The sequence below is a fragment of the Miniopterus schreibersii genome (genome assembly GCF_964146895.1).
Source record: "Miniopterus schreibersii genome assembly, chromosome: 22".
Classification (NCBI taxonomy): Eukaryota; Metazoa; Chordata; class Mammalia; order Chiroptera; family Miniopteridae; genus Miniopterus; species Miniopterus schreibersii.
Window position 1 is genome coordinate 14,415,423 of NC_138124.1, and position 136,713 is coordinate 14,552,135.

Genomic DNA, 136,713 nt, shown 5'->3' on the forward strand with positions numbered 1-136,713 from the left:
AAGACTGACAAAGAGAAGATAGACTCAGGGCTCCAGGAGTTAAAACTCCAGCTCTCCAGGCCTCGCTTATTCCCTGCAGCTCACAGCCCCTTCCCTGACCCCCAAGGGCCCCAGGACTAGGACTCTCAGCACTAGGTCCTCTCTTCTCCTGTGGACACCACCTCATGTCCAATGATGGGGCATCAGGGGAGGCCTCACCTGCAGGCAAGATCACAGTGGCTCACACCAAAGCCATTTGCTCTGAGCCCTCAACAATATCTCAATAAAAACAGCAACCCAGCCCGGCCAGCGCGGCTCAGCCGTTGAGCATCGATCTAGGATCCGGGAGATCACGGTTCCATCCCCAGCAGGGGACATGCAGGAGGCAGCTGATCAATGACTCTCTCATCATTGATGTTTCTCTCTCTCTCTCCCTCTCACTTCCTCTCTCTGAAATACATAAAGACATATTTTTTCAGCCTTTAGTTCATATGATCGTTAGAAGTCTGCAGTAATGAGGGGTGCGGGCAGGAGCTGTCCTTTCAAGAGTACAGAGTGCCCTTCTTCTCTCAGGGGACAGATAAGTCCTGCCTTAATGCAGCTCCTCATCTGCCCAGTCTCCAGCTGATGGGAAATCAGGCTCCTGAAACCGCCCCGGCGAGAGATAAGGGCTCTTTGCCTGAAATGAAAAATTCATGAAGGAAAGACAAGGGATCCGGCACTCGGATAGCTGCCAAGTTGCTGTGCTCCGGGGACATGGCAAGGAGATGGAAAAGCCAAATGGAAATTTTCTCTTCTGTCCAGCACCTCCCATCGCGCTCCCCTTCCATGTTTAGGGGGGCTCCTGTCTCTGCTAGACCAGGTCACACCTCCTCAGGCTCATTTGGGCCCCTGTGCCAGCACCACCAATGCCCATATTCCAGGATATGGGGAAGAGGCCAATGAAAGTCTTCATCTTTAGAATTCTTGAACCAGATCAACACCTCTCTCTCTGGAAATCTTGGCTGAACCTATGGTCCTGAGCTGGGGGGGGGTGTCAATCTGCCCAATGGTAAGTTCATCTGCAGTTTACTCCTCACGGCTGCTTTCTGTGGCTTTGAGTGAAGCTGGAGAAATCTTCCCAGGTCTCAGGGACCACTTCATGCCCTTTAGGACCTAACGAGACATCTCAGTCTCCTTTACCAAACGCAAGCAGAGGCAACCCTGTGTTGGGCCAGGCCTGTCTCCCTAGCACGGGGTACAGACATAGGTTTGGCCACCAAGCAGAACTATTTAAAACGCACAGTACTAGAAAACAGGGGAGCAGAACCAAGTACACACACAGACATACACACAAACACACCCAACTGGCAACAGATCTAAAGCTCTTTTCTGGAAGCCGAAACTGTTTTGTTTTAATTTTTTTTTTAAATATCTTTATTGATTTCAGAGAGAGGAAGGGACAGGGAGAGAGAGAGATAGAAACATCAGTGATGAGAGAGTCATGGATCGGCTGCCTCCTGCACACCCCCGACTGGGGATCGAGCCCACAACCCGGGCGTGTGCCCTGACCACGAATCGCACCCCGATCTCCTGGATCCTAGGTCGATGTTCACGCTGGCGGGGCTGGAAGCCCCAAACTGTTTTAACACAGAGTCAGAACTGTAGGGGTCCTTCACTAAAATCCTTTGCTACCGAAGTCTGGATTTTCCTTTCCCCGGATAGAAAAAATAACTTTAGTTTGGGGCTAAATTCAGGCCTGAGAGGGTATATTCTGTTCAAGCCCCCCCACCCCACCCCCAGGAATTCCACTCCCTGGCTGATAGATTTCATGCAGTGGTGTCTGGCCCAGTGCTGATCCGCCTTCAAGGGGTTAACTGGAGCCACTGGACCTTTGGATGAGTGAACAGGCTAAAAGGAGGCTCCGTGTATCCTTGTCATAATTCTAAAATATGTTGGGGGGGGTTGGAATTAACATTGCTACGAATACCATTTCCCTTCTCCAGCCTCGTAGACTTCTAGCACTGGGCCTAGTTCCACAGGCCTGTGGGGGGTGCGTGGGTGGGGAGCCAGTCCTGACTGAGCGCCTGCGGAGCCCCGGGCTCTGTTATTGTTTAGGGAGCTATTTCGTCTTCTCAGGAACTGCTATTGTTACTCCCCGTTGCCAAGTGCAGAAATCAGGGTGCATGCAGCAGAGGCTACAAGGGACTTGCTCAAGGCCATGCAACTTGTTATGTTGCCAACGGGGGGCCGGGGGGCGGGGTAGTGGGGCGGGGGGGGGGGGGGGGCTCAAGTCTGGTCTGACTCCAAAGGCTACATTCTTTCCCTGAGCAAGGCTGTTTGTTAAAAAGGCTTGAAAGGACTGGGGGGGGGGGGGGGGGCAGTGAACTGGGGTCCACACTGCCAGGCACTCTTTCCTAGCTTCCTAGCACCCAGGGGCTGGATAGAGGCCGCTGCCTCCACACCCTGTCCATGCAGTTTGGTCCCCCACTTTCCTCCCTGGGCGGGACCCCCAATTCTGCTCCCTGTGTCCTGGGCTACAGGTGAGTCTGTCGTTCATCCTGGAGCCATCAGGTCCCGCAGGTGAGCTACCAGCCGGCCTCCCTCCTCTCCTCCCGACCCCAGGCGACACCAGACCTCGCACAGCCCCCGCCTCACCCGCCTGAGATCACAATCGGGGCTCCCCCCGCCCCCGTTTCCGCCCCCGCCCGCGGCAACATCCAACACGACCCACCTTTGAGCCCTCCCTCCCTTTTCCCGCCCCCTCCGGGCCCGCCTTATCCAATCAGGCCTCGGCCCACGGGCCAAAGACGTCAAAAGTAACCAATTGTCTTCGCTCAGGCCTCCCTCCCGCCTTCAAGCTGAGGAGCAGCGCCCCCGGCCAATGGGCTGTCAGGAAGAGCGCGGGGCTCGTAGAGCGGCGGCTGGGCCGTCCAATGAGCCGGCGGGTGCCCGAGGTTAGGGGCGTGGTAGAAGCGGTCGTCAGGGGCGTGGCGGCCGTTGCCTGGGCGGGGCCGGTAGCCGCGGGAGCTGCGCTGGCCAGGGGTTCCGGCTGCATTTCCAGGAGCGCGGCGGAGCAGCGGGCGCTCGGACCCGGGACAAGCTGGGCCTCTGTAGTCACCGCTCACAGGTAAAGCCACGGCCGCCGCGCGAGCCCCGCTGAGCCCGGGTCGCGCCCCGGGCCGCTCGGGCCAACCCCCCCTTGAGTCCCCGCCATCCTCGCCGGGGCTCGGCCCATCGCGCCGCCGCCTGCGCGCGGGGATCCCCGGGGCCTGTCACCTGGCGCCGCCGGGGTCCCCCAGGGCCGACTCGCAGGGAGCCTGGACGCGTCCCTGGAAGCCCTTTGTCCCCTCCTGCCCCAGGCTCCGAGGTTGGGGACAGCCCCAGACCCGAGCCTCTAGGGCGCCGGTCGTCCCTCCATCGGTGCGCGCCCTTGGGAGGGCGGGTAGGCTGGTGATGGAGGTCCGGGGTGCGCACCTGGAAGGAGAGGGCCGAGCAGCCCCATGACCGCCTCGGGCATCCAAGGGGCCCTCTGCGTTTGGGGGCTCCAGGGGTGCGCCTGGGACCGATGCGTTCCAGGTGTAGGAAGGCAGCTTTTTGGGGCCCACTTGGAGACACACTTCCCTGAGCTCATCTGCGCTCCTGGGCTCCATCCTAGGCGCACGGTGGGCTTTCCCCACCAGGAGGACTGTCCAGCAGGCGCAGGGGGCCGCCTGCCAGGCCAGGCAGCCAGCGCCTCGACCTTGGAGGTGTCCAGGCAGAGGCCAGATTACGGCCACCTGTCGGGGATGCTTGGAAAGGACGCCGAGGGAGGGCTGCAGGACCCACCTGGGAGGCCTTTTCTGCGCTCACAGGGGCATCCCGGGTGACCTTTGGTGCCCAGCTTCATAAGGATACTTCCCCGGGGGGGTGGTTAGTTTAGGATTTTTGCCTTGACCGGTAAACCAGTTTTGTGGTCTCAGCTCTCAAGAGTGGGTGTTAGCAAAGAGCATGGACTGTACCGAAAAGGGAAGGTTTATTCAGCCGGCCTGGAAACTCCTGAGTTTGGACTGTGGGCTGCTGGTCTTTAATCATTCCGTTTCCTCTCGTTCTCACAACCCATGAACCAGTTCGACCCGCGGCCCAAGAACAGGCTCATGAGAGGGGCCTTGGGGAGACGGTAGGTTTGTCAGAATTAGCGTGATCTGCACCCAGAGCTTCTTGAGGGCCATGTTGTTACAACCACATGTTAAGTAGAGTCCAAAAGAGAAACCGCACAGGACCACTTGGCTACCCTCTGTCATGTGCCTGAACAGAGGGGAGGAAAGGAACTTTGACCCCACTTGCTGCCTGTTTTAGGATGAATGAACCTTTGAATAGCCAGTCAGAAAGCAGATCAGTCCATATGCGGCGTGGACTTGTGGCATTTTAGAGCTGAAGACACGGTAGACAGAGCTCATCCAATCTGTCTTCTCAATGCAGACAGAGGTGAGGACACCAAGGCCTGGCGAGGTCACAGCGCCGGCTGGTCATCACAGAGCCGCGAGTCCAGAAGGGTGCTCTGGTGACCCTGGATCTATCGAGTTCATGACTTGTGTTTCACTCCCGGCCTAGTCATCTCACACTTGATGTTTCGATTTTTGATTCTAGGGGAGTCCAGCGAGGTTGGGAGAACAGATTTTGGTGTCGTAGTGCCTGGATTCGAACCCTAGCCCGGCTTCTTTGGGCAAGTTACTTAACCTCTCCATGCCTCTGTTTGCTCACCTATAAACCAGGAATAATCATGGTACTTAGATTGGAAGGTGGTTTTGAGGAGTGCCTGAGTTACTGTATCTGAAGCACTTACCACAGTGCCTGGCACACGGTAACCACTATAGATTTGCTGAACACGATGTCCTGTTGCCCTTTTATACAGTTTCTCTTCGTATCTACCACCCAATATTTTCTGCCAGGAGCTTATTTTTTCCCCTGCTTTCTCCCCTGCAATTCATTAAATATATTCCAGATTTTATGGTAGCTCAGATGTCTGTAGGGTTTTCCAAGTCACATCGCATTTTATTTATTTTTCTGCCTTTTATTGAATCCGGGCATTTATTTTTCTTTGTTAGTCCTCTCCTTGTAATTACACTCTTTTTAGACTCCAAATCTGCTTTATTGTCTTTAAAAGGGCGGGGAGGGTGATCCCTCAAAGTGATAGTCCCCGATGATACCAATTTCCACTAATTCTTCCAAAATATCTCTTCCCTCCGCCTGGCCCGCCTCCCCAGTTGTCAGTGCGACGCAGCTTGATTATAAATGGATGAACATTTTTAGATTAAGATTTCATGAGCCACTGTATTAAGTGCTTTTCGGAAGTTCAGGGATCGTGTGTCAAATGCATTTAAGCCAGTTACTTAGTCATCCGAGCTGGGGGAGCACCGGCAGCACCTGCCCTGCAAGCCAGAAACACAAGTGTGGGACTGATTCTTGCCGGTAAATTAGCTTGTTCACTGGTTTTTCTGCGTCTCTCTGGTTCTTTTCTTGAGCTTGAAATAAACCAGATGGCAAGTGCCGTGGAACAACAGACTTTCCTCTCGTTTCAGTCCGGGAAGTTTCCTCTCTTTCCTTTTTAGTTTCACCTTCATTCCTTTGATCGCCTTTGCAGTTTTGATAAATACCTACTCTGTTTACCAGTCAATTCCCTTTTAATTAGGAGATACCTGTCAGTTTTGGTTTTCCCTTCTCTGTCTGTCTTTAGGTGTTTTCTAGAATAAACCAAAGATTATCACTTCATTGATTAGCACCTTCTTTAAGAGTCGATTCTGAGTTTGGTTTTGTTTTTGTCTAGGAGATTCTAGAGCTCGGCCGTCTTAGAATAATCGCCTTAGTTCCATTGTTTGTGTGTTAATAATGGGCCCCCTTCTCTCTATCTCACTCTTTTCTCATGTCCTGGAGAAAGGGCTTCTCGTTTACTGTAAATTCTTTCATTCTTTACTCACAACTTCCTCCTGGTAATCTCTGGCAGCTCCCACAAGGAGTATAGGGGTTTCCCACTGCCCTTGTGCAGAGCACCTGACATTTCTTTGGTCCTATGGAAGCCAGGGGCAGAGTCTGTCTTATTTTTTGCCTAAACCTGGCTCTGTGAAAAGCTGTAGCAAAGAGAGACTTCCAATATAATAAAACTCCATGTGGCAGAACTCTGCTCTGACCTACTGCATACCATATTCTGTTTTTTATCGCATTGCGGGTGAGATCATTTTCATATTTGCTCATTTACTTTTGTTGTCTTGGTTCCAGGGCATCCTGCTTTTGAATTAAATGTTTTTTCTGTTTATAAAATGGCTGGAGGGGGCAGGTGACCAGACCCGTGGTTGCCCTTGAAGCTTGTGCCCAGGGCCCAGCTGGGTGCAGACCTTATTGCACAAGGACCCATTCTCCCATCTTTTGTAGCACAGCAGCGTACAGGTAAAGAGCCTGGCCGGTGTGGCTCAGCAGTTGAACATCAACCTAGGATCCAGGAGATCACGGTTCAATTCCCGGTCAGGGCACATGCCCAGGTTACAAGCTCGATCCCCAGTTGGGGGTGTGCAGGAGGCAGCTGATCAATGACTCTCTCATATTGTTGTTTCTATCTCCCTCTCTCTCTCCCTCCCTCTCTCTGAAATCAATAAAGATATATAAAAAATAAATAAAATAAAATATATTTTTTTAAAAAAAGAGAGAGCTTATTAGAGGATCGGAACACTGAGACCGTTGTGTTTGCCTGGTTTCTGATTTTCTTTTGTTTTCCTTCAGTGGACGTCCATTAAGTTCAGCGAACTGAGCATCTGGCGTGTGCCAGGAGCACAGCTGTCCCCATTAGCAAGTGCGTCTGGTGTGCTGCATATAGACTATTTTGCGTGTATATTACACCCTAAAAATGTTAATGTTTTCAATTCAGAAATAATTCTCTAAGTAGGTAATACATTTAGATGATGAAAGAAAATATTCGGGGAGCACACGAGGTTAGACAGTAAGTGTCTCTGTCCACCCGACTCTGCCACCTAGTTTTGTTCCCTAGAGGCACCCGTGTTACTGATTTTTTTCACCGTTCAGAGGTGTCCCATGCACAGCCAGGATGTTTTATACCTCTCTGAGCAGATGTGTTATGAACACCCCTTCCCTTTTGTATCAATGGTAGCATGCTTTGGGGAACCCTGCTTTTTTTCACTTAATGTTCCTTGGCAGTATGTAAAGAGCTTTTGCGTCATTTTTTATGAAGGCTTGTTTTTGTTTTTGTTTTTTTAACCATCACCTGAGGACATTTTTTCCCTTGCTTTTCAGAGAGAGTGAAAGGGGGAGAGAGAGAGAGAGAAACATCCATGTGAGAGAGACACATCAATGGGTTGCCTCCTGCATTCGCCCTGACCGGCGCTGGGGATCGAGCCTGCAACCGAGGTAGGTGCCCTTGGCCGGAATCGAACCCAGGACCCTTCAGTCTTCAGGCTGATGCTCTAACCACTGAGCCAAACCGGCCAGGGCAAGGCCATCTGTTTTTAATACCCATGGTTTTTGTTTCTAAGGATGCTAAGAACCAGCCTTATTTGAGCAGCACCGTGGCATGGAGATATCCTACAGCATCGTGTGGATATTTGGGGGCAAATGCTTTTCTTCTACAAGCTGCAGCTCTGAGCCTGGGAAGAGGCCTGGGAGGTAGAGGGCTTCTCCCAAAGGCCATCCTATGATGGTAGAGTAGGAAATGTTGGAGATTGAGGGCCCAGGACCTTGGGCCCTTTGCCTGGCCTTCTGGGTGTTTTCTCTGGTCTTTAGAGAAGGCTCCGGCCTTCCTGATGCTCACATCTGCATCTCTCTCTGTCTCCTGGCCCTGCACCCAGGCTGGCTGGCCCTCGCCCTCGGGCATCAGAAGGGGACCTGCCCTTCCTCCGGGGACTTCCTGCTTGGGTGGCTCTGGTGGATGCCCCACCCCTTCCTTTCTCTCACTCCCAGAAAACCAGCTCTCAAACCTGCGCCTCTGCCAACCATGTTTCCCAGACCAGCATCTGGGACTAGAGTCTCTGTCGCTCGCCTTAGCAGTGTTTCCCAAGTTCTGCAAATCCCTTGGCCCTTTCCAAGGTCTGAGCCTGACCCGGCCTTTCTCAGCCTTTGCTGGTGATGGCTCTAGAAGAAGACAAGGTTCTTCATATTTGAATTTCCTGTGACTGCACAGGCTGATGTCCACGTGGTCTTATGGTTTTTGTGGCTCCCAGCTCTTGCCTTTGTGTGTTTCTCTTTCCTTTAATGTGCCTTAATCTGCTTTTATTTCCCTCCGAGTCTAATCGAGTCACCTTGAAATCGAATTGAATCTTGAAGGTGTTAGTCAGCCACTCTAATCTAGAGTCATGACCTTCTGGTCTTTACCCATTGCTGGGCGACCACATCATCGATCAGCTGTGCCATAGATACCGTGTTATGTAATATGAGGAGAGGGCGCTTTGCCCAGTCTCCCTGGGGTATAAAAGAGGCAGAAGCTTGGGAAAATTGCCCCGCTTGAGTTCAGTCTCTACTATACTCGATTTATGTGCTGTTTACTTAGTCATGTCGATGCGAACAGTAAAAACAAATCAGGAAGTCCAACGTGAGATTGCCAAACGTGAATATTTTCAAGTACAGAAAAAAACAACCTTATCTCTCATTATTACTACCATTTAAGAAAAGATATTTTAGCCCGGCCGGTGTGGCTCAGTGGCTGAGCATCGACCTATGATCCAGGAGATCAGGGTTCAATCCCCAGTCAGAGCACAGGCCAGGGTTGGACGTGCAGGAGGCAGCTGATCAAAGACTCTCTTTAATCAATGTTTTTATCTCTCTACCTCTTCGTTCCTCTCTCTGAAATCAGTAAAGATATATATATATTTTTAAAAATCAATTTAAAAAAAAAAAGCTATTTTAACACTCAAAACGAGGGAAGGTCACAGAACACATTTAGATTTAGGAGAAGGTTGAGTTAATGGAAATTGACACATGATGTTTAGTCAGGGGGACTGAAGTGTTTGGGATCCATCCAGCCCTCTGAAGGGCCCCTAAGGCAGATAGGTGCCTGCCTCACTTCTCTGTCCTCCTAGAGTCTTGCCCAGGGGTGGCAGAGAGAGGGTTCTCGGGCCTCGATTTCCTCACTTGCATTAATCATAACTCACAGAAGTGTGGTGAGGTAATGTCTGAGAACATACTTTGTACACAGTAAATTCTGTAATTGGCCTTAACTATCCACACCAGTGCCTTTAATGACATGTTCGAGTAGGAACTGAGGTCATATATTAAAATCCCAAGCATCTGATAAGCTGTAGAGTTACACAAATAGGAATTTTTACTGTCATGTAGTTCTCTGTCATTTTAGAAGATATGGCGGCCTGTTCCCATCACCCAGAGAGTGCTGCTGGACCTTCGACCCCTCGCCTGCGGCTCACAAACTTACAGATTTTTCTCAGGGTGCCCGATAGAGAAGCTAAGGGTCTGGGATGGGGACGGGACCCTGTACGTGCTCACAGGCAGGCCCAGGATCTGGACCGAGTAGGGTCTTGAAGGCCCAGGCCTTTGTCTGTAGGTCGGGTTCCTCTGGCCGTGTTGGCTAAAGCAGACCCCGCCTTTGCTTCTCGGGTGAGCACACCACTGCCAGGTTAGCCTTGGGTCAGGTTTTAATTTTTTAAAAAAATATATCTTTATTGATTTCAGCAAGAGGAGGGGGGGGCGATAAACATCAATGATGAGAGTCATTGATCAGCTGCCTCCTGCTCGCCCCCTGCTGGGGATTGAGGAGCCACAACCTGGGCCTGGGCCCTGACCAGGAATCGAACCGCAACCTCCTGGTTCCTAGGTGGATGCTCAACCGCTGAGCCACACCAGCCAGGCTGTGTTTTTTCATTTTTATTATAATAGCAGGATGCTCTTCTTACCCCCGTGCAAAGAGGTTAAACTGGCCCAGAGTCACAGCCAGCAAGCGGTAGAGTTGCGACTGGGGCCTGCCCTGTCCTTCCCCCACGCCTGTGAATGTGTCCACCCCTCTGTGAGCGGCCTCGTGACCCCAGCATCGGGGTGCACCCACAGAGGGCACCTCAATGAAGCGGAAATCTTGGTAACACTGGTTGCTCTGACCTATTTCCACAAACCTGTTTCGGATGCCACAGATACCTGAGAAGGAAGTTCTCCATTTTTCCTTGGATGTCAAAAAGGATTGCTGTTTTATAGTAGCACACACATCTCAGCCTGGGTTAGCCTAGGATTAGTCCGTTTTCTAGATCATATAAGTTCATGTCCGATGGGAAATGCCGTAGACAGTTTTGTTGCATTGATGTTTTGGGGGGAGTAGCAGAAACCATGAGCTGTCCAGTGGATTTCAGTGTTTATCTGAACGCTAACAGTCAGTGGGTAAATCCTGTCCCTCTTTGGGGACCTTTCGTTCCCTCCGCTGCCTCAAACAGCCTGCTTTGGCCCTGAGATCTCTTTATTTGTGAGCAGTTTTAGAGGTAGATTTATAATTCTTGGAAGCGAGTAAAAGCTGCTTTAGACACCCAGGGAAAAGGGGGAAAGAAATATGGCCTTGGACAGTCACTTCTGCAAGGGATAGAAAATGCAGAGCTTGCGTTTGGATGGATAGCTGTTTGCGTGAACTTGGAGATTGTCTTTCAACTTTCCAGAAGCTGCTGATAGCCCCGGTCAGGCTGAGCTCTGTCCCCACCCACAGCAGCTGGGCAGCCTCATGGGGGCCACGCCTCTCAACTCAGCCCTTTGCCATAATCACGTAAGAAAAATCCTGCTCCAGGGGCGGGAGTGGTGATACGTTAGACCTTCCCCACGGACTCGATCAATAAACATTTACAGACTGCCCACCGGGTGCTCGAGACCGTAAATTCAGACTCGTGCACAATTTACACACGAGGATTGAATCAGACGGGTGTAGGGTGTGGACCAGAATCCCCAACAGAGATTAAAGGGACGTGAGTCATCCTTGTTACGCAGAGACGAGGCCTTCAGGTTCTCTGGATAAGAAAGGGCCTTTGTGAAAGAAAGTGGGAGAGGGGGGACTGTTAGGGCCTGGAGGGGATGGGCTCCCGAATGAAGGTCCCTGCAGAGTTCAGCAGGTCGCACAGGGCTGTCCGGATGCCATCGAGGGCTCGCAGGGATGTTCACGTGGTGAATGAATGACAAAGGCTTGCCCAGCATCCCACGGGTCAGGTGACCCCCAGTCACACCCACTGCCACGTGCCAGTCCCCCGGTCGCCGGCCCAGCCCGTACATGCGACGTGCGTGCGGTGCCATCTTTCAGGCTGACCTCTGGCATTTGTCTCGTAAGTAAAGCCCCGAAGCTTCATTCCGCAGTGACTCACTCCCCCTGCTCCCAAACCCGTCCCTCTTGTCCTGGCTGCCCAGCATTCCCGGGCCCTGCCTCAGCCGGGGAGCCCAGCCCGACGTCTGCGCCCACCCCTCCTCCTCACCTTTGCTCCTGTCCCTTGTCTTCCTGGGGCTCCCCGGCTTTGAATTCCTCCAGTATTTATAGGTGGTGCTTCAGGACCTCACAGTTAGTTACGCGTGGATTGGCGCTGTTTTCTAATCATTTTATGAATGCCCTGTCTTAGCCCCAACAGAACTTAGGACAAAGCTGATACCTTTGGTACCCACGGGGAGTGGGGTGAACGTCCGAAAGGGAGTGTAGTTTTGCAAGGCATCCCCCCTCGGCAGGAGAATGGGGTACATGTCAGGAGGAGGGTCCGGACTGCACGCTTCCAGGACCCTTTTTAGCACAGACACAAGGACACACCTTGAAACTGTGAGTGGAACTTGACAGTGGACGCTTATTACTCAGTGATTTATTAAGTCTGTCACGGCTCCGTGTTACAGGAACCAAGAGGGTGGCCTGGGATTCATTTTAAACGTGTTGGAGGAGGCCGGGCGGCCAATCAGCCGGTTCTCTCGCTGTTCACGAGGCCCCCGAGTCTGAGAAAGAGCCTCTTTCGCGGTCATTTCTATCCATTGGATCGGGGAGTTCACCAAGGCGGCATGGAGAGGTTTATTACTGGTGATGGTGCGGCTGATATTTGGGGGCACTTAGCTGAATCGCAGGGACAAAGCAGCCAAGCCAGTAAATATCTGTGCACAGAACACAGTTCGTATTGTGTTACCCCGTAGCTTGGGAGCGTCTGCGTCGGTTGCTGACTATGGTCTCCTGGGGGGAGCTTGCTGGGTAACCAGGGCCCCCAGAGGAAGTCTGTCCCCGGCCTGTCCCTGGCTACCGGGGGTTCCTGGGCTTAGGGGCGCATCGCTCCAATCGCTGCTTTTATCTTTCCTCTCCTCCGACTGCCTGTCTCTGTCTCTTCATATAAGGACCCCACTCGTGGGCTGGGGCCCCTCTGATCAGCGTGACCCCGTCTGAACTCGCTTCCATCTCCAACGCGCCTCTTTCCCAATGAGGCCCCGCTCACAGGTCCTACGTGGATGTGGATTCTAGGGGGGCGTTTTTCACCCCGCTACCCGGGGCAGTGAGTTTTCGGTGTTTGAGGTCTCCACTCAGGTTTTCCTCTCTTCACAGTAGGTTTCGGGTTGTCAGGGGTCGTTAGTTAATATTCCAGGGCTGCGGTCGCCCTGCGCCCTTGCGGGTAGAGTGAGTGTGGTGGGGTGATCGGCGCAAAGGACACCGCTGAGGGTGCCTGAGTGTCTAACTCACCCGAGGGACGAACCAAGGCCCCGAGGGCTGTCGATCTTGTGGACTGTGTTGTTCGCTGGTCCCCGCAGTCGGCTGGGAAAGGCTGTCTTCTGTGACCCGGCTCAGAGAGAGCGCATCCTGCTCCCCGGCCAACGGCTGCAATTCTACACCGAGAATCTCGGAAATTTTGAGCTGAAAGAGACCTTTGGTATCATCTACTTCTAACGTAACCCTCTCATTTTACAGATGAGGTCTTAAGGGCCCAGAAAGGTTAAGTGACTTGTTCAAGGTTGCTGGCTATGGGAGGGGGCAGAGCAGGCACTGAGACCCAGGCCTCAGAACCCCCAGAGGAGAGCCTGTCCCAGCACAGGGGCCCTGTCTGTCCCCGCCTCTGTGCCTCTGTTGTAAAACAGCGCTCTTGGCCCCAAGAGCAAAGCCCAGGCCCTCGCACTGGTGGACAAGCCCGTCCAGCAGGTCAGAGACCCAGGGCAGCGCTGAATGTCCCTTTGCTGTTGGGTGTTTGGCAGCACTTCGGGTTTCTTTGTTAATGTGGAGACTACAGATGGAATTTTAACTGTGATTTATAGCATCTAAATTCCACTCATAAAACGACTGGGGTGGGAGCAGGGGAGGTGCGGGGCCCACGGTCAGAGGATCCGGTAGGTACACAGGGGTGGGGCGGGGAGAGGCCCACTTTCCGCCTTCCACATGCCCAGCCCTCCAGTCATTCGGGGTGACTTCCCTGTCTCGGCTGCCCGGTGTTCATTTAAGTGACTTCACCTGCCCGGAGAGGGGACAGGGGCACACAAAATAGTGCAACGAAAGCAAAGTTTGTTATGTCTCGAACAGATTCAGAATATGAACATGTAGCGGCAGGTTGAACTTGGCAAGGAAGAGCAACATGGAATGAAATGCAGCGAGCTAAGTTAAAGTGAACTTCAAGAGTTTTGTGCTAAAATTGCCAGTTAATTATTGACTTAATACCTATATACACATTTACACACGCACACATACTCATTCCCACACTTACACTTCTAAATCCTAAGGCCCAGCTTTAGCTCTGGCCTCTCCATAAGCCGTCCCGCGCCTAATTATTTCCTGGACTGATTTTTCGTGTCCCCAAGTTTCTAAAGCAGATCTAGCCTTAACAGCAACTTTTCTCCCCAGTTAAAATGAGAATTCTGCTTAACTGCAGTCCCATACGATGCTTAGCATATTGCTAGGCACGCAGTCGGTCATCAAGTGTCCTGAACCCACTGAGGTTCGAGGGCAGTGGCCCTAGCGACATGTGGTAGAACTGCCCCGTTGCTCCGGCCTTCGGGTCCAAGCCCTGACTCAGGGCTGCCTATTTGGACCATAATAATTACCAGCCTCTCCTGGGATTGCCTTCGCTGCCTTGGGTTCCATTTTAAACCCTTGTCACTCTTCAAGGGTTACGTCAATTAATTCTCTATTGCATTTGCTATTTAAAAAGGTTGTAGGAGGACTCTGCCTATCACATCACTCAAGGTCCCCTTATATAAAGTCCCACAGACTTTAAAAAAATTTTTTTTCTTTTATAATCCCTGCTGCTTTGGAAGCCATGGAGATTCAGCACCGTGGGCCCGGCCCTGGCTCCCCGTCTCACGGGAGCAGTTAGCTCCTGGTGCCCGTCTGCAGCCAGCAGGACCCAGACCCTGCAGGCCCTGCAGCCCCCCCCATCATTACTCCAGCCCCCTTCTGTTTCTGGCACCTTGTTTTTGAGCCCGCCTGTGCCTTTTTACTTTTCCCGGCTCATATTTTTTCCATCATTGCTGCATGTCTGCAAGAGAAACAGTGAGGCAACAGACTGCTGTCTTTTTATTATTATTATTTTATTTTATTTTATTTTATTTTTTCCATCACCATTTATCTATCCCCTCTGTGCCTTCTCCCCCCTCACCGTCTTGACCTAAAGCCTGGTTAAGCTATGTCCTCGGTTACACGGGGACTATATCTCCCCTGCGATTCTGGAGATTATGTCACGAGATAAAGGGTAAAAGCAGGCGAGTTGCTTTAGCCAGAGTTCTGAGGGCGCCAGATAACTCGCCCTGGAAACCAGAGAGGGCCCGTCCTTCTGCGGGGCGACAAAGCCTTCCCCCAGCAGGCGTGTGGCACACGTGTCAATTACAGAAACTGCCTTTTTCCCCCAAGACCTGAGGTGCAGGGAAACCTGAATGTGCTTGTATTTCAATTAAATTGCTTCTTTCTTGTCACCGATCTCTTCAGCTTTTAGGTAAATCCGAGGAAGAGACCCGACCTGCCCGGCCCAGCTGTACAGCAGTGAATATTCCCAGTAGCAAGGAACAAAGGACATAGGTACGTATTGTCCAGGCTCTTGTTTTACTTCTCCTACCTCCCTCACATTAGTCGGTAGGGAGGGGAAGCGGAGAGGGGGGGCTGTTTTATTTTTCTTTTATTTGATGAGTCTGCTCCAGACCAACAGGGAAACTGGTAGAGCCACCTGCTGGTCTCTTCTGTTCTCTTTGCAACCACGGGGGCGAGAAGAGCACCTGCGTCAGGTCAGAGGCATTCTGGACGCCCCGCTAGGTCTTGTTTATGGCTCTTAAAAATCCATGGTGACGACTTGTATCATCCTGAGCGTTTCTTGGTGGCTTGAGTGGCACAGGTGGCAGGGCCCTGATGAGGCAAGTGGCTGGGGCCACAGGTTCAACCCGGGAGCATCTTTGAATGCGGTACTGTGGATGTTTTAGGCCACAGACCCCTTGGAGAACTGATTGACTCTGCAGATCCCCCCTCTCCAGAAAATTAAGCATCACACAAACTGCCACGGGGTTCCTGGGCCCTGGCATCCTGTAGGGGACCCACAGACCCCAAGTTTAGAATCCTTGTTTTAGGAATTTATAGATAGCTCATCTTGAGGGGGGGACATGTCCCCAGAGGTTGAGTTTTAAGGAAACTGCCAGCTCTTAAAAGTTCAAAGGTGGCTGCAGCTGACCGTATATTTGGAGGTCTAGCCTAGATGCAAAATTGTGTCGGATGGTTTATTAAAAATTATATTCTTGCCCAGCCAGCATGGCTCAGCGGTTCAGCCTCGACCTATGAACCAAGAGATCGAGGTTCGATTGCCGGTCAGGGCACAGGCCTGGGTTTCAGGCTTGATCCCCAGCGGGGGGCATGCAGGAGGCAGCCGATCAGTGACTCTCTCATCACTGACGTTTCTGTCTCTCTCTCCCTCTCCCTTCCTCTCTCTGAAACCAATAAAGACATATTTTTAAAGAACGAGAGAAAATTAAATTCTTTGCCCTGTGGCAAGTTAAGGAGCTGCGCTCTCTGGTTGCAGTCCGCGCTGAGTCCGGAGCCCTGCCCGAGGTCAGCTGCAGCGCGGTTGGGCCCTGCATTTGCCAAAGTCACCTGGACTTTAGCAAAGGGCCTCTGATCCCCTCTGGCCTCGCTGAGGGGCTGGACAGGGCCCGTCGGTTGTGCCCCGAACATGTCTTTGGGAGGCTGTTTTGCCCTCCCGCCCTGCCTGCGCTGTTGGCCGGCTGAGTCCTCCTGCCGCCTGTTTTTGGCAGAGGCCACCGGGAGCCGGTTCAGGGGAAGCCGTTGCCATAGCTACCCTGGCCGGGAGAGTCCCATTCTCTCTTGTTCTGTGAGCCTGTGGCTTCCCTGGTTTTTAAGGTGACAGCTGATGTTCTGTTTTTCTGCTGAGCAGCAAGGAAAAGACTGGATTTTTGTTGCTTTTCGTGGATATTTGTCTTACGTGTTTGGAGGTATGTGTCTCCACGTGTGTATCTCTTAATTGAGGTAAAACTGCTTCAGAAGATAAAATAGTAAGAGAGCTTGGGAAGAGCCAGGTACGCGCACGCAGTTTTCTCACTCCAGTTTTGTTTTTGTTTTTTAAATATATCTTTATTGATTTTAGAGAGAGGAAGGGAGAGAGAGAGAAACATCAATGATGAGAGTCGCTGATCGGCTGCCTCCTGCACGCCCCCGACTGGGGATTGAGCTTGCAACCCGGGCCTGTGCCCTGACTGGGAATTGAACCTGCGATCGCCTGGATCCTAGGTCGATGCTCAACCGCTGAGCCACGCCGGCCGGGCCTCCCTCCAGTTTTTAATTTTGGCTTAGCAATTGAATTTGGTACAATTTTAGCCGATTTTTGTAATCGTGGGGGCGGGGATTGGCTGAGCTCCATTTCACACTGCCCGGAACTCCCAGAAGCAAGGATCCCTGTGACCTGGGCTGGCTCTGAACTTTACACCTGAGGAGCAGATGACCAGTCAGGCCCAGGTGACTTTATCTCATTCTGCTCTAAAAATAGAGGGGTGGAGCCAGGGGGCAGTACAGCCACGCCTGGGGGCCCTCGCAGTCCCATTTCACGTCATGTCCTCGGCTGTAAACGGGGACCTTCCCACACACCTGGTGCACCGGGGACGTGTGGGTTAAGTGTGCAGAGACCTGAGGCTGCCCGTGAACAGGGCTTGGAGTGCCACTCCCGGTGCCACTCGTCTGTCCTCTGCTCTCCCACTCCCTGAAGGATGCTATTCTCAGCGTTTTCCAGTTTGCTTATCTCACTCAGAAGGGGTTCATTAAATTTAAATAAAACAACACCCGACCCAGCTTATCAGTGCCCAGGACTGTTTGTGATTTGGGTGGTTGCCAGTCCCCGGGCAGCTGTAAGGTGCTGATGGCAATCCACCCGGGCGGGCCCTGTGGACACATCTGGATGGGACAAGTCGTCGCCGGCTTTGTCTCCTCGCGTGCGGGCTCCACCCGCCTCGCTGAGCCCTAAAGCTACCCTGTGCCTCTGCTCCCCAGGCCAAGATGAATGCCATGCTGGAGACCCCCGAGCTCCCGGCCGTGTTTGACGGGGTGAAGCTGGCCGCGGTGGCCGCCGTGCTGTACGTGATCGTCCGCTGTCTGAACCTGAAGAGCCCCACCGCCCCCCCGGACCTCTACTTCCAGGACTCGGGGCTCTCCCGCTTTCTGCTCAAGTCCTGTCCTCTTCTGACCAAAGAGTGAGTACCCTGTCCCGCGCCTGCTGAGCCCCTTGGCCTGGGTGGTGTTCAGCCAACCTTGTCCCGGGTGTCCTTCAGGCCACTGTAAGGTAACATCGTGGCTGTTCAAACAGCCAGAGTCTCGGTCTGAATCTCGGGGGGTAGGAGACAGAATCCGATCTTGGTTGCCTGGAGTCAGCATTCATGACAAGGACACTGCAGAAAACGGTGGTCATTTTTAGGTGGATACAGAAACCTTGGGCAGCATTCTAGCCGGGTATCGAATGCCCCCTCTTGCTAGGACAGAAGAACCATCTCTACCCAAAATAATTAATAAGCAAAAGGACACGGATTTACGAGTTGGGGCCTCGCCATCTCTCAGTGAAAAATGGCCTGACATGAGCTAAGAGATGCCACCGCCTAAACAGGGTGCCTTCCTTCCAGGCGAGCCAGGTGTCCCTGCGTGAGGCCCAGGCCTGCGTGCCGGGGGAGCGCTGCTTCTGAGAGGGGAAACCGCCCTCGTAAAGGGTACATTTTATGTCACACGGACTGTTTTCAGGAGACACGCGGGTCAGCGTTTCCCTGCTGATGTCTTCTGAGTAACTGCGCCTCCCTTCAGGGCTCGGGCCTTTCAATCCTCTTAACAGCTTTGGGGTTGGGTTCCTTCCTCCTTTCGATGTGAGGTTGCAGAGCAGCAGAGAGGGGCAGCGAGCCCAAGTTTGTGACTCTAGACTTGGTTCCCTTCAGGTGCAGGTGAGAGGAGGGGAGAGGGGGGGAGAGAGAAACATCAATGGTGAGAGTCATGGATCGGCCGCCTCCTGCTCGCCCCCTGCTGGGGATCGAGGAGCCTGCACCCCGGGCCTGTGCCCTGAGCGGGAATCGAACTGCGATCTCCTGGATCCTAGGTCAAGGCTCAACCGCTGAGCCACACCGGCCAGGCCGTCTTGCACTTTCTGTCACCGCCTCTCATCTATTTGAAGCTGAGGGCAGGAAACATGTCTGTTATGGGTAAAAGGGTTTCTCCGGGGACTTTGAAGGTTTTTTTTCTAGAGGAAGCCTGTCTGCAGCCTCCACAGACACCCGTCTGGGTAGAAAGTTCAGTTGACTGATTTACAACAGGCCGGCGGTGTCACTCAGTAACCCTGACCGACCGCAGCCGGTTGTTACGACTTCTGAGCGGAATCAGAACATTTCCCCTTGCTGTTCTGGGGTAGAAAAAAAGTCGATGAAAGGTGGACATTGAAAACAGGAGAATCGGGGATTTGTTTCCCCTTTCAGCATTCGAGTCAGTGTTTTGGTCTGTTTTAAGGTAATCGGCCCAGCCGTGCGTTAGGGGTGAACCTTTTCAGTGTCCAGAGGAAAACGCTGCTGGGATGGGGCCATACGTTTCTCGTTCACTTAGCAACAGGTCAATATTTACCTAGTGATTCATTTTTTTGTTCTCAAGAGGTGTTTGCTCTCAGTGAAACTCGTAGGCCAAAAACTCAGTTCAGAATTATGAGAAAATCTATAGGATTTTCCTTTTTTTTTCTCTGAGTAAGAAATTTAACACGTATATTGTAAAACCCTGTGTGTACACAGACCCTAAGTATACAGCTCAGGACCCTCTGATACGTACTCACCCGTGTAGCTACCATTCCCTGGGCTTCCGCAGGAGTTTCCCGAGTCACCTCCCCTGGCACAGTGCCACCCGAGCGGCCGGCACCCAGGCACACTTCAGTGTGACCCCGGCCTACCTGTCCTGCCTCCCCGGCTGTGGCAGCTCCCACTGCCCACGAAGTGCCTGCCCCGGGGCCGGTAGCCCCTGGCTCCCCCCAGAGCCCCTCCTTTCTCTCTGCACCAAAATGCCTCTTATCCTGGGAACAAACTTCAAGGGTGCGGATTCTGAGAGACCCCCCTGTGACTCCCCTTCCCCCGCCTCTGTCACAACGAGCCCCTTTGCCCTTCCTCCTACACGGGCGTCTCCCCAGCGTGTTCCCACTGCTCTGAGACTCCATGGTTGGGAGGTATTAAAAAAGCCTCATTTTAGAAAAACTTTTTCATTGCAGAAATTTTCTAAAGGCACTTTTTCGATTGGTTTCTGCACAACCGCTTCCTCGTGATTTCCGATAAGGCAGGAAAAACAGTTTTTGACTCTCCTCTCAGACAATACCAGCTCCCTCTCGGTTGCTGTCAATATATGTTCACTTCCTAACCGTAAATACCCATTTTTCTCTCTTCTTCCTCAAAAGCCTGGACAAATAGTGGTTTGTCACAGATGTGCAATGCGCACTATTTTTGGCCTAGCTTAGGAAGGGCGTTGGAAGGGCTCTAGGGGGAAGCTCTAACTCGGACCCCTGCTAGTGCCATGCAAGGGGCTGTTTTCCAGATCTAAAGAGCACAGGCCTGTGGATTTGTGCCCCTGCACCCCCTGCCGTCTCCCCCCTCGCCCCCTTTTTGGAAGGTGCCCGTCTGCAGTGCCAATACCGCCAGGGGAGCGAGGGCGAGGGGCCTCGATGTGGACGGTGGCTGTTCAGTCCGTCTTCAGTAAAACGTCGCTCAATGCAGCTGCGTGCGCTCCCTTCTGGTCCCACTGCCGCCTGGGACCCCCCGCGGTAGAAGCTTTGGGGCCAGCTCAGCTCCTTTCTAGCGAGTTCAAGGTGAAAAGCGTTTCATTATCTTGGGCTTAAATGCCCCTTAACTCCCTCCTGCTCGCAGAGATCCCAGATCAGACTTAGATCCTCCCCTCCTTGGCCGAACACTGAAGCTTCGCCCTTTCCATAGGATAAGCTCCTAATTGCCCAGGGTCTTAATACTGACATTGACCTGATCTCAAGAACTGTGCGGACATTTCCTCAGATGCCACTGACCACTGACAAGAGGGTCGGTGATGTGCGAGCTACGTGGGCACCAGGCCTTCAGAGCACGTTTACCTGGAACCTCCCATCGCAAGAGAGCTCTTGACAGAGGGAAGACTGAAAAACCATCTTTATCAAGACCAGGGAGGGCCCCGGCCGGTGTGGCTCAGTGGTTAGAGCGTCAGCCTACGGGCTGAAGGGTCCCGATTCTGGCCAAGGGCCATGTACCTCGGTTGCAGGTTCGATCCCCAGCCTGGATCAGGGCATGTGCAGGAGGCAACCAGTCAACGTGTCTCTCTCACATCAATGTCTCTCTTTCTCTCTCTCCCCCTCCCACTCTCTCTGAAAAACAATGGGAAAAAATAGCCTCAGGTAAGGATTAAAAAAAAACAAAAAAAGACCAAGGATTGATGACTAGCACCAATGAGGTCATATTTTCAGGTGACTTCATCTTGAAATCACTTGTGCTTCTGATGAAATAGCCCAAACCCAAACTGTCAAGGTCAAAGGGTTGAGTTGCAGGATCTGGGCTACTTACTGTCCTCTGTTCCTGGACTGAGCGGACATCCGGCTCTCCCAGGACTGATAGGTTTCCCGGAATGTGGGGTTTTCAGGCCCAGACGTCAGGGATGTGCCGCCTGCCTCCTCTCTCTGTGACTCACTGTCTCCTGCTGTGCGTCTGGGGGCGGGAGGTTTAGGTTTAATCCGACTCTTGGACGTTGCCCATGTGGGCCGTCCCTGCCTTAGCAGGTCACTTATCCAGGAGGCCGTCCAAGCCAGAAAGGAAAGGGCCACCATCCTGGAGTCTGTTGGGGGGCCTGGGCTGAGGAAAGCAGTTTCCTGGGCTTGTAAGGAAATCTGCCCCCTCTACAAAATTCTAGGAAGCCCAGCTGTCACTGTTACGGAAAGCTGGAACCCTTGACGCGTTGATTTGTCCCGTGACCCGATGAGATGCCATCCCCGTTCCCACCCAGATGACCATCTGCCAGGCCTAGCAGTGCCCTCTCCCCAGGGCCGTGTGTTCCTCAGAGCTCTTCATCTGCCCCAGGAGGCCGCCTGCCGTGCCACGTGCTACATGCCACGTCACCGTGAGCCATGGAATGAGTCAGCCCTGATGGCAGCTTGCGAGCCACCCGAAGTCCCCTCCCCGGGTCAGCTTCTAATCATAGAGTCGGGGCTCTAGTTCATCCTGGGCACATGGCGTCCAGCCAGGCAACTTAACTTTGGAGGTGGCCATTAAGAGCGCATTTGGGAAGGCTCCCCAGGAGGTCAGAGGTCAGCGGTCATCCACGTAGGGAGAGGCCACGCAGAGCAGCAGCTTATGTACTTTTCTATCTTTCCACTGCTGCTGAGGCCATTGCCACAGCCAGCCTGACTTCCCAGTGCCACGTAGTCCCAGAGTCTCCCGGCGGCGAGGCCCTGAGCCGGTGTTTCCGCCAGATCGCAGAAGCTTGAACAGTAATCCCGTTTTTTGGGCAGTAATCCCTTATTAACCCGAAACTCCGTATGCGTTTTACAAGTTGAAATCTGCCACGTCAGAACAGCGCGGGCTTTTCCTTGCCTGGTATTTCCTTAAAGTATTCTTCTCGGTGAAAAGTAAATATGTGGGTATACGTCGGTCAGTGTTTAGTAACCTGTTCCGGTCCGTCCACTCTGAATACCACACGCAGTCCCTGCCCCCAGCGCAAACACACACAGCCCTTCCCTCGTAATGCCACCTTCTCGGTCCATCTAAATCCTGTGTCCCTCAAGGCCCTGTCACCCAGCTCCTTCAGCCTTCTGCCACGTTCCCCGCTTCTGTCCCCCGGCTCCTGCCTAACGACAGGATGCAACCACGTCTCCGTGTGTGCCTCTCGTCTCCCCAGCTGTGTCCTGAGAGGCTAAAGGACAGAGACTGTACCGAGTTCTCTCTCCCAGCAGTCAGTGCCCGCCAGCGTTTGCAGATGGCTGTGGTAGGAGCCTGTGTGACCGAGGGTCCGAGTGAGAAATTGAGATGAGTGATAAAGGGGCTTGGGGGGGGGGATGGTGCTGCGGCGGCCTGGATGCTGGGGTCCTGCGTGGTCCCGAAGGATCGGTGACGTGCACAGAAGGGTCCGGATGAGGGAAGGCAGAGGTCAGCGCCATCCCCTCAGCAAGGGCTTCTGGGAGGAAACTGAGTTTGCTCCGCAGGCTGGTGCTTTTCACCCCCACGCATTCGTTGCTTTGGCCTGTGGGCCTTTGGCCAGCCTGCCGGGCGACGAGATGACCGAGGCCTCGCAGATCTGGCCCATTTCCTCCCTGCGGCTGCTTTGCCCTGACCCCGCGGCCACTGCGCTGGTGACCCCCCAGTTCGGTGGCTCTTCATGCGACTCGACTTTGGCCGCCTCTCTCGCAATTCCCAAACATCTCCTTTGTGCGGGCTTTGGACCTGCCGCTCTGTCTGCCCTCTGCTCGCTGTGCCCTGGGTGTTGTCTGCACGTGTGGCCCAGGTCCCGTCACCGAGCTGGTGCCCACGGCTCTGAGTGGAGGGCAGGTGACCAAGCAGAGGGACACCGAGCTGGAGACCTGAAGCTCCAGGCTCCAGGAGCTTCTGAGGCCCCAGCCCAGGTCTCGTCTCGCTGTTTCATGTCGATACCAAGTTAACTGCGAGGCCTCCGAGTACACGTCTCAGAGACTTTCACAGTTTCCAAAGTCGTGCATGGTTTGTGCTGATGCTGCGTGTGATCGCTGACCCCAGCCCACCTGTCCCTCGCGTGTAAAGAGAGACGGACTCTGCTTTGGCGGAACTCTCTGGAACTGCGTATCTCTGTGGTCTCCTGGTGTGCGGACGGGCGTGAAGAGCCGGTGCCTGGGCTGCTGCGAGTTTCCACAAGGGCAGGGCTGTTGACTGTTTGAGGAAATATTTTTCTGTGTTCTCATGCCACAGGAGAGGGCCGCCGGCTCGGCGGGGCTCAACCGCAGCCGCCAACAGCAGCTCCTTTCAGCTTCTTGGAACTGTGGCGGCTCTGGGGCAGCTGCAGCACTTCCTTCCTCTTGCATTTCTGTTCGAGGCTCAACAAGTGGTGGCCGTGCGTCCCCGGAGCTCTCTAGCTCCAGGTTGTGATACAGCCTGCCGTCGGCGGGCGCCTGTGTTTATCAGAGGAGATACGTAATAGTTGTGCCTATCGTAAGCTCCCTTAACCCCTTCAGAGCTTATGTTTATTTTTTTATTTTAATATATTTTTATTGATGTCAGAGAGGAAGGGAGGGGGGGAGAGAGAGAGAGAGAAACATCAATGATGAGAGTCATTGATCGGCTGCCTCCTGCTCGCCCCCTGCTGGGGATCGAGGAGCCTGCACCCCGGGCCTGTGCCCTGACCGGGAATCCAACCGCAATCTCCTGGATCCTAGGTCAATGCTCAACCGCTGAGCCACGCCAGCCGGGCTTATGTTTATTTCTAAAAAACAGGGCGTACATTTACATTAAAACACTCCCCCAGCCACTGTCCAGTTCCCTTCAAGTAATGTTTCCAGTCTGATTGCAAAAGCACCGGTTACACACACACACTTCTGTTCCTTTATTGCAGAAACAGCAGTAAGCTGTGTGCTCTCCCGCCCTGCCCCGTGCCTCTTCTCCTGGAATATCACTGATTTCCACAGAGTGTAGGAAGAGCTTCCCCCATGCGTGCCCTGGCCGCTCAGTTGGACCGTCATTTGTGTGACCGGTTTCCTAGGTGGGGGGTTGATTTATTTCTAACCTTTTGCTTCCCAGCGCTGCCGTCGATAGTTTTGTAATTACATCATGCGCGCCCGTGTAGGGTGGACTGGAGGTGGGACTGTGGGGTCAGAGGTTGTGTGCCTGGGAAACTGTGTTACCTGGTGCCCTCAGGCTGTCCCACAGGCCCCAAAGGAGTGTCTGTTTCCCCGAAACCTTGCCAACACAGAGGCTCTCCTGCTTGTTGATATTTGCCAATCGGGTGGGTAAATATTTTTTTCTCACTGTGCTTTAATTTGTCTCTTGTGAAAGAGGCTTGAGCCTCTTGTTTACAGTTAAGAACTACTGTTTGGTTTTTTTTTTTAAGGGGGAGAGAGAGAGAAACATCAGTGATGACAGAGAGTCATTGATCGGCTGCCTCCTGCACGCCCCCTGCTGGGGATCGAGGAGCCCGCACCCCGGGCCTGTGCCCTGACCGGGAATCGAACCGCCATCTCCTGGATCCTGGGTCGATGCTCAACCGCTGAGCCACGCCCGGCCGGGCAAGAACTGCTTTTATTTCCTGTTTTGTGAGCCCTGCCCATTCTTCTGGTGGCCACTGGTCTTCTTCCTAATCATCTGAGCACTAGGGAAATCAGCCTTTTGTGTCATGAGTTGCAAATTTTTGTCCTTGGTGTGTACTTTGTCCTGTGGCCTTGCCCACGGTGGCATTTGCCATGCAGAATTTTTGAATGTTTGCATAGTCAAACCTCTCGATTCTTTCCTTTATGGCTCCTGGGATGTCTGTTTTCTTCAGAAAGGTCTTCTTCCTGGTACGGTAGTGAAAAAAATCTACAGTTTCTTCTAGCACATTTATGGTTTCGTTTTCTATGTTGAAATGTTTGATCCTCTGGAATTTATCCTGGTGCACAGCGTGGCTCCAACTTAATACTTTTCTAGATGCTACCCTTTGCCCAGCATCCTTTATTGGACAGCCCATGGCTCCCCAGCTTGTTGAAATGCTCTTTTTTTCTCGTACTAAATGTCAGGATGTGTTTACTCATATTTCAGTCCGTTCTGGTGTGTTGACCATCCCGAATGGTTATGCTATTAGCATATTTGTAGCTTTTTGATATGTTTTACTATGGACAGTGGGGCTGGGGTGCTAGTGCCCCCCCGACAAACAAAAGAAGCATATTTTTAATTAAATATTCTAAGAACCCATCATTTTTCTAGCGTCATTGCTTGCCATTTTCTGAATTCTGCACATCACAGAAAGACGTGTGCTTGTGTTGAATGTCAGATCTCAGTTCTCACAGTCATGTCTTGATTACAGTGTCCTGAAGGGCATCCCTGTAGGTAGTGCGGGGACCCCACAGCAAGCTGTTCCAGCTCCCCCCACTAGGAACAGTAGCAGAGACGTGAGCCTTCAGCGCTCATCTTCCCTCCTCCCGGCCCCTATGCAGAGATTTTTGAGGTGGTCTTGGGCTGAGAAGCGATGGAAGGGCAGTCCCGGGTTGGCCGAAGGGCAGACTGTTGACATCTCTGTGTGTGCTGTCCAGACTGGCTCTCCGCAGGACTAGCTCTCCAGTGCATGGCCTTTGTGGGGTGAGCCCTGGAGCCTTTTTGTAAACTCCAAGCCCATATAAAGCATAGTGTCAAAACCAGGCTGGGACAGAAGGGGGTGGAGAGAGGGCTCTGCTTCCGTCTGTGTGGGGAGGAGGCCGACCAGTCCTGACCACTGTTTGTAGAACAGGCAGAGAAAGGGATCAGATGTATTTAACACACAAACATAATCCTGAGATGTTTTAACGGGTGCCCTCTGAACTTTAACATGGAGTTTATTTTTCCTTGGAGGGAAAGAGTGTGGCTTTTTTTTTTTTTAAGCCGTTTTATTGTAATTCAGTTGTGTGTCCGTTCTCTCTAACATTTGGGCTTTGTAGCTCACACCACAGGTCGTGGAGGTGCCAGCCGCCCCCATGGCCTCTGTCCAGTGTTTAGAAACCAGTTACAGGAACAGATGTTTTCTCTCTTTGTCATATGGCCACTTTTGGTCATTTCGGGCAAAAACAAGCCAGCCTCTGCACTGGAATTTTCCTGTGCAGAAGCCTGGAATTCGGGCACAGAGCATCCAGCAACAGCAGTGAAATGCAATGTGAGACGAGGAAGTGTTAGCCTCCGGGGGGAAATGCCGTGACCACAGAGTATTTGTGATGAGCCTGTTAGTAAGTCTTTTAGAAGTTCAATACGCCACTTGCCAGTTGAGATAAAGACCCAAGATGTTTGTTTCTGAACTTGATGATGAAGCCATTTCCCAGCCTCAGTCTTGCCCCAGCAGGACTGGGGTGACGGGATGCAGGGTCCACTCCCCATCTGGCTTCCTGAGAAGAAGGGCCTTCCAGGGGGCTGTAGCCTAGTGGAAGGGGGAGCCCAGTGGGGTGGGCTCACAAAAGACACGCTGGCTTCAGGTCAGTCAGGCTGGATGGGGGCAGAGAGGCCTCTAAGGGAGCCACAGGGGTCTGTGGTGGGAGCAACAAGAGTCCTGAGTTTGAGGCCCATGAAGGGGAGGGGAGGCAGGTCAGGATTCAGGATAAAGATCTACAAAATGGCCCGGCTGACGGGGCTCAGTGGTTGGGCATCAACCCAGGAACCAGGAGGTCGTGGTTCGATTCCCGGTCAGGGCACGTGCCCAGGTTGCCGGCTCCTTGATCCCCAGCAGGGGGCGTGCGGGAGGCAGTTGAAATCAATAAAAACATATTTTTTAAAAAAGTATCTACAAAATGTTCTGCTAAATTCTAAAGGGCTTTGCCCCATCCCTGCTTCCTCGCCTCCCCTGTATGCACAGAAGCTTGTGCACACGCACACATGTGTACACACACACACACACACACACACACACACTCACGAGGGCCTTGAGCTCAGCTTTCTGTTGGCACAGCCAGATGTCGATTACAAGTAGGTTCCGAAGATAGGGACAGGCTGGCCTCTCCACTGTGCTGTGGTCAAGCTACTTTCTTAGTGACAAGCGTCTACTAACCACCGGCCACAGCACAACATCACACAAAGCCCCATATGGTGAGTAAACAAGAAGACACCGCCTCTCTCTGCTTTCAGGGAGTTAGGGATAAACAAGCCCAGATGCTAACTCTAAAAATAGCTTTAAAAAAAAAAGGTGCATGTAGAAGCACATGCCAATGAGTGTAGTAAAAACTGATCATTGACATGCAGCAAGCTGTAAAGTTTTACGGTAGGACGTAAATACCCAAGGAATGGAGAGACGCGCTGTGCTCTTGAATGGGACAAGTCACAATCGTACAGATGCCGGTTTTCCCCAAGGTAAAATGTGTGTGCTGTTGTTTCCGATGAAAACCCCCAGGATTTTCACAGACCGAGCTGCCCCTAGAGTGCATCCAGAAAATAAAATGCCAAAAACCTGCCAAGAAATGTTCAAAGAGGAGAGCGGAGGAGGCCTGCTCTGTCAACTCTCGAAATGTTCCAAAGAGCTGTGGTGATGAAACATAAGAACAGACAAAAAGATTGAAGGACCAGAACAGAGAATGTAGGAACAAGTCTAAATATGTCATTGGAAACTTGGTACATATTTGAAGTGACAGTTGAAATCAGTAGTGAAAGGATGGGCCATTTACGGTGGAAGGACAATTGGCTGTTAGGAAAAAGTGCATTTACTCATTTATAAACAATACGCAGATTTAAGGGCAATCCGTTTTTAAAGACTGTAGGAGTCACAGAAGGAAATATTGGGGAAGGCAAAGAAGTGAACATTTGGTGAGTGTAGGTTCTGTGCTGTTCTGTGTACATGAGCTCATTTGATAATGAGACTGGCCCCGTCGTGTAGCATGTGTTTAGAACGTATTACTTGCTTCCTTTTTATTCTACGTATGGAAATAACCCGTGTTGAATTACTGAACACCCTAAATTTGAAATCCTGTCCCTATAAGCATGTCCTGGTTGGTTTCTAAAGCTAATCTGATGCAGGATGTATTAATAAATGGGAAAGAGGGTAAGTCGTGGCATGGATGTAAGGTTTAAAAAATATCTCATTTATGTTTAGTGTACAGAATTTGTCAGGAAAAAAAAAATCTTAAATAGCTGTAATTCGTTTGCTCAGAGGGTTTGTAGAGCATTATTCAAGGAATGTGGAGAAGATTGACCTCTCGTCTCCTTCTTTCTTAGATACATTCCGCCCTTGATCTGGGGGAAAAGTGGACACATCCAAACAGCCTTGTACGGGAAGATGGGAAGGGTGAGGTCGCCACACCCGTATGGGCACCGGAAGTTCATCACCATGTCCGACGGGGCCACTTCCACCTTCGACCTCTTCGAGCCCTTGGCTGAGCACTGTGTTGGAGGTGAGCGAGGTTAGGGCGTAGGATTGGGCCATGACTCCGAGAAGGAGCACTAGGCAGCGAGGGAGCACTGGGTGCAGGCTCTTGCTACCGACTCTTACCATCCATCTGTGCGTTGTATCCAGGGCCGGGTGGGAAGTCTGCTGAGATACCTCACTTAGGAGCAACTGGCGGGGAAGAGGTGCACCCTGAGCTCTCCAGTCACCGTGTGCAGCCTAAAGGCATTGTCCAATACCGTTTTTAATTCTCCTGTGAGAGAAGCTTGGGGTGGGGGATGCGGGAGAACTCGGAGCCCAGGCCCCCTAGTTCCAGGCCTCTGGTTTGAGGACACAACAGAAGCGAGACTGTTCTACTTGCTTTACGTGTATAACCATCTCATCTACCCCTCGTCACGTTACTGAAGGAGCTGAATTAGGGATGCAGCGTAGGCTGGGTGTGTTTGTTGGGTAACAAGCAGATAACGAAGGCCCTCGGGCACCCTCTGCTGAGGTTCCCATGTACGAAATGACACATTAACATCATGTTTATCAGGCGGGGATCCGGGGCACCTGTTTCTCAGAAGCACCTCTCATTCCCATTGATCGGTGGAGCCTGCACAGTAGACGCTCGTAAAACACTTCCGAGTGAGGACTTGGAGGGAGTGGAGTTAGACTCAGCCCCTTCCACGTGCCGCTCCCGCCCGGAGAGAGCCTGAGTTTGAGTTCTTAGTGTGCAGAGGCACGTGGGTTTTTTATAGGAGCTCAGTCGATATTTATGGGTAGATTCCAGTAAACATATAAGTCTCAGTCACTTAAAGTAATAGAACTGCTGAGTAGCTAGTGACCAAGGTTAATTTATGTCCAGTCTGTCTGGGGCCCCTCCCCAGACTTTCTCATGGCTGCCCCCTGTTGTCATTCAGGCCTCAGCCCCCATGTCACCTCCCCAGAGGACGTTCCCCGCCTTCCCTAACGCGCGTTTCCCTCCCTGTAAATCCATCAGGCCTTCCCGCGTCGGTGCTCGAGGGGACCCGCCACTCTCTAAATTTATTCGTGTAGCTGTTTATTGTCTGTCTGCTGGAAAGTAGGACTCCCCAGAGTCCCAACGGCAGGTTCCCAGTAAACAGGCACAGGAGGAACGAATAAATGATAGGTTAGGAGCTCACATTGTGTTTATCAGTCTCGTAGCTGATCTTTCAAATATTTATGTCTGTGCCATACCCAGTTACGTGTGTGTTTTTCTCTTGTTTCTAATACTCATACTTTTAAAATGAAAGCACAGAATGTAATTTAGCCAGACCACTCTTTTCCCACCAGGACGGGGTGGGAAGTTGAAGGGGAAAAACTGAGATTCTTTGTCTTTCTCACTCTATGACCCGTGTCCCCAGAAAGGGTTGATGACGGTGGGTCTGGGGGAGGGAGGGTTCGCATCCAAGAAACGCTCTAAGGAAAACAACCTGTCTTCCCTTTTATGATTTTTTTTCTGACTTTTATCTACGAAAGGAATAAATACTCATTGTAGAAAATTTAGATACTACAGAAACATTTTTGAAAGGAAACAAGAATCACCTATAATCCCACCACCCAGCATAATACCATTAGCATTTCGTTCCATTTCTTCCTGTTCTACACATTGTTTTTCCAACATCTGAATTATTAGCTATTACGTTATAAATAAAGTATTTTCCCGTGTCACTAGAAGTCTGAAAGTTGTCAGAAACGTCACGTTCACGGTTGGTCAGTAGTAACACCGGCCAGGCTGCCTGTGTCCGTTCACTGTGTCGCTGTTCACTGGACACACCGGGGTCTCTCTCTCCGCCCCGCAGATGACATCACCATGGTCATCTGCCCCGGAATCGCCAATCACAGCGAGAAGCAGTACATCCGCACCTTCGTGGACTATGCCCAGAAGAACGGCTATCGCTGCGCCGTGCTCAACCACCTGGGCGCCCTGCCCAACATCGAGCTCACCTCGCCCCGCATGTTCACCTACGGTAGGCGGGGCGCACGGCCGCCTGGGGTCTCCCTGCTTCTGTCCTCACTGCGAGCGACAGTGACTTTCTGTTCTCAGTGTGAAATTTGTGCTCATCTGTGGGTGGCTGGGGGCCCACAGACGGGCCCTGTACCCCCCCCCCCCCCGTCTCACATGGGAGGAACCTGAAACTCACAGGGGGAGGTCATATAAAGACACCAGGCATATTGCATCAGAGGCCACCCTGACAACCCCGTTTTAACGTAATCATCTCCTGCAAGGCCCTTTCTCCAAATGCAGTCACACGCTGAGGCCTCGGGGTGCCCTCCCCCCACCTGATGCAGACTCCTTACCGGCCGACACCGGTGACACACCCGCCTGTGCAGGCCCCGGCCTGGTGTGCGGGGCACAGCGGTGACTCAGCGTCTCCAGCCCCAAGGAACAGCCCCTCCCCAGGCCCCCGTATTTAACCTGCTTAGTCACGTTGGTGACGCTGGAAACGGTGGCCCTGGGCAGCCTTAGCTTTGCCTTTGCTTAGGGTGGGAGCCTGAGGAGAAAGGACCGTCCTGTTCCCAGCAGGCGGCCTTTCCGAGATGCAGTCCTCGCCTCTCTGAGGCCACGTTAGCGTCTCCTGTTTCATCTTGGCTTTAAAAAGCTGCAGCAAGATTAGAGACCCAAATCCTGTTACTGGTGCTAATGCCGTGGGGATTAGATACGCAGAACCTCATAGAACCCTCCTAGTGTTAAAGCACAGATTGCTGGAGCCAGGAAGGGGCTCCCAGGCGCGGAGGGGGTCGGGGACCAACATCCGGACGAGATCCCAGGAGGACCCAGCACCTACCTACCAGAAGGCTGGCACCGGAGCCGGGCACACACCATGTCCTTGCCTGTCCCTTGCCGGGGAGAGATGGCAGCTCTTCAGAAAACACCCAGCAGCTTGTCGGGCACTAAGCAGGGCTGGCCCTTCATGCAGATCGGACGTGTTTGCACTTAATTACATGGAGGCTCCCAAGGTGCCAACACAATTAGCTGTAATTGCTCCTCAGCAGTGCGGCGAATCCGAGGCCTGTACCTGCCCGGTGACATCGGAACATCTGCTCTAGGTCTCAGATAATTAGTCTGCACCCCGAGGAAAGAGAGGCGTGTCTAGAAGGAGTCAGATGGTGAGGGAGGAAGGCTTCTATGAAGAAATCGCCCTCCCGTGTGGCTAGGTTGGGTGGAGCGGTGCCCGGTGCACCGGCAGGTCCTGGGTTTGATTCCCAGTCAGGGTGAGGGCCTGGGCCCTGACCGGGAATCGAACCGCTGAGCCACACCGCCCGGGCTCTCTCTCTCTCTCTCTCTCTTAATATCTTGGCTCCCGTCTAGTAACCCTGCAGCTCACGTCCTCCCCAGTCCTTGTCGCCCCCGACGTGATGGCGTGTCCTCCCTGCCCACAGGCTGCACCTGGGAATTCGGAGCCATGGTCAACTACATCAAGAAGACCTACCCCCTGACCCAGCTGGTCGTCGTGGGCTTCAGCCTGGGCGGCAACATCGTGTGCAAATACTTGGGGGAGAGACAGGCGAACCAGGACAAGGTCCTGTGCTGCGTCAGCGTGTGCCAGGGGTACAGCGCGCTGAGGTGAGTGCCCCCTCCCGCGCCCCCGCTTCTGTCTCCCGTCGGGTCCTCCCGTTGGCGCCTGTCTGTCGAGACGCCCCAGTGGGTCATTTGCTTCCACATCGCACACGGCAGTTGCCCTGTCAGACCCCTTAAGCCTGGGATATGCAGATCTGTAGCCAAATGAGCCAGCGTCCCCCGAGAGCTGCGGTCTCCCTGTGGAGTCCTTGTGGAAAGGCGTCTGTCTGTGCTGCAGGAGTTTTGTACGACCAGGTTATGAAAGGACGCGGGAGCCCGGCCAGCCAGCGTCTGACAGCTGGGCCGTAGGATCCCAGATTCCTCCTGCCCCCCTAGGAGTCGAGTCTCAGGTGGCACCTGGGAGGATCCGTAGCAGTCATTTAATCTGTGCCCTCCCTTCAAATATTCATCTCTCACAAAGGAGATGACCTGCCGGGTGAATGTTGATCTCGCCCCTTAGTCTCCTGCCAGCAGAGCCCCCAAGGATGAGCCCTGGGGAGGGGATTGCTGTCCGCTCTGAGTCCCCGACCTCTCGAGTCACCACACCCCCCCCTCTGCAAACTCTTCCAGGGCATTCACGTTGTTCCCTCTCCGTTAGGGTGTCTTTTGTATTTCTGAGGGGTATTCACGATCAGAAAGTGCGTCAGTGACAATCACCATCATCATCCAGTGTGAATGGGTTAGATCAGTGGGTGACAAAGACCAGTCTGGTGGACTAGTGACTGTCTCACTTCGTTAACAGTTACTTGGAGGATTGTGTTAGAAAGAAATTCAGTTTCGCGGGCCCCACCCCCGGAGGTTCCGATTCATGAATCCGGGGCGTATGGCCAGGGACCTGCATTTGCACACATGTCACAGTGACGTCTGATATTTTAACCATGTTTAGCGGTCCCTGGGCCCGGGGACCTCAGTGGTCTCTCCAGCTCCAGTGTGGCAGGACTAGGTCAGTCCCTGGTCCTCCTGCACTAACCCCCCCCCTCGCTCCTCTCTGCTCCCTGGAGGGCTTGACCAGAAGTATTCAGCCCCCAGGTCAAGGCCATCATATAACCAGAGTTAACCAGAGTCCCATCTGCCCAGTCCCCTGAGACGGACGACAGGGGAGCAACGGGCCTGCCGCAGGGCTCAAGGGAGCAGGGCCTGGGGGGCCTGAGGACCTCGCCTGCTGTCACCCGACGCGTGGTCCGGGTTTCGGTTTTCGTCGAGCCGTCGGTCGTCCGTAAAACTGGAACCTCTAGAGCCCCTTCCGGAGCCCAGTGCCCCGAGAGTCCTGTGAACAGCGACCTTGTGTTGAGAGCGCTGGGTTTGCTAGGCAGGCGGGTGTCGGACATTTCTTCTCGCGTCCTTTCCAAGGAACGAAATCGCAAACCACAGTGGCCTTTTTCGGTTTCGCCGCGGCAGCGCCACCTGCTGGTCCAAGAGCGCGCGAGCCGCGCAGCCGGTGAACTAGGCCTTGGAGCTGAGGCCCTGAAGGTTTACGCAGCTGAGAACCTAAACCGATGGTTGCTGGGGGGGGGGGAGCGAAACCGGTGAAGGGGGGCCTAGGAGGTGCAGACGTGCAGTTACAGGCAGATAAGCCACAGGGTGCAGCCCGCAGGGTCCGCTGGGCGGCGTGCGCTTGGTAAGCTGCGTAAACGCCGAATCACCCGAAGCTCACACGGTATCGCCTGTCGACTGTCCGTCCAGGGCCCAGGAGACCTTCATGCAGTGGGACCAGTGCCGGCGCTTTTACAACTTCCTCATGGCCGACAACATGAAGAAGATCATCCTCTCGCACAGGTGCGTCGGGGCGCAGGTGCCCGCTGGGGACCGGCTTGTCCCCAGCTCCCGGGTTCCCCGGACCGCTTGCTGCTCTCACCGGGCCCAATACACCCAAGAGGAGGGACGGCTTCTGGATCCCGCCCCACGTTCAGGCAGTGCTGAGGGGGGCTGGCCGTCGCTTAGGGACCTTTCTCCCGAGGATGCCTGTGTCTGGGGACCTCGGGCGTCTGACCAGGCGGCCGTGGGGCAGGGGCCCAGCGCCTGGGGCAGAGGGTGGCGTCAGGCCTCTGCGCTCCTCCTGCCTCTCTCCTGCTCACAGGCCTCCGGTGGGTGCGCCCCTGGCCCCCGCCTGCGGGAGCTCGCAGTAAATACTAGGGGGACGCGTCGTCGCGGGCATCACCGGTGTCCAGCGTGCGTGACGACTTGTTTGGTTTCTCACCTGCATTCTCTGCTCGCTTTCGCGTCTCATTCCAGACAAGCCCTCTTTGGAGACCACGTAAAGAAGCCCCAGAGCCTGGAGGACTCGGACTTGAGCCGCCTCTACATGGCCACGTCCCTGATGCAGATCGATGACAATGTGATGAGGTGTGTCCTTGCGCGCTTTTAGTGTTGCGGGCTTTATTTTCCTCTCTGAATAAATAAATGTCCAGTGTTTAAAAACAACAGGAGATTTCACAGCAAATGAAAATTCGAGTTTCTCCTGGAACCTAAGAAGATCTGCCCCCTCGCCCTGTGTCCCTGCGTGGCCGGGCTGAGCTTGAACCGGGGCCTGGGTGCCCACGCCCGGGTTCCACAGTCCTCACCCCGCCGGTGTGCTTCACGCCCGGCAGAGCTCAGGTGCCCGTAACCTGCGTTTACGGTGGAGTAGAAGGAAAGGGAAATATTTCTTGTACCTTGTATGGCTTTATCAAAAGTTAAAAAATAATAGTCCGAGGGGTCTGTGTCGCAGGAAAACTGGACGGACGGAGCCTTTTCTTTGGGATGTGAAGACATCCCTGCCTGAGGTCAGCCTTAGCTGGGGAAGGTCAAGTTGACCTCTGACCTCCTAGTTCCCTTTTGAAAAGAAATCACCGTTTTTATTTAATAATCACCTGGTACCTTTAGGCCTGGTCTCAAGCCAGCTGACGTCCGCTCGAGAGATAGGCAGGTACTGACCTGGGCGTCCGGGATCCGTGCTTGTCTTTCTTACGGGATCTTAGTCACTGTCTTACCCAAGTGACCTTGAAAAGATGCCTGTTGTGAAACTAGGAACCCGGTGGCACGTCAGGAGGCGAGAACGAGTTTAACCCACCCTCACTTCGTGGAGGTGTGTCTAACGAGAGACGACAAGCCGACCCGAGCTTATTTCCGTTTCCCGCTCATCTTCTGGAGCTTTTGAGGCCCGAAAGGGACTGTCCTTCAGCTGTCCCCCTAAAGCTTGTCTGTTGCGACGGTGCTGGGTAGTAGCAGTTTGATCTGCACCGGTTCGGGCAGCCTCCTGCCCTTAGCTCTGTTTTACAGAGAAGCTCAGAGAGGCGAAGCCCTTCGCCTGCGGTCACACAGCCAGTAGGGGGCAGGGGCAGGGGCAGGGGCAGGATTGGAACCCAGATGCCAAAGCCGGTGCTCCGGACCCCACCTCTGGTGCGTGTGTATCTCCACTGATGTGACCGGTTAGTGCAGGAGCTGGGGCGGGAACGAAATCCCCGCAGCGTCCCACCTCGTGTCCTTTTCCCTTGTGTGCCGCAGGAAGTTTCATGGCTACAGCTCCCTGAAGGAGTATTACGAGGAAGAGAGCTGCATGCGGTACCTGCACAGGGTGAGTGCGGCCCGGACGGCGGTGTTCCCGGGGTCACGGCGCCCTCCCAGGCGTCCCCGCCGGGTCACGGCGCCCTCCCGGCCGTCCCCGCCGGGTCACGGCGCCCTCCCAGGCGTCCCCGCCGGGTCACGGCGCCCTCCCGGCCGTCCCCGCCGGGTCACGGCGCCCTCCCGGCCGTCCCCTCCCAGCCATCCCCGCCGGGTCACGGCGCCCTCCCAGGCGTCCCCGCCGGGTCACGGCGCCCTCCCAGGCGTCCCCGCCGGGTCACGGCGCCCTCCCGGCCGTCCCCTCCCAGCCATCCCCGCCGGGTCACGGCGCCCTCCCGGCCGTCCCCTCCCGGCCGTCCCCTCCCGGCCGTCCCCGCCGGGTCACGGCGCCCTCCCGGCCGTCCCCTCCCAGCCATCCCCGCCGGGTCACGGCGCCCTCCCGGCCGTCCCCTCCCAGCCATCCCCGCCGGGTCACGGCGCCCTCCCAGGCGTCCCCGCCGGGTCACGGCGCCCTCCCGGCCGTCCCCTCCCAGCCATCCCCGCCGGGTCACGGCGCCCTCCCAGGCGTCCCCGCTGGGTCACGGCGCCCTCCCGGCCGTCCCCTCCCAGCCATCCCCGCCGGGTCACGGCGCCCTCCCAGGCGTCCCCGCCGGGTCACGGCGCCCTCCCGGCCGTCCCCACAGGAAGCTCAGACCCCACCCGCCGTTCACTCGGGTCCCCGCGTGGCCTCCGTGTGCTAATCCCAGAGCGGCCTCCGGTGCAGTGCGGGACCAGCCTGCTCCTGGGACCGTGCAAAGCCCCTCAGTGGGGTCTGCAGAAGGGGAGCGACCGTTGAATTCAATTCCTTTTATTTTCCTGGTTCAGATTTACGTGCCCCTCATGCTGGTGAACGCCGCCGATGACCCCCTGGTACACGAGAGCCTCCTGACCATTCCGAAGTCTCTCTCAGGTACGTGTTTTCCTCCTGCCGCCCCCCCATGGGCTCAGCCGACTGCCCCAGCGCCTGTCCCTGCTCCGCGATGTCACCTGGCGGTGCTCTCAGTGGGCCTGGCCCAGCCGTCCTGGGGCTGCGGTGGGCCTGGCGGGCTCCTCGCGCTCCGTCATTGATACCCATGGGCCAGAGCAGAGTCCCCTGCTCTCTGAGACTGTCTCAGGGGCCTGGTTCCCTTACGTGAGCGGAGGCCGGGCACCCAGGTGCCCTCGTGGGTGGCCTGCCCCCGGGGCCCCCCGGCCGGCCCGCCCAGCCAGCCCGCGCGGGGACTCACGGCTGCCTCCCGCCTGCAGAGAAGCGGGAGAACGTCATGTTCGTGCTGCCGATGCACGGGGGCCACCTGGGCTTCTTCGAGGGCTCCATGCTGTTCCCCGAGCCCCTGACCTGGATGGACAAGCTGCTGGTCGAGTACGCCAACGCCGTCTGCCAGTGGGAGCGCAGCAAGCTGCAGTGCGCCGAGGCCGAGCCGGCGGCCGAGCGGGAGTGAGCCGCCGGACCCCGCGCTCCGGCCGAGCCCCTCGGGACCGCGGCCCTCGCCGCCGGCCGCTTCAGGTCCCCCCTCTCCCTCCGTGACCTGGATCTGACCTCACGCCACCTGCGGGGGGGCCACCGCCGGCCACGGGGTGGGCGGCCGTCCCGGGAGCTCCAGGCTATTTTTGTGCTTAGTTACTCTTCTCTCCATTGCATTGTTAGCCGAGGTGACAAGCAGCAGGCTCCTCGCCCGCCTGTCCAGTTGCAGCATCAACGTGATCGCTTTAAGCCAATTACATCTAGTTTCCTTATGAAAAAACCGTTGTCGGAGCGGCAGTTTTGCTTTGCCAATCAGAAGGCTTTGCCCCCAAAAGCAGTGGAGGATGCCTGTTGTTTTGGGGCGGCCGCCTGTGTCCTTACGTAGGCCTGGAAAAGCGCTCAGCAGCCCAGGCCCCTGCCGGAGATGCAGGTCAGCTCCGGAGCCTGGGGACCCGGGCCCCTCCGCTGCCGTGTGGCCTCGGATGTGGCAGAGTCAACTCCCTTGAGTCACGAGCCAAGTTTCTCCCCCACTTGCTCCTCAGACAGTTTCCCTGCCCCTTGCTGGTGATGAGAGTGACCTGGGGCGCTTATTAAAAATTCAGCCTCCCAGGTCCCTCCCCGCCGAGTCCACGAGCCTGGGAAGGGGTCTGGGGATTTTAATTTTTGACAAGCGCCCCCGGTGATTCTCATCGCCAGGCAAACTTGGGAACCGCTGTCTTCAAGGCCTTTAAATTAGAAACCTCTTGGTAGCTCATTTTTTTAAAATCTATAGTCGGAGGTGTAGCCTGGCTCCCGGGGCCTCCGGAGCAGCAAGGCCTGTGGTGTGCAGATGCCCCCTTGGGAAGGGCCGGGCTGCCCCTGACTGCCCACCGGCTCTATGACCCTGGAAAAGTCCCCTTGCACTTGAGTCTCTCCACCTGCGAAATGAGGGACTTGGACCAGGTAGATTGCCGAGGTCAGTACCCGTCCCAAAGCCCAGTGACAGCCTCACTCCACTGAGGTTAAGAGAAGGTCCCCCGGGGGGCCCGGAGCTGCCCTCCCAGTCGAAACGTGTGGATGTCATCCTCTGCATTCCTGTTTCGTTTTTCCCCACTGTTCTTCATCTTATATAAAGAAGTTTCTGGGGTTTTGTTTCATTCTGCGCTTATTTGTCATTTGACTTGTTAGCCCAGGTCTCTGGCTAACGCTGGCTTTTGATACCAAACAGTTCCAAAGTGGGGCCTGAGTCTGGAGAAGGCTCTTCCCGGGTTGTTCTGCCAGCAGATTTCTGGTCCAGCAGCCTGCCGTAGCCTGTCGGACGGAGGCCGTCTTTCCAAGGCGTGTCTTCTGAAACGGGCGTCCCTCGGAGCGTCAAGTTCTCCTCTCCAGTCCCGTGGGACTTGAATGTCTAAAAACCCTGCACTTTTGAAAAATCAGCGGTTGCTGCCTGGAACTGTGAGCAAAATGGCCTGGATGCTTTAAAAATTTTTTTTTCCCCTGCTTCCATCTCCTTTGCTCGGGGACAGGCTTGATAGAAAAAGGGGGCCTGTGTGGACGTTTCAGGGGTGGAGGGAGTCCCCTGGGGGCTGGGCGCCCACCCTGTGGCCACAGGTGGATGTAGCTCGCGCATTGGTCCCCGTGACCGCGACAGTTGTGTCTGTAGCCTGGAGAAATTATTTGCTGACAATCACTAGATCGTCCTAATGAGTAACATCAGAACAGCCATTATCTCAAAAGACTAAGATCCCTGTGGTCTCGGCCGGCTCTGCGTAGGTTTAAGGTACCCCAGATCCGCCCTGTGGCTTCCCCAGGTTCTTGTCTAGTGCTTTCCCTTCTCGCGTCGTTTTAGCACCGAGTGGCGCCCCCCGTGTGGAAGCTGGTCCCCCCGCCCCCCGCGTTCCCTCCCCGACAGCCGCCGTCATATCCCCAGGACGACCTTCATTGCTTGAGGCTTTTTGTGAGATTAGGTGAAGGGAGCAATGCCTCGATGGGTTTGTGTGGCCGTCCCAGGAGGCCAGAGGCTCCTTGTCATCGGCCTCGGGCCACCTCTCTTGATCTGTTCTCAGAAAGTCCCGGCCAGGTCCCAGTTGTCAGCCCGGGGTGCACCGGCAGGCAGACCAGGAGGCCCATGGGGGAGAGGCAGGGTTGGGCATCTCCTTGTTGCCACACCCCGGAATTTGCGCCCCCCCCCCCCCCCCCCCCCCCCCCCCGGCCTTGGAGGGCTGTGTCCCAGCTGCAGCCTTGGCGATGCGTGACTCTGAATGGCACTCACACGACACCCACTGAAGCCCTTTGTGCAGGCGGCAGGCCCCCGGGCATGGCAATGAGGGACTCTGGCCGTCTGACAGGGAGATTCTTGTTTGCCCCTGAATGCGAGCGGGGAGCATTGAGCCTGCGGGCACCGGACTCGCCTCGTGAGCAGGGGAGCGCGTTTTGTATGCAGGTCAGCTCCCTCCTCCCCGCAGCCCTCCTGTCCCTCTTCCTGAAGTCACTCACTTCTGGGGGCCCCGCGAGGGCTCTTGCGATCAGCGTCCCGCCCGGGCTAGGGCCTGGCTGGATTTTCAGAGCGCATCTGAACGCTCTGTTTCATCTGATTTTAAGTCCCCCCTCGAGGGGACCTGGCGAGGGACCTGCTGCCTCGGCTTCGCTGGTGAAGACCCCTGATCTTGCCCTTGCCTGTGTCTGGCTTCTCTCGAGTGTCCATCCTCACGCCAGTGTCCTCGCTGTTCAGGGCTGGTCGCGGGACTAGGGCAGGTGCACGTGGGAACGAGGCGAGGCCCCCCTTCTGCGTGAGTCGGGGGAGCATTGAGAGTTCCCGGGGCAGGACCCCCCCAGCTCAGACTTTCACCCTCCAAGTGCTGCCTTCATCAGAGCCCAGCTCCCGGGGCATCCGAATGAGAGCGGCTTTGTCACTGTGTCACTCGCGGTCCCCCGGCAGCGCCAGGAGGACAATGCGCGCGCTCTTGCTTGTGTTCGCGGGCAGCAGATGTCTGGGACGCGACGGGCTTTTCCTTTCCCGTGGCACCGATGCCGGCTCCGAGCTAAAGTAAAGGTCACGGACACGTCACGCTGAGTTAAAAGAACCCCCGGGTCCTTGTGTCCTAGGCGGGACGGGAGAGTCACTAGGAAGCATTTCCCTGCAGCCTCCGCTCACAGCATCATCTGGAATCTCTTTCTTTGACCAGAAGCCTTAACTTGGACGTCCCCTGTCCCGCCACAGGACCGTGGCGTTGCCATTCAGACTCTGCTGAGGGGGTTTGGAGGGAAGCCACAGGTAAAACCAGAGAATTTCTTCACGTGGCCTGTGTGCTCCTTGCTACAGTAGGCGCCCCCACCCCTCGGCGACGAGGGACCAGAACCTGCCAGACGCCCCCTCTCGGCCGCCTTCCTTCCTTCTCGGCCCCCCTTTCGCTCGCGGCCACCCTGCGTCACTCGGATGCTCCAAAAAGCCGTGAAAAGTGACGTGTAGGCCAGATAACCTCCGTTGTCCAGGCAGAGGGAAGCGCCCCCCCCCCCCCCAGACTAGCGTTGCTTCTGCCAAATTGTGTTTGAGGCTGAGGGGAGGGGAAGTGGCCCCCCTGCTGGCAGTGAGCCTGGGAGGCACCCCGAACAAAAGCTGCTTCCTCTCGCCCCCCTGGATGCTGCCGCCGGCCAGGGCATCCTGGGGAGGCTGCAGAGTCCAGCCCGCAGGCCATTCTCGACGTCCAGACAGCGGACAGCTGCCCCCTGGGGGGCAGCCCCCACCCCCCTTGTTTCCTGAGCTGCTTTTCCGGGCATGCGGGTGGGTGTCTCTAATGCGTAAGATGACGTTGATTTCTAACTGGTGGGTTAAGCCTCTTAACTCGGCCCCTCTGTCATCGCGGAATGAAATCCGTATCCTGTGCCCTTCCCCTCCCGGTCCCCATAAGCCAAGAAACCTGTTGCCATACGTTGGGGACAGCCCACTTATCTTACCTGCAGAAACACCCGTCGTCTCAATGGGCATTCAGAGCCCCCACGCTGAGCAGCCGCCGGCCCCTAGAATAATTGCTGACCCCCGGCCCCCCGGCTGGTCTCGTGGGTGGGCCAAGTTCCTGGGCGGGGGGTTCGGTCCTGTCTGGGTTTGGGTTTGGCCTCTCTCGTTCCCCCGAAGCACAAGTGCACCCGCGTGGAACCCCCCCCCCCCGTCACCCGTTCCGGGTGAGCTGGGCCTCTCCTGCGCCTCAGGGAGACCTCCACTGTACCTGAGCTCCTGACTCCTCCACTGCAGCTGCCTTAGGGACCCGGGGGCGCGGCGGGCGGGGGGCCCCCACCCGCTCCCCCTCTCCCGCCCGGCTCCCCTCAGCCACCTTCTCCCGGCAGATCTGCTTCCGGATTGATTTCTGAGAACCGTCACTCTCACATTCCTGATTTTTGTTTTGTTTCATTCTGTTTGGATTTTCTGAGACTTAAAATGCTGCCCTGAAAATAATGTATTTTTGAGTTTGTGTCTGAAAACCCCCGTGCTGCTGGGTTTTGGGGGAGAAACGCGCGACACCCCCCCCCCCCCCGCCAGCACCGAGGTGTTTAGGATTTGCAACTAGCAATGCAATTTTTTCTAAATATGAGGATATTTACCTTTATTAAGAAATTATACTAAACCACGGTGTCCTTGGTCATTTTATGTTCTCGTGTTACTTTTGGTCCCAGTTTGATTCTGTGTGGTGGTAAAACAATGATCATTACAAACAAAAACTGTAATTTTGTTATCTCTGACTCAATGGAATTTCTTTACTTAAAAAAATAAAAGACTCAAAAACCTGGCATTGGCTGAGTGTTTTCTGTGTCGTGGGGATTTTCTACCTAAAAGGATTCCTGAGCCTGAAGGAAATGGGCCAAGCACCAAGTCCTCATGACAACTGATTTTTTTTTTTTAATATGTTTTTATTGATTTCAGAGAGAGGAAGGGAGAGGGAGAGAAAGAGAAACATCAATGATGAGAGTCATTGATCAGCCTCCTCCTGGCGCGCCCCCTGCTGGGGATCGAGGAGCCCACAACCCGGGCATGTGCCCCGACCCGGAGTCGAACCCTGATCTGGTTCCTAGGTCGATGCTCAACCCCTGAGCCACGCCGGCCGGGTGGCCCGGTTCCCCCCGAGACCTCCACCTGCTAACACAGTGTTCCCCAGAGATCCCCAGGGGGTGGCAGAAACGTGTCACTGCAACTTGGACCCGCGGCAGAATTCCCGCCTGCCCCTGATGTCTCCAGGAAGGAAGCTGTTCTGGGCAGCAAGAGGTTGGCATTAAAGTCCAGTTTCATGGTCCCCCTTCCTGTATTTGGCGGCTTTCAAAAGAATATTTTACTGTCGTTCTTCCTCTCTTACGAATGTGGCCACGGTGGCCGCTTGTGGGAATCCAGCTGCAATTTTGTGAGGCTGAGTACGTCAGATTTAACATTAACAGTCGCGGTGCTGGGACACGTTCTCCGGGAAGGTGGCACCACCTGCCTTCCCCCCTGGGCAAGGTGTGGCCCAGCCCGACTACCTCCCTGACTGCTCAGCTGGTCTCTGAGCACAGGGGGGCAGTACCAGGCACGGCCAGCAGGGGGCAGTGCCAGCCCACAGTCAGGACCTCACTGGGCCCCAGCCCTATAGCTTCTGCCTCAGAAGGCCCAGGACTTTTCTTGTCAGACCCCCCCCTCCTCAGCTCCAGGTGTCCTCGGAGATCCCCCAGGAGGAGGCCATCGAGCCCCCTTCAACCCGAGAAGTTCCACTCGTTTTAGGCTTAAATACTCGAGTTCCATGTAAGGTTTGATTTGGAAAAGCAGAGCCTCAACTTCTAAAGGGGTTCGAAGAAATCCTCACTGCTCCCAGCCACCCACAGAAATTTTCAACGATGCCTCCCTCTGCTCGGAAGTCGCATGTGAATATCGTTTACGACCACCTGGACTGTGTGGCTCAGCGGTTGAGCGATGACCCATGAACCAGGAGGTCAGGGTTCGATTCCCAGCCAGGGCACATGCCCCGGTTGCAGGCTCCTCGATCGCCAGCAGGGGGCGAGCAGGAGGCAGCTGATCAATGACTCATTGATTTTTCTCTCCCTTTCCCTCTCTTTTCCTCTCTCTGAAATCAATAAAGACATTCATATATATATATATATATATTTTTTTTTAATCACCAAACACCTGAGGAGCGCCAGCTCCACAGAGGGGAAGCATTTGTGTTTGTCACACTGTGCAGAGCAGGGGAGTAGACATCTGTCGCCCTCAAATGCCTGAGACTGATGATAAAGAAGAGCCTTCCCTGTGTCACTTGAGGCCTGAGTGCCGAGAAAATCCATCCGTAAAACCATCCGGGAGGCAAGGGGTCTGGAGGAGAGAGCTTTTACTGCCCCCAAATCGGGAGGTGGGTGACACCTGAGCTCACTCAAGCTCAGGGCGGGCAGGGGAACCAGGGGCCTCAGACAGCGCTTTTCCCAGCCTCTGGCTCCAGGACTCTGAGGAGACGCCCGGGGTGCTAACTACGCATCAGACGGCAGGCGCTGTCCTCAGAAGGCGGTGCTCTCGGCCTGGGCCCGGGGGCCAAAGAGCTGCTCAGCAACCACCTTCCCGTCATACTTGGGCAGGGTGCCCCCAAAATCGGCCGGCAGGATGTCCTTGTCGATCTCCTGGAAGAAGCCGGAGAGGTCGTCTCCATGGACAAAGACCTGCGGAAAGCAGGGGACGCAGAGCTGAGCAGGGGGTGCCCGTGGCGATGGAGGCGAAGACCAACCCTCCTCCTCGCGCTGTCCGTGGGATCCACTCGGCTCAGGGCTCCGGCGTGGTCCCCTCGGCCCCCCACCCTTGTCCCTCTTGTCTCATGGAGGCTTTCCTGCTCCAGCCCCGTTCACCGGCCCACTGGTCCCCAGTCACCGAGCACTGCGCCCGCAGGGCCGCGCGCTCACCCTCTCCAGCAGCTTGCTCTTCAGAAAGGGCCTCACCACGTTGTAGGTGGCGGTGAAGTACCACGGCTGGTGGAGGAAGTGGATGGCTTTGAACCGGGCTGGGAAGGAGTCCTGCGGGGACACAGAGCGCCCCACCCCGCAGCCCCGATGGCCTCAGAAGCTCCCGCTCACTCCCCCACGGCCTCTCCCCAAGGTTCCAGCCCCAGCACCACGAAACCAGGGCTCCGGGCCCGCCTCCCAGCCTCCCTCCTGCCCTGTGACCGGACCCCCGAAGGACAGGGCTCCGAGGCCTCACCTGGAGCATGTCCACCATCTTCCTGAGGTCAGCAGCCCGGAGCCCAGCAGCCTGCTGCATGGTGAAGCCCCTGAAATTCTCGACGATGCAGAAGCCGTTGATCTGAGTCTCCTGGCTCTCCAGCAGCTTCTCCAGAAGGAAACAATACGCCTGCAAGATCTTGGCACAGAGTGAACGGGTTGCCGGACCCACCCACATGGATCAAGGTCCCGGGGGTGGGGGGGGGGGGAGCTAACTGGTGCATCCTTACCGGAGGTCACCTGTCACAGACTTAGAGCTGGGACACTGGGGAGTCACACAGTCCCCGCTCTGTGAATGTATCCCGAGAAAATAACCGTGAATGTCACAGCCATGGTCAGGAGCTCTCCCAGCTCTCCCTGTCGCTCTCAGCTTTCAGCATTTGGCAGGGCTGACCCCAGCTCGTGGCCCACAGCTGTCGCCCCCCACTTGGCAGGGACACCAGGGCTCTGCCTGCAAAGCAGCTGGGTTTTGCAGCTGCTCTGGCACACCCTAGGAGTCCTCCCCTTGCCTGGGAAAGGCCTGGTGGCCCTGGCTGCCTGCCTCCGGCTCCCGCAGGCCTCGCCTCCCAGGGAGCCAGGACTGAGAGCCCAGTAGAGGCCACGGCTGGGGACGGAACCCAACCCAGAGGGTGGGAGGGAGTCGTGCCCCCCCCCCACTGACCTCGTCAAAGGTAATTTCTTCACAGTCCCAGTTCTCGATGTTGAAGAGCATGACCACTCGGCCATACCTGTCCCGACTGGAGAGGACACCGGGGTAGCCCGCCTCGATGGTGCAGCGGATCGCCTCCAGGGACAGGCTGTCGAAGAGCTCGGGATGCTGCAGCCGGAACTGCACGTAGCCTGGCCCAGGGGGGAACAGAGGAGCCCCCTCAGGGAGCCAGCCCCTCCTGGGGTGGGGATCCGGAGGCCTGTGTGTGACCCAGCAGGACACCCCCCCAGGATAATTGTCGTGGTCACCCAACAAGATTCTAGGCCTGAACATCATATGCAAACTGCCCACACGTGGGGCGCGATCCTAAGTCTGGGGACGACTGTTACTTGGTGTTTCTCCCTCCCCGGGGCAGAGGCACAGGGTGAGCTGGGTGGGGCCCGGGGGGAGATAAACGCCAGACCCCAAGCTGGACACATCGGCCCTTCCCGATGGAGCATCACTGGTAGCACCTCCATACCCCACCCTTGCCGTCCTGGCCAGGTCCCCAGCAGCCAGCGCGGGCCTCACCTCTGAGCAGCTCGTAGGCGCGCCCCACGTGGAACTTCCGCGCGCGGATGAACCGCAGGAAGAAGGCGCCGTCCCTCCCCTGCACCTTCTCGGCCACAGCCTGGGCCAGCTCCTGCCCCGAGGCCGCCTGCGCCCGCACCAGCTCCCGCAGCTCCCGCACCGCCTCCTCCCTGGTCTCCTCTCTCTCGTTCAGCTCGTCCTTGGCCTGGAACAGAGTCGGGTGGAAGTAGGAGGTCACAGGGAGGTGCTGTGCGGGGACGGGACACACGCACCCAGCGTGACAGGGCTGAGTGGCGCGGGGGCCGCGGCCGGGCCATCCCAGCTCTGCCCACAGCCAGTTGTATTTGGAGAAAATTAGGCCCAACTGCTCACCCTGGGTTCGTTTGTGGGAGCCCAGCTCAGCCCAGCCCCAAGACGGCTCTGGGGATCTCGACAGAGCACAGTCTGATCGTTTCTGAGCGGGTCCAACAACTTATTTTCATAGGTTTGAGAGGCAAGACCCAGAGAGAGAAAGCACTTTGCTTGAGGTCACACAGCAAGTTGGAAGTAGGTGTGATTCTCGAACTCAGGCCTCTTGCCAGGGTCACTTGCAAACCAACGTTCCTAATCTCAGAGTCTAGGACGATCCCCGGTCGGAGGCCCCAGGTCCCAGCATTTGTTTCAGGGAGCCCTGTTGTTGCTATGGTCTTGGAGAGGCTGCCATGGCCTGACTTCCAGGGGGGCCCCTAAACAGGCCAGTTGATTAGGTTCAGGATGACCGGGAGAGCTGGGGGAGGGCCCTCTCTACAGGAGACATTCCCCAGCTTGTCGGCTCCCTCGCCTGCCCCTCCCTGCACCCTAGGCTACCTCACCTTCTGCAAGGTATGAGGGGGCAGCTCGCTGCACTGGCCAAAGACAGGCCCATGGTCCTTGGTTGTGAGCCGCTCCAGCTGGGCGCGGAGCTCCTGCTCCTCCACGGGGACCACACGGAAGGTGCCCGCCTGGGCCGACAGGAGTCAGGAAAAGGCAGCGACAGGTTCCCATCAGCCTGGGCGAGCCGAGCCAATGGCCTGCTCGGACCCTACACCGGGGCTCCTGCCCAAGGTGGCTGCGAAGCCGCCTGCCTTTGGGTGGGGTCCAGGGCCACAGAGAGGTTGTAGGGGTGAATGCCCGGAACTGTGGGCAGACCAGAAGTGGAGAGCAGGGAGGGAGAGAGGGAAGGGGGGAGGTGGAGGGAGGGGAGGGGAGCCACAGGGCGCAGGGGCACTCACCCCCTCTGCCATGCTGCCTCTAGAAGACCAAGTCCTTGCCCTCTGTCCTGGCCTCTCCAGGCCTCCCCTTCCCTAGGAGAGAAAGTCCAGGAAGCAGTGGGACGAAAAAGCTGATATTGTCTCAAACTTTCTCTCGCATCACAACCCCCTGGGGCATTTGTTGTTCTTGGGGCCACCTGGTGCCTGGGCCCTCCAGGAGCCCTGGAGGTTGCCTCTGCTGGGGGCGTGGGCCAGTCAGCAGGCTGGGATTAGCGGGTCACAAGGAACTTCTCACGGCCCCCAGTTTCCTGTTAAATCAGGCTCACAGGAGGCCCAGATTGGGGCCAGCAAAGCGCCAGGGGGGTGAGGGGATCGAGCATCCTCAAAGCCCTCCTTTGTGTGGTCTGCCCCGAGTTCCTGCTCAGCCATGTGGAAGCCGGGCTTTGGGGATGGGATCTGGGCCAGCCCCATTCCCTCCTCCCTGCCCTCTCCCCCAGCCCAGGGGGCTCTGGGAGCTCACACCCGGAGTAACACACGCAGGGGGCACAGAGAAGTTTTAAATGTGAACGGCAGCTTGGGTGAATCCAGACCTGTCACCCTCTCCCCTAGGCCCAGCAGGGCCTGGCAAGGTAGTTGTTACCACAGAGAATGGGGCCAGTGGGGGACATGTAGCTTAGGCTGAGGGGGGGCACGAGACAGGCCGACTCACCTTCTAGGAGCCTGTTCTGGATCCAGACAGCCCACTTTTAAACCTCAGCTCCAGCACCAGTGGCTCAGTTTCCCCCTCTGAGAAGTGGGGATGATCAGAGGACAGGCTGGTGGCTTTAGTGATTAGGAAATGCATTCAAGGGCTTAGCACAGCGCCTGATACTTAGTGTAAATGCACGTAAACATTGCCTATACTCCAAATACAGAATTAATACGAGTCTGGGTGGAGGGGACCCACCCTCTGTGCAGCAGGAAACCCCTCCGCAGCTGGATTCTCAGTCTCTGCTCTGGTATTCCACTCGGTGGGTGGGGATCCCTTTGGAATATCCTTTTCCCAGCACTCCAAGGGCGGGAGCTCCTTGTTTCCACTGCCGGAGAATCCTCGTTTTAAAAGTCATCCTTGCCCGGCTGGGCATGGCTCAGCGGTTGAGCATCGACCTAGGATCCAGGTGATCGGGGTTCGATTACCGGTCAGGGCACATGCCCGGGTTGCAGGCTGCAGCCAATCAATGACTCTCTCATCATTGATGTTTCTATCTCTCTCTCTCTCCCTCTCCTTTCCTCTCTCTGAAATCAATAAAGATATATTTAAGAAAAAAAAAGTCATCCTTGGTTTGAGCCCCAGCCACCTTCTATGAATGTCACCCTCAGTCCTGGTTGTGCCTCCTCGGGAAGGTGACATCGCCTCACTTTCCTGGGAGCAGCCCAGGGGGGCAAGAGTCTGCTCACACTGCCTCTGGCTAGTAAGAATCCTCCCAGGCTAGGGAGGACCCTAAGGAACACCGTCCCCTTGCTACGGGGAGCCGAAGGGAAGAACTGGTGCTGATGACAGCGAGGTCATCTGCTGAGAGCTGAGGACATAGAAAAATTTGAAACAATCCCCGTGAAGAAAGGAACAGACGAGAGACTCTCTGCCCGTCCCTGTGCTGTTCTTTGCTCCGCTGTAAATATTTAAGTTATTTGCTGAGCATTTACTGCTTTGCCAACCTATGCACTAAATGCTGGCATTTCTCACGGGAACGACAAAAAGCCCCGGGCCCCGTTCAGCTTACACCTGCGGGGTCACTGGCACCTTCAAGGGCACTAGGAGTAGGACACCTGCCCCTGCCTTCCAGGCCCTTCCAATGCAAAGACCATCACTTGATTCGTCCCCTTTCCCCGACTCCCCAGCAGGATGCTGGAAGGAAGGACTTCACCCAGCAAGACATCGCGCCGGGCACGCCTAGCCCGCTCTGCGCATGCTCGCGCTGCGGCCCCGAGTTCGAGTTCTGCGCCCGCACCTCCCCGCCCCCCGACTGTGAGTGGGGCCGTCCGAGGACTCCCGACGGTTCCCCCTCCCATCTGCCTTAATGGTACAGTCCACCCCGGCGGGCGGAAGTGAGCCGCGGGGGCGGGCCCTGTTGCCCCGGGCGACGGAAGTGCCGAGCCCAGCAATCGAGCGGGATTTTCAGAAGCGCGCGGCGTCAGCAGCAGCGGCGGAGGAGGCGGCGGCGGGGCTGAGGTAGCGGTGCCGGCGGGCCGGGCGCGCGGCCGGGGCGGCGGGGCTCAGCGCCGGGCGGAGGGAGCGGGTCTGCGAGGGCCGGAGGCGTCGCGCTCCGCCGCGGGGTTGCCGCGTTTTCTGAGGCCCGGAAGGTGGAGGTGCGCAGCCGCCCGGCGCCGCGTCCCGCGCGCTTTCGCGCCCCCCCCCCACCCCCGGGGCCTGTGACCCTTGGTTCCCGGCGTTGTCCGTTCCCCTCCGTCCGAGAACTTCCCGCAGGGACCCCGACGACGGGCCTCGGCCGCTGCCACCCTCCCCCCCCCCCCCCCCGTGCCCGCCGCTCCTGGCAAGTGATGCCAGACGCCGGCCCCTGAAACGACGTCTCAGCCTGGCCCCGTGCTCTGGGGCTACACAGATTTTGGCCGCGCGCTGTTATTTGCAGAATAAAACCCAGGCTCCTTCGCCTGGCGTTTCAGGCTTTGCCCAGTTTACCCCCAGCCCGGCCTCCCAGCCTCCGCTGCCCGCGGCCGCCCTCCCGGCCTGGATGCCTTGGCGGGTGGCGCTGTCCTTCCCAGTCATGGAAACAGCATCATCTGCCGACCTCGACTCTCTAAAGCCAGCCTCTGAGTTCCATGTGCAGCTTCCCTCTGCTGGGAAGACTTGCTTGTCTGTTGTTTTTTTAATTTTAATTTTTTTTGCTTCTTTATTTTTTAATACGTCTTTATTGATTGCAGAGAGAGGAAAGGGAGAGGAGGGGAGAGAGAGAGAGAAAAACATCAATGGTGAGAGAGTCATGGATCAGCTGCCTCCTGCACCGGGCATCGAGCTCGCAACCCGGGGCATGTGCCCTGACCGGGAATCGAACCCTGATCACCTGGATCCTAGGTCGATGCTCAACCGCTGAGCCATGCCTGGTCGGACTGTATGGGTTTTTTAAAATATGTTCTTTCATTGATTTTAGAGAGAGGGAGAGAGAGAGACAAAACATCCATGGGCTGCTTCCTGCAAGTCCCCTACTGGCGATCGAGCCTGCAAGCCCGGGCATGTGCCCTGAACTAGGCGACCTCCTGGTTCTTGGGTCCAGGCACAACCACCGAGCCACCGGAGGCTGGGCTGCTGGGAAGATTTGAACACTTGTATTTCTGTAGCCCTGTTAACGTCTCCTTTGTTTTCATACCATTTCGTTGGCTCTTGCACTTACAGTGCTGTTTGTTTATGCTCTTACGCAATACGACTTTATCTTGTAACGAGACGTATTCTTGTCTACGTGTTTATAACAGTTTATTACGTATTTCACACGCTGTTCGATGACTGCTTTGTTCTAGACAGTGTTCTGATAAAAATGCGGGCAGAATTACGAATCCACTTGATCAGAATAAAAAGTTTCTAATACGGAACTTCCAGGGAATAAGAATTACCTACTCATACTAGTTAGTGGTCCTTAACCTGTTGAATGAATGCCTGCTGTGTACGTTGTCCATAATATCTGTGAAATACTCGGTTCTAACAGGTAGGGAAGGAAAAACACCAAAATAATCTTGCTTACTTCTGGAAATTTCATCAGCTCTGGCATTTTTGCCTTTCAGTGTCCTGATATGTGCAACGATGGACCAGAAAATCCTATCTCTAGCAGCAGAAAAGACAGCAGACGGACTGCAGGAATTTCTTCAGACCCTGAAGGGAGATGACGTGAGTACTGGGAATCAACCTTCTGCTGAAAGCACGTGTCAAGCCTGAGGACAGATTCATAAGACATGTTAGACAAGTTATTCGCCACTTTATCTACTTACCACTCTCCTTAGGAGACAGCGATTTATATGATAACAGCTCATAGATGTAAAGAAATGAGGAGGAGAAACGGAACTCTGAAGGGCATTTGTGTACATTTATACAACTATATAACATTCAAATTATATTTATGCAACTGTAGGTATATGAGCGAGTTAGTGTACTTTTATGGTTCTTAGAACAATCCTACTTGAAGATAACATCCCGACTATAGTTATTGAGCCATTAGATTTGCCTATTGGTGTCCTTTCTTTCCTTCCTATATTTCCCTAAAGATAAATTCATAAGCAGTAAAAGATTTTGAAATTATTAGTAAGAGAATACCACCATGTTTTCATTGTAAGTATATGACTCAAATGGGACAGTATTTACTTTATTGTTCATTGGTCCTAATTTCCTTACCCTCCTGATCTACCTTTTGTGTAATAATTGGTCTCTGCTTATCCCAATCTCTGCATGGAGAGGAATCCCTCCTTAAGGTGAACCCATTCAAGCTGAAATCGTCGCCCTTTCCTCAATTACTGTCTATCTCAGCCTTCAGCCTTTACAAATTTCTTTTTTTCTAATCACTAGAGTTTCTGAGGGATATGAACCTGAGAGATGAGTATTTTGCACATTGGGAGATTAGGTCATTGGGGTAAAGAAATCGTTGCCAGAGACCTGTGTGCTTTTCTTTCTTCAATCTTCACTCGCAGCTGGCGAACCTCCTTCAGAATCAGGCGGTGAAAGGAAAAGCGGTTGGAGCCCTCCTGAGAGCCATCTTCAAAGGTAACAGTAGTTAATGCTACTTCTGTCTCCCTTGGTTCGTTGCTAGACGTGTTTACCTTTGGCACATACTGTTATTTTCCTTACTGTCTGCAGCCCCACTGAGACTGCACTGTGTTTGGGAGATTTTTCCAGAATCAGCTAAAGCTGCAGTCTCTCTTGTCTTGTGGACTTGAATAATTTTGCTGAAGGGGGTTGAGGTGGCTGCTTGAGATGGTATTGCTGGTTTGGGGGCCTGTAAAGGATGCATTTCATAAAATCAGCTTTGGTTTACTTGTGTTTTTTATGCTTTTTTAATTTTTAAAAATCTTTTTTTAATTGAATTTATTGGGGTGACATTGGTTAATAAAATTACATGTTTCAGGTATACCGTTCTACAATACGTCATCTGTATATTGTGTTGTGTTTCTATGTTAAACTACAAAGCTGTATTTTTTTTTATTTACTCTTCAGCCTTGTAAGACTTTTTTTCCCTTTTGTCTTTTTGTTTCTATACACCTTTTTAAAACAATAAGGTTCCCCCTGCTCTGAGGAAGCTGGAGCTCTTAGGAGACGTAAGACATATACTTGTTGTATCCAGTTGGTGGAATCCGGGGATTTGCAGAAGGAAATAGCATCTGAGATCATAGGCTTGCTGATGCTGGAGGTGAGCTGGGAAACAAAACTGCTTTTGGTTTTGGATAGATTTTGTGGGGGGGTTTGTAATTTGTTGAGGAAGGGAAAATAGATTTGCCAAACCACATAGCTCCCGTTTATGAATGGGAGCTGTTAAAAGACAAATGGCTGATGGATGGGCCATAAGCAGATGTTTCCATTATGTTTCTGGTGTCAGGGACATGTATCTCTTTGAAGAGCTGGCATATTTGAAAACAGCAGGGAACCAGAGGAGGGTTCCGATCTTTGAAACCCTTTCTAAGTTTGTGCCAGAGCAGAATGACGCCCCGAGTTCCTTATAGGGCCAGTTATGGTTTCATTGCCAGTTCTATTAATTCAGCAGAAGGATCTATTTCTTGGGAAGAGAGAGCACACATTTAGATTTCTGCTTAATGCTTTCTTTATCCCATGAACTTTTAGGCCCACAGTTTTCCAGGACCATTGTTGGTTGAATTAGCCAATGAGTTTATTGGCGCAATCAAAGAGGGCAGCCTCCTGAATGGAAAATCTTTGGAGTTACTTCCCATCATTCTCAGTGCCCTTGTCACCAAAAAGGGAAACGTGCCTTCTGGAAAAGGTAATTTTCTAGTCTTAGTGGCTTTTCCCTCTCTTCGCGTAATCAGATTTATTTCTCAGTGCGTTTGCGTTTCTAGAGGAGCTGAGCGGGGAAGACCATAAGAAACAGCTGATTAACACCCTCTGCTCTGGCAGGTGAGTCTTTCCCACTAACGTGTAGAACTTCCTCAGGACTGCAAGTGCCAGAGAGAATTCCCATTGTTTTTAGGAATTCACATCCCTTGGGATGGCCCCAGTTTTGTAAAGAAATAGGTACGTAAGTTAAAATGAGATGAACTCGCATATTCTTGTCATTGTCTCTGACCAGGTGGGATCGGCGCTATGTGATTCAGCTCACGTCCATGTTCAAGTAAGCATCGCCATTCCCCCTCCTCCTATCTTGCCCTGTGAGGAACTGACTGTAGCACGCCACACCCCCTCCTCAGGGAGAGTGTTGGGACCTCTGTTTTCTGTTACAGGATGTCCCCCCACCCCCTTTTGCTTTAATTGCTTACTTAAAGCATAATCTTGTGATTTTTCTTCCAAGATGACTTTGCTTAAGGTGCTCTGTTCGAGAAAATTCAACAGGGGCAGATGTAATATCCTAACATCTCCCGAGTTAGGCTGCGGCGTAACTGTGCTGTGGCCTTGAGACTCTCTCATCCCACAGGGATGTGCCTCTGACTGCAGACGAGGTAGAGTCTGTCACGGAGAAAGTGCTCAAGATGTTCTCCAAGTTGAACCTTCAAGAAATACCGCCTTTGGTCTATCAGCTTCTGGTTCTCTCCTCCAAGGTATAAAGGACATCTGGTGTGTTTTTTAACTCTAGCAAAATAATGACCAGTTAGGGCCATTCAGCTTGTTTACACTCTTGATATACATACTAGGGCATGGTTGCTTTTGTTTTGAGTTTGATGATTTGATCTAGTAAAAAGGTCAAGGCAAACAGTTTGTCTCTGTGCCACCACGTGTTTTGTGTGTGGCAGTAAAAGGAGTCAAGATCTCAGGAAAGGTGAGCTATAGGCCCCTAAAAGTCTGGCATTACGATGTATTTTAAACCCAATTTTAACACGAAAGTGTTCCGTATGTCCTCCTTGTGACTCGAGGTTATAATTTGTCTGTTTAAATTCATACTTGAGCAGCCTCTAAGCTGAGAAGTTCCACTTGCTGATCTTGCCCGCCGAGGGGAGGCCTTACCCGTTTTTGTGCTTTTTCAGGGAAGCAGAAGGTGCGTTTTGGAAGGAGTCGTAGCTTTCTTCAGGGAGCTCGACAAGCAGCACAAGGAGGAGCAGAGCGGCGACGAGTGAGTATCGAGCAGGAAGGAGGTCGCTTTCCCCTCGCCCTGTACTTGGGCTGCTGGCCCTCCGGCCTCTGCCTTCACCTCAGAGCACAGAGCTTCCCTAACCCTCCCCCAGCTGCTCAGCCATGAGGTTAAAAGAACAGTGAGTCCTCCTGAGCTTGTCCGTTTGCACGGTTCTGGGAAAGTAGCAAAAATTGTTCCCTAAGCTGTAAGTCTAGAGGCTGTTTGTTACTGAGTGTCTGCTCGGTGCTGGGGACCGTTTGGCCCTGGGTCAGCGATGAGCCAGCAGTCAGGCCAGGTCCCTCCCTGCTCTCCTGGAGCTTAAGTGAGAAGAGAACAGAACACGGACACGAAAAATGTTGGAGTGGAAAGTGCTGCGCAGATGATCCGGGTGGGTGACGAGAACAGTGGCAGTGTGGCTGCTGTGCGCCGGGTGCCCAGGGACCTGTCTGAGAAGGCGTGCGGCCTGCAGGAGAGCCTGCAACCTGTCGCTCAGGGGGGAGGGACATTTTAAGTTAGTGTGACGGTTCGTGCAAAGGCGTTACGATGGAGACAGCCTAGCGCGTCTGAAAATGAGAATTTTTTTTTTTACAGCATATATTTGGAAGTGCTTATCTGTGCCACGTGATGTTTTAAGAACTTACAAGAACTTTAAACCTCACAATAACCTTACTTTGTCTCTATTTTTTGGATGTGGAAACAAAGGCACCGAGAAATTAAGGAGTTTCCCAAGATTATGTAGCCATTGCCTGGTGGGGCTGGGTTTTGAATCCAGGCAGTTTGACTGCAGAATTCACACTTACTTTTTTAAACAGCACCCCCACCCCCAATGGGAAAATACACTTACATTTTTAAAAATTTTCTACTGATTTCAGAGAGAGGAAGGGAGAGCGGGGGGAAAGAGAGAAACATCAATCATGAGAGAGTCGTTGGTCAGCTGCCTCCTGCACTGGGGATCGAGCCCACAACCCGGGCCTGTGCCCTGACCGGGAATCTAACCGCCATCTCCTGGATCCTAGGCCAACGCTCAACCTCTGAGCCACGCCGGCCGCGCAGAATTCACACCCTGACCCTGTTGCAGCTTACTGCTTTTGCTCTAGAGTAACTTTTAGTCACGTGGCTGAGCAGCTGATGGGCAGGTGATCTTGTGTACTTAGGAAGGACTGGCAGAAAAGGAGGTTTAGAGGGGAAATGAGCTCAGCTGAGACCGTGTTGAGTTTGAGGGGTATATCGGCTCCGCACATGGACGTGTTGAGCTGTGGCTTTAATGTGGGACTTGGTTATTGGCTTTGGCAACATAGAGATCGTTGTAACCCTCTCAGCAGTGGTACTTAGCCAGTGGGAGGGGACAGAAGCCTCATTGAATTACGTTTAACTGGGAAGAGGGAAAGGAGTGGGAATAATGACTATAGAAACTTCATTGGGGGGGTTTGTGGAAAAGGGAGCAGAGAGTGGGGCGGTGGAGTCTGCACTTCCCGCCTTCCTCCCGCGACCGTGAGTCCCGCCTGGCTCCGCGGCGGCTTCGTCCGAGCGCCTGCACTGCTGTCTCTTGTTCACACGCTTCTGTCGACTCCTCAGGCTCCTGGACCTTATCACTGTGCCGTCCAGTGAACTTCGCCATGTGGAAGGCACTGTCATCCTGCACATCGTGTTCGCCATGACCTTGGACTGCGAGCTAGGCAGAGAACTGCTGAAGCTCTTGAAGGTAGCACCACACTCTCGAGGTGGCCTGGGGTCTCTGGGAAGCAGGGCTGTTTGAACACATAGGTATATATGTTTAGCAACTATTTCCCCCAGTCCGTCGTGCGTCTTTTAATTTTCTTAGAGGTATTCTTTGAAGCACAAAGAAGTTTTGGATTTCGGTAATATCCAATTTATCCATTTTTGTCCTACACAAATTTTGCTTTTGGTGCCATGTCTAAGCAAGTCTTTGTCTCACCCAAGGTCTTGAAGATGTGCTGCTCTGCTTTCTTCCAGAAGTTTTCTAGTTCTGTCCCTGGCGTAGAGGCTCCTGATGTATTTAAGGACCTTAACGTTAAGTAGGGCTCTGTCATGCTTTTAAGATGTAAGTAACGACTCCTGTTTTGTTCCTCTGTTCCAGATAGGACTGCAAGATTTCAGCAACGATGTATGTCCCTTCAGCATTGCCCTCCTGCTCTCTGTAGCAAGAATACAAAGGTTTGAGGAACAGGTATTTATTGATGACTTTTCTGTTCCTCGTGTAGTTGGTAAGGATTTCAAGAGCCCCCCCCCCTTTTTTTAAATTCTTACACAATCCCACCGCTGTCCTGCCAGCAGCAAATCCCTCTGTAAGACACGTAGGTCCGCACGGTTGTCTGGGGGTTGCTGGGAGGCTTCTTCTGCAGGTGAGCCCAGTGGTGAAATGCAAAGTAATGGGAACATCACACGGTGCAGGCAGCAAGGATGGGAACCTAGGTGGGCGTTCGCCAGCCGTCCCGTTATGCGGTAGCTTTCCCAGAAGTTGTCCCTGATCAAGCTGGAATTAATGGGAGTAGGTTAGTTTCCAGGATGGAAAGATAGAAATCCTTTGCAGATTTTTCTCACGTGTTCTCTACTGTTGGGAAATATGACTGAAAGTCATAATTTCATATCTTCACTCATCTAGCGAAACAGGTGTCCTGGGGCCGTGAGAGTCCAGCAGCAAGTGGGAACCGTTGCAGGATTAAAATCCTCTGGCGTGGGGTGTCACTCTCAATTCATTTCCCCATTGCTTTCGTTATGTATTAGGTGTTTGACCTTTTAAAGGCTTTGGTTTTTAAAAGCTTCAAGGATCTTCAGCTTCTCCAGGCCTCAAAATTTCTTCAGAATCTGGTCCCTCATCCGTCTTGCGTTTCAGCTATGACCCTGGAGGTGGTGAAAAACAGGTGAGTTCGTGAACCGTCGTGAGAGAGGGCAGTGGGGGCCATCCCGAGGCCCAGCGAGGAAACCGCTGACGGTCACACAGCGTATGTTCCTGTGAGTAGAGCAGGGCGCTGGGCACCCTCCGGATGCGTGAGGAGAGGGCCGGGGGAAGGCTGCGCTTGTCCAGGTCAGGCTTGGGAACTTCTAACGCTGCAGCGAAGCTGAGGGTGAGGCCTTCGCTAAGCTTTCCTTCTTCACGAAGCCCTGTTTCCTCGCAGCGTTCATAGCTGGGATCATGTGACTCAGGGTCTGGTCGAATTTGGCTTCATTTTAATGGATTCGTATGGGCCCAAGAAGATGGTTGATGGGAGAGCTGTTGAAACCAGCCCCGATCTCTCTCGGACACCAAGCCAGCACGCGTGCAAGCTGGGAGCCGATATCCTGTTGGAAACTTTCAAGGTGAGACTCCAGTTTCACAGCCATTTCCTAATTTTATTAAGTGGCCTTGTGAGTAAGGCGTGGTGTTCGCCTGGAGTTTGGAAGACAAGGAAACCTGCGCTCCGGGAACAGAGATTGGGGCGGTAATTGAAACGTCACGGCTCCAGCCTAATGGAACAGTTACTCCCTCGTCTTTGATTTGTGTGAGTGGAAGCGACGTAAGTTAGCTTTCCCATGGTCTCCTCTTCTCCAGCAGTAAGTCAGTTCTGTTTCTGTTTTGTTTTTTTAATGCTATTTCTTTATACAAAACAATGATCTTTTACGTCGCTGTAGAATCCTGCTTTACTGCCTTGTTGTTTTTGAAGAACCCAAAATGGGGAGCTTGCCTTTTTTAAATTCATTACCATATCATGACTGTCACCTCAGCCTTAATTTCTGAAGCACCTTTGAAAAATACGTTTCTTTTTAAGTAAAAAAAAAATGATAAGAAAGCTGGATCCTGTCTGAGGCAAAGCAGCTTTGCTTTGCTAGCGATTCAGCTTTTTCCCACGTCCAGACCGTTCTCTGTCCTGCCTTGCAGGCCTTGGCGCAGTGGCATGCTGACTGTCGCCGAGGACTGTTTTACCGATGGTGCTTTTCTTTTTAGATCCATGAGATGGTCAGACAAGAAATCCTGGAGCAAGTCCTCAACAGGGTTGTCACCAGAGCATCCTCTCCCATCAGCCATTTCCTAGGTATCGGACTTCCAGAGGGCCGTTCAAGTTCTCAGGGATATTTTCACTTAAGTGTCACAATGTTTTGTTCATGGGGGGGGGGGAAAACCTAACGGTACAATAGTTTAACCTTTAAAGGACAGCATTTAAAAGACAGCATCTTACAAACTCCATATATTTTCCAGGATCAACTGTACAAATAATGGTTTCTTTCCTTTTGCCTGTAAAAAAGAATGTATATGCTTAGGTTTCTGAGTATTTAATCCGATATCTTTGATTACGACGTCAGGCGACTATAAGTCCGTTCCTAAGTTCTTTCTTCGGCATGTCAGATCTGTTTTCACGATTTCAGTTATTTTCGTGGGCACGGCTCCCACATCTTCACGCCTAGACCCCCCTCTTCCCTTAGTTCCGTCCTTTCATTCCTGCTGGGTGTTTCCGCTTAGTATTTGTTTCCCCTCGTATCTCAAATGCACGACAGCTCCCTTCAAACAAATTCCCCCTTTATCGCCACTGTTTCTGTTGTCGGAGGCCTGGCTCTGCAGGTCCCAGAGGCTGGAATTCCCTTTTATCTGCTCAGATACGCTTGGCACCTAAGTCTTCCCACGCTTTCCCTCTTACTGTTACTTCTCCCTCCTTCTTTCGCCTGCCCCCACACACCCGAGGCCAGTTCCCGTCTGTGGCCTTGCTCTTAGTGCTCTGCCCCAGCTTCCTGGCCGGTTCCCCGCTCCCTCTCCTCCCCGCAGCAGCTCCGCCTGCCTGTTGCCCCCAGATGAGCATTCCTGCAGCCAGCACCACCCGTCACCGGAGAGTCACTAGCTCCTCCAGCAGTAGCTAGTCGGCTCCTGATCCTGCGCTTAAGGCCCTTGACTGTTGGATCCTACGTTAGTGTCCATTATTTATTTATTCCGAGCCTTCACCCCAACTGCACGGGTGTCCCCACCGTCCGCTTTCTATCCCCGTGCCTTTCCTGCGCTTCCCGAACGTGGGGCAGGCCTTGCTGCTCTCGGTGCAGCTCCCTGGGGCCCATCAGAGCCCGGCTGAGCCACCAGCTCCTCTCTGCTTTGCCGACTCATACTGAGCTCCTGTGTGAGCTCCTTTATTTACAGTTTATCTATCTCTTTCATTCATATAAAATACAACTGATTTCCAACTAAATTAAAACCCTAGAAGGGAGAGAGACTGTTTTACGCTTTTGTGTGTTCCTTATGGGACCGCAGTATAGATGCACACACACCACAGTTCCCGAGTGTTTATCGAGTTAGCCTGGAAAGGTGAAGACACCGTGTGCTCCTTGCGTGGACAGGAGAAAGTCAAAGTGTCGCGGTTACAGTGACCGTAGAAAGATGCATAAGATCAGTAGACATTCATAGTGCAGTACATCCGACCTGAGAAAGGAAACGGACCTCTTACCATTCCTTTCCCGTTTTAATTTCCATTTGTTTGGAAGATCTTTGGTTATTTGAGACAACTGATGATCGATTTCTGTTCTCCAGAGCTGCTCTCCAGCATCGTCACGTATTCGCCCTTAGTCCTTCAGGGCTGTTCTTCTAAAATCACAGGAAGCTTCGACTACCTGTCCTTGCTGCCCCTGGCGACCGTGGACGGGCTTCTGAAGGCGGTGCAGGTGCGTGTCCTGCGGAGCGGGGGCTGGTGTGTTTCTCCATGAGCATCTGTGTCTAAGAAATCCCGTTTCTTGCTCTTGGTTCTGAAACATTAACCTTTGTGTTGAAAGGGCAGGAGCCCCAAGCCCTAGACACGGTTTTCCCCGTCCTCACGGCGCTGCTCTGTCCTCTGACTGACTTTCACGTTAGTGAAGGAATCGGAAGGCTCTCCGAGGATTGCTGATTGAGGACGGTAGAGTTCACGGCACCCTCAGCCAGTCCCAGTGTCCTTATTACCAAGTGGACACCCGGGGAAACGTGTAAAACAGAACCAACGTGCCTTAGAAGAGCCAGGCGGCCACAGTGTTGGGCAGAGAGGAGCTGAGGCCGATAACGAAGCTTGTTCTGGTCTTACCTCTGCCCCTTCCTCTTCCAGCCCCTCCTCAAAGTGAGCATGTCCATGAGGGACTCGCTGATAGTCGTCCTGCGGAAAGCCATGTTTGCCAGGTGCGTGGGCCCGGGAGGCGCTCGGGCGGGCGGGGAACCCGTTTTCTGTCATTTGGTCGGGGCCTGCCAAGGCAGCCACAGGCAGGACTCGAAATTCAGTACAATATTTGACCAAATATAGCAGGCTAGTTTTTCAGTTGATAATTTTGTGTGGCCCGTGCCTGACAGGCCAGGGCTGGACGCTGTAGCATCTGTAGCGTGAGCTAATCACGGGGCCTCAGTGAGGCAACTGCATCGTTTTCCTGGCTGGGGCTCTAGAAGGCACCGGGCGTGCACCCTGTGGAGGAGACGGCTCCCTTGGGCGCAGAGTCGGCAGTGTCCTCCATTCAGCACGTGCATTGGAGTTTCTGGGCACTTGTTCTCATTCCCCACGTCGACTTGTCAGGATAGAAGAAAGTAGAGAGAATGTCAGGGGGTTAAGTAGGTCATGAAAACGTCAGCTGAGGTCCTGCACTGCTAATACTGTGAACAGCTGCTTCCTAATTTAAGTCCATAAATTCAATTTATTTTGCTCCATGTTTCACTGTTGATACATATTCCTTCTCTGTACAAAAATAACTGGATTTTTTTTTTGACCCAGAAGTCTGTTCCTGTGAAATTAATACTGTTTGTTCATTGCTTCTCTGTCCGTTGGGAGCTAGACAGCTTGACGCCCGGAAGTCGGCAGTGGCCGGGTTTCTGCTGCTCCTGAAAAACTTCAGAGTGTTAGGCAGCCTGTCGTCCTCCCAGTGCAGCCAGGCCATCGGCGTCAGCCAGGTAAGGCGGTCAGCCCGGCTCGCTCGCTGTGCACGGCTGGGAGCGGGTGACGTGCTCCTGTCCTGGTTGTGCAAAGGGCCCGGAGACAGTCCGGGTCGTGGTGGTGGCCGCATCGGGTGACACCCGCTAGTGGCAGACCTGCTGTCCGCGCACCGCCCTCCCGCGTGCCAGCCACCGGCCTCGGCGCGGCCGCTGAGATGCGGCCAGTCGGATGCAGCTGTGCCGTGCGCGTGATGGTGCCCTGGGTTTGAAAGACAGCGTGAGACTGAAGAGCGCACAGTGTCGCATTAATTTCTTATTTTGATCACATGAGGAGATGATATTTTGGATATGTTGGGTTAAGTAAAAAATTAAAATTCATTTAATCAGTTTCTGTTTAAATGGGGTTACTAGGAAATTTTAAGTTGTGTACGTGTGTTGCACTTGTGGCTTGTTGTGCTAGACACCGTGTCAGGTGCTTTACATTCATTATTTCCTTTCTTCACAGTAGTTCTCAGAGGCTGAACACATTTTTCACCTCCATCTTTGATAGCTTATTTACCCGGCACACGAGCACCCAGTAAGCCCGGTATAATTTAAATTATGTGCTGTATGACTCATGCACAACAGGCATTAATAGTTCCACTAGGGATCCTTGCTCTAGTGTAACTGACTACGCAGAGCAGTTGTCTGTAACGTATGGCGTAGGCTGATATTAGGAGCACTGGGTATCACTGGTGTAATGACGTCATCCCCGTTTTAAGGATAAGAAAACGGAGGCAGAGAGAAGGGAAATAACTTGCCCGAGGTGATAGAACCTGGAAAAGGTGGAGCTGGAATTTGACCTCAGCCAGTCAGTCAGTATTAACTACCTTGCGGAAAGGCCTGGTGTAAGGACTGGGGATTGTCTCTATAATTGCTGAATTCATTGTGTAAATCAGACAAGGGGTGTTATTGTCACGTGCATTTTTAAACTAGAAACGACCTGCCTCTTACCCTCTCAGGACCTTGTGGAAGCAGGAAGAACTAGGTTCTTCTAGCTACTGAAGACATTGAAGGAAGTCTTAGGCCTTTTAAGTAAAATCAGCAGGTATATTATGAATTATTCAGTTCTAGTGGCATGAAATCTGCCTTCCCAAGCAGGTGACGTCGCCAAGAAAAACCTCAGGGGCTGGGAAAGAGTTCATTTTGTTAAGATGCTTGAGAATTCTCTGTTCCAAAGCAGAGTGAGAGCGACCTGCGTAGCCTGGTGGTGGTTATAAAGTCGGCCTCAGCCCTGGGTTCTGGCGTGTGGGGAAAGCCAAGTCTGAGTCTCCTTAATGGAAGCTGGTTTGGTAGGATAGACCCTGCGTCTCTTCCAGGTCCACGTGGACGTCCACAGTCGCTACAATTCTGTGGCCAACGAAGCTTTTTGCCTCGAGATCATAGACAGCCTGCGAAGGTGCTTAGGCCAGCAGGCCGATGTGCGACTCATGCTCTATGAGGTCAGTCAGCAGAGTGGGAGGAACACGGGGGTCCCCCAACTAGTCTTTTTCCCCCCCAATGTTTTTTATTATTTATTATCGAGTTTATTGGGGTACAACTTAGTCAATAACCTAAACTTTGAATTGCTTCTCTGGCAAATAATATGTTCATCTTTTTCAAAGAACTGAGAGGAGGGTAGAGAAAGTTACTTTGAAGTTGTGACTGTCCACGTCACTGGTGTATGTTGGAGAGTTTATTTCTCCGATTCCTCTTAGGGGTTCTACGATGTCCTCCGAAGAAACTCTCAGCTGGCTGATTCTATCATGCACACTCTGCTGTCCCAGGTGAAAAAATATTCATGGCATTTGGATCTTTTAATAATATTAAGAGAGTTCAGGGGGGTGGTGAACACAGTGCAGCGTGCAGAGGATGCGCTGCAGAGCTGTGCACCGGGAACCTGTATGACTCTGTTAACCAGTGTCTCCCCCTCAACAACTTCAACAAAAAGGGAAAAGATGACAGTAACCAAGAACTCAGGACACTGATAGTAATAAGAGTACTTATCTACGTTAAAGTCCCAGCAAACAGTGTTACGATTTGTGCTTTAGACAGTTACATGTTCGTCTTTCATACTAATTAAGAGAAGAAAAAATACAGTGTACAGACGCGGACACACACAGTTCTTCGTGTGTACCAGCTTTTTACCGTTGCCCACCCCCCTTATTTATTCCTGTGGATTCAGCTTTGCCATCCTGAATGATTTCCCCTCCGCCGTCCGACTCTGGAGCCTCGTCAAGCTGTACTGGAGGCGCTGAGTGCCGGGCGGTCAGGACGTGGGAGGGGTGTGGGAGGAGAGGTCACAGGCAGAATAGGAAAGATCTCAGCACGGTGCCCAAAGCGAGGGCAGAGCAAAAGCTCTGCCAACATTGCTGCTTTCATCTTTGGACGTTAGGAACGTCTTAGAAGGTGTCATCCCTTAAAAGTGCCGTTAGCTTGACCAGTTAAAACCGTGAGCAGCAGTGACGAGCCGCTGTCTTCTTTCCTTACCGCCTGTAGCTGAAGCAGTTCTATGAGCCACAGCCTGACGTGCTGCCTCCTCTGAAGTTCGAAGCCTGTATTTTGACCCAAGGAGATCAGCTCTCTCTACAAGAACCCCTGGTGAGACTTTCATCCCTCCCGTGCCCATTGTTTCTGCTGTTAAGTTAAATCACCAACCCTGTTGGTAGAGTTGATCTCTAGAAGGGGACACCGTTCCCCGTGAAGCTCTCTCCCCTACTCCCATCGAGTTATCTGAAATCCTCCCTGCTTTTCTTTTCCGACCCTTCATCACCCGTGTCTGATGGGAAGACAGCTCCGTGTCAGCCTCTGCCACTTCCCCCAGGAGCACCGTGTCTCCCCTCCGAGGCTCTTTATCTGTAGTGCTGAGCACACTGCCTCAGAGTGGGGGAGGGAGGCAGCCAGCTGCGGTGGCCCAGGGGGCCTGCTTTGTTAGTCTGGAGGGAGCGTGTGATTTAGGCTGAGCCAGAACTGGCGCTCTGTGGGCCCTTTGGAGGAACTGGGACAGGCTGGTGCTCTGTTCCTGCTTTCCAGCCTCAGAAAGACAGGAAGAGACGGTAAAACTGGAGCTCCACCGCCCCAGGTGATGTAGGACTTGTGGTCACGGAGTTGTAGTCTGCCCTCAAGCATGGACCTTCTCGGCCATGCGACGCCCTTAGCCCGGGAGATGCTGTGCTGGCCCCCCAGAGACCCCTTCAGCACAAGCCCCCATCTTCAGCACAGCCTCTGGGACTCAGGGGATCTCGAGGGGGCCTCACTGCCCAGCCGGGCCCCATGGTGCTGGAGTTTGTACTGGGTCAGAGGGAGCGCATCGGACGTTGCTTTCCGAGGTGTCAGCTACTCAGGAAGCCAGTTCCTCTGGGGAAGGTCAGAAAACCTGCCTCTGTTCCCTCAGTCCTGCCGGTGCTGTTCATTCAGATGACCTCAGCCTTTGAGACTGGAGTCACTTGTTGATTAGCGGCTTAGCCCCGAGCACTCTGGAATATAACTGCTGTTTGCTTCTCAGGACCACCTGCTGTGCTGCATGCAGCACTGCTTGGCCTGGTATAAGAGCAGAGTGCTGCCCGGCCAGCAGGGAGAGGAGGAGCCTGAGGACGGGTTCTACCAGGAGATGGATGACATGCTGGAGTCCCTCACGCGCAGAATGATCAAGACGGAGCTGGAGGACTTTGAGCTGGTAATGGCTGAGCCTCAGTCACGCCGTTTGTTTCTTACATTGACCTTAGAGAAGAAGGGAGACAGAGGGAGAAACATGGATTGGTTGCCTCCCTGTACGTACCCCGACCGGGGATCAAACCGCCACCTTTTGGTGCACTTGGGAGGACGCTCGAACCACCTGGGCCACGCCAGCCAGGGCCTGACGAAGGTTTTTGGTAGCTTGTTAGTTTTTATCTTGTGTCTTTTAGGATAAATCAGCAGATTTTTCTCAGAGCACTGGCGTCGGCATCAAAAATAACATCTGTGCCTCTCTTGTGATGGGAGTTTGTGAGGTTCTGATAGAATATAATTTCTCCACCAGTAATTTCAGGTAAGGTGTTGTTATGACGCTAATTCAGTTGCCTAATGCTCCATTTATGGGCAGAGGGGCTTGGGGGTTTTGGTTTTTGTTTTTAGCGCTTAATGATATGCAAGGTACTGAATAGACCACAGGCCACGACACTGTCTTAAATAGAACCTGGCCTAAGACCAGGCACTGCTCTTTGGACCAGAGAGCACCAGAGCCTCTGCTGGACAGGCTGGCGAGTGTCCCGCCTCCAGCAGGCTCGCATTTGCTCAGAACTCCCAGGCCCTGAGCTCGAGAGCTCCTGCTTTTGGTGGGTGGTGGTATTGGACTTGCACGCTCTGTATTGCCTGGTCTGTCAGCGGGAGAGAGTAACGCAGGCAGAAGGGCGTGCCTGGGAGCTCGTGGTGGTGAGGGTTCGTGGTGTCTAGCGCTGTGTCTGAAATATGGCATCTAAAGCACCGTGGTGTTTCCTATGACCTCATGCGACAGGAAACCACAACCTCTGACGCTTGTCCTCGGTGGTCTCTCTTTTCCCACAGTAAGAACAAGTTTGAGGACGTCCTGAGCTTATTTACGTGTTACAAGAAGCTCTCTGACATCCTCAACGAAAAAGCTGGCAAAGGCAAAACTAAAACGGCCCACAAAGCAAACCATAGCTTTCTGTCCATGAAGTTTGTGTCTGAGCTTCTCACCACTCTCTTCAGGTGAGGTGCTGGCAGGTGCTCAGAAGATGCTGCTAGAGAACCTGGGTGGCACTGCTGGCTAGTTTGGGGTCATGATTCTTACTGCGCAGGGGTTTCTCTGAGTTCTGTGAGAGCCATTCTAGCAAATTAACTGAACCCAAGGAGGGGGCTGTGGGAACCTCGGATTGACAGCCAGTCGGAAGCACAGGGAACAACCTGGATTTGCATTTAGCATTTTGAGTGCGGGGGGGGGGGGTCATTGGAAACTCCAGTCTGTCGCCTGTTGGTCTTTGAGACCCTCTGTAACATGACTCTGGTTACCTGGGCTTGCAACTGGTGTCTGAAATGGGGGTGGGGTAGCCGTGTAGGATTGAACCCGGCATCTGAGGCCCTGCAGGTAGATAGTGTCAGAATTGAGTTGATTTCTTGGGCACCTAGGGACTGCCATGCGGAGCTTGCTGGATGCTCCTACTCTGAACAGTCCCTAGAAAGCCCAGTTCCAGTAGCAGTAGGGAACCTCCCTCTCTCCCCCCCTTTCTCTCTCTCTAGGGACAGTACCCAAAGCCACGAGGAGAGCCTGTCTGTGCTGAGGTCCAGCGGCGAGTTCATGCGCTACGCAGTGAGCGTGGCCCTGCGGAAGGTGCAGCAGCTGAAGGAGATGGGGCATGTGAGCGGCCCCGACGGCCAGAACCCAGACAAGCTCTTTCAGAACCTGTGTGACATAACTCGGTGAGTCACCTCGCCCTCAGGAACCTGCCCGCTTGCTGTGGGCTCCAGGAGAGGAACGGTCACAACAACAACTAACACAGGTTTGGAGCAAAAGAACCAAGCACACTCACGCTCCCCGATTTCAGGTTGTACATAAAAAACTGCTGTGTTTAAGGCAGTGTGGTGTTGGCAGGATGAGTGGAACAGAATGGACAGCTCAGGAAAACACACAGATGGGGTTATTTGATTTGGCAAAGGTGCCGAGGTAATTTACTGGAGAAAGGAAAGTCTCTTTTTCAAAAGATTTTCAAACAATTGGGCATCCGTGTGCAAAAAGCGACCCTTCTTCCGTCCCTCGTGTCACATGCAGAATATTAACTTGCCGTGGATTTGCATATAGCAGCCGTATCTGTAATGGCAAAATTCGGAAACAACCCGAATGCCCACCAGATACTCCAACAACAGGTGGATGGGTAGATTGGTGAAAAGTCAGGCTGTGGTACATCCATACAGCGGAAAACTGCCCAGTGACGTGGGACAAGCCACCGCCGACAGGCGTAGCAGCGTCGGTGGAGTAGGTGAATCTCTAAAGCACGCGCTTAAAGCCAGGCTCGGGAGGCTGCCTGCTGAGTGGCGCCAGTTTTATCTGATATTCTGTAAATGGTAAAACCATAGGGACAGGAATCAGGTCAGTGGTTGCTTGGAAAATCGGTGGGAGAGAGTTGACTACAGGGGAGCATAAAGGAATTTTGGGGAGCTGGAAAAACCTTGGTCGCGGGCGTGATACGCACTTCCTACGTCTGGTAGAACTCGCGGGGCCGTGCGTCTGCAGGGTGTTGGTTTTACTGGGCGCACACTGCACCTCAGGGGAGCTGACTTTAGAAATGCCTCCTTCCCCTCTCAGGGTCTTTCTCTGGAGGTACACGTCCATCCCCACCTCCGTGGAGGAGTCGGGAAAGAAAGAAAAGGGGAAGAGTATCTCGCTGCTGTGCTTGGAGGGGCTGCAGAAGATCTTCGTGGCCGTGCAGCAGTTCTTCCAGCCCCGGCTGCCCCTGTTCCTCCGCGCGCTGGGTGCGCACCTCCCTGCTGCTCCGTGGGCTTGACCCGCCCTCTCAGTTCTGTTCGTTCACCTGTCAGGAGTCACCTGAGGACAGTCCGAACGTTGCTGGGAGGTGACATCTAGTGGGTTCAGGATGGGCCTTTGCTGGATTACACTTAAAGCCACAAGTAGGACTGGACAGTGGAGCGTAGCAAGAAGGAAGTGCAGGATGTCAGGGATATGTTTAAATCTCTCTCTAGACTTTCGGCTTTCTGAAATTTTAGCTCTTAAAATGCTAAAAAAGCACAGTCCGTTTCAAAGACGATGGTGTTCTTTCCTTCCCTAGATGCCCCAGACACCGAGGGAGAGGAGGTGGAGGTCACTGTCACCCAGAGAGCAGCGTTCCAGGTCCGGCAGTTCCAGGTGAGGAGCCTCGGATGCTGTGGGACTGGCCCCAGGGTCCTCGCAGGGCCAGCTGGTGAGACGAGCCCAATGAGCAAGTAGGACAGGACTTTATCTGGGTCATCGTCCCAGCAAGAGGACATAGCTCTGAGGGGAGGGGAGGGGAGGGGAGGGGAGGGGAGGGGAGGGGAGGGGAGGGGAGGGGAGGGGAGGGGAGGACGTCGGAAGGGACGCTGCGCTGGCGTGTGAAGCCACCCCACCCGGCCACAGTCCCTGCCCCCAGGAATCACTGTTTGAGTTGACACCGAGATGACCCGGAGCCTGTGAAGATGGGGAACTTGTCCTTGTGTCCCTGGTATAACTTGGGTTTGTCAGGTTGTATAAAGACTAGACAGTGAAGCCTGTTAGTTTCCAACCATTAGATTAGTTGTCACAATATCAGGATAATTTTATAAAGTTCCTGTTCTGTGGCAGGGACTGTTCAGGTGCTGGAGGTGTAGCAGGAAACGAGACACAATCCCCACCTCGTGGCACTGACAGCGTAGCGGGGAAGAGACAGACAAAATACAGCGTGAGGCGGGTGGGGAGAGACAGGAGAGGCAAACGGAAGGTGTATAGGGAATGCTGGGGGGTGGGGGTCTAAACCCGAGGTCGTGGATGGGCTGTACACCCCAAGATTGGGCACAGTCCTTATGTATGCGGGGGGGGGGGCTCCCGCTGTTTCTAAGAGACACACACACTGATGGTCGAAAACGGTAGGAAAGTAGCTGTTCGGTCGAGTTTATTTTCAGACTTTGTCCTCGTGGGATTTTGGCAGCTTTGAGTCCGTCTCGCCCCAGCCCCAGGGACCTCTGGCTGCGTGTCTTTCCCTGTGGGGCGCGTCTGCTAATGCGTCTGCGCCTCCCTTTCCCAGAGGGCCTTGTTGAACTTGCTCAGCAGCCCGGAGGAAGACTTCAGCAGCAGAGAAGCCCTGCTCCTTGTCAGTGTCCTCTCCAGCTTGTCCCGGCTGCTGGAGCCCTCCTCCCCGCAGGTACGGGCGCCCCCGCTCGGCCCCTCCCAGCACACGTCCCTTCTGCTAGCTGCTTGCTTCATCCTGGAGCCGAACAGCTCACCCCCACTTACTCTCAGCGTCATTCTTTCATCCCACAGTGTTGCCGCAAAGAGCAGACTAGGGAGGAAATGCAGTCGCAGGGAATTAGGCCGGGGGGACGTTTGAGGGAAAATAAATGGATTTGGAAAGGCTCATATTTAGAGGAAAGTTTTATTTTAAAATGCATCACTTGCCCCCATAATTTCAGGTAGTCTTTTATTTTTTAAATTGAATTTTGAGCAGGTAATAAAGTCCCATGATTTGAAAACTAGAGATTTTCAGTGAATGGTCTCCCTCCTCTCCTCTCCTCTCCTGTCGCCCACCTGTTTGGCCTCAAGGCCGTGGGGCTCGGGAGGGACAGAGGAGCTGCAGCCCAGACGTGGTCGTCGGGTGGGGGAGCTCGGGGGCAGGACCCAGACCCGGACCCCAGGACTTTTGGCCCTTAATGTGGGTGTAGACTTCGGGAATTAAGTTGTTCGCTATAATACATGAGAAGTACCAGTAATCCTCATAGTTTTGGACTGGTTCTCGTGCTGTTCTCAGTAGGTGTTACTTTAGACCCAGGTGCATGTTTTGGCGGGTGGTTAGGTGTGGGAAGGCCTAGGGCTCCTGTAGCTGCGTCTCGTCACGTGTCTGTAATGTCCAAATGTCTGCAGTTTGTGCAGATGCTGACCTGGACATCCAAGATCTGCAAGGAACACAGTCGGGGTGAGTGTCCTCCCACGTTCCCTTTCAGGCTTTATTTAAAATCACCGTCACGGGACAGCATTCACTCATTCAGCAGAAGAGCCAAAATGAGAAAGAGACGCGGTAGCAAGTGTCAGGAGGAGTAGAGCAGAGGGACCTCTCACCACTGGGCGGGGGGCGAGCTGGCATGTCCACCCTGGAGCGCTGTTTGGACCGTCTGACCACCAGAATGAAACATGTGCTGTGACCCAGCAAGTCCACTCCCAACAAACAGGTGGAAAAATTCTCACAGCACTATTTTAATAAGCAAAACAACCCAAATACCCGTGAGCAGCAGGATGCGTGGAGTAGTGATGTGTCCAAGTGGAGTAGCTCAGGCGGGGAGAGTGACCAGGCTCCGCTGGCGCACAGCTTGGGGGAATCTCACACACGCAGTGTCTAGCAAAACAAGCCCCACACGGAAGAGTACTTGCTGTTTGAGTCCATGTAGATCAGGGTCAAAATCAGATAAAACTAGACATGAGGTTAGAGGTCAGAGTGGCAGTTTCCTCGGTGGGGCGACCAGGGCAGAGGTTTCCGGGTCACGCAGTGGTCAGGCTGACTGGTAGAGACACGTCTCCCTCCTTTGGGCACGTTTGTGGGCAAGCTGCTTGGTCGGCGTGGGCAGCACCGGGGTGTGGTGCCGGGGACATGGGTGGCTGCGTGTTCTGGCCGGGCATCCCCTCCCCAGAGGCACTGGCTGGTTATCACTGAGCTGCTAATTTTCTTTCCTTCCCGCCCCAGAGGATGCTTCGTTCTGCAGGGGCCTGATGAACTTGCTCTTCAGCCTCCACGTTTTGTGCAAGAGCCCGGTGGCCCTGCTGCGTGACCTGTCCCAGGATATTCACGGGCTCCTTGGAGACATAGACGAGGTACTGTGGCAGACCTTCAGCAAGGCCCCCGAGCGGGCGGAGGTTGGCACCGCCGGCTGCCATCGCCGCTTACCTCCCTCTCGCTCCCCAGGATGTTGAAGTGGAGAAAACAAACCACTTCGCGATGGTGAATTTGAAGACAGCGGCCCCTACTGTCTGTGTAAGTCTTAATCCGGAGCCATGGGAAACAGCCGGTCATTCTTGACGTTTTATTCCAAGGGGGGGTAAATCACAGTGGCTGACGTCCTGCGGCCTGCGACCCACCACTGTGGCCATGGCTAGTCTGTCCCACCGGCCGCCGAGTGCAGTGAGCCACGGCCACCGCAGGCTCCTTTCCTTTCCCAGCTGCTGGTTCTGAGCCAGGCTGAGAAGGTCCTGGAGGAAGTGGACTGGCTAATCACCAAGCTCAAGGGACAAGTGAGCCAAGAAGCCACATCGGGTAAGAGGAGGTCAAGGTGGGGTTCCGGGAATTGTGGGGAGAGCCAGGTCGTCCAGCATCCAGACTGGGCCGGCGCAGGAGCTCATCTGTTTGAACCAGGTCTCCGTGTCTGACCGCGGTTGTCCCGTCACCGCTGCGTGGCGAGTCGCATGCCCACTGTCCCTGCAGACTTGCTGGTTAACGGTGTCGGTTTCTAAGTCTCCTTCACTTAAACTGGGAAGTAAGGCCAGTGGGTTGAACGTGCCACTTTCCTCTCCCCTCAGAAGAGGCGTCTTCTCAGGCAGCCCTGCCGCCCCGCCCCATGGAGAAGGCCATTGTCATGCAGCTGGGGACTCTGCTCACCTGCTTCCACGAGCTGGTGCAGACCGCCCTGCCCTCGGGCGGCTGTGTGGACACCTTGCTCCGGGACCTCTGCAAGATGTACGTCATCCTCACCGCGCTTGTCAAATACGTGAGTATCTGAGCGTCCGGGCGATGGCCAGGATCCCACCCCTGCTCCCAGCCAGTCAGGGGCCTGGGCCGAGGCCTGGTTTGGCCAGTAGGTGGCAGGCGTCTCCTCGGGCCTGGAAGTAACAGCTGACCGGTGCTTTGTCGCCTGCCCTTAGAGCCCTGTTTCCCTGGCACGAGTATGTGGCCCTGATTGAGAGTGGATGCCGCTTCCAACGTCTTCTGAGACGGAATCTAGACTCTAGCTGTAGGATTCAGTCTCGTTCCCTGTTGCACACAGAAAGGACATCTTTTGACCGGTCTGGGCACTGAAAGGGGTTCCTTCATCTCCCTTCCCTTAACGTAGGTGTTCAGTGCCTCACAGGTCAGGTGCTAGGGTGGGGAGGAAGTTTATTTTTTAAAAAATACAAGGCATACTCTGCGCCGAGTTTAAGTTCATGCTTCTTAGTATCTGATAACAACAAACTCTTTTCTTGGACATTTTGGTGCTGAGCAGACATTCAGAGGGCAGCAATTCGTACTAAGTACTGAGGCGTAGACCACCCCAGAAAGACTGTAGACTGCACAGCGCCCCCAAACAGCAGTGCAGCTGCTGAGGATGCCTGGCTCCGGCTACACGGTGTGGCCACCGAGCTTCTGCAGCGGGAGCACTGAGCCCCTTCTCTTCATGGGCGTTTCCAAAAGAAAAAGCAGACCTGGTTTTCTAGACGGAGGGATTATCGTCCTGAAGGGTTTTTAGAGCAATGAGCTGAATAGGTGCCTGTTGTCGGTGGAGCTTAGTTGCTGAGGAGGGGACGGAGGCCTGTGTCCAGGGGCCGGTGTGTGTAGTAGCTCCTCCCGTCCGCCAGTCAGAGCCCTGCGCCACGCACTCCATTCCTTTAGTTCCAGGGGACATTTGTATAGAATGAGCTCTAAACCACAGAATCTTCTGTTAGTACATCCAGGTGTGTCGGAGCTCCGGAGGAATTCCCAAAATCATGGAAAAGCTGGTGAGTTGAGGATGCCTTTCTTGGGCGCGGGGAGGCTCCCTTACTCTCATGGTCACCTCGGTTTCCTTCTCACTGGCTACAGGTGAAGCTGTCGGGCTCTCATCTGACTCCTGTGTGCTATTCCTTCATTTCTTATGTACAGGTGGGTGACTCATTCTCTTAACCCCTTCTCTGGCCTGGGAGCACATGGTTTCCAAGGCACATCGGGTGATTGCCCCTGGGTGGGAAGCCTGCAGGCCCGGAACAGCCTCCCCAGCGTCCCCTCCTTTGGGGAATCCTTTCAGCCCACTACCTGCCGAAATACCGCTCCTGCTGCCACCTCCACATCCCCACTTGAACTGTCCTTTGTGCCTCACCGGCCCTTGGCTGGCTGGTACAGTGACGGTTGGCCCTGCCCTCACCTCCATGTGCTGGCCCAAGAGCGGGGTCGCAAACCTCCCAGTAGACAGTGTGAGGGTCACAGACGCTTCGCACTTTCCACACCTGCTGCGGGATAGTCTCCTTGCCCAGACTCGGTCCCCTCGGGAGTCCCCGTGCCCGCTGTAACCACCTGCCTAGAAAACTGCCACTCAGGAGTAAGACCGGTTCCGATTTCTCTAGAACAAGAGGAGCAGGAGCCCCCACTGCCCAGGAGGGAAGAAAAGGAACGGAGCCGCCGTTGCCGTGGCCATGGTAAGATGCGGCTGCGCTCCCCAGTGGCTGCTGGTGGGAGAAGCGCCGTGGGAATGGGGACCGGGCAAACCCCGAGCGACAGGAAGTGGGTTGGTGGCTACTAGAGCTTGGGGGTGCCTGCTAAGACGGGTGCAGGCTTTGCGGCCACGAAGATGTTCCAGCGTTCCTAAGTGGTGATGGTTGCACGAGTGACACTGAACATAGGGGTGAGTTGTACGGGGCATGAGTTATTCTCAGTGAAGCTGGGAAAGTGCGTGTGGCTGCTGCTCGGTGAACGGATGTGATGTTCAGATGGAACACCTCTTTCCCCTGAACCAAAAAACATACGCTGTATTCAGGAAGGACCAGAAAATCGTGAAGCTCGCTCTTTAAAAATAGAAATAGCTTAGGGTGCGCGTGGGGGGGGAGGGACTGAGGAAAGGTGAGTGGGGGCCGAAGGTGCTCCCCCATCCCTGGCTGTGGACGGGGCTGCTCTGGGCGCAGGGAGGCGGCTCCCTCAGACTCACAGTGAAATGACGAGATTGAGCTGCCAGGGATCTTAGGTGACTGGGACCTAAGGAAAATGTGTGTGTGTGGAGGGTGGCCCCGCTTTCTCCCAAAGCTGTGAGCAGTTCTGACAGCCTTAGGGGACAACCTCAGAAAGCCCTGGGTTTAAGGCTCCCCTTCCTTGCCCTGCAGGCCAGAGTTCTTCGGGAAACCAAGCCAATCCCGAATCTCATCTTCGCCATTGAACAGTACGAGAAATTCCTCATCTTTCTTTCCAAGAGGTCCAAGGTAAGCGCGCTTCTGTTTCATTTACGGGGGGGGGCTGGCAACAGAGGCAGGGCAGGGTGTGCGCTTGCTTTGGGGGCTGCTGAGGGTTGTGAGGCTGTGCAGGCAGGACCTGCACAGCCTTAGGAGCATGTGTGGTGCTGACGCCCTGTCCTGTCCTGTCCTGTCCTGTCCTGTCCTGTCCAGGTGAACCTGATGCAGCACATGAAGCTCAGCACCTCCCGGGACTTCAAGATCAAGGGGAACGTCCTGGACGTGCTTCTCCGGGACGAAGACGGGGACACGGATGAGGTCAGTGTCTGCTTCTGGCGGGAGCCCCGCCTGGCCCCCCTTCCTGACCAGGGGCTGCTGGGAGCAGCCGCAGACAGCGAATGGGCTAAAAGGAGGTCAGGCCAAGACGAAACTAAAAACTCCCAAGAGAAGGGTTATGTGTTTTGAGCCACAGCTGGGTGCCCAAACTTGTAGACATTTTGGGTGCCCGTTTCCAGAAAGGGTGGTGACAAAGCAAGGCCTGACGGGGTGAAGCAGTGGACAGCGAGTAGCCCCGCATCCTGGCTCAGGGCCCTGCGCCCACATCCTTCAGGCTGTCACACTCCGGGCCACAGTGCCCCGGCCCCACCCGCTCCCCTCGCCTCCTCGGCACCGGGGAGGAGCGTTGTGTAGTGAGCCTCCTGTCGTGTCCCACGCACCTCCCCAGGGCAAGGAGAGGCACACGCTGCCCCACTCCGCCCGGAGGCCTCCCCTCTCACCCCGTGCGTGGGGAGGGGAAAGCACGACCACACAGGCTGTGGCGAGAAGATAGAGGGTTTCTTTATTCCCGTGCCTCTGAGCAGGTTTGTCATACTGACGCGTCTCCTCCTAGGACACTGACTCGGAGCACGGGGCCCAGAGCACAGGACCAGCCAAGAAGAAAAGGAAGAGGGAGACGAAATGCCTGAGTTAACACGAACTTTGGGGCTTCTGCTTTCTTCTTACCCGACAAGCCACACTGCCCCTGTGCAGCCTGCACAGACGCCGCGTCCTAGTTCTGAACCCGCTGAAACCAGCTGCACCTTTAGTCACAGGCCGTCGCTCCCGGCAGGTCCTGCTCCTGAGGACAGCACAGCTGAGAGCCTGAGTGCGGGCGCCTGGGCCACCCGATGAAGCTCCACGGGAGCGAATGCAGAGCCTCTGGCAGGGCTACGGCCCGGGCTGGCTGCGTCTTTCCAAGGAGCCTTTGGTGAGTTCGATGATCTGGTAAATGTCCAGCGCTTCGCCTGAAAGACGGTGCGGATTGGTTACGATGCCTTCTCAAGGACGGCACTCAGGACTAGCAGAAGGACCGGAGGGCGGGATGACTGCGCTGTTACATTTGGAGGGTCCATGCTCTCTTTGTATAAAATGTTTGTCTTAGAGCCACTTTATATGGAAACGAAGCTTTCTGATTGTTTGGCATTCAAGGCACAAATTTTTTCACCTAAGAATGAATGCACTTTAACTTTGCACAATAAATCTTTAAACATTTCTCGTGTGGTTGGAGAGGGAAAGGTCCACATGGAAGAAACCAGAGCTGCAGATACTCCTTTGTTTCTGTGAACACGCTAGACGCGCATCCCTTTGTGCGCTGAACGTCACGTTCCCATTGGACCCAGGGTGCACCCTACTGCTCAGAGTGGACTCCTCTGGTGTGCAGACCACTTCCTAGTGGACCCCACATCCTGCCCACCATGAGGAACGTGAATGAGTGTGCTCACCCTGGGGAATCCCGTATCTCCTTTCCATCCCAGTCGGGTTGGAGGGGGTTTTACAATCCATGGTCACTTCCTTCCTGAGGCAGCGGTCAATGTCGACGGCGCTGAAAAAAGCGACTGACTGGGGCAGGTCATTGAGGCCCAGCTTGTAGGCAAACATGCACCTGGAAGAGACCGGCCTCCTCTCAGTGATGCCCCTGCCGCGAGCAAAGGCCCATCACCCCAGGAGAAATGACCTGCACCCCGAGAGCAGGGCACTCAGCCAGGAGCACTGCAGGGCCACCGCTGCCTCCATCCGACACAGTGACACAGTGAGGTCCGAAAATGCAGCGACGGACTCAAACCTGTGTCCCACCCTGGCACACGTTCCTGAAGTACAAATTTTCTCTATTACTTGAATATGCGAAGACTGTTAGCTCGTTAAGCACAGCCCCCCAGGATACAATGAAGAGGGCAACGGAGACAGCGCTGAGCATTGTAAAAGCTCCTTATTTACCCATTAATCAGGAAAGGCCGTGGTTCCCAAACTGGTTCTGAGTGGCAGGTCAGCGTGGAACAGTGGTGTCACTTAACCACGCAAGTCAGGCTTTACCGTGAGAAAATACAACCCAGTACGTAAACGATAAGTTATTCTGACATCACATTTGATTTTCTGCATTAAGGACTTATTACTCTGTTAGTAGTAACAGAGTAACAAACGTCTGGCACTAAAGAAATAATTTGCAGACTTTCAAAATCTCAACTTTCTGTGGTTGATAAAAGCCTGTTAGGCAGGAAGGTGTTTCCAGGGAGCACACCTGAGAGCTCCTCTTTGGAACAGCTCCCCGACCTACAGCTCAGCGCCTCAGTGACCTAGTCTCAGGATACGACACTTTCAAACCAAGGGACCTTTCAAAAGTTGAAGGCCAGCCTTAAGACTTCCACAACTTTTTAAAAATTAGATAAAACTAAAACGTTCACTTCCGGGGAGATGAAACCTCAGATCACACTCAGCCTGGTGCAAAGCCCGCGCGTGAGCCTGCGGCCAGGCCCGCCTACCTGGTGAGCAGGTTGGTGATCTGCAGGGCCAGGGCAGCCCGGTAGCGGTCCTCCTCCCGCACCAGGTAGCGGACCTCGTCGTGGATGCTGATGCAGAACCGCCCGTCGATGGCGAACTCCTCAAACAGCCACTTCATGGCCACGAGCATGAGGTGCAGGTAGTCCACAGCTGAGCTCTGCACCACCCAGTTCACACGGCTGGTCATAAACTGCAGGGAGGCGGGCAGTGAGGGTCCAGCGGCACACCGGTTCCCGGGGGTGGGAGGTGGCCCAGGAGCCCTCCCTCCCTGTGACTTCCCCGTGCTCCGGGCAGAGTACCTCCCCCCGAGCCACCGCTGGCTCCAGGGCTCGGCTGACGCGGCAGCCCAGCACCGGGGTCCGGGGCTCGTCGGCCGTGGCAATGCTCTCCAGCTTGTTGAACATTTCCGACTCTGTGCCCCCCGTCCATGCGCGTCCTGCGACCACATCCCACTTCTTCCTGCGGGACCTGGGGGGCCAGGAACAGACGGGACGAGCAGTGTCTTCCAGGATCTCAGCTGAAAACAGCCTCCCAGTCCTCCCAGGGCCAGCCCAGACCCTCTGTCCACCCTTAGAACACAGGAGGGCCTCACTTTCTAGACGCTTCCCTCTGGATCTTGCGCAGGTCCTGCAGGGAAACGCAGCCGTCCTCGGTCCTCTCCACGGGGATGTGCAGCTCCCTCACCAGCCACTCGCCCTCATCTGACAGCCGATACCTGGGGGCAGTGTCACCCCCATCGCTCCCATGGGAGTTCCGCCTCTGCCAAGCTCCGCCACCACCCAGCCCATTCCCACCACCACCCGGGCTCCTGCCCCTCCCTGCAGGCTCGACCTCAGCGGAGGAGACAGGCACAGAGAGGCTCAGTTGCTGGGGCCACACAGCCAGAAACAGGTGGAACCCAGACAGGAATCCAAGCTCTGGTTATGCCCTGGTGGCCCCGCAGAGGACAGGCTAATACAGAAACAACAGTTCTCTCTGTCCCGGTGCCTTAGACACCGAACTGCCAAGTGACCAACAGGTTTAACCCTACAAGGGAACCTGCTCAGGGCCAACTATTAAGCAAACGTCACGCCCAAAGATGAACCATCCTGGAGCTCGGTCACAGGTCTGAAGGGAGACGGGCCAGGTAAGGGCGCAGGTCACGGGAAAGGTGGACGACACCGGGCGGAAAAGGCTAGTAAAGCGCCTGAGGCCCTGGGGGATGACGGAGGGGAACCCTCACCTGCGCAGGCCCTTAGTGATGGCGTACATCTGCTGGGCCTTCTCGGCTGCCTCCTGGCCCGTGAGCCGGTGGTTGAACTGCATAAGCAGGCGCTCGGCGAAGGGCTGCCCTGCCCCGTAGATGCGGCCGTAGTTGAAGACCTTGGCGTGCTCGCGGCTGATGCCCACCGTGGAAGCAGTCTTACTGTGCAGGTCGGTGCCCCTGCTCTTCCGGCCCTGCAGCGTCATCCACCCGAAGGCCGTGCAGCCTGCGGGCCGGGAGGAGTGAGAGGAGGCTCAGGAGCACTGCCCCCAACCTCGCAACCCGGCCCCCGGGGCTCAGGCGGCCGCCACCGTGCCAGCCGGGGCCCCTGCTCACCGTGCATGCCGGCAAAGTGGGCATCTCCCAGCACCGCCGCGATCCACAGCTCCTGCGAGTCCACGTCCGCACCCACCAGCACGTAGCCGGGTGGGGCCTGCACCATGGCCTTCAACTCGCTGCCTACTCGGTCGGGCTGCGGGAGAGACACCCCGAGGCTCCTACCCCACTCCAAGGCGGACGGCGGGCTAGCAGCAACGGCGGACGGGTAAGGGAATCCCTACCCTGCGCCTGGCCCGGTACCCCTTTAACCACGTCTGTGGCTGCCCCTCGTCGACATCTGGCCGGCAGCAGGTGCCCAGACATGTTTACTGAACATGGATGAGCTGTGGAGCCAGATGTGACCCAGTCCCACCTCACCCAGGTCTTGGGTTCCTTCTCCTGCTCCTCACTGACGGCCCTGCAGCCCCAGTTTCTGGAGACACGGGAGAGGAGGGGCAGGGACTGGAGGTGCAGGGGACACAGGACACGTACCCGGGCGTTGCTGGCAGTGAGCCACGTGGGCTCCACGGCCCGGCGGGTGATGGTGCCGGCGGTCACCACCTGCGGCAGGATGGCCCCATAGCAGCCTTCTTCATCGTAATCCGGGTGCCTGGGCGGAGGAGGAGATGACCAGCCTCAGCAGCCTGCTTTGGTTCTAGGACACCCTAACTGTCCCCACAACCACTTGGCGGGCCATACCTGGTCACAGCACGGGGCAGAGCTGACCTGGGCAGCCACACCACCATCTGGGAGCTGTGGGGACAGACAGGCTGAGGCTCAGCACATCACGGGGTCAGAACCCAACCCCTTCCCAGCAGGGCCCTCACTGCCCAGCTTCAGGGGCTGCTGTGCCTGCCCCCTCCTTGCCCAGCCTCCAGCCTCTTCCACAGTAACCCCTCTGCACGTAAACAGGGCAGCTGAGGCTGGAGAGGGACAGACTTGCCTGTGGGCAGGCAGCCCCAGGACTGCAAGTGGCAAGGACTCCAGACCCAGCTGGGCTGTTCCCTGCAGCACAGGCTGAGTCCGGGGCCCCGGGGGAGGCAGGGAAGGGAGTCCCAGCGCCGCAGAAACCTGGCCGGGGTAGGCAGGCACATCCCTGCCCTCCCACGGTGGCCCACCTGATCCGCTTATGGGCATTCCTCCAGAAAGAAATCATTTTGTTGATTTCCAAGGCACGGGGCCCGCTGGCACCTCCGGGGCCCGCCTGCAGCGTGCCGTCTTCCATCTTGGGCAGGAAGTCCTTGGCAAAGGGGCTGCCCACATTGCAGCTGTTACCGTCCTGGGGGGCAGCAGAAGCAGGGGCTGGAGGCAGGTGGCAGACCCCTGGCTGGGAACCGGTGTCTGTGCACTTGGGCTCTGCCCGGCGCAGCTCGGAACCTGGAGCAGGGCTGTCAGGGCAGATCCCACCCTGACGGCCACACAGGCAGGCACCAGGATGGATACGACGCACCTGCCCCCTCACAGTAACAGCCGCCAGTCACAGGACCCACCATGCGGCAGATTCAGTGCCAGCCACCTGACATGCCCTTTCCCATCCGATTTCCACAGGGAAAACTGGCTCACAGAGATGGGCTCTTTGCCTGCGATCAAGCTCTGCCCACTGCCCCGGCCACTCCTGCAAAGGGGCAGCCTCCTGGTTGGTTACTCCGCCCACCTGCCAGGAGCCCTGAGCACGGTGAGGACACGGACGTGCGTGACCCAGGACACACCTTGTGAGGCAGCTTGAAGAACCAGCAGCCGGGGATGTCCACGTCATGGTAGGGTCCGTTGCCGTGGTGATAGGCGGGCTGGCTAGCTTTTGGGCCATGAGCACCAGTCTGTGGGCCACACACCTAGGTCAGGCCCTGCTCCGGCACCTGCATTCAGCAAGGGCCATGGGGTAGGGTAGGTAGGGGTGGGAAAGGGGCCTGAAACGCTGAGCAGGTGAGCTGGGCAGTGACAGGACAGCCACCGGGTCTCAGGCTTCCTCCTAGGCCTTTCCAAGGCAGGGCAGCATCTCCCAACCCCCCAGGACCGCTGGGACTCTGGTGGGAGCCCTACTTGGGCAGAGGGAGGGCCAGACCCCAGGACCCACCCAGAGAGCCTGAGCACGTGCCCTGCTCACCAGAGCTGCGGGTCCACCCGGAGCCGCTGCTTCCCAGTTCTCTACCTTGGCCTCGTCCTGCACCTCCAGGCAGCCCAGCTCTTCCACCTGGATGGGCCCAGGTACCAAGGGAGTAAAGCAGGAGGCTGGGTCGGCAGGAATCCACCAGCCCCTCCCTGCGACACGCAGACAGCCCAGGCCGGCCTGGGGTGAGAGCTGGGCACTCCCCGTGCCCCACTCCCCCCTCCCTCGGGAGGGGACAGGACCCTCCCCAGAGCTCAGGCCGCGCTCGCTTCGCCCTCACCATCTGCCACTCGGTGCTGCTCTCGGTGAGCAGGAACTCCTCGGCCAGGCGCGCCTCCTGCGGCTCCAGCTGCTGCTTTCCCTGCTTGACACAGTGTGTCCTATACAGGGTCTCGATGGCTCTGGGCAGAGAAGAGGGGCAGCAGCCTCGGGTTATGTGCCTGCTCCGGGCCAGGCAGGTGCAGGGCGCCCTCCACAGCTCCCCTTGTCCAGGCCTCAGAGTCAGCTCTGAGGCAGAAGTGGACAGCGCCCCCCGGTGTTTAGAAGGGGTCCTTATGTGCTCGGCCGGTCCTCCCCGAGCCTGAGCCTCACCTGTAGGGGCAGGTCACCCCAGCCGATGCTGGCACATTGGCCAGGTTGTCCCGCCGCCCGGGCACCAGGTATCCCCAGCCATGCCGCTCTGAGAAGTGCAGGGGGAAGCCGTCCCAGGTCAGCGCCATGAGTTTGGGTGTGACCCGCATCTGCAGGCTGAGGAGGCTGGGGCCCGGGGCCCATGCGGGGTCATCGAGTCGAGGACAGAGTTTCCGGTACCACCTGTGCCCCACCAGAGAACAGTGTCACCGTGGTGACCGCAAGGAAGGCTCTCTCCCCATGACCTGCTCCACCTACCCTCCAAGGCCCGTGACCTCAGCCTGTGGCCACTTTCTCCCTCTGGGATGTGGCCCAGACCCCTGTGGAGTCCCGCAGAAAAATTCAGAGATCTCAAAAGGAAAGACCCTCCCGGTTTAGGCAGCAGCCAGGGCCCACAGGCATGGCCCCCGGTGGGCTCCTTCCCGAGCTCCAGTCCCTGCAGGACAACTGGGCAGAGAAACAAACGGGTCTGCCCTCCCCCGACGGCTCTAGCAACACACTAGGGAGACCAGAGCTCCATCTCTCACATGCTGTTCACCCTGGCTGCCCGTTTTCCCAACTCTGCCACTCTGTGAGGCTCAAGTAAAGGGTCACCTCCTTAAGGAAGCCTTCCCTGATTACCCCAGGCAGAGCTAGGCACTGCCTCAACACAACCACTCCTCTGTGTAACCCTGGACACAGACACCAGCTGCGCGAGCTGGTCTGCGTGCCTGGCTCCTCCAGGGGTGAAGGGGGTCCTAGAGAGGAGGAGCTGTGCTCCTGTATGCACCCCCAGGGCTGCCATGGCAGGCATACAGCAGGTGCTCAGTGAGCCAGGGGTCAGAGGGAACCAGCTGAGGGCAGGCGTGGAAGTCAGAAGGAACAGATGGCAGCCACCAGCCCTGCGCTGGGGCCCAGAATAGGGGTGTCCCGAGATGGGGGTGAGAGGATAGGGCTCACCCAGGGTGTCCAGGAAGGTGCTGGGGCCGCTTGGGCAGGAGCTCTGTGGTCCCCTTCAGCTGCTCCAAGCAGATGCGAGCCGTGATCGCTTGTTGAAACTCTTCCTCCTCACTGGGGGGGCCGGGGTCTGCACAGGGTGGGAGGACCATCAGAGCCAGGGAAGGGGCTCTCAGGAAGACCGGCCCAGCTTCTGATCTCCGGAGGGCTGCAGCAGCACTTTCCCAGGGCCCGGCTCTGCCCCACCTCCCACCATGCTCCCCACCTTCCTGATCCTGGGGCTGTCCGGGGGCCCCTGCACCCTCGGTGGGGACGCTGCTGGCGGCTGGCTCCCTCCTTGGCACTTTCTTAGCTTTCTTCTGCTTAAACTCTTGCAGATCCCACTCCAGGTCCCAGAGCCAGGGGTCTTCTTTGTACCTGCGCAGCCAGTCGGCACAGGGCTGAGGCCAAGCCGAAAGCCAGGCCCCCGCCTGCTGTCCCCTGCCCCGATCCTGCCTGCCCAGGCCCGGCTACCTCTCCCCGGAAAGAAGCTGGCAGGCGTCGTTGGCCAGGTCCATCAGCGACTTTTTCATCTCCCGCTGGAGCTCCTCGTAGGTGCTCTGCGCCTCCGCCAGGTAGCGCTCCCAGTTCTGGTTGACGGGCAGGTAGGAGACACCCATCTCCAGCATGCCGGCCAGAGTCACAGGGTGGGGACACCTTGGGGGCAAACACCAGGGCTGCCATAAGTGACCACAGGAAGCAGGCTTCAGCCCGATCCCTGAGAGGTATGGCAAGCCTCACCCCACCACCCGCACAGCATAGCTCTGCAGCCAGACACACGGGGTTAAACCCCGGCTTTACTGCTTCTGCCACCAGACCCTGGGAACAGGAGGTCACCTCTCTGAGCCTCAGTTCCTCCATCCGTAAAATGGAGACAGTCATGTGCGGCTCAACGGGGATGTGTTCTGAGAAAGGCATCCTTAGGTGACTGTCACTGTGCACTGGCCCCATGGTGCCCACAGGGCCCCACCTCACCTGTCCAGGAAGAGGGGCAGCTGCTGCTGGAAGACCTCATAGGTGGCCCACACGTCCTGGGCACAGTACTGCATCAGGTCCTGGCACAGGCGACAGGAAGGCGCTGGGTGGGCAGCCATCCCACTACCACCGCCGGTCTCGGGGTCAGGTCTGGCAGCGGTGCCCCGGGCTCAGCTAGGGGTCTGCCACCCCATCCCTCCAGAGCCCTCTCCAGCTCCGTACCTGGAAGTTCTCCCGGACGTCCTTCATGCTGCCCTTGACAAACAGCTCTCGAGGCTCCTTCTCTAGGGGAGGTCCCCCCACATACAGGCTGTGCACGTCTGCCAGGTTGTTGACACTGCTGATGTCCAGCCAGTCCCAGGATGAGATCTGAGGGGCCAGAGCAAGGGACACGGCAGGTGAGCCTGGCCTCAGGCCAGACAGGCAGGCTGGTGAAGGGGTCTCGCGCCCCCACGGTGCGCACTCACCGCCGGGCCGCTGGCTTTGCTCGGGGGCTTCTGGCCTCGCTGTGTGCCTTGCCGGGCCTTGTGCTTGCCCTGCTTGGCTGCCATCCACAGGCTGCGCTGGAAGCTGCTCAGCCCCGAGATGGCCATGTGCATGCTCATGGTGTCCAGGAAGCGCATGCGGGAGCCCTGAGACAGGCTGCAGCTGAGGGCCAGCCCGCTGGGCCCCCATACAGCCTCCCCCCATCACACAGCTCCGACACCACGCCTGTCCCTGGGCCTGAGGGGCCTGCCCTCCCCAATTCTAGCCCCCCTTGAAGGTGCACACCTGGCCTAAAGGCCACACACACGTCCTTCCAGCATCCAGCACAGCCCTGAGGGGCACCTTGGGTACAGAGGGGCCAAAACAAGGCCTCCGAGCTGTCAGGCTCGACTCCAGCCCCACCACACACAAGCAAGTAGCCCTGGGCAAGTCAACAAGGCTGAGCCTTGGCACCCTCAGCTACAGGCTAAGGCTGCTCTCCCTGCACTGCCCTCTCCCGGGGCTGTCGGGAGAACACGATGATAAAGCATTTTCCTAAAGTTAAGAATTGCCACAACTACACATGGCTGCAGTGTCTGTGCATTGGTCAGACCCTCCGGACAGTTATCTCCATCCTTGCACAAATACGGAAACAGGCTCGGGGATGCCGAGATGCTCACACCGCTCATCCACGGCCGAGGCAGGACGTCAGCCCAGGCTGCGTGGCCCAGAGACTGCAAAGACCCATGCTGGGCTCTGCCGTGCCACACAGAGCGAAGGGCCATTTGTCCTGTGACAACTCAGGATCTGCGACAGGCTGGTCGTCACTGCCTCCCACAGTCACTTCGGCCAGGGCTCCCGCCCACCCGCACCAGCACCTGCAGCCGGCCCCAGGGCCCTTACCTGGATCAGGTACTGCTCCCTGATGTGGGCCCGGTCAAAGGAAACGTTGTGCCCTACCACTAACTGCTCCTGCCCGGCTCGCTGGGAGGGGCCGCCAGCACTGGCAGGGAACTCCAGGGGAATGAGGTCAGCCGGCGACAGCTGGCTGGTCCAAGAGTAACGCTCTTCCACCAGCCGCTGGCTGCACCAGGAATACCTGAGGGAGAGGGGCATGAACTTCCGCTCCCAGCACCCACTGCACCCCTGCCACCACGGGCCAGGCCACACAGCAGCTGTGGACACCAGAGGCACCAACGGGTGCTCCTGACCCTCACGGAGCCAGAGGTCAGGTGGAGCGGTGCGGGGCCTGTGCTGCGGGTGGTCACAAAGCTTTACTTCCGCAGGAAAAGGTGGCGTAAGCGCCACAGCCCTGGGGTCCGCGCTCAGCCTGGGCTTCGGGCCCAGTGTTCACCGAGCCTGAGCTTGGCTCCGAGGTGCTTCATAAACATCCCCAACCCCTCATGACTGTCACCACAAACAGCTAGTGTTCGAAGTGCCAATGCACTTTGAGAAACAACTAGAATACAATCCAAAGTGGATATTGGTGTGTGTTTTTTTTCATTGAAAGTGAGAAAAAAAAGACAATGCTGCACTTGTGTGCAGGGTGAGTCATCTGACGGCTGGAGATTCTAAAGGTCAAAGAGCAGGTCACACACCTTAGAGGGTCTGTGGCTCTCAGAGCAGCCTCCCTGAGAGCAGGGGAGGTGCCAGAACAGGAAACATGTGCAGGGGTTGGGGGCAGGGGGTGAGTGCCGCCTGCTGAGGGCCTGACGGACTCCGAAGAGGCCAGAGTGGGCTCAAGAGCCATGTGGCTGAGTGTGGGGAGGTGGCCGCTGGGAAAAGCCTGTTGTGCACACAGATTATGCCAAAGGGTCATGGCCCGCCAGCATCAAAGTGAGTGACCAGGCCAGGTATGTGGCCGCCCCAGCTGCAAAGGAGCTCCCTGCAACCCTGATGGACAGGAGGAGGGGTCACCTGCCAACAGTTTCAACAAGTGTGTGTGTGGAAGTGGGGTGGTGTGGGGGGAGGGGCAAAAAGAGGTTCCTCTTTTTAAAGCTGGTAAAATTGAGCTCCCACTGCAGGTGGGAATGTGCTCAGAGACTGAAGCTGAAACCTCCCGCCCCAATTTAGACGTGAAAGCCCCTGAAAACACAGAAAAAGGCTGAAGAAGGTCAACATTTGAGGCCACGGTGATGACAGAAACTTTAGTTGCAATAAAAAGTCACTGGCCCTGGCTGGCTTGGCTCAGTGGTTAGAGCGTCGGCCGGCAGACTGAAGGGTCCCGGGTGCGACTCTGGACAAGGGCACGGACCTCGGTTGCAGGCTCCCTCCCCGGCCTGCTTGGGAGGCTGAGGGAAGGAAACAGCAGCGCTTCTCAGCTGGGGGTGCTCAGGAGGATGCTGCCTCCAGGGGGGCATTTGGAAATGTTTGGGGGGAGGGTTCTGGCATTTAAAGGAGCAGGATGCTGATGTATTATCCTGTCTAGGACAGTCCCCCAAAAGGGAGATTTCTCCCGCCCAAAATACCCAAAAGCATCCCAAGTAGAAACACTGCTCCAATGTCCTCTCAGGAAGCTATCAGGAGAGGGGCAAAGACACCAAGTCAAGGGGATCTCCGCCGGTCTCCAGGACAGCCCTCTCCTGTGATTCTTCACTAACCCGGGTCTCCGCGGGACACCTGCCTGGGTGCTTGTTTACTGTCTGTGTCTCCTGTCCAGGAAAGCTGGGCTCAAGCCGACTCACCACCGAGTCTGCAGTCGCTCGAAGAGCACCCACCCCGGCACCCAGTGGGAGCTCGGTCAGCGTCCACTGAACCAAACGATGAAGCTGGGCCCCTGCCCCCTGCGCGCACTTACCAGGCCGAGGGGGACATGGCCACCGCCAGCGTGGGGCAAGTTCCCTCTGCCAAGCAGACCTCCACGTCGAACACCAGGGCCCGCTCCTCGGGGGTGGCCACGGGTTCGGCCTCCCCCGCGGGGCCGTAGCGCGTCCAGCCCTGCGCCCAGGCCCAGCTGGCGGGCCGGGGGGGCGGCTGGGCCCGCAGCAGCGCGTCGGCCGCCGCCAGGTAGGGCAGGCTCTGCTTCTGCGCCAGGCGGCGGAAGTGCGCGTCCAGGTCGCCCCCGTAGAGGCGCGGCAGGCGCAGCTGCACGTCGGGCAGGGCCGCGGCCGGCTGCCCCCAGAGCCCGTGCCGCTGCAGGTGCTCGACGCTGCGGCGCACCGCGGCCGGGTCGGGGCTCTCCCCGCCGCCGGGCCCGAAGATCTGCTCGTGCAGCCCCCGGGACAGCATCTGGATGTGCAGCGGGTTGTGCCGCAGCTGCCCGGCCTCCTCCGTGGACGGCGCCTGCGGCTGCGGCGCCTGCGGCTGCCCTTCGCTGGGGACGGAGGCGGAGCTGGACACCCAGCGCCCCGGAGCCGGAGCCGGAGCCGGAGCCGGAGCCGGGACCGGCCCTGGCCCGACGGCGACGGCGGCGGGCCCGGCCACTTTCTTCCAGAGCAGGCGGCTCATGGTGGGTGCAGGGCGCCCCCCGCTGGGATTCAGGGCACCTGGCCTTGGGCTCCAGCTTGGCTGCCTCTACTGGCCGAGGGGCGTGGAGAGCGACGCGCCTGGTCTCTGCCTGTCCCTCGGCGACATGGGCCCGCGCATGCCTGCCGTGCGCCCTGGAGGAGACGGACGGCAGTGTCACCGCGCGCGCTGCGCCCCCGGCGCCTCTCGCTTCATTTTCTCCTTTAAGCCTCACCACCCCCCCTCCCCCGGGGAGACGGCCAAGGCCCCACTGAGTAAACCGGAGCTCGCGTGGGCTCCTCGGTGAACCTGGGGCCGAGGTGGAGGGGGTGGGGGGTGCGCGTGGCACCGAAAAGCCCGGATCCTGCAGGAGGAGGAGGGTGCGGGTTTGAACCCCGGGCCTTGGCTCCGGGACCTGCGCGCGTGACCTTGGGCCAGCTCCGTGCGCCCCGCTTTCCCACTCTGTAAAGTGGGGCTACGGGTTCTGCCCTGCAGGGCGGCTGTCCGGGTGACAAGGGGGGGCGCGGGCCTCGGCGAACGGTGGCCGCCGTGATCGTGATCGCGACCGCCCGAGGGCCCAGCGCCCAGGGGTGACAGCGCTGGGACTCGAACCCGCCCCGCGGGCCGCCCTCCCCCGGGGCCCCGCCGCCCGCTGCGCCCCGGCCGCGCCTCCGCCCGCTCGGGGCCTCGCCGCCAGCAGCCGAGGGAGGGCCCGCGCCGCCGCCCCGCGCCCCGGCCTCCGCGGCCTCCCCGGCGCCCGCCCGCCCGAAACCTCGGTCCGCCCGGTGCCTCCGGGTCCGCGGCTCCCGGCCCCGGGCGCGCGCCGCCGCTTCTCCGTCCGCGCGGCCTCCGCAGCCCCGGGCTGGCGCGCGGTCCCCCCGCGCAGCGCGCCTCGCTGGCGGCCGCCACTTCCCGTCTGCGCCGCGCGGGGCCCGCGGCTGCCCCGGGGGCGGGCGGGGCCGGGCCGCGCGGCCAATCGGAGCCCCGGCAGTGGGCCGGCCCGCCCGCGGGGGGGGACGGGGGCTTCCGGGCGGGCGCTGCGTGCGGAACCCGGGACCCGGGGCCCGGCCTCCCCCGCTCGGGAGGCGCATGGGCTGGCCCGGGGCCGGCGCGGCGGGGAGACTTTGTAGCGCAGCCACGGGCCTGCGCTGCCGGGCGGCCGCGTGGCCTAATGGATAAGGCGTCTGACTTCGGATCAGAAGATTGCAGGTTCGAGTCCTGCCGCGGTCGCAGGGGCTCCGCTCATACTTTTTCGGTTTATTTCATCCTGGGAACCGAGGGCCCAGAATAGCTCGGGATCTGTGCCCGTGGGACCCTGGGGGACGCCCCCAAACCGCGGAAACAACGGCCCCCGACACCTCGCCCAGCGTGTCCCCGGGGAAGTTGGTCCCCGACTACGCGTCCCGGGCTAATGGGGGGACACCCCGAAACTGTACCAGCCGCGCGACCCCCAGCGCGAGGAGGGGAAGCGCATCCTACGCGGGAGCCCCGGTTTAATACGCGACTAATACACGGGACTGGCCGGAGCTCGCAACTTGAGGGGACCCCTCCTCCCTGGTAGCCCCCCCCTGGGGCGCCTCCTCCTCCTGGGCAACTCTGAGGGGTAAAAACGCTGCCCCTTGGTGGGCCTGGGTCTGCCCGCAGGTGGTAAGCACCTCCCCGAGCGCGCCCTGCTGCCCCCGGCCTGGGCAGCCCCCGAGGGACGCTTTTTGCTCCTCCCGCCGCCTGTCTCTCCAGGCGCCTGGGCAGCAGGCTGTCCGCGCTCCGCGGCTGGGAAACCGTCGAGTTTTCCCAGCAGGAGGAGGCCCACGCGGATAACCCGAGCGGCCCACGCGGATAACCCGAGCTGCGCGGGTGAGGAAAGCGAGGCTCGGGCAGGTCACGTAGCGGATTGGGGACAAAACTCAGGCCTCCCTGAAAGTCGGACCCCACCGTCCTGCCCGTGCGTGGGCCGGGACGCCATGCTCGGGCCCCCGGCACTGACTTCGGCGCTGCCCAGGAGTGGGCTGCGGAGGCGGTCAGGGGCTCACACCCTCCGCGGGCCTTGCGCCCATCCCGCCCGTCCCCTCTGGCCGCCCCGAGAGGCAGGGAAAAGCCCTACCGGTGGCCTAGGGGTGTTAGGCACACACACAAATGTTTCCTTGTTTATTTATTTTTCCTTTTGGCAAAAAAAAAAAAAAAAAAAAAGACCAAAAAAATCCAATTAACTGAAAACTCGCTCTTTTATAATCCGTGCTTCCCCCCCCCCCCCGCTTTCCCCTTAACCTTGCACTGTTGGCTTTTTTTTTTTTTTTACAAAATAGGGAGAGGAGAGGCTCTCGGCGTGAAACCAGGGAGTCCCCGAGTGGGGAAAACATTTTCTCATTGTTTGTCTCCTCCTAAAATTCAGCATTTCCTTCAATTATGAGGTTAGGCGACCAGCCTCCGTGGTATCAGCAGCAATCGTGGGTCTTTTCATAACATCGGTGATGAGAGTCACGGATCGGCTGCCTCCTGCGCGCCCCCTGCTGGGGACCGAGCCCGCAACCCCGGGCATCTGCCCTGACCGGGAATCGAACCCGCGTGACCTCCTGGTTTATAGGCCGCGGATCAACCGCTGAGCCACGCCGGCCGGGCTGCAGCTGTTTCAATGTGTTCTTTACACTAATTGTACTTCAAAATAACAATGTTAAGTAGGTCACCGCTAGGTCTTTTATTTAATGAGTTAACAAAAAAAAAACCCCAAAACAAACAAAAAAACGCCTGTCACCTATTCTTTCTAATATTTCATTGTACCTTTGCTTTCCTGCGTGACCCTGTGTGTTTTCCGCACTTAAAGGCATTATTCTAAGAAGGCGTCTATGGCACAAAGAAGGGAAGGACCCTTGGCCTGACCGAACGTCACTTCCTGGCGATGCTGTCGTTGGCCTGCTCGATACCCATTGAGAGGACAGCCCAGTGCCAGGCAGTGCCCGTCGAGATGCCTGCCCCGCTCACAGGGCGACTTCAGGCCGGGCAGGTGCCCTGCCCCTGGAGTTAGAATCGCGGGAGGATCCCTGGGGGGAAAGGCCCTGCGCCTGCTCCACCCACCTCGGTCTGCACAGGTCCTCCCCAAAGGAGGGCAGGATGGCAGGCGCCCCAAAAGGGAGGCGGGGCGCAGCCCTGGAGTCCGGCTGCCTCCCTCGCCGCGAGTGCCCGTTTCTCCTAACTTGGTGGGAGGGCCTCGCCCACGAGTGGGCGCGCAGGGTGCAGGGCGAGACAGAGAAGAGCCAGGAGAAGGAAGGGGCGCCCAGCCCTCGTGGGGCTACTGCATCTCTGTCCCTTCTATGCAGACCCCAAACTATCAGACCCACGCCCCGTGGGTCGCGGGTCTTTCGCGCCCCGCCCACAGCAGCCTAAGCCCCGTGCGCCTGCACATCCCCGGAGCCCCCGCCAGAGGGCGCTGTTGGACAGCGCGGGGCGCCGCGCGCTCCCGGGCCGGGTACATTGGCGAGGTCAGGACGATCCCAGGGAGGACCCCCGGCCCGCAGGCGGGACGCAAGGGGCCCCCGAGTCCCGCAAGGGCCTTGGCGCAGTCCGGCCGGGTCTCGGGGCGGGGGCGGCGCGGCCTTGGCCTCCCAGCCTCAGGTCTGGAGCCCCAGGGGAAGGGGGTGGCCGGGCGGCGTTGCGCGAGCTCCAGCGCCGACGCCAGGGGGCGCGGGTCCGGCCGCCGCTATTCCTTGAGGCCGAAGTCTCCGCACCCCGTCCCCGCGCGGTCCTGGTTCCCTGGTTCTCCCGTGGGTCCCAGCTTTACCTTCAGCCTCTCCTAGGCCTTTGGTAAGCTCAGCGAGCCTTCGCCTCCCTACCGAGCCATGGGAGGCTCTCTGGGGCGCACGAGCGTTGGAGGCGATCCCCAGGTGGGCACTGGGGAGCTGAGTCCCCTGGGGGCCCTCGCGCTCCCTGTCTCCATGGGATCTGAGGCTGGAGAGGGTGAGGCCGCGGGAGGACCTGCAGCCCTGGCACCCTAGGCGCCTGCAAGCCACGTCTTGGGCCCGGGCGCCTCTTGTCCTTTCCCCAGTGACTCATCCTTTGGGGACAACTGGAGGCGCGTTGCGCGCAGGACAGAGCTCCCTGTGCACCCCCCCCTTCCAACCTGGTGGCCTCCTTCCACGCTCCTAATTCAGGAGAGGCTTGAGCCAACTGGAAGCTGGGGGTCTGGGCCCCGAGGAAAGAGAGTAGGGGGGAAATGCAGGCTGCTGGGATGCTGGAGGGGGGGGGGTTGGCTGCACCTCCACCCCCATTCCTGAGGCCTGGCTCCCGCCTCCTCCAAAGCTGCCTCGCAGGCCCAAGAGCCCAGCAGAAAACAGCCAGGACCCTGGGTGAGGGAGGGCAAGCGGCCTGGGACAGAGCCCGCAGGAATCATGCTGGGCCTGCACCCGTGCCCAGTCCCTCCAGACAGGGGGACACCGGGCGCGGGGACCTGCAGCCTCCTGTCACCCCACCGGGGCATCCAAAAGAGGCAGCAGAAGCGGGGGGCAGGGGAAGGGGCCTCGGGGCACCCGGGTTTGGCGGGCGCCTCAATGGGCCGCGGGGCCGGAGTGGCGGCCTAATGGGTTGGGGCCCGCGGGGCAGAGGCGCGCCGCCCTCCCGCCCGAGCTCTCAATGGTGGACAATGGAGTCCCGGGGTGACCCGAACAAAGAATTTGGAAGTAGTTAAACTGCAGAACACGTCCCGGGCCTGGGTGCCTCCTTTCAAAAGGAGCGCGGGCCCGAAGAAAAGAAAGCGCTGGGGGGGGGGCGGAGGGGGTGAGAAAATGCCCAGGGGAAAAGTTGGTAGGTCGCCCCAGTCGCCGCCGGCTACCAGACGCCGGGAATTCAATAGGAAGTGGGAGGAGGGGGAGCGTGGCCCCGGGAGGCCTGGCCGCTGGGAGAGGCAGAGAAGCTTCCCCGGGAGGCGGCTGGGGTTCCCCAGGAGGGTGGAGCATTCGCCCTGTGCAGGGACCCCCACCCACCCAAGGCCTCCATTCTGGGCCAGGCCCCAGAGCTGGCTGCCAGGGCGGGTGGGAGAGGCCTCTCCTGGGCTTTGGAGACGAGAGAGGGGCTGATGGCTGGAGAGGGGGGAGGGAGAGCCTGGTCCTGCTCTGGTTCCCCAGTGCAGGTTGTAAATGCCCCCCTCTGTCTCTCTGTCTCTCTGGGGCTCTGTATCTGTCCCTCCACCTCGCCGCGTCTCCCTAGGGCTCCTCTAACAGGCTCTCTCTGGACAGGCCTCGGTCTCTGATCCTTCCCAGGGCTGGTTTTTGTTTTTCTCCCCCCTTCCAGTTCAGCCAGGCCGGGCGGGTGCCCCTGGCCCCCCTCCCCAGGCTCACTCCCCCTGCCCCCTACCCACCCAACCAGCAATCTAGACTCGCCTCACGAGAATATCCTTTTTGGTTTTCTTTTAAAGCCAGGCCTCTGGGTGTGGCAGCGAAGGCCAATGAATATTTTCCTCTCTTATATTTTTCTGAACTTCCTAATAGTTTTTCCACACACAACGAGCCTGGTCGCAACGGGGAAGCAGGGAGAGACATCTACCGAGCAGTCAGTGACGCCGGTGTCCAACTAACTGAGAAGAAAAGAAACCCGGAGAGGTTATGAAAAGTGTAAATAAAACGACCCCCCCCCAAAAAAAAATGGCCAGAAAAATGCATGGGGGATGGGGTGGGGGGAAAATCCCTCCTCTAGCCCTTTCCCCAAGTTGTTTGGGGGAACAGAGGAATAAAGAAGAAAGGAGGGGAAGCCGCTGCTGCTTCTCAGGGGCAGCGCCTCTGGAGCCCGAGAGCGCGCGGCTCCCTCCAGTGGGAGGCGCTCGGCTCGCAAGGGGTTAACGGCGTTGCTCGTGAACTTGGCCCGTCTGTCTGGGCTCTTGATGGATGTTGAGACCCGCTGACAAGTTCAGCCGGAGGGACGTCCCCTGCTGTGGCGGCGGGAGAAACACACAGGCAGAGGGGACCCCGGGCGAGCGGCCAGGACGCGCGGGGAGGACCGTGGCTCCGCTTGGCCACGGCGCGCGGCTCCGCCCGCGCCTCCGCTGGACCGCGCGCCTCCTCGCGCCTGCCGCGCTCAGATACCGTCCCGACGCACCAAAGTTTCCCGGGGCTGCGCGTTCTCGGTGCCAGAACCTCCCGTGCGCCCCTGCGGGCGACGCGGGGCGACGGGGAGCGGGGGCGTCCGGAGCCAGTCCCTCCGGAGGCCGAGTTCAGCATTTGGACAGCGGCTCGGGGCGCCCGCAGCCCCGCGGGCGGAGCTGGCAGGTGCACAGCCCCGGGCGGGCGGGGATGGGGGCGGCGCTGGGCCTCGGAGACGCAGCATCCCGCCAGGAGGGCTCCCCCGGCTCCGAACGGGACGCGTTTCCTCCGAGCTAAAGCATCCTCTCGGAGCTCACGTGGGGGCTCCCCCTCCCCGGGATCCGCCAGTCCAGTGTGGATGCATCACTTTTGTAGGCGAAAGATAAAACGCCCCCTTTTCAGCCCGGAGAGTAGACGCGCCCCCCCTCCCCTTCCCCAATCCGGTCACCTCTCCCTTCTCCCCAAAGCAGCCCGGATCGCCGAGCTCAGAGCCGCCCGCGAGGCTTCCAGCCCGGCGCCCGCGCCGCCTCCCAGGTTGGGGGCGGCGGCTCCGGGGGCGCCCGGCGGCGCGGGGGGATGAAGGGCTCGAATGGCGCCGCGACTCCCCGGGAAAGGCTGGGAGGCGGCGCGGGGGAGCCGGGCCGAGCGCCCCTCGCCGCTCGCCTCCGCCCCCTCCATTCCGCACTGGTCCGGGGGCGGGGCGGGGGCGGGGGGAGCCGCGCTGACGTCACTGCGGGCCGTGCCCGCCCGAGGAGGCGGCGCCGCGAGCCGCTCAGAGCCCCGAGCAGCCGCGCGCCGCCGCCGCCCCGCCCGCCCCCCGCGGCTCCCCGCCGTGCGTCCGCGGGGCCAGGGCGCCTGGAGAGCGGCCGCCGCCGGGCCCGAGCCGCGAGCCGCTCCGCACCCACCGGGGCCGCCGAGCCGCCGTCCCCGCCGCCTCTCGGGCCCCCGGCCCCTCCCGGTCCGTAAGTGCCGCCGCCCGCCTGCCGCGGCTCGGTGAGGCTGGGGAGCGGGGCGCGGGCGCGCGCCGGAGCCCGGGCTGGGGCGGCGCTGGGGGGCTGGGGCGCCCTGGGGGGGGCTGGGGCATCCCCGCTCGGCTCCCTCGCGCTGCCCTGGCGGCTGGGGCATTCCCGTCACCGCCGGGCAGGGTGAGGGGTGCGCCCTGACGACGACCTGGTCAGCCCCTGGGGCCTGACCCGCCATCCCCAACAAATGGTCAAGGCCAAGGTCAAGGGTCGCGGGGCAGTGGGAAGCGCCCCGAGGTGAGGCCCCTGGGCGCGCAGAGGGGGAGCCAGACGGAGGCCGTGGGACTGCAGGCAGGTTTAGCAGAAAGGAGGGAATGTTTCCAAAGTGAGGTTCCGGGGACTTTCCCCGACCGCCCCTGGCCTCGCGTCTGCCCCTAACTCCCCCTCCGTCCTCCCATCCCCTCTCCCGCAAAAATAATAACGCAGAAAGTGGCTTCCCGGGGGGAAAAAAATATAGTTAAGAAATAATGCAACACACAGCACCCACTCCAGACAAGATTTATGGCACACTTTTCAGCCTCTGTAATGGGGAGCTGTGGGGGAACCCTTTCTGTCCGGCTCCCCCGTCTTGAGTCTGTTGGAGGCTGTCTCTGCCTCTCCTCCAGCCCAGGCTCCAGAGAGTCTGGGAATAAGGGGGTTCTCTGGGAGAAGGTTGGGGGCTGAGGCGAATTTCAGGCTGGCCCCGAGCAGGGCAGGGAGGTGGCAGAAGCTGGGAGAGGCTCCGGGGTCAGCTCGTGGGAGGAGAACATGTGTCCAGAAATATGCAAACATCCAGAAATCCCGAGTCCTTGGGGCCGGGGAGGCCTGGAGGGGCTGGGGCCCTTCCTGAGCCCCTCCCCATGTCCTGGAGGAGGCGGGCGCTTCAGCTACAGAGAGGGGTAGGATGGAGTTTGAGGGTCTGGCTTTCAGTCAAGGGCGGAGGCCAGAGGGTAGCCTAGGTGGACACCGGGGGTGGGGGTGCCATGCAGGGGTCCACGGAAGAAGCCTCCGTGAGCAATACCAGCGGCTGGAGGAGACCCCAGGGGAGGGGTGCTGCTCTGCTCAGGCCTTTTCAGGAGGGGTGTTTCTGGGTTCCTGCCCAGCCTGGGCCTCCCCAGGGCCTCAGTTTGAGGAAACGGAGGCCACAGAGGGCATTAGCGCCCAGCTGACCCAGTGCTCGTGAAGGTGGGCAGGCAGGTCCTGGGCCCCTGGGTGCAGGAAGCTGGGTCCATCTGAGCTAGTCCGGTGCTGGGCTCCTAGACCCCAGACAATAGGAAGGAAGAGCAACCTAATCAGGCCCGAGGAAGGAGCGAGGCAGGGAGGGAGCAGCGGGGAAAGGGCACCCCGGGCTTAGCCTAGGCTGTGCCCCGAGATCTGTCTCCTAACGAAGGCCCAGAGGGGCTCAGGAAAGGAGCACTAGTCCCAGGCGGAGTGGTAGGTCTTGGGTGGACCTCGGGGAGCTCCACGGGTGCTCAGGCTCTGAGCCTCCGGATCAGGGGTTAGCCTGGCCTCACGGCGCCTGCATGGAGCTGATGTCCAAAGTCAGACCTGCCCGCGCTCGGTCCACTTAACCCCTTCGCTCTCCCGCTTAACCCCTTCGCTCCGCTGTGTCCCGAAGCGGGGTGGCACACTCCCAGGGGTTGTCACGGCCCCCACACTGAGTTGTGTAACCACCAGCAGGAAGTAGGGACTTGGGCCAAAGCCAGCCTGGAGCCCTGGCAGCCGAGGTTGCCAATGGGCACGAGAGCCCTCGAGTACACGTGCCCGGGCACGGGCCGGGTATCTGCCGCCTGCCTTAGGCCGGCTGCTAGCCGGGTGTCTGGGCCGAGCGTGTGCATGTGGGGGGCGGGTTGCAAGTTGTGTGGGTCCGAAGGCTACCGCGGGAGTAGGCGTTTTTTGTAGATACAGGGATGGTGGCTCCGGAGCCTGTCTGTCCTTCGGTGGAGGTTTGAATGTGAAAAAATGGAGCTTCTGGTCTTCAGAGGAGGCGCCTGGGGGCCGGGGGAGCCTCTGCTTGAGGAGGCACCTGCCACTGGGCCTCTCTCAGCTCCGGCTCCTTTGCCCCGAGTCCCCCGGAGCTCAGGTTTGGGACCGTGGGGAGAAAACCGAGGAAGTTCGGGCAAACCGAGCGGCGGTGGAGAGAGAGGCCCGGCCGTGGCTCTCAGCACCATGGCCAGGGCCATGGTCTACCTTTGGCTCCTTGGTCTCAGCGCCCAGCGCCCGGCCAGACTCAGCACCTGCTTTCTCGTGACCTCGGGGCCTGCAGGTCACGGCTGGGGGCTTGGTGCGAGACGAGACGAGCCGCGTAGAACCCAGACCCATCCAGCGAGAGGGTGATCGGGAGCCAGGGCCTGCCCAGCAGCCTGCCACCCTCAGCTGGCCATGCCCAGCCCGCACAATGGGCCTCCGGCTGGCATCGCCTGGACCGCGTCCCGTCTGAGCTGTGCCTGGAGGCGGCCCCCCAGCCCACGGAGACCGCAGGGCAGCCCCTCCCCACAGCCCACGCCCTCAGGACCCGGGCTCCCCTGGCCTCCCTGGGTCGCTGATTCCAGCAGGGCGTGGGAGCCTCCCCGGGCCAGCCTCACCTGCTCCCCACCCAGGGACTCAGTTTCCCAAAAAGGCCAGCAGAGAGGCGGCCCTGGTGACAGAGGCCTTCCCCTCACCCCCCGCATCTGAACTGAATCCAAATCAGGCTTCCAATTCTTTCTCCGGAGCCCCCACCCGCCCTTGCCTGCTTGCCGGGCGGGCCTCCAGCGCCACCGTGTTACCGTGAGCCTCGCTGAGGAGCCATTTTGTGCAACGTCCTCCTTAAATCACACTCCGAGGGGCTCCCTCCTGCTCTGTCTCCCCCCTGATCCCACTCTCCTCCCTCCCTCGCAGGTGAGCCAGCTCCTCCGCCCGGTCCCACCTCCGCAGCCCCACCCTTCCCACCCCGGGGTGGCCCCGAAGGCCTGGGGCTCTGGAGGCCGCCCCCACACACGCCCAGAAGGGGAGCCAGCGGGGGTTCCAGGAGCTGCAGGGGGAGGGGAGCAAGGGGCACCTCCCAAGGGTGGCAGTCCCTCGCCGTTAACTGTCTCAGGCCCAAATTCAGGTGGCTCTCTCCCCCAGGGCTGCTGCTGGCCTCCCCGTTTGGCTCCGTCTGGCTCCGTCCGCCTTCTGGAAAAGGGGGCGCGTGTGTCAAACGGGATTTGGGGGGAGAGGTGTGGACGGGGCTGGCCTGGCACAAGCTGGCTGGGATGGCTGCAGGGTGCAGGCCGCTCTGGATTTAGGGTCAGGATGAAAATACAGCAGAGCTGACCCCAGCGGCGGCGGGCCAGCAGGCACTTGACAAAAATCAATGGGCACTTGACCGAATGGAGACGTGTCGTTTTCAGGGGGGAAAGGGAAATTCAGAAAAATCGTGAAGTCCTCCAGAAACCATCCTCTTTGCCCCCCCTTCTTTGGAACCCACCCTGGGGGACGGTTGCCTGGCCAGGAGCAGCTCGGCGCCCCCAGGCCCTGCTGAAATGGACCCTCGTGGGTACCTCTGCCCAACGTCACGGTGCCCCGGCATCAGCGGGCACAGAAAACCCGGGCGCTGAGCGCTGACCGCCTGTTCGCCGCCTAATCTGTCCCTAGCTCTTGATAATATGCGTTTTTCCTACTTAATCCATTACTTCCCCGGGGTGGCTGGCAGGGGGATGCGGTGACTCCCAGTGGCCCCCAAGGCTGGAGGGCAGCCACACAGCATCTAGGAGCAAGGGGGTGATGGCCGAGGTGAGCGAGAAGGGGCGCCCATGGGCCGCTCGGAAGGCTGTAATGAGGCCTCCAGGTCTGCTCTCAGGCTCCGGTGGGGTGATTCCAGGGGACCCAGCCTGGCAGCCCCTTTGCCCTGCTGAGCTGCGTGCAGCCGAGAGGGTCAGGTGTGTGCCGAGAGCCCCAGAAGGAGGGCGGAGCTCGGCTTTGTGTTTTCATTTTTCTGGGGAACAGGAATGCAACCGGCAGCCTCGTTCGGGCCTAGGCCATCTCCAAGGGGCCAGGCACAGTCGGTTGCAGGTTCCCCGAGGCTCTCAGACAGAGGGGGGACCCAGCAGTCCGGTGCTGAGCGCCTGGGCCTGGCCCCAGCGTAGCGTGGCTCGGGAACCTCTGCGCTCCAGGGACTGTGGGTGGGACACCGGCCCGTGCGCCTCAGGACGCTTTAGCGCGCCCTGCACTCAAGTCCCCGCGCGTGTGGGCTGGGTCTGCTGCACGGTGCTGCGCGTGGGGAGAGGGAAAGGGAACTTAAAGGCGAACCGGCTCCTATTCTCGGCTCTCGGCCTCCCCAAGTGCGCGCTGGGCCCGCCCTGGAGAAACCTGCGCTACGCCCCAGCAGGCGCGTCCCCAGACCTCGCCACTGGAGCTCCGTAACTCCGAGGGTCCGCGGCGGCTGCCGGGCTTCCCGGGGCGACGGAGAAAAGACGGTGGAGTTTGGAGGGAAGGCCAGACGGTGCGCACCGCGGCGCGCGGCCCTGAGGCTTTGGAGGGCGGAGGGGGCGCTGCCCTGCCCTCGGGGAGGGGAAGCCGTGAACGCCGAGGCCATTGTAAGGCTGGGTGGTGCGGAGCGCGGGAAGGGGGCTGGGATTTGAACGCGAGCCGGGGATTGGCCGGCGCCGGGACTGACGTCACTTCCCCGCGGGGCGATTAGCCTGCGAGAGGAGGGCCCGCGGGCCAGTGCGCGGGGGGCGGCCGGGGCGCCCGGGGCTGGCGGAGCGCGTCGCGCGCGCGCCCTTCGAGCGCCGCGGGGACGCCGTCGGAGCGGGCGGCGGGCGCCCAGACGCGGCGAACGGGGAGCCGAGAGGAGCGCGCGGGGAGGGCGCGGGAGGGAGCGGGCGCGGGAGGGAGGGAGCTGGGCGGGGGCGCCGGCCTCGGCCGTGGGAGTCGGCGTGTCCGCGCGTCCGTCGGTCCCCTCTCGGCTCTCCGCGCGCCTCCGGGGGATCCGGGAGCGGCGCCCGCGGCCGTCCCCGCGCCCGGCGGGCACCGGCACGTGGGCCCCGCGGCGCGGCAGCGGCGGTGGCGAAGGGAGGCCCGTTTCTCTCTTTGGTTATCTAGCTGTATGAGTGCCGCAGAGCCGTCATAAAGCTAGATAACCGAAAGCAGAAATGACTCTCACAACTTCTGCGAGCGAGCGAGCGAGCGAGGCAGCGAGCGCGCGCCCCGCCGGCCGCCCCGGCGCGCCCCAGCCGCAGGAGCGCGAAGGAGCCCAGCGCCGGCCCAGCGGACTCCAGCCCAGGACCAGGTACCTGACCCCGGCGCGCTCCCCGGGACGCTTGGCGTCCCCGCGAGGAACTTGCCAGCTGTTCCCCCCTCCTCTGCGCCTTCCTCGCCCCGACGCAGCCCACCCCCCTGGCGCCGGAGCGGGGACCCCGAAGTGGAGCGGGCCGGGGGCACCGAGGGGGGTGGGGTTGCGGAGGGGTCGCCGGCGGGGAAGGCGCCAGCCTTCGCCTTCACCCCATAAATCAGGCTGGAACAATCCTCCCGGCGAGCGGCCGACGGGGATTTTGGGATGCAAATGCGCCGGGGCCGAGACGGCGGCCGGCGGGGGGTGGGGCGGGGCGGGGCGGGGTGGGGGGGCGGGGGCGGCCGGGGGGCTGCCCCGGCGCTAACAATGCGGCCTTTATCGAATTATTCGACGAGGCGGCCCGGAGCGCCATTAGCATACAGCGCGGGGGTCGCCCGAGCCTCTCCCCTCCGCGAGGTCAAGTTCTTGATAATTTGATCAGTTTTCACGGGCTCTGGCAGCTGCCTTTGTGTGCGGTTGGGGACGGGGGGGTGTCTGTGTGCAGCGGGAAGCGGAGCAGAACTGCGGAGGACCGGGCTCAATGGCCGGGGGGCCTCCCTCCCCGACGGGCCGGCCCTGCCCTGCATACAAACCGCGCGCGCGGGCGGGACGGACGGACGGAGGGAGGAGGGAGGGAGGCGGGGAGGCCGGCACCGCGCTCGACCCCGCGCCACCTCCGCCCGCGCCTCCCCAACTTGCCCGAGTGGTTAAAGGTGCAGGCGAGGCTCCCGACGGCCCCTCCCCCTACTCCCCCCCCTTCCCAGTCGCTACATAAGATGTATTACAATGTCTAGCAAATAAAAAAGCAATTGGGGGAAATCTGCATTCCGTTTCCATGGCAACCCAAGGCAGCACACCCGGCGACGAAAGCTCCCAGCCCCTCTCAGCTGGGCTCCGGGAGTGGGGCGCACCCTTGCGCAACTGCCTGGGGACCTGGGCCCCACGCGGCACGGAGCGCTCGGGCCCCTCCTGAGGGCCTCCTCGGCCTCCAGGTCACTCTCCCCCCCTAACGGCCTGAATGGGCCCTGAGCTGGGCTCCAGGAGGCCCCCCCTTCCCCCCAGGAAGCGCCTGGGCTCCCAGCCCTGACCCTGCCCTGCCTCAGATAAGAAAAGATCCACTGTGGGTCCCGAGCCCCCGATGGTTTGGGGGGCCTTCTAGGTGTGCGGGGGTCTGAGTGTATGACAGTCAAGCTGGCAGGGCCGTGACTCGCCACTTAGACACCCTTTTTCCCTTGTATGGGCGGGGAAACAGACCTGGAGGCCTGAGGTGACACCTCCAGGGTCCCACAGCTCACCAGGGCAGAGCAGGGGGGTCAGGGGAGTGGGGTGTCAGTGGCCCGTCTTCTACGGCCCATCTTGAATGGGTTAGCGATGGAAAATGAAATTTAAATGCGAGGAAAACAAAAGAACAGGCAGGAAAAGTCAGTTGCCCTCGCTTCTGCCCCCAGTTGTCCTGCCCAGAGAGGCTCGCCAGGTACAAGGTGTGCATGGGTCCTATGTGGCACCCCCTCCCCCATTTTTTAAAGGTCAGTCTCCCCTTTTCCTGGCAAGAGGCTGGCGAAGGGTGACCAGCGTGTTTCCGGACCCCTGGGGCAGGCCAACGGCAGCATGTCCTGGGCCGCCCCTCCTTTCCGAGCGCACCTGGGAGCGAGTGTGCGCAGGTCTCGGATCGTGACCTGGTTTCGGAGGAAACCGGAGCATCTCTTCCCACCCCCTCGGCCTGTGCTTCTGCCTCCCTTCCTCGCCAGCTGGCCCTGGGCCCGAGGCTTCCATCTTCCCTCCCCACCACCCCCATCCCTTTGCTATTTTGAACTGTGTCTACACAGTTCATGTGAGTTGATTTTTTTAATTTATTTTTTAAACACCAGGGTCCTAAAACCATCTGGGCGGTCCTTAAAATCTGAGTCCGGGGATGGAAGAGTGTGAGCCTGGGTGAATTCGGTTTTTCTTTCCGCTTTCTACGAAAATTGGTTGATGCAAACCTCCGGCGTCTTGGAAAGGATGCAGCCGCAGGGCTCCGGAGGGCAGAGCGCGCTGGCTGGAATCCTAATCTCCCGGGCACCACCCCACCCCGCTAGAAATGGCCCTGGAGAGAGGCCAACCCGCCCGATTTGGGCCTCGGGATACCAATGACTGTCCCCATCGGAGCCCTATTTAAACCCCCTCTGGACACCCAGGCTCAAAATCAACGCCCCACCACGCTCCTCTCTGTCTGGCCCGGAGATGGAGCCTCCGGCTGGGCCTTGGGCCTTCTCAGTGCTTTCCCCCCCCCCCCATTCCCCCAGGGAGACCTCCCGACCTCTTTTAGCCACTCACTCCCCACGTTTGGGGGCTTCACTTTTGCGGAAACTTTGCATTACTCCCCATGCCCCAGTCCCCAAAAGCTTTTGGGGGAGCCTGACCGTGCGACTGAAGCTGCAGTTTGGAAGCTGCAGTTGGGAACCTTCGCGGAGCCCCTTTCCTGGGCCATCTAGAAGGAGCGAGCTCAGGAAGGCCCAGGGGCTCGCCAAAGGTCGCCCAGCAAAGCCACTGGCCAGGGGCACGGGTCAGGGCAGCCCCCTGCGGTGGGAGAGGCACCGAGGGCTTTTTTTTCCCCCCCCTTTGCTGGTCTGGGAACTCCCAGCCCTGAAAGACTGTTGGGCCAGGTAGGCCTCATTCGCCCCCAGCGACTGCAAAGCCGGCGTCCCAAGCGCCGCTGAAAACCAGGCTGCAGCGCGTCCCGAGGCCTGATCCGGGCGGCGGCTCGGGGAGGTGTCCGCGGCCACGCTCCGACCTCCGGGAACTGGGAGCTGAGCGCGCAAGGGAGCGAGGCCGGGAGGCCTCCCAGGGCCCAGGGCGGCGACTCTGAAAAGCATGAAGGGTTGGAATTAGGCGCTCATTTAGCCAGCGTTACTAATCCGAAGTTACAGCGCTAATGCCCTGATCCGGCCGCTCCCACACGCAGCGCCCGGATTAGAGGCGCGGCCGCCGCCCCGCCCCAAACGCGCCCGCCCCGCGCGCCCTCGGGGCTGCGGGCCCCGCTAATCCGCTGCGCTGCGCGCTCGCCCGGCCCGAAAGTGCGGCGGGGGCGGGCCCGGGACGCGCTGGGAAGGGATCAGCAGCCCCGAGCCCCGGGGGGAGCCCCAGAGCCAGGCGTGCGCCCTTCGAGGCCCAGGCGACCGCGCGCGCGCATCTCTCCAGCCCGGGCTTGGCGCACCCAGAGCGCGGCCCCTTGTGCGCCTCGGCGCCATTTTCATAGCCCTCGACTCTTCCCCCCCCTTGGCATCTCTGGCACCCGCTTGTGTCGGGGTGTCTCTGCCCCCATCCCGCCCTGACTTTTGCCCCTCTCCGCCGGCCTGGATAGGGCGGCCAATCAGCGCCGGCCTGGGGTGGGATGCTCGTCACCATGGCGACGGCCGGGGCGCCCTGGCAGAGCTGCCCATCACCGAGGGCTAGTCTCCACTCGGTCTGGGGGTGGGGGCGGGGGGTGGGGACGACTGCGGGGTTGGAGGGAGAGGTGGCACCGCAAACCCAGCCCCAGCCCCATTCCGCTTGGGTCAGGCAGCGGGAGAACGCGCGGCGCGGGCAGGGCCCTTTCCATCCCCGCAGCCAGACTCCCCTCCGTCCTTCTGGGCCAGATGCAAAGGTCCATCTTGGTCTGTCTGTCTCACCCTCTCTCTTTTCAGGGGCTCTCAGAGGTTCCCCTTAATTGCCTTGCTGTCAGGGCTCTGGTTTGGGGGGCAAGTGGCTTTCCCTCTCGGAGCCTTAGTTTTGTCATCCGTAAGATGGGCTGGTCTGCAGGCTCATCCCGGAAAGCGCCCAGGGCGCACCCTATGGATGCGAGGGCGCCCTTTCCCTGAGCTGGGAGGGCGAGACTTTTGAGGACAGAACTTGGGGATGTCCCTTCTTTCTGGGGGAAGCCGAGTTTGGGTGTCCGGTGGTGTCCTACAGCCAGCTTGTTTCACTCGTCCAGACCGCTGGGAATCCGAGAGTTGGGGAAGGTTTTTTTTAAAAAACAGAGGCAGAGTGGGGGCTGTGGCTGGAACAAAACCTTGGTCAGCGGCGCTGAGAAGGGGCCACTGCAGCCCCCATAGCGCCGGCTCCTTCCTTCCAGACCAGTCCGGCTTAAGCACCACTTTAAGTGGTCCAGGCATTCACTGGCCGGCCCCTCGCCGTAATTGAGCCGCAGGGGTTTGAAAAGAGGGCCAGGGCCTCAATGACAGGACCTTGGGCCAGGCTAATTGGTTTTGGTTCAAGGGGATACTGGATTTGTGAAAGGCTCCAAACTGCTTTTCCCACGCCAGGGCCAGGCCACGACTTTAAGAAGCGTTGAAGGAAATTGGGACGAAGCGAGAAAGCTGGGAGCCAGGTGCCTCCCGCTGACGTTGCCCCCGAGCTACTGGCCAAGACGCTCTTCTGCTAGGAGGGTGGGGTCACTCTCGGGGACTTCAGGGGTGCAGGCAGGCTCTACGAACCCTCTCACACACATGTGGCTGTGCCAAGAAACGGGCCCCCTCCTCCGAGCCCCTGGCCCATCTTAGTTCTGGGGAGGTCTCTCTTTTCCCCGCTGGAATCGTCCAGTAAGAGAAACCAGCAATTGCTGCTTAGTTCGCTGTTTTTGCCCCGGGGGCTGGACCAAACCTGGGCCCTTTTAAGACTCTGGGAAAATCCTGGACTCTATCCTGAGGCGGGAAGTGGGTGCAGATGGTCTCAAAATAACCCACTCCTGTCTCCTAGAATGTCCCTAAACAGCCCTGGGCGTGGGCAAACAAGGCAGAGATGAGAAAAGGAGCCCTGTGGTGCTTTTAAAAAATAATAATAAAGCGTCATCTGTTTCTTTACATTCAAAAAGTAAGCCCTAATTGTATTACAACTTACGCTGTCTCTATTGTGGGTAATATGAATGTATATGCTTTGGAGCATGTAACTTCAGGTGTGTACAGATAACTATGTGCCTGGACCGAATGGTTACACTCCTGTATATATAATACATTCATTCTTGTGTATTTGCATGATCTACATTCCAAATCGCCCCCTTACGTGACCATCGGTTTATGTTAAGGATGGCGACAGGGCTGGGTGGGAGCTATAAAAATATCCGCCCCGTTTAAAAGGACGTGGCGCTGACCGAGACCTGTTTTCCGAGGTTCATTGTGCGCTGAAGGGAGCATCCCGCCTGAGCACCAGCTTAAGAAACCCCCCACCCTTTCTCTTCCGAATTTTCACCAGGTTTGTCCACTTGAGATATATGATAAATAGGCACAAGGTACTTGGAAGAGGCACAGGACTGTCTGTGTCACGTTTTCCGTTTTTATTTCAATGTTTAATCGCCCCCCCCCCCCCCCCGCCGCCCGCAGCCTAATTTCTTCGGGCCTCCGCTGATCTGACCGCTTGAGATTCCCGGGTAAAAGTGCACGTGGCCTGTGTGCGCATCCTCAAGCCCATAAAATTCTCCACCCCCAGTTCCTACCCCCCCCCGAAAATTGCAAACCCTGCCGCAGAGCGTTGGTCTCACCCCGCATCTCCCTGGGGCGGCTAGCTCTCCAGGGGGGTGCGGGAGTGAGGGCCCCGGTTAGGCAGACAGGGTTCGTGAATAGCACCAAAGACACCCCCCGCAACTATAAAGTAGTATCATCAATAATTAAAATTCAGCTAACAAATTATTATTTGTCAAAATAAATGAACAAAGTAGAGTCGGTGAGATCTTTGCCTTGATTTTTCTTGCCTTTTGGGTTTGTTTTTTTAGTAAGAGAGGGGGAGACAGAGAACTGGCTGCGGTGGAAAGAGGAGAGGAGATGTTGAGAGAAAGGGGAGGGGAGGGAGGAAAACCCCTCGGTCAGTGCCCCGGGTCTCCAGTCATCAGGCCACTGTGGGAGCTGGAACCCAAGTCCCCAGCGTCACCTCCCAATAAATGTCAGGTGTGGCCGTGGAGGGAGGGATTTCTTTGTTTACCGAGGATTGGCCATGGGAAGGGGGGCGAGGATTGCCTTTGGGGATTAAGGAGTGGGCTTTGTTTTTATGAAGGACCTCACTTCTTTTCTGAAGTTTTCGGCTGCTAATTGATTCAATTCAGACGTCCCTCCTCCCCGGCCCGGGCCCAGCCGGCCAGCCAGCCGGGGCCCTGTGTTTGCGGGATGCTCCGCCACCTCAGCCACAGCGGCCCGGTTTCCCCATCTGCTCCGGCCCCTTCCCTCCGCCGTGACCCTTGGAAAGGGTGTGAACCTCGGCGCCTAGGAGATCTCAGGCTGGGGGGGGGTGGGAATCCGTCGGGGGTCCGGGGGCCGAGACCTTTGCAATTATGTGTGTGTGACAGACAGCCACATACACACACACCTACGTAGCTGATTCGAAGTCTGATTTACGTACAGAAACAGATCACAGGTGTACAATTCCATGGGTCCTGACGAATGCATTTTACACCCCTGAAACCAACACCTGAGACCAGACAGCCTCTCTCCCTCCAGAAACTTCCCTCCTGCCTCTGTCAATCTCTACCCACCCACCTTCTGATTTTCCTCACCATGGACCTATTTAGAGTTTCATACGCCACGACTTTTTTTAAATTGTTTTTTTTTTAAGGGAGCACTGTCCTCAGAGGCATGGCCGAGCCAGTGTCCAGATTTCACCTTTACGGTCGCACTGGACTTGGGGTTAAACACTTTCCCTGGGGCGGCCACCCCAGAAGTCAGAGCTGTCGTCAGCTCAGGGGCTGGGGGCTGATTTGGGCTGGTCTTCTGCCAGGACAGCCCTGTTCTCACCCCAGGTCTGTTAATGAGCCGGGGACAGGTGAGCCTCACACTTTCCTACGTGCCTCCCTGCGCGGCATCCAGGACGTGATGGGGAGCTATTAATGGAAAAAGAGCCGCTTTCTGCTAATTAGAACTTCCTCTCCGCTTCCATCTGCACGGGGCGGGTGCTCCCCTCCCCGGTCAGCCTCCCGCCACCCCCAGCAGCTTGCAACCTAGTTTTCGTTACCCCCACGTATTAGGGGGCTGCCGGGAGTGCAGCTGCTCCCCTCTGTTTCTGGTCTAACCCCCCGGTTCTTTGTGTGCTGCAGGGATCCTCAGGGTGGCATTCTCTAGCCTTCCCTGTCTTATTAGGGGGGAGGCCTGGGAGTTGGGAGGGGGTTGGGCACCACAGGCCATCCCCCAGGCTGGGCTGGTCCCACCCCATCGACTTCAGGTTATTTTATTTCTTTTAAAAAGGACCTCTCTCCTCTCCCCTCTGCAGACACTGCCTCCTCTGTGCCCCCCCCCCAGTCCTCGGTGCCTCCCAGTCCCTGTTGTACCCACCCCATCTCAACCTGCCCCTACCTTCGCCTCCTGGGCAGCTTGGGGGATGGGGACTGTCGCCCCGGCCCTCTTCTGAAAAAGCCCATTTTTAAATCAACGTTAAAATCCGTTTTGCTTCTTGTTTCTCGCACCCCAGGCCCAACGGACAGAGTTTTTGAAATGGAGGTTGTCTCTGATAGAGGTTTCATTGGGAAGAAAAAAAAACAAAACCCACACACAAAAACAAGAAAACAAAATATCAACGTCACGTGAACGTCATTTAAAGGAAAAGAGCCTCGCGGCTTAGAGGCTGGGGGAGTTCAGGCTTCCTGCCTCTCTCCCTGTTGGAACCAGAGAGAGGGGCGCCCTCGCCATGCTCCCCTAGTTAGCTCCCGAGTCCCCTCGGGTCCCCACTGGGGCTGTGGGTAAAAATAGCATCCCCTCCCTGCCCCTTCAACTCATTCCTTCCTGCGTGAATTATCCTGATAGGAATACAGGTCACCCACTTATTTGACTGCATAGACTGGGATTTTAAAAATCAGGAGTAGATTTCTGGCCAGCGAGAGGCTGGGCCCGTTCTCCCCGAGGTTGTGGACCCAGGCTAAAGTGCGCAGGGATGTCCCTCTCTGGGGTGTTGGGGGGGGGGCGAGCTGCAGAAATTCCCCGTCACTGGCTATGGCCCGAGCAGGACTGGCCACCTATGTGGCCTTGTCTGCCCCTCGGGGGTCACCATTCCTGAACTGAGGCACTCAAGGAAGTCCCAGCACTAACTTGGACTGAGCTAATAAACAGAAAATCAAATTCCAGAAGGGCAGTGGCTGGGGGCAGGGGGAGGGATGCCGGTGCCTGTGAGGAGGTTTTGTTTGTTTGTTTGTTTGTTTGTTTTTTGGAGCCCCGTTTGGCTGTGACAACTCGGTGTATCCTTGACAAGTCACATCGCCTCTCCGGGCTTCTGTGTCTCTGTCTGGGAAATGGGGTTAACAGTACCTGCACCTCCAGGGGTCATGTGAGAATTAAAATAGACACATTAAGGTGCCTGCGTACAGTGGGCGCTGAGCAAACGACACCTCTTTCTGCAGCCAGGGACTGGGGTGCACGCGGGTCTCTGGATCTGAAATTCTAACCTCCACTCGCTGGACACAGTGAGAGCACCGGAGATGTCCTGAGTCTCATGGAAAAACTGACCAGCGCCTGTCATGCCCGCGGTGCCCCCAAATTGGGAGACAAACCAGGGCTCCCAGGAGTGCCCTTCTGGGGGTGGGGGGGACACTGGGACAGGCCTAAAGTTCCAAGTTTGGCTGGCTGAGGAGGGGGGCATACAAGTTCCTTTGGAGACTGGAAGCCAGCAGGATAGGGGTTGACTTGCCCGGCCAGGAGGCCATCGCCAGGAGGCCCGGGTCAGCTCAGGGTTTAGGATTATTCATAGTGGATTGTTGCTTCTGGAAAATGGCCTGGGGTCCCCGGCTCGGGCAAATACCCGGTGTCAGGACAGGGTCCTCCGGGGGCGGTGGCTGCCTCTGCGCTGCGCCGCGCCCCACGCACCCAGGGGCCGGCCTCTCGGGCCTGCAGTCCCCGGGCTGCAGCTCTCAGCGCGCGCCCGAGGGCGGCCTCCAGCGGCGGCCTCGCGGGTGGCTGGGTGCCCGGCCCGCCGGCGGGGATGGAGCGGGATCCCCCTTAGCCTGAACCCCACCCGGCTCCCCTCCCGCATCCCCGGCTGTGGTCGTGACCTGCAGGACGCGAGTGTCCCCAAGAGCCACCTTCGAGCGAGCGTAAGGGGAGCGCATCTGGGCGGGAGTGAGGGGCGCCTGATGTCTCCCTCTGTTTTGCAGCTACCGCCCCGCCTGCCTGCGCCTCCCTCCTCCGCCCCCTGCGGGCCCGGCTGTCTGCTCCGAGGGTGCCCCGGAGAAAGGTGAGTGGCGGGGCCGCCGTCGGCGCGCGTCCCAGCTCCGCCCCGGTGTCTCCAAGGACGCGCGCGCCCCCGCGCTTGGAAGACGCCAGGACCCGGTCGGCTGAGCGTCTGTGGGTGACCGTCCCGAGCCCGGATGCAATGTCGCCCCCACCACCCGGTCCCCTCCTCCGGGCAAGACGGCGGCGGCGCTAACCGTTCACTTACTGGCTCGTCCTGCTTTGCGCTTCACTCCCGACGAGCTGGCGCGCGCCTTGCACACAGTAGGCGCCTCCTCGGCGGCGGCTCTGACGGGTCTGGCCTCCCGGGGCCTTCCCCGTGGGCGTTGCGCGGAGCCCGAGGCGCGCGCGCGGGGGGGGTGGCCTGGGGCGTCTCCAGCCGGGGGTGGCGCGCGGCCTGCCTCCCGCCCGCCCGAGGGGCTCCGACGGCCCCCAAAAGGCCGCGGCTGGGAGCCCAACTCGGCGGGGCCGCGGAGACGGAGCCGCAGGCCCAGCGCGGGCCCCGGGGGCGCGCGGGCGTCCGCGCAGCCGGCGGCCTCCGCGAGCATCCGCACGTCGCGGGCACCAGGGCGCGCGCCCCGCTGGGCCAAACCTCGGAACCCAAAGTGCCGGGGGTCCCCGGGGGAGGCGCCGCGGCCGGAAGCCATTTTGAGAGCGCGGGCAAGATGGCCGCGGGGCGCACCAGGAGCCCCCGCAGCGCCACGCAGCGCGCGCGCCAAGCGTCCCCGAGCGCAGGCCCCGCGCGCCCCCCGCCCCCCGCAGGCGCGCGGGTGTTCACGGCCCCAGGAAGCCGGGGGAGCCCTGGTCCCCCCCTTCCCGCCCGGCCCCTCCGTCGTGGCTGCTGTCGGGCCCCAGTCGCTGCGCGCGCCCCGGCCGGCTGTGCGCTCTGGCCCGGCTGCTGCGGGGACCGAGGCTTCGGCCCAACCGAGCCCGGCACGCTCAGGGCGGAGACGGCCTCCCCGCGGCCCGAGGGGGGCGCCGGGGCTGGAGGGGCGGGTCCCCCGGAGCGGTGGCGTCGTTTGGGGACCGTGCGCGCTGGCCGCCTTTGGGTGGCGTCGGAGCAAAGGAAGGCGTGTGGCTGGCGCCCGCTTTCTCTCCAAACTGCATGGCCCTTGAAGGGCGAGCGGGCCGGCGGGGCCGTGCTTCCCAGGTTGGGTGGGGCCCGTGGCCAGGGCGCAGAGGACCCCGCCCAAGGGGCCCGAAGGGGCCGAAGGGGCCCTGGTCTGGCGTCGCCTGCCCGCGCGGTTGGGGCCTGGAGGGTCCCTGCGCGTCAGTCGGGGAGGAAGGAAGCGAGCGAGCGGGTCTGAGGCTGCCCCTCTGAGCCCGACCCCTGCAGGCCTCAGCCTGGGGTCAGAGCTGCGCCCCCCCCGCGCGCCCCCCCCGCGCGCCCCCCCCCCGCGCGCCCCCCCCCCGCGCGCCCCCCCCCCGCGCGCCCCCCCCCCGCGCGCCCCCCCTGCCACCTGGGCGAGTGATTTCAGCGCAGTGGCTCTTGCTCTGACCGCTCCCGTTGACCCACCGCTGCCCCGAGGCAGGCCCCACGGGTGTGCATTTGTCCAGAGTGACTAAGAAACTCCAGGAGTGTCCCTTTTGTGTGTACGGAGTCGCTCCATAGCTCTTTGTGCCGGGGGCCTGGTGCCGAGCATTTCGCATTCGGGCCTCCTTCAGGCAGGTTCGGGTGTGGATTCCTTCTTTGTGATCTTGGCACAGGCGGGATGCGGCTTCAGGGCCTTCTCGCCCAAAGGCTCTCTTTTGCACAAGCACAGGGGTTCACATCGCCTTTGTGATCTTATCTGTCAAGTACCAACCCCCCAACCCAACACAGCCTGGGACTCCCCAACCTCCTGGCGGAAAGCTCTGGCCTAAAACAGACGGTGGGATTTTAATACTTCGGGTGCCCTGAGCCTCCTGGCAGCCAAGACAAAGAAGAAAATATGGTGGTTGGTAACCTTGCTCGAAAAAGGAAGGTCGTCGGATTTTTAGAGATGTGGACTTTTTGTTTTCTTCTTTCCCTCCGTAAGATTTGTAGAAACTTAAAGCGTGGCGACGATACAGGTCAGCTGCTCACGGCACAGATGACGAACCAGGCCCAGAGAGGTTACGGATTTGCCCCAGGATCATAAAGTGAGCTAGAAAAGCCAGGACCGGGACCCAGGGGTCCTGATTCCCATCCTCTTGTGAGCAGCCGTCATAACAGGGACACAGTTTAGTTGTGTCTGGTGGCCCGTCCATCCCCCGCGGGCAAGTCCTCAGGCCTGTGTGCTGCTCTCCTGTTCCTTCCTGGCCCCGCATTCCTAGTGCTGGGCACGAGCGTGTCTTTAAATATTTGATAAACGAGTGAGTGGTGCTCCAAGGCTAAACCTCTGGACTGGGAGATGGGGGGCGGAGGGTGGGGCTCTCCAAAGGGACTTGTGTTTCGATTGTTGCGTTTCTGAGCCCAGGAATTCCTTAGGCCTCTCTCGGCAAATGCCGTGAGCTGGGCAGTGTATTTGCCCCTTTGGCGGTGGTCCGGCTCCTACCTGCCCTACCACCGCCTTGTTGCACCTCATGGGAGGGGTCGTTTCCCTGTGGGGGAACCCTGTTGTGGGCGAGACCCGTAAGTCCCTTTATGGGGACTACGGAGGGTTTCCTGCTGGCATAGCTTGGTCGCCGTGAGCCCTGGCCCACCCGTCCTTTTGTCTTTGGGTGGAGAGGCAGCCTTCCCGTGCCTGCCCAGGTTTGGTTCCCGTGGCTTATGTACAAATCCCGGAATGTGCAATTTTCGTGGTTCCCCAAAAGTAGGCCTTTTGAACCCCTCGTGTGATCACCGTAGGCGCAGAGTAAATTTAGTGAGCCTGCCACAGGCCAGATCCTCTGGAAATTTGTACCGGAAAACGTTGTCACCCCTGGGCGCGGGGAGGAGGGTGGCTTATTGGTGAGGAGCCCCTGTTGGCAGGAAGGCTCCAACAGCCAGAGCCTGGCCAAACCCTGCCCGTTGTCTCTGGGCTGGCTCTGCCCTGGCAAGGCAGGGCGGAGGGCCGAGGCCAGTTCTCCAGCGAAAGCCCCAGCTGTGGAAAGAAAAACCGGGTTCAGCTCCCCCCCCCCCCAGATTAGTTACTGTCTACAAGGATTAAAGGCCCCAAATAACTGCTGGCCTCTCCCTTCCTCCGTGCCAAGGGGAGACATGTAAATTCAGCCGCACGCCGGCTTAGGCGGTGGATGTGTATAAATCGAATTTAGCAAATCAGATCATGGTTTAAATGCACTATTTAAAGCAGTCCAGCAGCGAAGCCTTTTACAAAGGGAATAATCATTTTGTGATGCTAATCGTCAGCCTCCAATTTATCTCCTTTGTAAGTTCAGATGTTGGTGCACTGGGCGCCCTGAGATTGGGGCGCACTCGCTCGGGGCTGGGTGACGGCTGTCCGCCTTCCTTGCCTGACCTCCCGTTTTTTAAATGGGCGCATGTCCTCTGTCTCGCTGGGGACCTCGGGATGCCTGTCGCTGAGCCCGATAGGCCTCATCGCCCCGCTCTTTTTATAACCTGATAGAGCCCGCCACTCAGCTGCTCCTGGTCCCTCTTCCTGGGTGGGTGGGTGGGGGGGATAGAAGCCCTGCTGTTCTTGGGGAATTAGACCCCACTCCCTCTCTGATCTGAACCTTCTTTTGTTTTCCCCGAGCTTCTGGTACCTCCGGAGCTGATCCCAAAGGAGATCTCAGAGTCGGCCAGACGCACACCCGGGCCCCTGCACCTAGTAGGCGCCCACTTGCTGAATGGGCGGCATTCAGAGCACTCTGCCCATCCACAGCCAGCTAACTGAGGCTGGGACGTTCAAGTGACTTTTCCCACAAGTTGAAACGGGGACTCAAAGGAGAACCTGTCTCCTAATTGCTATAAAAGTGTTTTATACACTGAGCCGTCCACGGCCTTTCTTTGCACACAGAATATAATCAGGGACCATCTGGGTGGGATAGAAAGAATGAAGGGGGAAGGAGATGGCTCCGAGCGGAATAAAGGGACCGGGCAGGAAGCTGGGGGGGCGGCGAGGAGCCTGACCTTGCTCAGCTCACAGGCCCTGATATAGCGTCTTTGTCAATTCGGCCACTCTTGGCGGGCTCCCCGGTAATTATGGCTGTGTGTTGGCATGGCGACTCCGACTAAGAAGACTAGAAGAGCTGGGTAAATAAATGCGTGACTTGTCCCTGCCTCCCAAAGCATCGAGGAGCTTTTGTGGGTAGTTCCTCCCTGGGAGACGCGGTAGAAAATTCACCAGGCCCAGTTGCCCCCGGGGCGTGGGGCACTTCTGACCCACGGGAGCCAGGAGGTCCTCAGCCACACTCGTCTCCTGTTTCTTCCTGGGGGTCTTTGTTTCTGAGCTTGTGATGCCAAGAATACCCATGTCTGCTCCTCTGCAGGTTGCCTGTTTCAAACAGGTTCACGTGGCAGCCCCCTGCCCCCGAATTCGGTTTATCGTGAAACGATCTGTTTCAATAGGCCATGAGTATTTGTCGGGAGGCTTGAAAGGAAGGGCTGATGGGCCCAGCCGTTGGGGCGGATCTTGGGGGCTTCCCTTTCCACTCGGGTGCCCTCTTCTTAGACCCATGAGCCACACCCTCACCCCGAAATGAGGGGAGTCGCTGGAGTCCAGAGCTGCGCTGTCCTCGGTGCTGACCACGGTTGGTCTCATGCAATGTGGTCAGTGAAACATTCTGACCATAGTTAAATAAAATACGTTATTAAAGTTAGTTTCACCTGCTTCTTACTTTAAAAAATATATATCTTTTTATATATAAAGAGAGAGAGAGAAACGTAGTCATTGATCGGCTGCCTCCTGCGCGCCCCCTACTGGGGATCCAGCCCCCTGCAACCCGGGCCTGTGCCCTGACTGGGAATCGAACCGCGACCTCCTGGTTCATAGGTCGGCGCTCAACCACTGAGCCACACCGGCCAGGCTGCTTCTTACTTTTTAACGTGGCTCCTAGAAAATTTAAAACGATCCGTGTAGTTCATATTTTCATCGGTCCAGACTAGAGAGGGTCAAGATCTTCCCAGCTCCGGGCTCGGTAACTGACCCCGGTCTCCCCCTGGAAGGTGTCAGGTCCCAGAGAGCTCGGTGCATAGGAGGCGATGGAAAAGCCAGGCGGAGCGGCTCGGCCCTAACCGGGCTTTTAGGGGTACCTAGTTCAGCTTCTTAAATGGGGGTTACCCCTCAATCCGTTGAGGCAGGAGGCCTGGATCTGTAGGCAGCCCCCTGTTTGTCAGCATGTAGGGTGGGGTGAAGAGAGCCATTGGGTCATCCCAGAGCAGGCTTTGGGTGGAGGTTCAGCGGGGGCCCGTGGAGTCTGTATGGGCACAGATGTAGATGGCAGGAGGGCTGTCCGGGGGAGGGGGGGCATGTAGAACACCTCCCCAGCACCCCCTCCCCTTCCTCGCGGTGATCTCATTGCTCCCAGATGTGCGAAAGCACGAGGCATGGGAAAGCAGCTGTGCGCCCCGGGTTCGTGCCAAACCCCCTATAAGCAGGTTTCCTGTGGCCCGAGGGCTCCTCGCTGCCCCTCTCGGGGCCGCCCCTCCTCCCCTCCGCCCCTGCCCCTCTCTGCCAGCTGAAGCTTCTGGGATGCGCCTTGGCTGGGCGCCAGCGTCTTCTTGGAGAGGCCTCCTGCCCTGGCTCCCTGCCAGGCCCCGGGTCTTCAGAGAGATTTTCTGGGGAGGCGCTGGGCTCGCCCTGCTGTCGGGCTGTCGGAGAGCAGAGGGGCCTTCTCACTTCGGAGGGCTCCTGGCTGTGGGTCCGGCCTTGCCTCCAGCCTCCCCCCCCCCCAGCGCCCTCAGAAACTGCCCTGGAGGCCTGGGCTGGGTGAAGGGCCACCCAGCTCCTCTAACCCTCGAGTTTGTGAAAAGAGGGCTCCCCGCAGGAGCCTGGGAGGTGGGGGACAAGCAGCCAGGAAATCATAATGAGTCACGGCGGTGGTGACAGGAGCCAGTTATGGAGCTCCCAGGCTGTGCCAGGTTTCGTGCTAACACTGCGTCTTCTCTTCTATCCGCCCCGCGTCTGGGGGAGCAGAGGGGGTGGGGAAGGTAATCCAGGGTCTCCTGGGGTGCATCCCAGAAGCGCCAGCCCTCGGGTCGGGGGAAGTCTGAGTCCCTGTGGGTCCTGGTCCCCAGAGTTGGCCTGGGCCTTTGGGTTGCTAGGGGGTGACTCCAAGGCCTCAGTTCACAGCCCCCCTTCCCTTCGGGTCTGCGGCTTCCTTTACCCCATTTTTAGCTGTTTCTAGTCTGGTCTCCTCCCTCCTGCTGTTGGGTCCCCGGCTTTGAGATCACGACGGTGTGAGAGGCAGTGCGTGTGGCTCAGTGGGAACCGGGAGTCTGCCCGACCGAGCTCGGACCCCACGGGCACGCTGTCCCCTGTCTCTCTCTCTCTCTCTGAGCCAGTTTTCTCATCTGTAAAATTGGGGACAGTAAAACTTACCTTGTGGCCCTCAAGAAGTGTCCTTTTGTGCCCCATCTGCTGCTCTAGAATGGGGGGCATCAGGGGCAGGGCTGAGGGCTCTCCGGTGGCTGACTCTCACCCCTGGGCCACACATCTGTAAGGAGCAAAGGCACAGGGAAGGCGGCGAGCAAGGGCCTGGGCTCGGCTCTCTGCCGGTCCCTCTGCAAGAAGTCGTGGTGGCTGCTGATCACGGGTCAGCGCCCGGCTCCACGGAGCAGAGAGAGCCCAGGAGAAGCCCCAGCCCGCTCACTGTCCCCTTGGAGCAGAAGTCACCTGAGGAGGCAGCATTCAGGGGGCAGATGGTGAGACTCAGGCCATGGGAGTTAAGAGAGGAGAAATCTGTTTGGGGCTCGGCTGTCAGAGAAGGCTCACTGCACCCAAACAGGACTCCCCAGACTGAGGTTCAGAGGTGGGAGGGGGTGGAAACGGCAGGGCGGAGTCCTGCGGGCCTGGCGCTGGGATCTGGGTCCAGAAGAGTAGGCCAGAGGGTGGAGACCCAGAACAACCGGGGTGCAGGGCAGGCTAGGGGTGGGGTCGCCCTGCCAGGCCACCCCGAGCCAGACCAGGACGCCCTCCTGGGCCTCTCTCCCCTGACGGCTTTCGGCCTGGCCCTCAGCACCTCCAGGGCTGTGCTGGCAGCTATATCCCAGTTTGCAAGGGAACCGGGGAGCTCAGGAATTGGAGGTCTGCCTGCAGCTGACTGTATTTTTTTCTACTGCATTCATTTCATTCAACGTGTACTGACCACACACTATGTGTTGGGCTCCGGGCAAGGCCTTGTGGGCACAGAAAAGAAAACCACAGTCCCTGGCCCAGCACTTGAAGCTGCGTTGTGTGGAGTTTCATCCATCCAGGACGAAGGCCAGCCGGGGGATGGGGGGGCTGCTGGGTTAGGGGGCCCTGGGATATGACAGTTCTCACCAGTCTGCGACTTCTGGCTTCCCTGCCCCTGTCCCAAACCCCGGGAAAGCAGGGTCAGAAGCCATGTCCTGCTTTGCCCATGGTGCCCCGAAGCTGCCGTGTAACCTGGACTAAAACTTTAATTTTCCAGATTCCATTTGCTCTCGATAGAACTGTGACGTCTCAGTTGCCTTCTCTTCGTTTAAAAACCAAGTTTGATCTCGGGCAGCGGCGTAGCGGTGACCGTCGCGATTTGCGTTGGCGATCCGAAGGGAACATCTCAAGTGCAACCGGGTGATACATCTCAGCGGGATGAATTCAGGTACAGGGGTTTCTCCCCGCTTGCAAGAAATCGGACGCCGTTTGGGGCCCCGGGGCCTGAATTCCGTCCCGGTTCGGCTCAGACTGGATCCCGGGTGCGGTGGGTGGCGGGTGAGCCTGCACGCGAGTCAGCAGCAGCGGGCCGTCTCCCAGCTGCCTCCTCCCGGCACATCTGGAGTTTAGGGGAATCCCCCTTGTACCCCTAAGTTGGCCGCTGACCCTGCAATTGAACCCACCGGCCCTACAGCCCAGACCGCAGGCTCCGCCCTTGTCCCATTTGCCTCCACGAGCCCGAAGGCCAAATAAGGTTCATCTTATTTATTGTCACTAACGTGGTGGTTTTCTGGTTGAGGTTGGTATGCGTGTGTGTGTATGTTTAGGAAGATAAAGCTCTAGGCGTTCCCCGACATTCCTAAAGTACACTTGACCTTTGACACAACATGGGGGTGAGGGACACCACCCCCTGTGCGGTCGAAAATCCACCTATAACTTTTATTTATTCTTATTTTTTTAAATCTTCACCCGAGGATATTTTTCCCATTGCTTTTCAGAGAGAGAGAGAGAAACATCGACGTGAGAGAGACACATGGATTGGTTGCCTCCCGCATGCGCCCGGCCCAGGGCCGGGGATCGAGCCCGCAACCAGGGTACGTGCCCTCGGCGGGAATCGAACCCGGGACCCTTCAGTCCGAGGGCCGACGCTCTAACCACTGAGCCATACCAGCCAGGGTTCCACCTATAACTTTTGACTCCCCGAAAACTTGCCTACTTGACCGGAAGGGGAGTCCAGCGCTGCTTGGAAGGTCACAGTTTCTAACACTCCCGGTCACATAGTCAGCCGATGAACGCGTGTTTTGTATGTTGTATGTATTCCGTCCCGTGTTCTCATAACATAGTCAGCTAGAGGAAAGAACATGTTATTAAGAAAATTATAAACAGGAGAAAGTACGTTTATCGTATTGTACATATTTATTGGGGGGGAAATCCGCGCATAAGGAGACCTCTGCAGTTCCCACCTGGGCCGTTCGGGGGTCACCTGTACCTGTCAGAGGTGCGGGAGGGACCGTCTCCTTCCAGCTGCAGGGAAGCTGGTTCCCGCTCTCTGAAGGGGGTCCCAGCCATCTCCGAAGGGGGTCCCAGCCGTCTTAGAGCTGGTTTGAATGGATGTCATTAGCACGGAGACCAGCCAGCCTCAGGTTTCAGTTTGGAGGCCAGTTGACAGCACAGGCCATTGTCCCAAAGCTGTGCGGTGACGTTTCCCCCTGGTCATCTGTGCTGGCTTCTGAACACTAACCCGTCCTCTTGGCCCCGACTTAAAGACAGGTCTTGAAATGCAGGGCAGTTAAGGTGACTTTTAAACGCTGTTTCTTTCCACATTAAAAAGAAAAAGCATTCTCCAGGGCAGCTGGCACAGTCCCCACCAGGCGCTTCCAAACTTTGGTGCCTCGGGAGCTACTGGCCTCCGTCTGATGTCTGATGCCTGAGTCAGTACCCGCCTTCCCCCCCTGGGAGCCGAGCCCCGAGGGGGTGGGTCCGGGAGCTGCCCTGCAGCCTCTCCGTCACCTCCCAGCCACCGGGGTGCTGGGCGCCCCACATCGTGGGCTCTGACCCAATGCGAGGCCGCCTGCATTCATGACACCATTGTGAGTGTGTGTGTCTGGGGCTGCCTGGGGGGGGGGGGTGCACGTCAGTGTCAGGCTGTGTGTGTCTGTTTACTGGGTCCTGTCTGGGCGCTCTCAGTGCCACAGGGCGAGGGGTGGAGGGGGGTAGGTAGGAGGGAGCGGTGGGCAGGGCTGGGGGGGGTGCATTCCAATGCCTGGGATCTCACCCTCAGGGACTGCGGGAGATTTATATATATACTGGGTGGGCGAAAGTAGGCCCACAGTCGTGGAAACTCAAAAAACACTTTATTCTTGACATTATTTATTTATTACTGTGTTTCTATGCAAGCAACTTTAAACCTACTCTTGCCCACCCCTGCCTGTCTGGGTGCGTGTGGATGTTTATATATGTATGTTATGTGTATAGGTTTTTTTGGGGGGGGGCACCATGCGAGGGCCCGGCCAGGTGTGGTGGGAGCCAGCGGCGGCTGGGGGAGCCCCATCTGCCCGGGGCTCACAGACTTACCCGCCTGCCGCCCCTCCCCTCCCCTCCGTCCGTCCGTGGGGAGCCTGTCCCCTTGCAGCTCACGGTCTCCTCTCTAATTTATGAGCTGGGAAGCAGCAGAAAATGAAACGTTGGAAGACAATGGCCGAGGTGGCAGGTCCCACCCCGAACGGCGGCCCACACCTCTCCCCCAGCCCCGTCTCCTCTGCAGTGGGTACCACTCCGTCTGAAGTGAGGGGGGGAAAAAATACACCCCAGACCAGTGTGTAAAGCTGCGTCTGGCCCTGGACGTGCAGGCATAGCCATGGGCTGTCGAGGGGGGGGGAGGAGAGGGGGAGGAAGGTGGGAGCCAGAGCTGTATCTGCCGGCCCGGGCCTCGTGCACACTGGCCCCCCACCTCTGAGTGAGTCCCGGGACTTCTCCCAGCCACTGGGGGAGGGAGGGGGGCCCCAGGCAGCTGCAGGGCTGTGTTAGTAAACACTTTCCTGGGTTCCCGTTTTTCGTAACCCCCCCCCTTCTCTGCTCCGATGCCCCCCCCCCCCAGCATCCCCTTTTCTGTGGCCTGCACAATGAGTTCATTGTCCTGGGTGTGATTTGAATAAGGGATCGGCAGGCCTGTTCCCAGCATTGTCCGAGGGGCTGGGAAAAACCCCAGCGCAGGCAGGAGGACCAGACCAGACAGAGACAGATGCCTAAATTAGCAACAAAGCTTTGTGCACGTCCCCGGACAAGGGCTCGCCTTGTTTGCGTGGGCTCGAGGGTGTGGAGCTGCCGGCTGCTCGCATGTCTCCCCATGTTAATTAGTTTTGCATGCATGTCTGAGAAGGTGCCAGGGGGCTGTGTTTGCCTTTCCCTGGGAGGGGGGCCTGTGTGTGGCTGCGAGGGAGCCCTGAGCCCGGCTGGGCCTACCTGGGGAGCCCGGCTCCGCGCCCGGGTGGGAATCTCGGCTCCCCCCACCCGCTTTTCTGTCTCTCTGCCCTTTCGGGGGCTTGGCTTTCCTCCCCGTGCCCCCTCGACCCCCACCCGGCCGCGTCTCAAAGTTGGTTAGCTCTGATTACAGGGAGCTCACTGGCTTCCACCCAGACCCCGGCCGGTGACTGTCCATCTGGCCGTCTGTCTCTCCACATAGGGCCCCCCGGGACCGGGCAGCAGAAGCGGCCAGTCTGGGCTCTCCTCTGTCCCCGAGCCAGATGGCCAGTCTGTTTATTGCATTACGGTCTCCCCTGGCCCCAGACCCCCGCCGCCTATGGTCGGGCATGGGATGGAGAAGCCCCCTCTTGGGTCCTTGCAGAGGCCTGGCCATGAACCGGACACGAAGCACGGCCTTGCCACTGGTTTGCTGTGTGGCCTCGGGCCAGCCGTGTCTCCCTGACCCCCAAACCCCAGTTTCTCCCCGATGGAATGAGTGAGGCGAACTTCGGGAATCTCGCGGTTCCTTCTGGCTCAGAGAGTCTGTGATGGTGGTGACACCCACTGACTGAGCAGTGACAGGGAATTCCCGGCGGGGCGGGTGCTGGGAGTCCTGTCCCTGTGGACACGGGAGTGTGGGCCTCCGTTTTCGGAAGGGGTAAAGAAAGGATCCGGAGCGGGCAGGCAGAGCCCCTCTTCCCAGGTCCTCATAGAAGCCCCCGGGCACCCCAAGCCTTCCCCACTCCCCCTCCCCTGCCGTGGAGGCAGGCCCGGGCCCAGCAGAAAGGAGCTTGGCAGTGCAGCCCCGAAGCTGGAGTGAGAGCAGCTGCTGGTGGTCCCGTGGGCCCTGGTCGCCCTCTGCAGGCTCTGGCATGGGGGACGCAGTCACCCCGGGAGGAGGGGAGGTGTGCAGAGGAGCATGGAGCTCGGCCCCTCTTGCTCGGTGCAGGGGTCTCAGGGTTCAGTGACCGTGACCAGGGGATCTGGCTCCCAGGCCCTTCCCTGGGCATCCCCCGCTCAGCCCCACTGGCCTGGCCCTGTCTTCACAGTGTCCGGGGCCAAGCCTGAGACACACCATCCCAAAAGCCCTGCATTTGAAACCTCTGGTCCCTTCCCCTTGGGTCTTTATCACGGAAGGACCTACCCTATGTCATTTCTTACAAATGCGGTGACTCCCGTGGCCAGGAGGCAACTCCGCGTCCTGTGTGTGTGCCCTGAGTAAAGATTTGGGGTGCCTCTGGTTTAGGAAATCCTGGGGCCTCAGGGTGAAGCATTGAATGCCCAGATTCCTTCTCTTGTCCCTTCCCTGTCAGGCTCCCCATCTCTGGTGGTCCCTCTCGCTCTCTCCCCCGGTGTTCAGGGATCTCTGGGGTAACCCTTGGGGTGCTCAGTCCAGATGGAGGCCTTGGGCCTTCCCCCCAGTCCTCATCTGCCTTTCCTCACAGGACCCCTCCGCCAGTCCCCCACCCGGGGCACTCCCCCCTTCCGTCCTGGCTGCCCCTCCTGCTCTCCCTGTCCACCTTCCACGCCTGTGCCCGGGGCCTGACCCCTTGCCCTGTCCCCGGCCGCTCCTCACTTCAGCCCTGGATCTGGAGAGGACTTCAAAGTTCAGTGAGGAAAAGAGTATGGAAGTTAGAGCTCAGAGCAGGGCCCACAGTAGGGCTGCAGCCAGGCAGGGCCTTGGGACAGCTGCCCAGGCTCTCCCGCCCCTCCCCAGTCCCCCCCCAGGGTTTTAGCTGCCTCAGCTGTAGCCCCGAGCCCCTTAATCTGGTGATCAGCGTGGTGCTGGGGGGCGGGCTGGCAGCGGCTTTAGGAGGTGACAGGGGACCTGGGGAGTCGCACTCCGCTGACAGAGCGTCACGCAAAGCCAGGGAATCACATTCCAGGCGCGCTCCGGGCCTGAGGCTGGACCCTGCTCAGCGTGGGTGGTGCCGGCGGAGGGCTGGGGCCCCGGCAGCCCCCCTCACTGCTCTTTGTTCCCCCCGGAGGGACCTTCCCAAGACTGAGGCTCCCCAGCCCTGTCTGCTGGGCGAAGGGTTTAGCGCTGGGCCCGAAGCCTCGGGATGCCGGGGTTGGTGCTCAGCACAGGCCTGTTTCCTGCCTCCCTGGGCTCTGTCCAGGGCAGGGGAGGCTTTGGCATTTTCCTGGGGGCAAGGGGCAGGGGGTCACCTGCAGCTTATGCCAGTTTTCTTCTAACTGGGTAGGGAGCCAGAGGAGTTAGGGTTGGGGAAGGGTGTGAGCGGACCCTAAAACCATGAGGGACTAAGAGCCGGTGATGGCGGTTGGGATTGGGGCTCATCCTTGGCCCCCGGTTGGGGCAGATGCGGGAGGCAACTGATTCTCTCTCTCTCTGTCCCCTTTCCGTCACTCTCTCTAAAAAAAAAAAAAATCAATGGAAAAAATATCTTAGGGTGATAAAAAGAGAAGATGTATTGGAAGGGAGGGCATCTAAGGCCCCCTTTAGCTCTGGCATTTTATAATCTGGAAGTTCTGCTTTCCCCCCCCGTGTCACCTGCCAGGAACCCCCGCCCCTGGCTCACGGGAAATCCAACCGGCTTTGTGCCTGTCAGGCTGCCCCGGGAGGCAGGGAGGCCCCGGCCCCCGGAGGCTACAGAACTGAAAACCCAGCTCACTGCTGGCCGGTGCCACGAAGCTGGGACACGCGTCACCTGCCCAGAGAGCACAGGTCTTAGCTGACTTCGCTCCCAGCCTCTGATCTGGAACCTTCCCCTGGGTTCCCTTTTGCCCTGGTGGCTCTGTTTGCCACCAGGTGGCCCCCAGGGGGCATTGGCGGTGTTGTCCTCAGGACTTGCCCAGTCCCACTGCCCTGGGCTGGGGCCTTTAAGCTCCAGCTGTAAACCCCAAAAAGCAGTCCTGGCGTTGGGGGGTGGCGAGGGAGCTGCTTCTTGGCGCCCGGCCCCTCTCCCAGCACCCGGCCAGGTGGCTGTGCCTCAAAACAGCTGACACGAGTCCAGGCCAGGGAGTCAGGTGGACGTGGGCTCAGGTCCTCCTATGCCCAGCGCGACCTTGGGCCGACCCTTAGCCTCTCCGAGCTCCTATTTCCCTGTTTCTAGAATCAGGATATGCGCACCTGTCTCATAAAGCTGTGGCCAGGCGTAGAAGTAATACAGGCGAAGTAACTTGAACTTATGTGCTCGCTGACTCTCCCCTCCTCTCCCCAGCTGGACCCGGAGGCTCCGAAGGCCACAGACGCGACCGGGCCTCCTGCCTTGGCCCCTGGGCCTGCTCTGCTGGGCAGGTACTGAGACAGCCTCAGGTGAGCTCCTCCCCCCAGCTCCCCCTCTCCTTCCCCGGGGAGCAGAGATACCTACTTTCCGCCCTAAGAATACCTGAATGAGATTTGTAGGGCACCTCCCTCCCCAGAGTGCAGAGCTCCTCGTGTGTCCTTTCTCTTAAGATTGTCCTGGGAAGCGTGAGGGGACAGCCTCTCTTCCACGCCTCTGCAAATGGAGCCGGAGAGGCGCTGCGTGCGGGTCTCGCCAAGGGCACAGGATTGGAACACAGAGCCCTGTGGCCCCAGGACGCTGCAGGTCATCGCGAGGGAAGGGCTCTCCCTGAGGCTCTGGGACTCGGCCGATGGCAGATGAGCACCTGGGCAGAGGGCAGCCTTCAAGCTCCGCTCCCATCCTACCCACCTGGAACTCAGCAGGCGACTGAGGGGAGCACCCCCAACCCATCCCAAGGGGGGCTCTGCCCTTGGCCACCGTTTCTCCCCTTGACACGCCATGTGCCTGCTCTAGGCCCCAGGTGCCCTGGCCAGGCCTCTGGACCTGCAGCTCTTCCCCGGGCACATTTCCTCCCCAGGGGACCGGTCAGCACACTGGGAGGTGGCCAGAGCGAGGGGCCCCAGGCTGGAGGAGTTAAGGACGCCCCCTCCCCAGCTGTCGCCCCCCTGGTGCTCGGCTTCCTCCCTCCCCTGCCCGCAGCCGCAGGGCGGGGACCTGGGAGCAGGCTGTGCGGTTGCCAGGGGAGCGGGAGGCAGGCCTGAGCTATGCGGGGAAGGGCCGGCCTGTCAAAGTGTCTGAGACTATCCGCCGCGGTCCCCCTGCAGCTGGGCTGGGACGCGTCTCGGCCCTTGTTCTGTGCCTGAGAATGGTGGAGCCCAGTGAGGTTCAAGGGCAAACGCACCATTCATTACTCAGGGGTTCTTGACGTCCCCTCTCACCCAGGCATGGGTCCCCCCCCTTCCTCTCTCTCTCTTCCTTGTGACACATTCCTGGGTTCCTTTGGTGAGGACTACACACCCTCCATTCCTCCTGCCCAACCCCCTCTCCAAAGGCCCCTGAGTAAACCCCCCAAGAAGACCAGGCAGGACAGAGACAATGGCCGCAGGAAACCATTCAGGCGGGACCCGGCCGTGCTGGCCTGCCCTCCCCTCCCCTCCCAGCGCCCCTGTGGGCCCCATGCACCTCTGACTAGGGCACCCCTGGGCCACCTGCCTTTGTGGGCCCGAATGGAGGAGACCACTGGGTGCTGCTCTCCAGGTACCAGGCCAGTCCAGTGCTACCCTCAGGACTCCCTGATGCCTCCACGGCTTCTATGGCACCTGCTGGCCACCTTGGGGCCTTTCTCCATCATCATGTGTATTTTAAGACACTCAAACACTGTTGGTTGGAGACTGTGAATTATATCATATTTTCTGGAATGTAGCAATATCAAAATGATAAACGCACATAAACTCGGTCACAAATTGCACTGCGGTTCTGTGTGTAAAAGTCCCCAGAGACGTAGACAGGAGGATGCTCAGCAGAGCTTTTCTTTTTAAGGACATGAAGAAATGGAAGCGAAGCCGCGGTCCATTCCGAGTGTGGAGTACTATGCAGCCGTGAACATGGACGTGGCGGACCTCTCTCTAAGCTGTTGTGGAAGGTTGGCCAGTTATACTGTTGGGCGAATGGGCTAAATTGCAGAACAGGCTATAGAGTATGGTCTCATTTGTGTGTGTTTAGAAGTCAGTTCTAAGTATACTGATATCTGAAGAGTTTCTGGGAAAGCATATTGGAAGGCTCTGGGAGTGCAGATGATGCTTTAGAACTTCACGGACTGTGGGTGCCACTGGTACACCCATTTTACAGATGAGGAAACTGAGGTCCTGAAAAGTTACATTACAGATGCCTAGTCACATGGCTGGTAAGTGCCAGAACCGAGATTCAAAACCAAGCCTCTTTGGAGTCTGTACTCCTAACCCCAAGGAGATCCTGTTTGGCTTGGCCACTTGAAGGAGGTCCCCACAGCTGCACCCCCTCCTCACAACCCCATGCATAGAGACAACCCATCCTTTAAAAGGTCACCCCACATAGTCCCTTGCCTGGGGTCCTCCCTCGATGCACCTAATGCCATCAATCTCCTGCACTGTGCCAGCTGGACTGGGCAGTGGAGGAAGGTGACAGAGCCTCTTACTGACTGGGGCCTCTCCCCCAGGGTTGTCCACATGGGCTTCTTCGGAGTGGTGGCCTGGAGACGGACGCAGTGCAGCTGATCCAGACAAGCCTGAGTGAGCAGTGAAGAGCGGGGGGCCAGGTCCTGGGGAAGGCCTGGGTTTCCACCTGGTGGGAGGTGGGAGTGGGTGGGGTTTGAGGGTCTTGGAGGTCCCCTGGCTGCTGGTCACCTGCATTCCTGCAGACTCTGCTGCTGCTTTGGGGCTTGGCAAGAAGACAGGACACTCCTGGGCCTGCCCCAGCACGTCCCAGAGGCGGTCCGATTGACGGGGGCTCTGGGAAGACTGGCGCTGCAGACGCAGAAGTGGGAGAGCAGAGATCTCCCCAGGCCTCCTGAACCAACGGGACTCGTCCAAGGCCAGTGGGTCCCCCCACCCCCAATGGTCCTGAGAGAGGGCAGGGCCGAGTTCTGGGACCCCACTGCTTCTCTCTCCCCAGCCCACAACAAATAAAGTTTCTTTGCAAAGCTATCCATGTGTCTCTCGTCGGTTTTTCTGGGAAGACATGGGTGAAGGGAGACTCAGCTGCTAGCAAATATAACTCATGGCGTGTCGACGTGGTGGGGACCCTGGCAAGGATGCGGAGGATAGGAGAAGATGCCCCCCAAGGCCTTGGGAAGTCTGTCTCCCTGACCTGGACTAAGGTCCTTTGGGTAAGAGGCTGAGGGTCGCTGGCCGGGTGGCCTAAGGACTACTTCTGGCCTTGAGGGTGGCAGTCACAGGTGTCCTGCCCACAGCAGAGGGGCTCTGGACTCTGGGGCAGCCCCCAAACCCCTCTCCAAGCTCCATTCAGCATCTTCTCACTTAATCTTCCCAGCGACCTCATAAACCCTAGTCCCGTTTTAGTCTAGGAACCGGAGGCTTGGAGAGGCTAAGACATACGCAAAGCCAGGGGGCTGGGGAGGTGGAGGTGGGCTCCAGCTGTCCCCTCTGACCAGGATGGGATGGGGGGGTGGCGGCTAAATCTCCTGAAAGCGCCCGACAAGTTTTTTCATGTTGGTGCAAAAATCACAGCGTTGGTTCTCACGAGGCCCTGAGACACCCCCCCACCCCGATTGATAATAAGCACTTTCTGGTGCCAGGCACTTCTAAGTGCTGGTTCCTGTCCTAAATCGTGGTTTAACCTTCAGGCATCCGAATGCGTAACTGGGCACTATTCGTACTTATAACCAACGGAGAGAGCAGGCCTGCGGGTGCGGGTGCGGGTGCAGGCGCGGGTGCAGCCAGGGTGCCAGCGCAGGCACGACTGTCCGGTCCCCAGGCACCTAAGCGCTGCCCACTGCGCGTCCCCGCGAGCCTCTCGCTGCCCCAGGACCCCCGCGAGAGGCCCCGCACCCCCGCCCCGCGGCGGTCAGGTGGCGTTTGGACACCCCCGGCCGGCAGGCGGCGCTGTCCGGGGCGCCCCGCTCCCCCCGCGGGCCGCGCTCCTCCTGGCAGCGCGCTCGGGCCCCAGGTCCCCGGCGGGAGAGAGCCGACCGAGGGGCGCGCGGCACAAAGAGCTTTTTATTTAAATTTGTTTAGAGTTTCGCGAATTTGCATGAAAAATGCGTGAGAAAAGCCAGCTCCGGTGACCTCATCCGCACCTGCCATTAACGTTCAATTAGCGGATGAATAGCGGCCGCCGGCGCGACGTGCAGAGAATCCGGGCGGCCCCGCGCAGCGCCCGGCCCGGGGTGGGTTCGGAGTGGGGGCTGGGGGCGCAGACCCCGCGGCTTCGGCAGCACCCAGACTCTTCGAGGGGCCGCGGGGACCCCAGAATCCTGCAGCCCAAAGCAGGCTGGTGCGCACTGGGGCCCCCCCACCCCGAGGGTGCCCGGCTCCCTCCCCGCGCGCAGGCCCGAGCGCCCGGTCCCAGCTCCAAGGGGCGCCCTCGCCACCTTCGGGACAGTGTCAAGTACAAGTTCAAGTTCAGGGCCAGGCCCGGGAAGGGGGGGGGAGCGCCGAGCCTTCCCCAGCCGCCTTTGTTCTTCAAGATAATCGCTCCCCACTCCCCTCCGAGCGGCAGACGCCCCCGCCCCGCGCGCCCTGCGCGCCCCGCGCGCCCCGCAGGAGCCGCCTCCTCCCGCCCGCGCGGCGCCCCCGCTCGGGGCCACCGAAGGGTCTGGGGGCTCCGGTGGAGGCCGGCGCGACCCGAGCCCGTGGGAGCCTCCCCAGCCCCGCAGTCCCAGCTGCAGACCCAGCTCGGCCGGTCGGACGGACGCTGGCGCCGAGGTAAGAGCTCTTGGCGGGTCCGCCCGCACCCCGGTGCCCCGCCCCGCCCCGCACGGCGCGACCTGCGGACTCGTGCGGAGGGCGGCGCGCTGCGCGGAGGCGGGGGGCTGGGCGGCCCCGCCGGGCCTCCGGGGGGCGCACTGCTGCTCGGCGCGTGGGGAGGAGCGCACGGGGCCGGGGCGCGCAGAGCTGAACGCGCCCAGGGCCGGCCTTCCCCGCGGGCGTCCTGCGCCCCCAGCTCTCGTCGGTGAGCCTCTGGGTCCCCACGTCTCTGTCGCTAGTGCTGGCTCTGCTCCACCTCCTTTTAAATTCTGGCTGGAGGGGTCCCCAAGTAAGAAACCCGAGGAGAGCTGGAGGTGCGTGTGTGGCCGAGCTCTCAGGAACCTGAGCTATGGGGCATCCCCCGCCTGCCACCATCCCCGGCACCTCGGTTAAGGCCCTGGGGTAACAGGGTGGTAGCTAAGGTAGGGTGGGGGCCTTAATGGGTCCCTGTTTCTGCCCACAGGGCCTCTGGCTGTTCCTTGAGGCCTGGTTTCCCCATTCTGTGTGGGGACAGGTGTGTTAGCTTGTATCTCACCCAACCAGCCCGCTGCCAGGCTGAAAGGGGGCACAGAGGGCTCCTTCCGAGTGGCCCCAGCCTTGTCCCCGTTCCCGCCTTTCAACTGAGTACGCCTGAGTTACACCCAGTTGTAAGATCCATGATAGCTGGTTTCCAGATTCACCGCAGATTAGAAGGAGCAGGTTTGAAAGGGGGAGATGGCCTTTTTCCTGCACCCACACTGCTCCCCTTCGTGTTCCTTCCCCTCTTCTTTCCCGTGTGGCCCCGAATTTCTCTTTTTCTGGGGTTTTACTCATAATGAAGTTTCTGCCTTCAGGAATACACTCCTTCCCATCTCCACTTGGCCAAGCTTGGGCAAGCGTTTCCTCCTCCAGGAAGTCTGCCCAGATTCCCCCCACATCTCTCCCTCTCTTAACACTTTGAGCTGCACCGCCAAAAGTGCTCAGTAGACAATAAGTGAAATAGTTTCTGGATGAAGTAGTTTTTAAAAAATCAAACACACACATAACATTTCAAAACACTGAGGGTTTTTTTTTTGTGTGTGTGTGTTTTTTAAACATTGGCTGCAACTGAGCTAACATCTCCCAGGTGCTCCTCCCTCGGTTCCAGTATATGCAAGGTCTCATTTACAAGCAAGAACCAACAAGAAAAGGCTGGTTCCAAGATAAAAGAGGAAGGTCTGCTCTTGTAATTACTTTAAAATTTTTTAAAGAGAAAAAAAATGCCAGCAAAGAGGCCATCAGCCTCTCTGAGGCTACCCCTCAATCTGACGGGTTCCTCCGGGGTTCCTGGAGGGGCTGAGCTTTCAGGCACCGCATCAAATCTCGGGGTCCCCCCTGCCAGGCCTCAGCGGGGCCGCCAGGAAGTTGACTATAAGTGGAGACCGTGACCTACCTAGTGCTGCTTGTCTTTCCCCTGGAGATGATTCATCACTGACACGCTGATGTCACAGGAGCCCGGGAAGATGTTTCCATCTTTTTAAAAAAGGAAACCAACCGAAATGATTTTTTTTTTTCCTGCAAAACCATCTGCAAAGGATGCTCTAGACCCTTCCCCTCGCTCGCGGGGAGATTCACCATAGGTTATTGTGACATCTTGGACAACCCACAGTTGTCCCCATAGCCACGGCTCCCAACTCACAGGCAGGTAGAAGGTCGAGGGATTTTAAGGCGGCAAAGGGCGGCGTGAACACCATTCTGTAATAGAGTGAGAGAGAGAAAATATCAATATCGATTTAGTCTTCCCAACAGGAGACAGATCTTGTCTTTAACTCCTTTTGCAGACATGGAAATGGGAGTGGAGGGGTTAAATCGGTGTCAGCGAGAAAGCGATTCAGGGAGCTCTGACCTGGCGCAGGCTGGACTATACCAGCCGCCCACACGCTGGCTTCTAGCTTCATCCCTAAGCCAGCGGTTGACGACACTTCCCAAATCCCATTTCCGGTGGCTCCTCTCGCTTTCCTTAGGGACAGAAGGAGGGAGAGGGTGGGGGTCGGCCAGCCCAGCCTTTGGATTCCTGGGCTCAAACCGTGGCCCTGTCCCTTACAAATCACACAGGGCTTTGGCCGAGCCTCATCTGTTAAATGGGCTTGCAGATCAGCCTCATGGGCTCGTCATGGCGATAAAGAAAGATGCGGTGCTCCACCCAGGGCCCGAGACCTTGTAGTGGATCCACGAGGGAATGCGATTATTATTTTTGTACCAGTGACTACCTCTAGGGACAATGTGGCTGTCGCTTTGCATTTTCAAAACACAAACACACAAACACCGCTCCCCCCTCCCTCAGAAAAGAAACACTGACCCAGTTGGTCTCCACAGGCTTTATTGAACCAAGCACCTGGGGAGGTCGGGGCCTGAGCCGTGGAGAGATAGCAGCTCCGTTTAGTAGGCAGATAACCCAACCCTCAGGAGGAACCATGGACCCCCAGGGTCCTCGGAGGTGATGGATTAAATACAGGCTCTCGAAACCTTGCCCATCCCAGAGCCTGACCACTTAGAGGCCTATGTGTGTGTGTGTGTGGGGGGGAGGTGGAAGAAAGACCCTGAAGCTAATTGAGAGCTAGAGGCTGGACGGCTCTATGAAGGAGAGAAATCAGAGATGTGTTGTGTTTGGTTTTTTTTTTTTAGCTCTAAAACCTGACTATCACCTTCTGATGAAAGAAAAGACTAGACGCGCTACAGGAGCAGAGCCGGTGAGTGGACGGCCTTCCTCCTTTCACAGTTAACGGTTGTTTACTGAATGCTCGTTCTGGGCCGGGCATCGTGGGTTTTTTAGGCGATGGGGGTACAGCAGAGAACAAAACAGAAAAGCCCCTGCTCTCAGGGGGGCTGCTGTGTGTGTGTTGACATCTGCGTGGACGCAGGAAGGAAAGGAGACAGTCAGGAGCCCTGTGCCCTGTAGCCCTGCGGGCCTCTGAGCGGGATCCCTGGGGGTGGGGATGGATCAGGTGGAATTGAGGAGAGAGAAAGGGAGAGAGAGCCGGACTCAGCTTCCTTCCATATGAGGAAATAAGGAAAGGGCTGAGGCAAAGAGATTCCTCAGGCAAAGTGCTTGCAAAACGCAGGCGGTGGGCCCTCCTCAGCGCCTTCCTGGGGTGCTGGGACCTAGGAGCCTGTGGGAGTCTCCTTGCTCTGCGCCCCCCCCCCACACACACACACTCCTTGGAGCGTCTGGTTAGAGATGTTAGGAATCTTCTTTTACAACCTTCCACCCTTGGCAGGTGAAGGTGGGGCTGGGCTTCCCCCAAGGTCATTGCCAAAGTGGACATCAGAACCACTGTCTCTCTTGGCAGAGCTCAGCACGCTCACTGCCACCTTGGGGCTGCGTGTCAGGGTCTTGGGGTGAAAAGCTGCTTCCCTCCCTGGACACCCCTCAAGGGTCCCGGTTGGAGAAACCCCAGTCCTATCATCAGGGACCCAGAGAGAGGATCGGAGAGGATCAGGGAGGGGCGGGCTTCCTGTGAGTTCCCAGACGAGGCTGCACTTTGAGGGCCTGTCTTTGTGCTCTCCTTGGGGGTTGGGGTGACTTGCAGCAGTGAGGAGGAAGCTGGGGTGCAGGTGGGTCAACACAGGCCAGGCCAGACAGGCCAGGGAGCCAGGGAGCCCGCCCTCTGGTCAGAACTTGAATTTGCAGCGCCTGTTCTACCCGGCACTGGGCTGGCAGTGAGCAGGGTGCCAGGTTGAGAGTCTGTCACCTGAAATACGGGTGTAATAGCTGGAGTAGCAGAACCCACTGGAGATCTCTGCCCCCACTCACTCCAAAACCAGATAAGGCTCTGGATGGGTGAAAGGAAGCTGCACCTGGTGGGTCTGAGGCTGCCTGAGGGGGGTGCACAAATCAGGGGCCCGGATGCCCGCAGGGGCCCAAAATGCATTTGCCCCAATGGCTTCCTTAGAAAAGTAAAACGTTTAGCCCCCCCGAAGCCCACCTGAGGAGCCCGGGGCCAGAGATCACACCCAGGCTTACCTGCTCTCCCAGGAATCGTATTTGTTATGTTTTTATGATTTATTCTAAATTCGTAACGCCACGAGAATCAATCGTGGGTGTTAGTACAGATGGCCCTCCTTGGCCGGACGACCCCTGCCTCTTCTGGGTGTGCCTTACGGGTCCTGCGGGTGGGAACCAGGAAAACTGCTTTGTGATGAGTCTTTAGTGTACCCCCTACCCGGCCTGTTCCAACGTATCTTCCATTTCCTGCCTGAATTTGGGGCTCCATGATGGGCTGCGGGTGGGGACAGGGGAGCCTCACCCGGTCAGTTCCAGGCCCTCCGCGTGGTGCGCCTCCAGCGCCTGGCAGTCCCGGCTTTGCGCCTTTGGGGTGCGGGGATTGGTGAGACCCTGTCTCGCGCTCACTAAGCTCCCGGTGACATTCCCCAAGGCCCCCTTGCTACGAGGCTATTTGCGGGGTGCTGGAAGCCCCCCGCAGTGCACCAGAGAGGGTGGCACCAGGCTTCTTGGGCCTCGGTGGGTAGCCACGTCCTGTGTCTTCTTGGAGCAGCTCCACCCTCGATCCCTAGCTCAGTTCCTGGGAGAAGACGCCAGGGGATGACTCGCTTCCCGGGCGATCTCTTTAAACTAATCTCCGCCACCCACACCTCCGGCCCCTGGACCCACCCGGCTGGTGGGTGGTTGTGCGCCACGCAAGCGGGCGGTGGGGCCAGGCCGTGGGCACTGGGCCGGGTTACCGCTTTGGATCCGTGCTCACACCCCAGAATCCGGATTATTGTATCTACAGTTCACTCCAACCCCAAGGTTCCTAGACAATCTGTGAGTGCTGATATCTACAGTCTCCTGGTCGGTCTGCGTGGAGCAGGGGAACCCGCCGGGCTTTCGGTGGTGAAATGGAAAAGCCGCCTGGCGGTGGTGGGTCACTCCAGGTCCCCGCCCCTGGTAAACCGTCCTTCTCAAAGGATTTTCTCCCCAACGGGAGTCGCGCTTGTTTGAAACACAGATGCCTCCTCTCTGGTTCTGCGGACTGAAATGATCTTGGTCTGTTTTTTGAAACGATTTCAAAAGAGACAGACAGACAACCTGGGCAGGCCCCCCCCCAAAAAAAAAATCAGGCAGGGAATGCCCATGCTCCTACAAAGGTTTCCCCGCCGGCTCCCAGGAAACCGTCCGCCAATGCACGTTCCTAGGCTCAGAGCAAGGCCCCTGTGCTGGGCCCCCCAAGGCCCCTGCGCCGGGCCCCCCAAGGCCCCTGCGCTCTCTCCGCACGCTCGCTTTTTCTCTCTCCGTGTACCCAGCCAAGGCAGCCGATCGATTGTGGGCTAAAGCTGGGGGTCCCTAGGGATTCTGGAGCTACTCCGAGGGCAAGATCTGGTTTGTCCCACGACCTTGGCCCCAGGAAGCCGTGGAAAGAGACAGACCCCAATTTTCTTCCCTCCGAGTCGAAACAAAACCTGAAAGCCCGAGGTTACCCGCACCGCCAGAGGTGGCGCCTCGACGGCGGGGGTGGGCAGCCCCGAGCCTCGTGCCCGCGCGGTTCCCAGGCCCGGTTCCGTTTCTTTCCTGGCCGATGAGTTAGTTACCTAGCTGGTTAGCTCATAGCCGGCTCACAGGCGGCGGTTACGCAAATGCCAGCAGGGTCTCACGCTCAGTCCCCGCGCCTGCCAGACCCGGAGTTGCCCGGCTGGGCTCCAGGAGGAAGGGGAATTCTCGGTCATTAGAGGGGAGGTTTCTCCCGGGACGCCCCTGGGTGAAGTGGTCTCGGTTTCCGAGGGGGAACAAAGGGCTAAGGTGCCTGCGAGCTGCGCAGCGCCCCCCAGGCCGGGCCCGGCCGCCTCCACGCCCCTCCCCGCGCCATCCCCGCCGCTGCTGCGGGCTTTGTGCGCTCCGGAGCCGCCCGCTGCACCTGCCCGGCTTCAAGTACCTCGGGGAAGCGGCTGTTCCAACCGCCGTCTCCAAAGTACCTGCTCATGAATAAACACCAGTCCCATTTATCAGGTACTTAGCGCGCATTGTGGAGGGGAAATTGGCCCTTTTCTGAAAGTGTCTGCCCTCAACCCATCTGCACAGTCGTGGATGCAGAATCCCCCCCCCCAACACGCACACTTGGCCACACATGCTCACGCGCTGGGCTCCTCCAAGGCTAACATGAACTCGCTCTTTTCCCGATAAGTGCGTGATTGAACTGTGACCATAGACGGACGAGTGGAGGCCGCTGGGTCAATAAACCCACGTCTCTCCCATTGATAGAAAAAGTCAGCAAGGAGAACACACGGTCTTCGGAAAGCCTTGCCCTGTGCCCCGGCCCCAGGGGTCTGTTGCACGCACTTGCACGAAGCCCCGTGGGTTCCCCCAAACACTGGACAAAAATACTGGAAACGGTGGCCCCTGGTGCCTGCCAACCTCGGCGGGGTAGGCCCCTGCCATCCAGCTGCACCCTCCATCCCAGCCCTGCCCTCTCCTGGGCCACCCTCTCTCTCCAGGTGGGTCCCACGTCTGGGCCTGACTCTTAAGCCGTGGGCATGCAGGATATAAGGATTGGGCAAGTCGATTTGCAAACCCTCAGGCCAGTGAAAGTGGCTCCTCCGGGTTCTGGCTGGGCTGAAAGGCGCTTTCCCAGGCAGAGACCCCACGCAGCTCCCGGGGGGGGGGGGGTGGATGGGGGAGGTGTTCACGTGTAAGTTTGTAGGTGCCAGTGAGTTTTAAAGGGGTTTGCGCCCTCGGGGCTCGCCTGTCCGCCCGCGACTCACCACCCATTCCTTCCAAAAGACAAACAGGGGTGCGCATTTCCAGGGTCCCGTTCCCTGGGTAGGATTCACCCGGAAAGACTATCGATTTTCGAGAACTGAGTAGTCAGGGAGGGAGGGCCGCGGGCAGTTCTGGAAATGAAAACGTTGGCTACGTGTAGAGAAATGGCTTTGTTTCCATCGAGCTCTCCCGCTTGCTTGCGCCAGAAGCCCGGAGCCACTGCGAGAAGTCCGGCTTTGCGGGGCTCAGGCCCCTTGCAGGGCCCCTGGCGGTGGTGGCACAGGGATCCGGAATCCCAGATATTTGGGGAATCGCTGCGTATTGGGGTTTCCTAGCCTCCCCCCTTTACAATGAAGGCAGCCGGCCTCAGAAAACCCAGCCTCCAGTCTTTTGCCAACGACCGGGTAGGACCTTTGGGGTCCTGCTGTATCTGGTGCCCGGCTGGCTTGTGCAGGCCCAGGAGGCCTGCGTGGGGACCCGGATCCCTCCCGGAGACGCTGGTGGGCGCAGGAAGCTGAGCGTGAGGACCCGAGACTGTTGCAGGGTAGCTGCGGGAACGCTGGGCTGCGGGTTCGCCAAAGAAACGCTGGTGGCCTGGAGGCCCCCCCTTTCCACACACATCCGCACCCCTTCCTCGCCACGGTGCAGGCGCCAGGCCCACGGAGATCCTTCCCGAGCCCCGACAGTGCCATTGTGCCCAAGAAAACAAGCTCAGCCCCGCTGGAATTCGCCCAGACATCACTGTTCTTTTTTGGGGAATATTCTAGGGGGGGAAAATAATCCCATTTTTCTTGGCAATGGAAGGGAAGTCATTGATGGGATGGGCCGTTTGCATCAGGTCAGACGCTCGGGGATACACCGGTCGGTGTCAGGCTACACATCGGACTCCGCGGCTCCTGCGCTGGGAAAACCCGGGCACTTTTGCGTCCCGGCTCCTGGGCCTCCTGCAGCCCACATGGGCTCGTCTTGTGGCCCCGGAGTCAGCCCGGTGCCTTCCTCCCCCGGAGAGCGAGAGGGCACCAGGCCAGGGAGGGTTCCCTCCAGCCCCGCAGGGCACCCAACAAACCCCTCCTCCTCTGGCACCTACTCCCCAGCTCAGGCTCTAGAGGCTCAGCGTCGCCTCCTGAAGCTTTATTTTATTTGGAGGAAACTCTAGAATTCGAGTTTGCTGCTCTTGTCCGCGTTGAATGCATGCCCTGGCAGCCTGGGCGTGTGCGTTTCCATGGGAATGTATGGATCCCAGGGCGCTGGCGGGTCAGGGGTTCGAGGGACAGGGGCAGAGGGCTCCTAGGCATCCTGCCCAAGCACTGGGACCTGTCACCGAGGCACAGCTGGAGCTGGGCAGCATCAGTAAGGGCTTCTGTTCTCTCCAGGCGATGCCCCCCTTGGTTCAGTCCCTGCTGTCCCTCCGGCCCTGGGGCTGGCATGCTCACCCAAGGCCTGGATAGCCGTTTGGGAAACGCTGGGGACTCGGTGGGCGAGGCCCTCAAGGCTAGACGGGTGTCCTCTCCACACAGCGTGGCTGGCCCCCAATTTCTTCTCCGCCCCCCCCATTTCATCTTGGTCCTTCCAGGGGTCTCTCTGTCCCTGTGGCAGGAGTGTGCAGGGTCCAGCGCAGATCAACCGGGAAAGGAGAGCTTGGTGGGGAGAGTCCGGCAGGTCTGGGGCTGGGGAGGGAGCCAGTTGAGGGCCTAGGTTAGAAGGGAGCGTTGAAGGCGCCCGAAGCCTGTTATTTTATCTCACAAGTAGCCTTCAGCGGACCGGTCCCCCCCACACCTCGGGAATGCAAATGGCCCTTGGGTACTTTCACGTTGCAGATACCCCGGGCCCCTTGGATCTCCCCCACGCCGGTTTGTCTACAGAAACCTCTCATTCATTGAAACAACTCAGCCCACAGACACGCCTTCTTCGTCTTAAAGCCGTGGGCCTTTCATCCCCCAGCTGTGCCCCCACGATGTGGGCCACCGGTCAGCGCGTCTGGGTGCCCAAGCCTGGAGGGTCCGGGCTTGCACTCCCTTCAGACCACTGCAGCTGGGGATCGCGCCTCCATCGGAAGCCCTGGCCCTGGCGCCACGGTCCAGGGACAAGGGTCGCATGTGGCCTTTGCTCACCCTGGGGCCCCAAGAGTGGTCTTCTGAGGATTTGGGGATCCCTGCCTTTTCTGCTTGGGGTGGGGTGCACGGTGAGGAAAGTTCCAGCCCTTGCTGGGGCTTTTTCTGGCACTTTTTCTGCCCACGGCACAGATGGAAACGATGAGGCTGATTGGCTCAGGTTGGCCAGCAGCTGGTGTGAGCCCCTAGGTGTGCCCACCCTGACCCTGGCCCACACAGGGTACCCACTGGCTGTCTGCAGGGTGCAGGAAGAGAAAGGTGTTCCTAGAGCCTGAGAGGGGAAAGGGACCGCGGCGAGGTGGTGCCTTGCTGTTCCCACACTCCCTCTGCCCAGTTTACACTCGCAGTCTCTGTTCCAGCCTGGCAGTGCGTCCCTGAGTCCCCCCCAGAGCTGAACCGAGCACCCCGGCTAGTAATTTCCACTGCGGGGATCTTTGGGGCAGGTCTGGGGTCACGTGGGTCAGATCTGAAGGTCAAGTGCATTCATTCCTCCGGCCTCCGGAGGCACCTGTCGCCTGTTCCAGACCCGCCAGCAGGGGGAGCTCTGGGCCGGGTGCCTCTCCCGCACTGGGGAGCCACACTGTGGGGCTCAGTGGTTCACGTCCACACCTGACTCCCCCGCGTCCCAAACCCGCAAAATCCAGCCGACAGAGCCACAGATGCACACGGCTTAAGGAGGGACACGGGGCCACCTGCAGCGGGAGCCGAGCGGGTTCAAACCACCTGCGAACACGGGAGGAAATCAGCGTGTGCGCTGTGCAGTGCGCGTGTACACACGCCTGAGTGTGTAGAGGCAGGGAAGGGGCGGGAGGAGCCCCGGACCCCAGGCTCCTCATTTCTAAGCTGGAAAGGGTTTTCTAGAGCATTTAGTCCAAGCATCTCGTGTTAACAGTAGGAAACAGACTCAGGCGGGGAGACTGATCCAGCCGGGGCCTGCAGCAGTTGGAGACGGGGCTGGCTCCCCGCAGACTTCTCAGCCTGCTTCCTTTGCCGTCAGATGTTGAAACTGCACTAGATCGGGGTTGTGGGGGGCACATCTGAAGGGTTACACGTCCGGGGAGGAACGTGTGGCCACGTGTGGGCGCCGGTGAAAGTGTGGGAGGCCTGTGCGTATTGGTCCACGGAGAGGTACGAGTGGGTCTGCAAATTTCGCGCCTACAGAAATGTGTGTGTGCTGGGGGGGGGGTGCGGGAGGGAAGGGATATTTGTGTCTGTGGATGGCGGGGGTGTACCTATAAAGGGGGTGAGTGTGGGTAATGGCACCTTCGCAGGAGGCGAGTGTGAGTGTGCGTGTGCTCATGCACCCTGGCACCCCTCCCCCCTGCGCTGGAACCCCGAGGTCAGGCCCTGAAAAGGGAAGGAGGGGTGAGAAGGCCAAGGGACAC

General features: G+C 57.9%; 4 protein-coding genes across 6 annotated transcripts; 2 read left to right on the forward strand and 2 right to left on the reverse strand.

Moving 5' to 3' along the window:
- Positions 1–2,942: 2,942 nt before the first annotated feature.
- On the forward strand, positions 2,943–38,162 carry ABHD2 (abhydrolase domain containing 2, acylglycerol lipase). The gene is made up of 11 exons (XM_081124369.1): positions 2,943–3,088; positions 14,837–14,926; positions 17,390–17,589; positions 28,252–28,427; positions 30,226–30,393; positions 31,808–31,991; positions 33,669–33,761; positions 34,218–34,328; positions 35,469–35,538; positions 36,390–36,474; positions 36,810–38,162. Exons 3-11 carry the CDS (start codon positions 17,396–17,398, stop codon positions 37,001–37,003), a joined length of 1,275 nt encoding a protein of 424 aa, XP_080980495.1. The 5' UTR covers positions 2,943–3,088; positions 14,837–14,926; positions 17,390–17,395; the 3' UTR covers positions 37,004–38,162.
- A 4,972-nt stretch (positions 38,163–43,134) lies between these two features.
- RLBP1 (retinaldehyde binding protein 1) lies at positions 43,135–46,829 on the reverse strand. Of its 3 annotated transcripts, none has more exons than XM_081124734.1 (7): positions 46,690–46,829; positions 46,291–46,419; positions 45,440–45,644; positions 44,882–45,060; positions 44,201–44,359; positions 43,906–44,016; positions 43,135–43,668 (listed from the first exon to the last, which is right to left on the reverse strand). In XM_081124734.1, the coding sequence occupies exons 1-7, from the start codon at positions 46,699–46,701 to the stop codon at positions 43,510–43,512; spliced, it is 954 nt and encodes a 317-aa protein (XP_080980860.1). In that variant the 5' UTR covers positions 46,702–46,829; the 3' UTR covers positions 43,135–43,509. The 3 variants fall into 3 exon arrangements, with proteins under 3 accessions (XP_080980860.1, XP_080980861.1, XP_080980862.1); XM_081124735.1 differs by having other exon boundaries at positions 43,141–43,668; positions 43,906–43,971; positions 46,690–46,777; XM_081124736.1 differs by lacking the exon at positions 43,906–44,016 and having other exon boundaries at positions 43,141–43,668; positions 46,690–46,777.
- A 1,960-nt stretch (positions 46,830–48,789) lies between these two features.
- On the forward strand, positions 48,790–75,140 carry FANCI (FA complementation group I). The gene is made up of 38 exons (XM_081124465.1): positions 48,790–48,877; positions 50,440–50,542; positions 51,337–51,409; positions 51,922–52,052; positions 52,481–52,637; positions 52,714–52,771; positions 52,944–52,985; positions 53,286–53,409; positions 53,833–53,918; positions 55,494–55,620; positions 56,017–56,106; positions 56,664–56,800; positions 57,056–57,236; positions 57,862–57,949; positions 59,425–59,555; positions 59,969–60,039; positions 60,681–60,795; positions 62,136–62,258; positions 62,514–62,582; positions 63,295–63,396; positions 64,301–64,471; positions 64,701–64,822; positions 65,338–65,502; positions 66,031–66,210; positions 67,094–67,260; positions 67,575–67,651; positions 68,544–68,660; positions 69,377–69,428; positions 70,191–70,318; positions 70,410–70,478; positions 70,664–70,757; positions 71,021–71,208; positions 72,140–72,193; positions 72,276–72,335; positions 72,794–72,865; positions 73,544–73,639; positions 73,823–73,927; positions 74,499–75,140. The coding sequence occupies exons 2-38, from the start codon at positions 50,459–50,461 to the stop codon at positions 74,577–74,579; spliced, it is 3,987 nt and encodes a 1,328-aa protein (XP_080980591.1). The 5' UTR covers positions 48,790–48,877; positions 50,440–50,458; the 3' UTR covers positions 74,580–75,140.
- Positions 74,425–87,500, reverse strand: POLG (DNA polymerase gamma, catalytic subunit). Its single transcript, XM_081124466.1, has 23 exons — positions 87,353–87,500; positions 85,934–86,735; positions 84,040–84,235; positions 83,139–83,303; positions 82,894–83,040; positions 82,672–82,751; positions 82,171–82,353; positions 81,923–82,074; positions 81,661–81,787; positions 80,683–80,904; positions 80,372–80,492; positions 80,089–80,175; positions 79,694–79,801; positions 79,103–79,263; positions 78,684–78,737; positions 78,477–78,594; positions 78,003–78,138; positions 77,646–77,892; positions 77,016–77,138; positions 76,723–76,891; positions 76,405–76,613; positions 75,370–75,530; positions 74,425–74,892 (listed from the first exon to the last, which is right to left on the reverse strand). Exons 2-23 carry the CDS (start codon positions 86,581–86,583, stop codon positions 74,816–74,818), a joined length of 3,693 nt encoding a protein of 1,230 aa, XP_080980592.1. The 5' UTR covers positions 86,584–86,735; positions 87,353–87,500; the 3' UTR covers positions 74,425–74,815.
- Between the last annotated feature and the right edge of the window lie 49,213 nt (positions 87,501–136,713).

Bases quoted from the DNA above. Each gene is read 5' to 3' on its own strand.
- ABHD2 (XM_081124369.1), top strand. From the start codon at position 17,396: ATGAATGCCATGCTGGAGACCCCCGAGCTCCCGGCCGTGTTTGACGGG. The intron at 31,992-33,668 runs GTGAGTGCCCCC...CTGTCCGTCCAG, and splicing joins CAGGGGTACAGCGCGCTGAG to GGCCCAGGAGACCTTCATGC. The intron at 36,475-36,809 runs GTACGTGTTTTC...TCCCGCCTGCAG, and splicing joins CATTCCGAAGTCTCTCTCAG to AGAAGCGGGAGAACGTCATG.
- FANCI (XM_081124465.1), top strand. From the start codon at position 50,459: ATGGACCAGAAAATCCTATCTCTAGCAGCAGAAAAGACAGCAGACGGA. The intron at 64,472-64,700 runs GTAATGGCTGAG...TGTGTCTTTTAG, and splicing joins AGCTGGAGGACTTTGAGCTG to GATAAATCAGCAGATTTTTC. The intron at 64,823-65,337 runs GTAAGGTGTTGT...CTTTTCCCACAG, and splicing joins TTCTCCACCAGTAATTTCAG to TAAGAACAAGTTTGAGGACG.
- POLG (XM_081124466.1), bottom strand. From the start codon at position 86,583: ATGAGCCGCCTGCTCTGGAAGAAAGTGGCCGGGCCCGCCGCCGTCGCC. The intron at 80,493-80,682 runs GTGAGGCTCAGG...TTCTCTGCCCAG, and splicing joins GGGGTGACCTGCCCCTACAG to AGCCATCGAGACCCTGTATA. The intron at 79,264-79,693 runs GTGTGTCCTGGG...GCTGCCCCCCAG, and splicing joins TCTTCAAGCTGCCTCACAAG to GACGGTAACAGCTGCAATGT.
- RLBP1 (XM_081124734.1), bottom strand. The intron at 45,061-45,439 runs GTGAGGCCCGCG...CCCCTGGGCCAG, and splicing joins CGCCTACGAGCTGCTCAGAG to GCTACGTGCAGTTCCGGCTG. The intron at 44,017-44,200 runs GTGAGGCCTCGG...GTGTCCCCGCAG, and splicing joins AGATGGTGGACATGCTCCAG to GACTCCTTCCCAGCCCGGTT.